This window comes from Nothobranchius furzeri, chromosome 2 (assembly GCF_043380555.1).
Source record: "Nothobranchius furzeri strain GRZ-AD chromosome 2, NfurGRZ-RIMD1, whole genome shotgun sequence".
NCBI classification, from domain to species: Eukaryota; Metazoa; Chordata; class Actinopteri; order Cyprinodontiformes; family Nothobranchiidae; genus Nothobranchius; species Nothobranchius furzeri.
Window position 1 is genome coordinate 5,853,925 of NC_091742.1, and position 142,896 is coordinate 5,996,820.

Genomic DNA, 142,896 nt, shown 5'->3' on the forward strand with positions numbered 1-142,896 from the left:
ATGGACCGAGAGCAGCAACGGGAGGGGAGGGAGGAGGGAGGAAAAACAGAGCACGGGGGGCAACAGGAGCCCAAGACATTAAAAGAAAATAAAGAAGTTGAAGCAAAACACTGAATTCAAAGGCAACGTTGTGTGAGGAGTTGAGCAAATGTCCAGATTGAGCAGGTGTAGATCCTAACAAGCAGGTTTCGCTCATCTTCAAGGTGCTTGCATTTGGATTGGTTCACAGATCACATGCTGTTACTGCTAGCTGGCACAAATATAAAAACAAAAACAAGATGGGTTGACTTCCTATCAGCTGGACAAAGAGGCGATTGAAAGACCAAATCTCTGAACACAAGTTTGCAACGTTGGATTTCCTCCTCCTTTAGTTTCTTTTTACTCACACAATAGCGATCCCGACAATCCTCAAGATTCAAAGACCTTGAAGTAATCAAAAATGGAACTTCTGGGGTGGTAATGAACTCAAACAACGATCACAGAGGAAAATCTTGTACACATATGCACATTTAATCCAGACCTAAATGAGAAAAGTACACATTAAGATGTCGTTGGTCTAGTTTGTGCTGCTATGTTTTAAGTTTCTGTTTCTGTTCAAATCCAGGAGCAACTTTCTTGTCCTTTGATCTTTCTGAGACAAAACTGTTTTATGTGAGTGAAGTAATTCAGTTCAGTCTTCGTGAAACATGCAGAATTTATGTTTGCACGAAACAAACAATGTGCAAAAAGAAAAATCTGTCAAATAGAGAGAAGATTGTTTGAATCCAGAGGGCGGAGAGCTTTGCCAGCTCCCTTCAAGCCAGAGTTTCCCAGCTTCCCAGCACTGACATTTGTCTGAACTGCCGGGCGTCCTTTCAGCCTTTGAGCCTATGCAGTTGGTCAGGTGTGGCGGCCATCTTGAATCCAGCCAGTTGTAGACGCACATCCAATAAAGACTTCCTGTGTGTGTCATTAAGACCTGTTCCATTGTCTATGAGATGCTAAATCTTGAGACCAAGAACACTCGCAGGCAAAAAATACTGTTTGCTCGCGTTTGACTCTTGAAAGACGGCAGAATGAATCAGAACAGCCGTCCTGAAGTGGACAGGTCAAGAAGGTCATGCTGAAAGACAAAGCTACAAGGAGAGAGTGTGAGTATGAAACTGACTGCGGAGAATAGTTTGGAAGCGTCTTTTTCTATCCGACTTCTTCTTCTTGTGACTGCCAACTTTGCATCTGTTTCTGAATACAGCAGTGACTATGGAAAATCCCCTGGCTGGAAGAATCTCCATCGCGCACACACGCGCGCGCACACACACACACACACAGAAACTTGGACATTTACATTTACAGCCTGTCTGTTTGAACCGTTTGCCCTCTTGGATAACTTTGACCTCTGCTGCGTGTCATTTACGTTTAGTCAGGCTTCTTCATCCATCAAATCTTCCCTTTCTTCTCTCCCCACTAAACTTCACGCCGTTTTGAAAAACTACATTGATCAACAATCACAGACCTTCTTTGTTGTTGTTGTGCAGAGCTGGGAACCCGCAGAAGAAAAGATTGTTTTAAAACAATTTTGTCAAAAGATGCTGTGTTTAAAGTCGCTTTGACCTCATTTCTTTCTTTTTCCTCTCCTTTTTAAAAATACCTTCTGTTGTGACCCAGTCATTTTTTCCATCCTGCTTCTAATTTTCCCCGTGGATACGTGTTTGGACAGAAAATTAAATATAACAGACCAGAAGGAGGAATGGATTCTGATGGATAAAGAAAACCGTCTCATCTGTCCAGTATGATCTCATCATGTGTGACACATGAAGTCATCGGGGACCAGTTACCGCTGATTGTCCAATCCCGCCGCGCATCAGAGTTTTAGACGCTGCTGATTATGATTCTCTGCTGTCAAAAATATTGAATGTCAAAGGGAAGGAGCTGATGTTTAAACGTGTGCCACCAGTCCTAAAGTGTCACAGCTGTTTCATGCAACATTTTTAACTGAATGAAAAATGACTAAATCCTCTGACTGTCAGTTAGAGACGTTTTAGCTAACCTGATGTGTGTTTCTGTGTAAAAGTCGTCGTCTTCCTCCGCTTATCCGGGTCCGGGTCGCGGGGGCAGCATCCCAACTAGGGAGCTCCAGACCGTCCTCTCCCCAGCCTTCTCCACCAGCTCCTCCGGCAGGACCCCAAGGCGTTCCCGGACCAGATTGGAGATGTAACCTCTCCAACGTGTCCTGGGTTGACCCGGGGGCCTCCTGCCGGCAGGACATGCCCGAAACACCTCCCCAGGGAGGCGTCCAGGAGGCATCCTGACCAGATGCCCAAACCACCTCAACTGACTCCTTTCGATCCGGAGGAGCAGCGGTTCTACTCCGAGTCCCTCCCGAATGTCCGAGCTCCTCACCCTATCTCTAAGGCTGAGCCCGGCCACCCTACGGAGGAAACTCATTTCAGCCGCTTGTATCGCGATCTTGTTCTGTCGGTCATTACCCAAAGCTCATGACCATAGGTGAGGATTGGGATGTAGATCGACCGGTAAATCGAGAGCCTGGCTTTCTGGCTCAGCTCCCTCTTCACCACGACAGATCGGTTCGGCGTCCGCATCACTGCAGACGCCGAACCAATCCGCCTGTCGATCTCCCGATCCCTCCTACCCTCACTCGTGAACAAAAAACTGAGATACTTAAACTCCTCCACTTGAGGTAGGACCTCTCCCCCAACCCGCAGTTGGCAAGCCACCCTTTTCCGGTCGAGAACCATGGTCTCAGATTTGGAGGTGCTGATTCTCATCCCAGCCGCTTCACACTCGGCCGCGAACCTACCCAGCAAGAGCTGAAGGTCTGTGTAAAAGTTATAAATAATAACAGCCTCTCTTTGGAGAAGTAGTTTATATCCTAAAGGACTGATAGGCTAACAGCTAGGTAGAGTGCAGCCAAGCACAAAGCAGATTGATGTTAGCTTAAATCGACTTCATTATCCTTTGTTCAGCTATAAATTCTGCTAAAATGAACATGAGTGTCACGGCTACCAGCTAATTCTTACCCTTGCGGTGCATCAAAGGGTCCGGTTCAACCGGAATGTATTTTAATTCCCTGCCAAATTCACTGTGTGATGCAAGCCTGAATGTGTTTGCATGAAGCACTGTTACATTTTCGAGAGTTGTTTGAAGAAAGCAAGGTTCCAGTTTGGACTTTGATGATCAGGAGGAAATAATCACACATTCAGACCTCTACCACCTTATTCTACATTTAAAATCTATTGATCACAAAGGTCTGATGTGATGTGTGGAGAAGTTTCAGCTGACAGAACAGTGTTGATCAAAGAGAGTAAACCAAGAGTTCCCGTTTTTGTTACTGGGGCTTCTATTAAAGCATGGTCGTGGGTGATTTCAGGTTGGTTTGAGATGTGATCCTCCTGGTAACTGACGGAGCGCTTCTCTGCATTTCTTCTGAAAACCCCTATTTTTAACTATGGATTTGATAAATTGGTCATTCAACGCGATCGATAAGATTTTTTCAACAATGAGAACGGAGCAGGGGGCTCCCACATGTCCACAGGGGACACACCCGGTGGGATATATGTTGGATTCCTGGAAGGAGTGGAAGATCATATGCCTCAGCCAGCTGTCCACTGAGGATATCGAAGACATGTGGATATTTGGTCTGATGATCACTGGATTTCTCCTGATTGGAGTGGGAGGATATCTGGTTTTCTGGAAATTTGGGAGGACGGGAGCGATCGGAGGGTGACCCGCACCCACGGAAAGCACCGTCCATGTGGAGACTTCTCAGACTGGGACGTTACTCGAGGTGAATCGTAAGCTGGACAATGTTCTAGCTGCGATACCGGTATTAGTGCGCAAAATGGATATCATCTCAGAGAGGGTCACCGGACAGTATGGACAGGTTTAAAAACCCAAAATTGGCTTCACCGAAGGACTGGAATGATCAGTTTAAAGACTGAAGGCAGAGAGGAAAATGATCTCAGCCTGACCCAAACAAAGTCTTGTTATCTGAATCTGACGCCCTGGTAGCCTTGAGCTGCAAGCAACAACTTGCAGGAGTCAATGCGCTCTGCGCTTCTCCCAAGATCTCCCTCCCACCTGTGACTGTACAGTGGCTGAGCACCATAGATGGCTGCTCTCGCTGGGAGAAACAGGATCCCAGCCCCAGCCCCCCACCCACCCCACCACACCCCCCACCACCACCACCACCACCTTCCTATTGGAGTCTCATGATGTGTTGTCTGAAGTCTGTTGCATATCTGTTGAGGTGTTTTTTTGCAGAGCAAAGCTGCCATCCTGCTGGAGGGTAACTCTGAAGTGCCTTTTTTTCCCCTCCACCTGAACCAATCCTCATGTAACCCTCTTATCTCTATTAAGGTAGCGCGACTCAGGGTTGCGAATGATCACAGTCACCAGTTCTTGTTGTGTGTCTTGCCCATGTATGTCTGATCTCCGAATTGTGTGTACTAAAACTCTAATTTCCCTCTGGGATTAATAAAGGATTGATTGATTGATTGATTGATTGATTGATTGATTGATTGATTGATTGATTGATTGATTGATTGATTGATTGATTGATTGATTGGTTGATTGATTGATTGATTGATTGATTGATTGATTGATTGATTGATTGATTGATTGATTGATTGATTGATTGATTGATTATTGATTGATTAATTGATTGATTGGTTGATTGATTGATTGATTGGTTGACTTGTGGGTTTGCTCATCATCTGCATAATAAATTGGACTGTTGTTAAAGCTGGTCAAATGGCAACTGTTCCACACATTTTCCATCCCTAACCCAACAAATCGGAATAAAATATGTCGATTTCAAAACGTTGCAACTTTATTCAGGCTGTAATGTGGAACAGTTGGGATTTCTGCTTCTTTGTAGGATTTGCAGGATTTCCTCATGCATGTGTGCATTTCCTCTGCATAAACCATAAACATTTATGTCGGATTTTATGCCAACAGTAAAGTGTAACTGGACAAGAGTGTGAATGATTGTTTGTCTCTCTGTGTTGTATCCCCTTGCCCAGCCTGTCCAAAGTGTCCCTGCAACCTCCCTGCAAGCCTAAGAGGAATAAAATGGTTATGGTGTGAAATGAATGAAAAGATCTCTGTCAAAATCTGACCCTGTGACCTTCTGGGGCAACACTGCTAAGCAGCTGCACCAAAGTGCACTTTACTGCATGCACAAAAAACTGGTGAAAGAAGCAAATCAGGAGCACAAAAAAGATTGAACATGAGTTATAAACTAAAACTCTGCTTTCTCACAGTGGATCTGGCCAACTGCTGCTAAGAGTATTTCCATTCTGCACGGGGCATTAAACCCTTGAAGCATCAGAGAAAAGAATAAAAGGAGAAAACGTTTCTCATGTCATGCTGATTTAATGACCAAATCAGTCATGAAGCACAGAAACGATGTGATGTAAATGTTGCTCCAACCTTTTGCTCGTTTAAAAATAAAGTTTGGATTCCCCAACCAACACATTTGATCTAACAGAACTTCCCGGTTGTCTAATATTCGTTTTTAGGCACGCTAACAAGTACATGTGCATCATGGGAACAGAGGATTTATGCAGTCCCGTTTTTGTTGGGTTGAAGCTCACTTCTTGTGCTCCTTGCATGTATTTTTGTCTTTTGGCTTCATCAGAAGATTCGTCTTTATTCTGCCTCCAGAGATAAAATCTGTGGGCAGCAGCTGCAAACACATTTACTTTTCTTGGTGCGTTCGAAAAGAGTGCCAGCATTTGGAACACTGCTAGCTGTTTACTCTGATGTGTAAGAGTTAGGGTTAAGGTTAGGCTAACCCTAACCCTTAGCAGGCATGCAATTAGAAGCCAGGTCCTGGGAAATAATTTTCCAAGGTGTAGTTTCATTTTTTTTTTTGTCAGGAAAATGCCCCTTTTGTGCATGGAGGGGTGGGACTTAAAACTTCTACTGCAGCCAACCACTTGGAGGTATTTTTGCTCACTTGTTTACATCACTTGCATCATGAAGTAGCTTTTTAAAGCCAAAGATAACCGGAAAATGTAAATAACTAAAATACGACCAAACAAAGGGAATGCCCCCTAGTGGCTGACTGCGTTATAAGCTTAAATGTCTGCTCCTGTTGGGATATTTAATGATTAATGAGGTCATACTAAAGTGTTTATTAGGGGATATTCACATGGCTCATACATTGTTTGCTAAAAAAATTATTTTATCATCTGTAATGTGCATTTATTAGTTATTTGATGTTTTTTTTTTTTTTTTAAACTGCCAAGTCCTGGTTCTCCAACATGCCTGACTGGCTGGATTATTTTTTCTGCATGTCCTCACGTTCTGCAGAAACCCACACCCATGCATGTTAGCGTGCTGGATCTGATCCATACAAACACAGTTAGCTCTGTTTTGGAGCTACTCAGTATCAGCTGCATTAAATTCAACTTTGATTACATAAAAGAGGGTTTTTCTCTGATCTACCGATCAGGCCACCGGGGAGGTTGATTTAAAAGAAAACGTCTAGCAATTTTTTTGAAGTTAAAAGAAACATTTGACTTTCATTTGCACAAACTCTGAAATTAAGCTTATCAGTGTCTGGTCTTGTTATGATCACATTTTGAAACACTCTCACATTTCATCCCCAGACACCTCACTTTTTGTTGACCTATATAAAACAAAATTTCCATCAATCCTCTTTTTTTCCGGTCTTGAGGGCAGCAGCCTAAGCAGAAAGGCCCGGACTTCCCTCTCCCCAGCCACGTGGGCCAGCTCCTCCGGGTAAACCCCAAGGCATTCCCAGGCCAGCTGAGAGACATAGTCCCTCCAGCGTGTCCTGGGTCTTCCTTTGGTTCTCCTCCCAGTTGGACATGCCCACAAAACCTCACCAGGGAGGCGTCCAGGTGGCATCCTAACCAGATGCCTGAGCCACCTCAACCAGCTTCTCTCAATGTGGAGGAGCAGCGGCACTACACGGAGCCCCTCCTGGATGATTGAGCTTCTCACCCTAGTGAGAGCCCAGACACCGTGCAGAGAAAAGTCATATCGGCCGCTTGTATTCGTGGTCTCATTCTTTCGGTCACTACCCAAAGCTCATGACACATATCTGAGGGTAGGAACGTAGATCAACCGGTCTTCAACACGACAAACTGGTACAACGCCAGCATCACTGCGGATGCAGCACCAATCCGCCTATCAATCTTGCGCTCCATCTTTGACCTTGTCCTTGACCTGGAGAAGGCATTCTACCCTTTTCTGACTCAAGATCAAACAAAATATGTACACCTTGACCCAAATTGTTCCGGATTTCATCTTTAAAACATTCTCAGAAAGTGTCCTTCTTGGCTGTAGAAACAGAACTTTTTTTAAGTAAAACTAGGAATCACCAGCAATCTTTGCCAGTAGCCAGAGATTATTTCATGTTAAAGCACTTGTTGTTAAAGAGACCACCTGCAAAGGTGGTTATTTCTATTTAAGTGGGCAGATTCTGGAGCAGTGCTGCCAGGATTGGGTCAGACCTGCTGTGTATAAGAAGGCCTGTTATTGTGTTATGGTGCTCCAGCTCCTTTCTCCTCTGACATCCTGAACAGGCAGCCAGGAAGGATCTGCTAAGTGCCGACTCTCAGCACAGCAGCAGGGAAGACAGCCAGATTTTGACAGAAGAACTTATTCACTCTCTATCCAAGAAGACTTTTCCTATAGGCATAAAGCTGAAAACGACTCAAAAGGCTACGAGGGAAGAAATTTTACTCATTTCCAAACAAGTGTTAAACAAGGTCTTTTGAGGGCTCTTTTAAAAAAGTCAAAATTCTGTCACGCGATCATAAAATGATGAAATTACTGTCTGTTCATCAACACAAGGGGCCTACGTCTACAGTTTGCATCCCTGAATGAACTGGAGTTGGCAGTGAAAAGAAAAATCTGTGATTTCCGTGTGGATTTGTCAAATCCGAATGGATCCAACATAAACCCAAATGACCCCGGGTTTAGGGTGATTTATCACACTCTGCTGCCTGAAGGATGTCCGTGAGCTTTTCAGGCTCGCTGGAGCAAAGAGTGACTCTTACATAAGTGAAAATGATTTACCAGACACAGTCACACCCTCTGGTTAAAACGACCTCTTCCTTTACAGCAGACTTTCTCGAGGAGAGGTTTTCTAAAGAGAGGGTTGATGAGATTTATTCTGCACACCTTTACCTTAGCCAAGCTCTTGGGAATGTGCTTCTGTCTGTGCAGTCTCTTCTGGAGCCACGGTGTATCAATCATTCTCAGACAAAGTACCGCTGCCCCAGAGCCTGGCACTCACGCCCAGGCTCAGACCCAAACGGGTGCCCCGGTTCTTAGCCCTGTCGCCCACTCTGCCAGGAACAGCAGATGATGAATTCTGGAAAGATTTTGCTCTCTTAAAGGGGAAAATGGCAGCTTGTGCTTTGGACAAACAGAGGTAAAGGTTTGCAGGACGGCAGGAAAGCTACTGCACATTGTTACCTTTGCAGAATCGTAGCACTTCATTCAATTGTGATTTAATTTAACAAAACTAGTGAATGCAGCAATAAAAACAGGATCTCTGTGTGTGAGCTGTATTGACGAGGTGCAAGTATCGTTGCATGCCTAAACATGCCCACAAAGAGTGGAACTTGAAATCCAAACGATGTGTTTTTGTAAGAAAGCGCCACAAATTCTGGGAGATTTCACAAGAATAAAAGACTTTGATATTTGCCCAGAAGCTTCCAGTACTCCTTTCCAGATGATAAGATTCTCAATCTTTTTTGAGATCCTTTTTGCCCTCTTTTTTTAAAGAATTGTAGAAGAGGGAGACACTTTGGCTCACAACCTACTGAGTAGATGTTGGCTGCAACATCTACAAGCTATGGTGTTATAAGCTGTTGGTCTTATGATTTCCAAGGTTTCCACCCTCTCACATAAAGAACTACTAAAGTTTTTGCAAAGCTCTTCTATAAATTCAACAATCTAACCATAGTTTCAAGCTATACAAAACTGACACATTTGCAGTTTCAATAAAAATTGTTTATGAAAATGTATTTTGGTTGCAGGTTTAGTTAATACAGCATGCATAAGTACCACCATTTACAGGTTAATTTTACATACTGGGAAAAAATGTCATTTTTAGTCCATATGGTAAAAACAAACGCACCTGTGTGAGGCAAAAGATTCATTTTGTGTTTCCACAGTAAATTTCCTTTAAATCTTATAAAAAGAAATCAACCAAATCTTGAATGAATCGCTGTCACTAATGTTTAGATGTGAAAAGTACCTGCTTGGAGCAAAAACAGCAAAAATCCCATCTAATATGTGAAAACACTGCCCTCTGCTGGCCAAATACCATCACAAATATTGCAATATTTAGCATCTTTCTCACACATTTGCAGTTTTATAATGAGGGCCATTTTTAATACTATTGCTATTAAAAATATAATTGCAGTTACTTTGATCAAGCTGTAGAAAGAACACCTTGAGGTCAGGAGGCGTAAAAGGGCCAATTTCTGTTTCTTGGCCCTTGTTTAAAAAGGACACAAATACAAACATAACTACTTTCAGCTTTACTAGCAAGGACCTAGAAAATGAATTCTGTTAAAGGTTTGTTGATGAGGATTATTGGATGCATGTAGAAGATGAATTGATTTCAATTTGTTTTTATTTTATTCAAACGTGCTTATGTACATTTTTTCTTCCTTTTTTTCCCATGAGCATTGCCGTGCTCTTCCTGGGTAGGTGATACACACTCTGTAGTGTGTAAGGAGTGTAGTAGGTTTTATTTTGAAATGAAAAGACAAAGACCCAGGTTAGAAATCTTGGTGTCATAATTGATTCAGACCTGAGCTTCACCGTTTACGTTGTTTATAACTAGATCAGCGTTTTATCACCTGCACCAAATAGCACGACTCAGGGTCTCATGTCCAGACAAGACCTAGAGAAACTCATTCATGCGTTCATCTCTAGCAGACTGGACTACTGCAATGGTCTTTTGTCTGGTCTTGAGAGCTTTACAAGCAAATCGACACGTTACTAGGTGGAAAAAGAGAAATCTTTATTAGATTACATCAAAAACATGGGACTGCGATGACAGCGATGCAGTTCTTCCATACATGCCTTTATTTGGACATGAGCAAAAGCCAGCTTTGATAAAGTGGCATTTTTGTGCGTTTTGAGCCATCCTGAACCAAGAAGTATTTGTACATAACTTCGACCTGTACATTTATGCCACTCAAAGAAAATACACGTGTTTTAAAGAGAATTTTGATCTGCTTTGATCAAATTTGAAGGTTTAGGCTTCAAATGTGTTTAAAACAAAATGATATTCACAACTACTCCTTGATTCAAGTCATTGTGAAAGGTGTTAGGGGGGTTTCTACTTTTTGGCAATCTGGAGACGATCGCTCACATTCTCCCAGTTGATTACATTCCAGATAGCTTTGACGTAGTCAGGGCGCACATTTTTGTACTGAAGATAATAGGCGTGCTCCCATACGTCAATGCCGAGGAGGGGGATGAGACCTAATAAATAAATACACATAAATAAATAAATGTGTGCAAAAATACTGTCCCAGATTTGCAATCAATACTTTTTCAAACCGACCTGTTGTCCCCTGCAGGGGATCTTGATTTGCACAAGCAGCAATGTGAAGTCTTCCACTCTCCTTGTCGTAACTCAGCCATCCCCAGCCCGAGCCCTGCACTGCCACCGTAGCAGCAGACATCTTTTCCTTCATCTTCTGGAAAGAGCCAAAGTCCCGTTTGATGGCCTCCATAAGCTCTCCTACAAAACATCAAAAAGACAAGTGTGGCTTCATACAAAATCAGCTAAACTTTTTTGACTGACATTTTCTTCCTATTTTATTTTTTTAAAGTTTGGTATATCGAATGCGTAGTGTTTTATCAGTCTAACCTTGTGGCTCGCCTCCACCATTAGGAGAAAGATTTGTCCAGAAGATGGTGTGGTTAATGTGGCCTCCCCCGTTAAACTTCAAAGCAGGCTGGAGGGCTACCTGTGCAGTGACATCTCCTAAAATAGGAAAAATAAAAATCACGCTTTTTGACAAATACTGAATAAAAACAAAACAGGAAATGGGTCAACTTTTGTATGTACCCTTTGCAAGAGCCTCTTGATACTTCTCCTCTGTAACATTGAGGTTATTGACATAGGTAGCATGATGTTTGCTGTGGTGCAGCTGCATTATCTCTGCACAGATGTGAGGCTCCAGGGCTCCATAATCATAGGTCAGGTCAGGAAGGGTGTGCTTCTGCCTTGATGCAGCTATCTGGTTAATGCTTTGGCTGAGGCTGGCTGCGCACCTGAAATTAACAAAGAGGAGAATTGTAATAAATCACGATCCAATTGTGCATCAATCACCGGATACAACTAAACAGCAATTCAAGATGGCTGCAAGCGACTGACTTTAGTGTTTATTCAGGATTTACACAGCCGAAACCATTAACTAAATGTACTTTTAACATAGGCTCGTGTGTAATTTTGTGCATTCGTTTTGACACTTTAAGTTTGCAACTGCATTCAACCCTAGGCATAAAATAATGACGGAAGTAATCTAAACTATTTGGTGCGCCATAAACTAATGTAAACAGCTTGCTAAACTAAGTTAGCATCCTGGCTAGCAAACTGTTAGCTCCTGATGTTTGAAGATCATACTCGATTACAGCACGCAACAGCTCACTCTGCCTGTTTTCAACAACTTTATATATGCCCTAATGTTACGCGAACATCCGTTTTACCTGCGTATTTGCCCAAGTCTGCTCAGCATGTTTCGAATGGACCTCAGCAGGTAACCAGAACCGTGTGCACGCGCTAGTAAATAACTGCCCTTGAAACTGAGCCATTTCAAGTTGACAGACTGCACCATCATTATTATACGATGGGGGTGTTTGGAAGCGTTTGCATGATTTCTGTAATGTTGCGGACGCTGAAAGTTGGACTTCGTCGAAACATTGGTTTGCCGTGTTTGTCAATAAACCTTTAACTTGTGGCATTTTTTATGAGTAACCATGTCATTTTGTTTTTGAAATGCGTTTCCCTATTACGCTGCACATGGTCTTCAGGGCCTTAGCTCGTTATTTTTCTTTTTATTATAAATTAGTAAACAAGTGTAAGACTTGGATTTGTGTCGTCAAAATGTTTAACGAAATTTTGAAACACGAGAGTAATCAAAATAAAGAAATGTTTAGAAGACCACGAGGCACGTGACCCTCTTTTTTAATCGTGACGTGAAGATTGTCTACTTTGTTAAGATGTCCCACTCTTTAGAAATGTTCTTTTTTTTTTAAAAAAAAGTCTTCATCCAATTTAATCAATGACTCAAAGCAAACATGTTTTGCCTGAACCAGTTATTTTAGAAATATGCGTTTCTGCTAGGTCACCTATATTTGAATAATTTTAACTTAATTAACAAATAACATTTTTTGTTTATTTATTTATTCTATTTAGACAGATGTTATCAATTATTTTGGTCGATTGACTCTAAAAAGTTGTACCACGCATAATCAAACATTAACTATAGTAAATTATATAAATAAAACGTTGAAAATATCCCTTGTGTCGTGGCCCTGCTCGAGTTTCAGAAATTATTTTACGAGTGAGGCGTCTTCTCTCTGTTTTTAGCTCTCTGGTATTACTCCGCAGCATTTTCGTCCGTAGCTATTCCACACTGCCGTCAGCTAAAGAAAGATGATTGCGACTAAGCCCAAACGATACCGTTACTTGTCATTTCTCTGAATATTTGACCGTTTATGTGATTGTTATCCTCACAAGGAATTTCTGAAGCCGACAGTTCTGAGAAACATCGAAGATTCAGGGCCAGGTGAGTGTTTTTGTGGCGTCAGGCCTGGTAACTGCAGCCAAGAGCCCGCTAGTTTCAGGAAAAGGAGCGCAAGGGAGGGAGTCGTTTCCTTCACCGCCATTTTGTTATAACAAGGAGCCGAAACAGAGCAAATAATTAAGTGCCACCCATTTGAATTTAAATTATATTTAAACGTTACTTTGTAACTATGAGTTCAATTTACCATTGCAAAGGAGTGCTAAATATTAGTGGTCAGTAGTTCACCTTGGTTAGCTTCTTCGCTCTGCTAGCTGCCACAATGTCCCGACATTTAGCTGTACAGCGCTTATCAACTGGTTATGTTAAATCTTATGTTATCGACCAATGAGTCAACTCTTTGCCATAAAATATGCGGTGTTCTTTCTTCAGAAACCAAAACGCACGTAATTTAGCTTGTGTGCTAGTCGTGACTAGACTGCGTGCGGAGAACTAACGCTTTAGCTGAAAAGATGATGCAGTTAATTCAACCTGCAATTTAAGCAGCAGTAACTGATGATTTCTTGTCATATTTTCTTCTAGAGTTCAAAATGACCAACGAGGAACCTCTACCCAAGAAGGTTAGCGTCTGATCCTGTTCATCTCCTATTTGAACTATGTTCATTTAGCCTTTGGTTGTCTCCAAATAGCAGCCGGCCTCATTGACCAGTTTTTCTGTTTTCACAGGTTCGCCTGAGTGAGTCGGACATGAAGACCCTGACTAGAGAAGAGCTGTGTACCAGGTGGGTGTTCACGCTGCGATTGCTGTAAAATCACGTGTTCATCTAAAAATGTTAAACCTTCTTTTCTCGTTTCAGGTGGAAACAGCATGAAACGTACGTGCAGGTCCTCGAGGCCAAATATGCAGAGCTGTGTTGTAAGTGCAGTTTCGTAAATGCAATCCAGCATCATGTTGAGTTTAGTTTATTTAGCCGTTTCAACAGTCAGCTATAAATGCTACAATGAGTGCATTGCCTAACCTTTGGCTGTCTGTGAAGAGGACTAATCTGTGATGTTTTTTCATCTCATCCCTTCAGCGAACGATGTTCCAGGACTGAAGGAGTCGGAGGAAAAGCTCAAGCAGCAGCAGCAAGAGTCTGCTCGCAGGGAGAACATCCTGGTCATGCGACTTGCCACAAAGGAGCAGGAAATGCAAGAGTGTACAGTACGTATCTGTTTGCCACTGAATTCACTGTTTTGCTTTGGTCGAATGTTGCTCCCCGTTGATCTGTAGGAAGCTCCTTGTTGGGTGATTGATTTATTTTCTCTCTGATGGATGTCGACTCTCCTTTTTGTAATACTGTATAAAAAGGCGATGTTGAATTTTACTTATCATTAGGTTAGGTCACAGAAGTCAAACGTTCACTAATGACAATAGATTAATACCAAATGTAATGTTTTATAGTGATGTTTTGAACAGATGCCTTATTTAAAATGGCAAACATCAAAATGAGTGCTAACATCTGTCAGTGTGGCAGCTGTAGTCGATGTTTTATGTATTTACACAAGATCAGAGCTTCTTAGCCATAAAACACTGCTTATAAGTGCAATATGATCTTTGATTGAGATTAAAATACTAATAGAAGTAAATGTTGCATGGTGTCATTTACACATACATGATATTTTTCTAAGTTTGTGACGTAAAAGGATCTTAAAACAAGCAGCAGCATTTGCAGAGCAGCAGCTGTTATAAACAAACGTGCTGTTTTCTGTCAACAGAACCGGTCGTAAACAGGGATACTGTTATGGCCATTCACATTCATTCACACTGGGCCAACAAGTAGTTAAGGTCAGCCGTTGGCTTTAGACTGATGGTACAGAGTGTTCAGTGGCTTTATGGGGGCTCATCTGCCTTAAAGAGCAGCAGAGCTCACCTCAGCACACCTTTTCTTTCATTTAAAAGCCAAAAATAAGGATTAGGTTCAGTCAGATGCTGCTACTTTTGTTGCTTAAGCCATATTAGTTGTGCCTTTTGGCATATCGTGTAGGGCTGGGCAATAAACCGAAAATGTATCGTTATCGAAATTTCTGACTTATCGTGATAAATGTTCCCATATCAATACATTTGATAATACAAAATTGAAAAGATGTGTGTGGGTTGGCAACGTTCATGTCCCTAGCTGTACCAGGGTTTTTCCTGCATTCAAATTTGCCTGGTGGCCTCCTCCAGCTAATTTGTGCCGCCCCAGCCTGATTTCACTCTGCCCCCAGCTATATGGATGTTATTTTAACTGCAGTTGCAGCATTGCACCACTACGGGGCGCTGTATCAGCAGCGGTGCACAAAAAAGCACTAAAACCGCAGCAGACAAAGATCAAAAATTGCTTTTCTCTCTAGTTACATATCTGTGGTCGGTGCTATTGACGTCCTGATTTTCCCCCAGGCTCTTCCATATCAGAGCAGGGCTGTACAGTGCGATGAAAAACACTGTCTGCGTGTCTGTCTATTTGTAAATGTAACACGGGTGCAACATCTTTGAATTACCATTTTCCCCTGAACTTTATTGAACAAAAGTAAGTTACTTGTAAGAAAAATGCTTTTTACTGGCGCACGACGTGGTCATCTGGATGCAGTGGAGGAAAGGAACCGGCAAAGACGCAAAGGCAGAACCGGTGCAAAGTTTGGGATCAAAAGTGCAGCTACACGCAGATTGCCTAAAGCTAATGGGTAGCAGTCTCACGATCAAACACAGAAAAATATATGATGATGGTATAACTAAGAAAGACTAAACTCTGCAAGCGGATGAAAAGCCCCCACCATCCCGTTTAGTCTGCATCCTGCAGCGCTACGGATCGAAACCGCTGCAGATACGAGTCACATTACTGCTGTCGCTGGAATTACGGCAAGCCGTTGTAGTATATAATTCACAAATGCATCTATCTTTGAACATAACATAAACTGGATTATTTCCAACCCGTACATAATAGACATGCCACCATTACATTGTTAGCAGCAGAAATTAAATGTAATTACCATTTCCAATACAAATGCATGTTAGTGAAATGCATTATATGTTACTGGATATGTTTATGTGTCATTTAGACTAAGATCAGTGTTATTAATACAAACCTGAAATGTAGGTCAAGCATTTACAAATATTTTAACTATAAATATCAGCTGGGAAAAAGGGAACTAAACACCAATCTGATATATTTTATTGAGCCTTTTATAATATTTTACCTTGAAAAAAGTGAGGCAGTGTGTGCTGGCGCATGGTCAGGATGGTACCACCTCTGCCTCAATTTGAGTCAGGAAAAACCCTGCGTACCACCTTGAGTCAAGGTTATACACGTGGCAGCCCCATCTAGTGGATAACTTTTGTTACCTATCGTTATCGAGGTGAAATCTTCAATACATCGTGATATTGATTTTAGGCCGTATCGCCCAGCCCTAATGTCATGTAAATGTGCTATGGTTGCTTTGGGGTAAAAGCTTTAAGCATTAGCAGGTAAGTTTTGTTTTAGAGTACTTTAAACACCCACAATTATTTTTTCGTTTATTTATTTATAGATCAGCGGATAACAGTTTGTTTTGTATCATTTTAAAGGCTGATTAAATATTATCAAGGCTCTTCTATAATAAACCCATAACCTCAGAATAAAGCAGTTTATTGTTGAAGCATCGTTTTAAAGATTTAAACAGATGTCTAATGTGTATTCCGTTCCATCCTGCAGACCCAGATCCAGTACCTGAAGCAAGTCCAGCAGCCGAGCGTGGCCCAACTGCGGTCGTCCATGGTGGATCCAGCCATCAACTTGTTTTTCCTCAAAATGAAGGCTGAACTGGAACAGACTAAAGACAAACTGGAGCAGGCCCAAAATGAACTGAGTGCCTGGAAATTTACACCTGATAGGTAAAGACAATCAAAAATAACTCCCCCCTCAGAAAAAGTCAAGACTTCCTCACGCCTCCCCCATCCTCACTCTCACTGCAGGCATGCAGGAACAATGGTGGGGGGGGGAGGCTGACAAAACGCTGTTCTCGTCACGAGACTCAGACTTTACAGACAGCCGGTCACTGCAAAAACAAAACAGCTTTTGTTCTTTTGTTACCGAGCCAGCTGCACACCACTTAACCTAAAAAACACAATAAAAAAGACCGTATGGTCAGGTGACACTCGTGTGTTTCAGCCTCATATCCTCACCGTCCAAGGGCCTGAAGGAGTCCGGACTGTTCTGAAGAGGTGGTCTCTCACTTCCTGCCACGGATATGCCCTCTCTGCCCCCCCGCTCAGCTCAAAGCAGACAGTTCATTTATAAAATAAGGGGATTATGGGGGAGGATGTGTCAGGCAGGGGGCATCCCTAGCCTAAAACAACAATTGAACATTTCAAAGACATGTAACAGTGGATCATTTCACACAAACACCTGCTAGTCTCCCTGAGAAGTGTAAAGACCCTTTGGCTACATTTCATTCACATGAGGAAAATTAAGACTAAAGCTAACTTGTGGGGAAGGAGACACTAAACATTTAAGACTGAGCGGAGCCAGATCTTCGGATCACAAAGGTGGTTGAGGCATGGGGTCCAGTCGGACCGACTCACGGTAGAGTCCATCTACGTGTTTTGTTTTGTGAACTGTTTCATTTCATTTGATAGAAACACTTACTGCAGTGTGTGGAGCCTGATTGACTTGTATTATTTACCCGCATGTTCTGTGTACACGGTTTGGATTGGGCTTTGCTAAACCCCCTCAAACACACTGCCGTACGTGTGTCGAGTCCTGTTATCAAACTGAGTGAAAATGTCCTGAAGAAGCTGTGTTTGAGACGACGAGGGTGTATTTTTTTGTATTTGTGTATTTTTGTGATTGACCAAATCATTTCTCCCACAGAAAGCGACTTCTCTGCTATACCCACTAGTTAATTATTTTAACAGTTTGGGGCTCACGTTTTTATTTTTTTATTTTACGTTGGCTTTAAAATAACTCCCAGCATATTTAATAGCAGGAGAATGCAGCAAATGCTCTTAAATCATAAACATTTCTAGTTTTAGCCTTTTTAAACATGCCTCACCATGCCTTGTACAGGATGCAGTTACTGCTGGGTTTAATGTCTTTAGTTCCCTCGGGGCCGATGATACTTAAATGAGTATATATACATTTATTCTTCAGATGTGGCCATCAGGAATTGTTTTGAAGTCATTTATGTAATTTCTTTGCCTTTTTGGCTTCTTTATGACTGATTCCAAAAGCATAGCTGCAGTCCTAACTGATGTCAAATCGCAGGTGTAGCAAAGTGCTTCCCAGCTTCTTTACCTGTTGTAAATGGAACAAACCGCATCTGGAGCTGTGTGATTGTGCTGTTGAAACATTTGTGTTTAATATGAGGACACCTTTTTCTGTTTGCTGCTCTGAAAGTTTGACTTTTAGTGTTTCACTGGGAAAAGATCGAGCTCTGTGATGCTTTTCTATTATTTACAGCTAGCTGTGTTTCGAGGAGGAATTTAAAAGGGTGCTAATCTTTCTTGTATTTTTATTATGTTCATTGTACTTCCATGTGTTTTATGGTAAGTTGGAGTGAAACGGTGCAGGTTTTAGTTTTATACAAATGTCTGTCAGCCATGATTTACTTTATACCAAAAGGACCACCTTGTTTTAGTTGGTAATTTCAGATTTATTTAAGTTCTTCAGGTCATTTAGACTAAACTCTTTTCTTGTGTTTGTATCTGTTAACTTTTTCAGCACTGCCGATGCTTTTTGTTAGCGCCAGGTTGAAGGGTTTATAACTGGGTCATTCTCATCCATGTGCTAGTTTCGTTTGCCTGCTGGTTCACTGTGTGATGTGAGACTTGTTTCCCTTACAGCCAAACGGGGAAGAAGCTGATGGCCAAATGTCGAATGCTGATTCAGGAAAACCAGGAACTGGGGCGGCAGCTTTCTCAGGGACGCATCGCTCAGCTGGAGGCTGAGCTGGCCCTGCAGAAGAAGTACAGCGAGGAGCTCAAGAGCAGTCAAGATGGTAAGTTTTACAAGATTTGCTTCTACATTTGTTCTGTTTTAGTTTGTTGCATTTCAAATGGATTTTAACCTTGTTTTATTCGTGGTTTCTTCACCCAGAGCTAAATGACTTTATTATCCAGTTAGACGAAGAGGTAGAGGGGATGCAGAGCACCATTCTTGTCCTGCAGCAGCAGTTGAAGGAGTCCCGTCAGCTTCTCTCTCAGTCTCAGGTTGCTTTGGCTGGAGCAGGACCCAGTAGGACTTCACCCACCGCCTCCAGCTCCTCTGTTGAACCCTCGACTCAGCCAGAGCAGACCAGCGTTCCCGCCGAGCCAATGGGCAAAGACTACGGAAGGGTCTCCAATGGTCCAAGCAACGGCAGCTCATCCCAGAGGAGCGAGACAATCACGCCCACCTTGTACCGCGAGGTCAGCAGCGCTGAGGAAGACTTTCCAATGTCCCCCGTCGTCTCCAGCCCGAGTGAAGCTGAGACCAAACTTTCCAACCATTCAGAGGAGGCACCGGTCAGTCAGACTGCTTTGCGACGAGCTGGAGGGCCTCGGGGTTTTGGGAGCCAGCTGAGTGTAGGGTATGAGAGCGTGGACTCTCCCACAGGCAGCGAGACATCATTGACTCAGCACTCGAATGACACAGACTCCACAGATCCCCACGAGGACAAGGCTGCCCTGGTTACCAAGGGCACGAGGACTGCAGGGTCACGTCATGCTCAGAATGGCCTGGACTCCAACACAAGCAACAGTGCAGCTTTGTAATGTACTTCACTATGTTCTGTTTTTTTTTTTGTTTTTTGTTTTTTATATATATAAAGTAAACAAGGCAGCAAAATGCATCTGTAACACAGCACCCTTGTCCCTTTGCCTATTGTGATGCCTTAGTCACATTTGTGTTGCTTAATGGGGATATAAACAGTAAAGGTTAATGTTAGATTTGGATTTTGTGGATTTAAAACTAGTATGTTTCACTCTGTTTATTTGAGCACATCTATACTTTGAGCTTTGACATGGATTCAGGCGTCTGGTGTTGTAACCCAAGTCATGTCGGTAAAATCATTAAATTACAATAGTTCACATGTTCAAAGAGGTCATATTTAGATGTTGACCTGTGCTCTTTTTTTAGTACAGTTTTTATTTTTCATTGGCAAAAAAAACTGAATATGTTCAAGTGTGAGTAGTTCACATACAATGTTCGTAATATTCTGACTTCAGCCCTTTTCGTGTACTGACCAAATACCAATAAAAAGTTTTAATACTAATATGAAACCCATTATTATTCACCATCAATGCTTTAATTTCAAAACTGTACAAGCCTCCCAAAGAAGTAACACGCAATTTTAAATTCCAGGCTATGACTGGATGTCTTCTGCAAATAAGCATGAGTGTGAAGGCCTGTTTAGTTGTATAAAAGTCTTAGTAATCGCATTAACAAGGTGCAATTTTCAATCTATACAAAAAGGTGTTAGAATACTATATTGTAATCGGGATTGCTTTACGAAACAGTATGTGTAAAAGCATTTAGTCAGCTTTGCCTGCAGTTATCCTCCCAAACGGATGGTGGCGCTGTTCCCGCCACGTACATTTATTCTCATGGCTTTTTTTTTTGCACTCATTGGTAAAGGATAACAAGTGTGTCAGAAAACAGAAAGAGCTGCACAGTGAAGCCTCACCAGCTTTGAAGATGAACATCGAACCTGTCGTCATCGTTTCTGCCGCAAGAACCCCGATTGGTAAAGCCAAATACCTTTCACAGGTTCTCACCTACACACTGCGATTTTCTTTTTCTTTTCTTTTAATGCTTTAAAGCCGTTATTAAATAATTACAACTGGAAATAATTCACCTCTTACGTTTATTATTTCGTTAGACACGTTCATAGTCACCTAGCTAATCGTTTTTTGTCTTTTAATTAGTCAAATTGGTTATCTCTTTCAGTTTAGCACGCAGGACTCTAGAGGAGCCGTGATTGGTTGGCTGAAATGTGTGACGTATTTCCTTGCTTTTGATTGGCTGGCAGTGATAGTGCCACGGAGCAGGAGCTTCCTGCTATTGGGTACTTAAATTATGACGCGTGTTACTTGTTTTCTGTCGATATGCAGTTTAACTTAATTTTGCACAGATTTATCATCCGTTTGTAATTAAAGTTGAAGATTAACAGTGTTATCCTTTTCAGTTTTTCAAAAACACTAAACGAATCAGTGTTTTTTGTTTTAATAGATTTTCAACCCCTAAACAAAAGGTTATTGCTACTTTGGTGTAATGAAAAAATCATCTTTAACATTTTCATACATCGTTTTAGTTAAATTTCCAGTAAATTGTGATGATTTGAGGCTACATTTGAGTCATGCTGCAGTGTCAGAAGCGGTTTGTATCTAATCTTTGTAGACCTGCCACCAGTATATAAACTCCAATTTTTGTACAGGGTGCTTGAATGGCGCTCTGTCCACAGTGCCTCTACGTGACCTTTGTTCAGTAGTGATCAAGGATGTTCTGAAGCGGGCAGGGGTGAAACCGGAAGAGGTCTCAGAGGTCATCATTGGAAATGTCCTAACAGCAGGTAAAAAAACAAAACTGAAATTGTCTGAAAAACAAACATCTGCTAGCATTCTATCATGATTTTTTTATCTCTTAGGTCAAGGGCAGAATCCTGCACGACAGGCCAGCGTTGAGGCTGGTATTCCGTATCCTGTCCCGGCTTGGAGTTGCCAGATGGTTTGTGGTTCTGGTCTGAAAGCTGTTAGTTTAGCAGCTCAGTCTATCCAGGCTGGAGAGGCTTCTGTGGTGGTGGCTGGGGGCATGGAGAGCATGAGCAGGGTTAGTAATAAGATCATTTAAGGATGGTAACTGGGTAGGATAAAAGTCTCACTGGGGTTGTCTGTCTACTCAGGCTCCTCACACTATGCACATGAGAGTGGGGGTGAAGATGGGTGACGTCTCACTGCAGGACTCCATGGTCGCTGATGGCCTGATTGACGCCTTCCATAACTACCACATGGGAATCACAGGTATGTAAACTCAAGTAATTCTGTGTCATGTTATATCAATATTTAATGTGATTATGAATCTGTCAGCGGAGAATGTGGCCAAGCAGTGGGGGATCACTCGAGAGGAGCAGGACCTGTTCGCTGTCAAATCTCAGAACAAAGCCGAGTCGGCGCAGAAAGCAGGGCACTTTGATCCGGAGATTGTCCCAATCGTTGTGCAATCCAGAAAAGGTGAAAACCTGTTAGTGATGACCTCCACATTTCTCTGCACTTATGCTAAACGTGTGAAATGCTCTCTCCTTCAGGTCCGGTCGAAGTAAAGTTAGATGAGTTTCCCCGACATGGAAGCAACATCGACAGCATGTCCAAACTCAAACCATGTTTCATCAAAGATGGCAGTGGCACCATCACCGCTGGCAACGCTTCAGGTTCCAAATGGGCTTTTGTGAGCTGTAGAGTGCATCGTTTTGATTGTTAGGAAAGGACACGTGAAGCAGTTTCACTATTTTACTTGCAGGTGTAAATGATGGAGCAGCAGCCACTGTCCTAATGAGCCAATCAGAGGCTGAGAGGCGGGGCGTGGAACCCATGGCTAAAATTGTATCGTGGGCTCAAGCAGGTCTTGACCCTTCCATCATGGGAACTGGGCCGATACCTGCCATCAGAAAAGCGGTGAGAAGTCAGCAGTAATTAATCATAGCAGGTGCAAAAATGAGTATTTTTGCTTTACTAATTTTGTGCTTTTCCAGGTTGAGAAAGCAGGCTGGAAGCTGGATCAGGTGGATCTATTTGAGATCAACGAGGCGTTTGCAGCGCAGTCCATCGCTGTGATCAAAGATCTGGGCTTGAATGAAGACAAGGTCTTTTTTTTATTTTTTTTTACACTGAAACTATCAAGACTCCAAACAAAAGTAGAACATTTGTTACCTTTAAGTCTCTGTAAATAATTATTTCTGTTTCTAGGTAAACGTAAATGGCGGAGCCATTTCTCTGGGTCATCCCATCGGCATGTCTGGCTGCAGAGTGCTGGTGACGCTGCTGCATGCACTTCAGAGGACTGGAGGAAGGAAAGGCGTAGCATCCCTCTGCGTTGGAGGAGGGATGGGTGTCGCTATGTGTGTAGAGAGGGTTTGAGATCAACACCTCACATGTTGCACTTTGTCTTTTAAAGGGATAATAATAGTTTACACTGAACAGAAGTGTCAAAGATGGGGTTCACCTAGCTTCTTCTAGTGGGTGTTGTGATGTTACTCTGCAACAACCTGCCATTCTCACTGTGATTTTAATTTCCTCAGGCTTTAGATGCAAGATCAAACTCAAATACTGGTCTTAATGTTGTGTGCTTGCAGCTTTTATACAAGCAATTGCTAAAAATTCAAGATGTAAACGTGCTTTACTGGCTACAGACTGTTCATGTTCTATTTGTTTCTAGTTAAGAATAGAAGTGCAATGATAAAGCACTACAGCTGGATGAGACAGGTCTGTAAGGGATTTGCTTCATGCTTTCAAAACATTTCAACGTTCCATCTTCTCTCCCAGGAGTTGTACAAATATGTGCTTTAACAATTCTGCTTTCTGACCTTCCTGTAAACTAACATCTGTAATCAACATTCTGTTAAGACATAATCAAAATAATTCACCAAATAAACATTCGTTTACAACCACTGAAGCTTTATTGTGTCCAAAAACAAAATCATTAACAGTTTTGAAGCGTGAACCTCAACAGGATGGGAGTGGGATCAGTGAGAAGCCTACACTAGCGCAACAGCCATAACGAGCCTGTAAATGCATAAATACACATTAGTGAACATAATGAGACCAGCTTTTCAACCCTCTAGAGCGCCAGATTCAACAGCATCTCTATACGAGTTCCCGCCCTCCTTGGGCTCTGGGAACAGTTTGATGAGGTCATCGATACGGAGGATGGTGATCGCCGCCTCGGTGGCAAACTTGAGGCTTTTTGTTTTAACCATGGTGGGTTCGTAGACACCAGCCTGACGATTGTCCCTGGGTTTGCCGTTCACCAAGTCCAAACCAATCCTACGAGACAAAAAGGTAATTGGATAAATAACACTTGGCATGTGACAAAAACAAGTCATTTTTAACTCACCATTTGAGATTCTTGCGTTCAGGGTTGACCTGAGCCTCGTTGTGGAAGGCTCGAAGTTTGGCCACCAAGTCTGTGGCGTCCTGCGCAGCGTTCACAGCCAGAGTTTTGGGGATGATGAGAAGAGACCGTGCAAACTCTGCAATGGCCAGCTGCTCTCTGGAGCCCTGAAAAAAAGCATTAAAACAACAACTTTAGCCTCAACTTTCAGAATAAAAGTTTTACAGGTGTAAGCCGGACTTGGCTAAGCATGAACTCACCATGCTGGTAGCATAGTTCTCCAGGTAAATGGACAACGCTGCCTCCACAGCACCTCCTCCAGGTACCACCGATTTAGACTCCAGCACCCTCTTGACCACACACAGAGCATCATGTAGCGAACGCTCCATCTCATCGCACATGAAGTCATTAGCTCCACGCAGAATGATGGAGGCTGATGTACGTGCTTTTGTACTGGTGGGAGGAAAAGTTTGAGAAAATGAGGGGGGGGGGGGGTAAATAATTAAAAAATACTGACTTTCTCCACTTCTAAAAATGTATATAAAAAGACAAGAGCTCCACAGAGTACTTGCACTTTCTAGCACTTATCTAGTTGTGATGTTTGGAATCAAATCAAGCAGTTGCTCTGTAGTAGCTCTTACTTCTTTATAATGATGAGCTCATCATCACAGATGCGCTCCTGCGCAACCTCCTCGGCCTGGCCGAGCATGGTGGCATCAAACGTCTCCTCTCCTTCCAGATTGGACAGCGAGGAGCAAAAGGTGGCTAAAAAAATAAAAATTAAAACTTTGAAGAACAAGACTACTGACAACTGATAACATTGAACAAACATTTAAAACTTCAACAGCATGTTTCTTACTCACCTCCTGTTGCCTTGGCGACCCGTTTCAGGTCCTTTTTGAGAACCCGTCTAACTGCCATAGCGCCAGTTTCCACAAAGTACTTCAGACACATGTCGTCGATGCCACCAGTGGTCAAGATAACATTTGCTCCTGCTGCTAAAATTTTCTGGATCCTCTCCTTGGTGATGTCAGATTCCCTAAACCAAACAAAGAAATTATATCAATAAACATCATTTCTCCCACACATATCGCTGAACAACCTATTGATCCAGCAGCGCAGCTCATTTTAATGAGACAAATCCACTAGGACGTGTAATAAAGAACGCCTACCTCTGTCTGATCTGGTCCAGCTTGTCCGGGTCGTTAATAACTACTTGGACGCCCATCTTCATTTTGGTTTTCTGCAGGCTAAAGTCCAGGCAAGCGATCTTAGCGTTTACAACCCGCTTCACCATTTCTGCAAATATCATTTACATCACATTATGTGAAAAAACCCCAAAAACCAAATAAATAACTTCATTTTTTTCTCTCTCTCTCACTCATATCACTGTCTGGACAAAAGAAGCGCCACAGTTAACAACTACTGTGACCATGTTCCTTTTAGGGCCAGTTTACTTTATCCCACGCGTATCACTGCATACATCATCAACCAAGACATAGCAGCAAATAAATGGGAATTTACTCAGCACCAAGTGATATTGCATCTTAATTAAAAACATTTTAGATCTGCTAAATCAAGACAACTTTACCTTGTGAGCCAACCGTGCAGTTCAGTGCGTAACCGTTGACCAAGAAACTTTCTTTCTGGCTTCGGCCGTGGGCTTTCAACACATTCACTGAGTTAATGGGATATCTGGCCACCCCTTTACTGTCAGTAAACTTGACCGCCACGGCAGCATCTACCACCATATTAGCAAAGAAGTCCGCATCACTGATGTCTCAAAGTTAAGGCAGATAAATGTAATAAAACTACTTTCTCAACTGGAAAACAAATACTGCAGACATTTATTCAAGATACACTCCGATGATTTTGGAAGACATGGAGGTCTTTGCGGCGTTGATTAAACACTCCCTGCCCAAGTCATCGGTCCCAATAGTCAGATTCTCGTTAATGTAGCGCACAGCTTCTCTGCAAGTACACAAAAAGGAAGTTTGCTCATTGGATTGTATGAATATTTAACCATTATATGAAAAAAAGAGCATTACATTTGATTGTTTTGTCTTACTTGCAAGCCAGACGGTATCCACTGATAACAGACGTGGGATGAATCCTCTGCTTCACCAGCTCATCTGCACTCTTGAGCAACTCTGCAGCAAGAATGACCTTTGACACGAAAACATAACAGTAATAAAGATTATTTTATAAACCCCAGTTCTAAAGATGTTTTGAGTGACAAAATTAGAAACGGGTCATCCTGAGATAAAGCCTTTTTGTTCTGCTTTAACTTGATTTTGAGGATGTTAAAAGAGTAAAAAGGAAGAGAGCTAAGCTTCACATATGGCTGACTTAAAACTATCACTTTTTTTTCTATTTCAGTCTCTGAGCTGATGAACAAGCTTCTAGCAGCTGCTACTCACCACAGACGTGGTGCCATCTCCAACCTCCTTGTCCTGCAGGTCGGCCAGTTCACAGAGGACCTTAGCAGCTGGGTGCTCCACCTCCAGCAGCTTCAGAATGGTTGCTCCATCGTTGGTGATGGTCACATCCTATTAAAACCACAATTAAAAGGCGTGTTAATAACCAAACCAAAACATTTACAGCTCATTTTAAATCTATTGCTTGTCAAAATGTCCTTAAAGTGACACAGACCCCAATGTCGTCCACCAGCATCTTGTCGAGACCAACTGGTCCGAGGGAGCTTTTGACGATGTTAGCGATGGCTGCTGCGGCCATAACTGTAAAAGCAAAATTATGTACACTTTACGGTAGCTCAAAGGTTTACTTAATTTGCTGAGCGTCATAAGATTTTGGAATATTCTGTCATTTTATTTAGTGGGGCGCACATCAGCTAGCCACACCTTCAGACCATGACAGTGTTGCTCTGTCCCATTAGCATAGCCCTCCATTCATTGTGTTTGAACGGAAGGTACTAATATGGGATTACACATTTCGCATCACATAGCCATTGTGTACAATATCATACGTTACACAAAACTGCAAAGAGAGAAAAAAGTCTCTGCAAAGTCCTAACGTTAACGAGAAATGTAGCTAGCGTTAGCACGAGCCACACGTGTTAAAGCTTACTTAGCTAATAACTTAGCCGCTTGTTGTTAAATCCACAAATAATAAAACTAACTCATTAAGTTTGACAACACCGCTAACCATTTTGAGTGCGGACAGATTCGCCAGTCGTTCTCTGCCCGAGCACGTTTAACGGACCGTCTAAAAGCGACATATTGGACCACCACACAACCAAGAAGAAAGGAAGCTCCGCGGTGCACTATGGGTAAAGAAAACTAAGGGGAAGGTTCGAGAAGAAAATGTATTATAAATCCTCATTTGTGTATTCATACCACATTTCTTCAAATAGTTGAACATAATAATTATTATTCAGCAAATTTTTACACTAAAAGGACGTCATTATATAACGAGAAGATTTCTGACTTTTATTATTACAAACTACATTTCCCAGCATACTTCAAATTACGTCACCACTTTCTTTTACGCTTGTTGTTTCTGAAATGAATGGCGTCTCTTTTGCGTCCTCTAGTGACCGCGTCGATTGCGCAGTTCCTGCTTTTGAAAACGCATTTTAAGAGATTTTATATTTTTCAGATGTATTGTCATATCAAAATCATTCGTCAATCATGTAAAAACTGATACAGCATAATTTTGATGAAAATAATAAAATATGCCACTATAGACTGTCAGTTTGGAACAACAGTATTCTGCCTATTTAACAAACTTGATTTTAAACTATTTTTATCCTGCAAACAAACTAGTCCACATACTTTTAAATTTGTTTCAGTCTATTACAGATTCTAATGTCTTGGATGATTTTTATTCTTGTCAAATCCATTGTCTATCTAGTTATCGTTTATTTAAATCAGCTTTTTGCTGCTACTTGTTTTTATCTAATTTACAGCATAAGACTGAAAGGAGGATGAGAATGTTTTTTATTAACACAAAACCACAAGAACAAGAGGAGATTTGTTCAGTTTTATTACCTCCAATACAACATTTTGTAGAGCATTGACAACTAGCCAATTACAAAAATACTGAACACTTAACTTAAACGTCAAAGCATTATAAAGCATATCTATGGCATACAAGAATAACTCTTCTAAAATGTACATCTTTACAAAATGTTTACAAATAAAATGTAAAACAAAAAAGTGCAAAAAAATAACAAATCCCCACCAAAATCAAAAAAGTACAAAAAAATACATACTTCATATTTTTGTTTTGTTTGATGCAAATTTCCTGAAATAATGTTGCAAAGTTTTTCTTGTATTTCTGTGAGTCATTGTTTAAGAATTAAGTATTGTGTGACAGAAAAGCTACAGTTTTCCTAAATATTATTCACAGTATTTGATTCAGATTTTGTGTGAGTGCTTAAAATTTAAACATTAAAATTTTCATAAATACGTCTACTTTTCCAACCAATTTGCGGCTCATAGTAATTATGGAAAGGTATTATTAAGACCCAAAAACGTGTTTAAGGATCAGGCGTGTGTGTGATAAAGACTGGGCATGCTCTGTGAGTGAGGATGTAATATCAGTAGTGTAACAGTGTCCTATTATGGAAAATACAGTACTGTTCTATAAACTGACTCCTTTTTGTGGTCCCCCTTCAAAATAAAAGTCAAAGCTAGCAACACTAAGAACAAATAATTTTCATGTTGAGATGCATATTTTGCCCACAAACTATTGCAGCCAATCTTACAGATGGTCGCAGGGTGGAAATAAATAAGATTTCTCATTATTTCTTATACAGAATCTAAAAAATCTGAATTTTCTCTTAATTTTTCTAAAGCAGTACACCCCGCTGACGGCGAAAAATAAGACAGGAGAAAGTGATAATTTAAAATCTTAGAATAGACATAAAAGTCAATGTTTATTTAAACACGTAACCTAATGATTATTACAGCCAAAATAGTTCCTTTATACCTGCATCTTTTTCATTAAAAGCTCCTAAAAGAGACGTACAAGCCCGGGCAGCAGAGATTTTCAGGTGTGAATCTGTAAAGCTGTTTGTTTACAATTGCTTGAACATGTTAGAGTAATTAAAAACACAAGCCATGACTATGGTCAGACCTTTTAAAAGAAGATTTTTGTGGGAAAGAATTAAACAATCACCTGTCGTGGATAAATAGCTATTTAAACAACCTCAGTTTGGAGAAATGGCGTTTGATTTTAACCAGATTAACATGCTAACATCATCTGCAATCCTAAAACAACTCTGACTAAAGCCTGATTCATGCTTCTCCGTCTGCGTCAGTGTGGAGACACGCAACGCCATTATCCGTCCTTGCGGGCCTGCTGGAGAGCTCCGCAGGGACGCACGGAGTCGAGCTCTCTTTTCTAAACATCCACCCGTCGAGACGGAGAATGCAAGCTTGTGATTGGTCAGGGCACCGCTGTCATCTACACCTCCGCCATTGCGCCCTCAAAAACATAAAGAGAGCCGAGGATAACTAGCGGCAGACATGGAGCAGCTTGAAGAACACCTCGCGAAAAAACTCTAAAAACACGAACGTTTAATTCCCCGTGACTGGAGGAGTGAAAAGATGCGCAGCAAGCATTTTATTTGTGGACGGAAATGACAGGAAACGTGGGTTTAGAGGTGGCGAGCGCATGAAGAGGTGGAGGAGGATGAGAGACAAATGTGTCCGTGTTAAAAAGTCTCTTATATACACAAAAAACACAATATAAACACATTATCTTGGACCGGATACATGACAGGATACCACAGAACAGCGCTACGCCCTCTGTTGTCCTGCCGGGGAATTGTTTTGCAACACTCCCCAGGAGACGGAGACGTATGAGAGCAAAACGCTTCCGTCAATCCGTGCGTGTCTGTCCCTTGCGGAGCTGACGGAGAAGCATGAACCAGGCTTAATACAGTTTTACAGTTATTGTTTGCACACTTTAAAGACTTGTCCATTAGAAGTGTCACTAACTGTCTTAAGTGCACCCTCAAACACGCATGCATATCCACGGTTATTTGTAGATGCAGCTGCAGCTAGCAGAGCACATCTTGCGCTACCGCTAGCTGCTGCTCAGTAGAAGGGTTCTTTTGGTTGCCATACAACATTTGTCTAAATGATGATGCAATGTCATAGTTAAATCAAATTGATTTTAACTAAATGTCTAAAATTGTCAGAGATTCAAGTTGTTTTAGGATGTTAGTAATCCTCGTTTGAACTTGGCCCAGCTCAGATTAGCCTCTAACTTTCAAACGTGTTTTGCAGTGGTCTCTGGAAGGACTGAATGCCTTGCAATTCATACTTGGGTGGGGGGGATAAAAGCTCAGATGCGGTTGTTTCAGGAATTAGCAGAATGTCGTATTAGAGTAGAGCTCAACACGGCAGGATCTGGAGTCTTTCCTGATATTTGGACATCTCGCTTGGATTGGATAACAGCAAGGCGACTCTACCACTGTCCCTGTTTGCTCTGCGACATAGATACTTTACCTCCACAAATAACACAAGCCTGGAGGAGCTTCTGCCATGTGGTTGAGTTGCTAATGCTAACGGTTAGCTTCTGCTAGCGAAGACATTTTCCACTGTTCTTTCCCGTCACGAGTGAAGATGGGTGAGTCCATGAATTATTAGTGACGTTGACGTAGCTCTGTAAGGATTTTCTAATCAAGTTTCACTGTCTATGTTCTATCAGAAGCTAATGCAGGAGACTATTTTCATGTTCAGCCTGCATGAAAACTCTGAGTGACCGATTATAATCGGAAATAACCATTAAAAGATGTTTTCTCAGTGTTCCACCCCTTTGACCATCAGAAATAAAGTCACATGTTCAAGAACAGTTCATTCAAAGAGGTACAAAAACAGCAGGTGAGATGCTAGATGTTCACGACCCGTCTACTGAAGCCAACTTTAATAATCTGAGCTTGACCGAAGAGGAACTATGTAGAGGTCCTGAAGCAGAAGGATCCTTGTAGATCAATCGATGACACGCGTTCTGAACAGCTGCATGTGTGCAATAGAATGAATTCAAATGAATAAAGTTTTTAAAAGGCTCAGACGATTTCCGAGTTAAAAAATCCATTCAAGTTTAAACTAGTTTCAGTCACACTAAAAAGCAACTCTCACCAAAACTCTGGAAGTGCTCATATTCAGGCTTTGATGCTCTTGACACACGCGAGTTCTATGACACTAATGGTATGGCTGCAGTAAAAAACTTAAAATAGACGTGTTATATTTGATCTTTATTAATTCTGCTGTAGCCGTGTGGAAGTGGAGCGTTGAAGGCGAAGCAGCTCGGTCCCTGTTGGTGCTATTTGGTGTTTATCAACTCGTATTTGGCTCTTGGCTCTCATGCGAAGCTACTGGAGCTCAGACACTGAAACTTCTCTCTCAGAGACTGAACGATGGTGGGTTGGCTCTGCTGCTGCTCACTCCAAAGGTACTTTTCTAGTTGCTCGTGGTCCAGAGGCCTAATGGGGTTGCAGGAGTGGGCCGGGGTGCACGGCAGGCTCCGAGACTGAACAAGAGCCCGATTCTGAGCGGGAGGGACCGCCGGGTTGCCGTTCCCCTGCTCCAACCTGTCCCGCACCGCTTCGTTCTCATCGTCGGAGCGGATCTCTACGTAGTCATCGTCGTCTTCCCCATTGTCCTTGAAGTTGGCCAGGTAGTTCTGGGTGGCGTTGAGGATGCTCAGAGCCGAAGCCCGGTTCAGAACCACGATCTGTTGGCCATCGTGTAAAGTTAGGTCGGACTCTCCCAGCGTGGATCGTTCTGGGAGGCTGCTCTGTCGACCAGAGCGACCCAAACTGGAGCTGCAAAGTCTGTCAGAGGTTCCTGGACTCTTGACCTCAGACTGGTGGTGGTTTTCCTGCTGGGGACTGCCGAGAGAACTGGCTGACTGGCACTGACTGGACGGGGAAGACTTTGAGGAAGGATCGTTAAAGGAAGGATGTCTCTTTATGGTGCTGTACACATGCTCTTCCTCCTCACTCGGAGCTGAGATGCAGGAGCTCCACCTCAGTGATGATGGACCACTGGGGGACTGAGGGGACTTGAGGGAAGGGATAGAGCAAGTGTGTGTAAGTCTGTGCTGTGAGGCGGCAGACGTTTGAGCCTGACCGGATGAGGACATGAAGCTCGCCAGCTCTCCGTTGCTGTAGGTGGAGTGAAGCCAGTCCTCCTCCAGGGAGGTTTCTGTCATCGACTGGGAGGATGGCAGCCCTCGATGGGCGTGGTGCTGGGTGGAAGACGTCTGACTGGCGGAACTGAGAGAATCCTTAAACACCACCTGATCGTACAGGTGGGAGTATTCCGCTATCCTTGCACCTGAAAAGACAGAAGAGGTTTAAATTGTTAGTTTCAAACTCTCAGATCTGAACATTTTGAATATTTTGAGGCTGATATGAATCTTTTCATGTTACCTATAGCTGCACCACCTTGCTTTTTCTCCTCCAAGATGGCGGCAAGGTCTAGCTGTTTCTTCTCCGCTCTACTCCGACTGCAGGAATCTCCAGGATCCATGCTCCTCATCCGCAGCAGCTGGTTAGCCTTCTTGATCTTCTGGCTATACTGCCGTGCCATCAAGAACACACGGCTCTTGGATTTGTCCATCAGGTCCAGGGAGAAGTCCACAGACTCCCCCAGCAGAAGGGAGGAGGATGCCAGGGGGGAGTCCAGACCTGCCAGCTCACCTGGAAACAAACTATGGAGATCTCTGACGACGCCGTCTCTCTGAGAGGCGTTCCTCTGAGGAAGCTCCACCAGGTCATCGTCCTCCAGTCGGAAGCTGCCGCTGCTGAGTCGGGCTAGTCTGTTGCGGATGCTCTTCACTGTGCCCGGTGAGGGCTCTGGGGTAACGGGTAGGGGGCGAGAGGCAGGAGAAGGGGTGTGGGTTTCTTCGTCAGTGGTGCTTTCAGCATGGAAATCTGGAAGGTTGATGACTGGGATAGTGAAGGACGGCGTGGAGGCAACAGGTGGGGATTTGGGATGTTGTGCTGGAGGGCTGGCAGTTTGAGGACTAACCACCGGAGGGCTCTTCCTAGGGCTGTTTTTGACAGAAGAGACCTTCTTAGGTGACTCGTTGGCACCGACAGGGAACGCAGCAGGAAGTCGATCGGCTTTCTTCTCATTGTTCTTGATGTAGTTTTCAAAGTCACTCCAAATCTCATCGGCGCTCTCAGACATCCTTCTGCCCTTCTGGCTAAAGGTTTCAGGACCGGAGGAAGAATGATCCATTTCAGAGGATTGTGGAGCAGGACAAAAGGCCTCTGGTCCTTCATCCTTTAGAAAATTGAGGCTCTCCTCTGAAACAAACCCTCTGAAACTTTCAGTCAGGTCTTGTTCTGAAGCCGGAACACTGTGTCTGTCATGTTTTTGTTCCTGGCCTTCGTGAATTCCCCTCAGCTTTGTGGATGGTGGCTCCCTGAAGCAGATCGTGTCATAAATATTCTCCTCTACTATTTTGAGCTCATCGTTCTCACATGGCTTCACCTCCTGCATGGAGGACCTGTTGCTCTCAGACGAACTGTCCGGTTGGATTAATGACTCTGCTGCACTCCCTCCCTTTGTTGCGCTCCCTTGGGAACCCTGAGTATTTGAAGACGTCTCCTGCTGCATCTGTTTTTTATCAGGGTCCCTTCGGATGAGACCCATGCTTCTCAGGTCCTCGAAGCTGATGTTATCATAAACATTCTCTGCGTCATCCATCGTCAGCTGCTCGGCTGAGGAGGAACCAGACATGTCATTGCTGGATGACCCGGTGTGAATCACTTCCAAGTTGCTGTGACCACCCCGGTCATCATCTTTGGGACTCCCTAGAGCCTCTGTGGCGTTCTCTCCTGCACTGCTCGCCCTCCGCAGGACTCTGCTGCCATCAGGTGGAGGGTCAACCTGCACCGTGGGCACCTGCTCCACATGCCAGCTGCAGGGTCGAGCCGTTCTGGGTGACGAGGTGGCCTCTGACCTCTCAGAGAAAATTTCTGGTGTGCTTGGTTCTGTGGGGACGAACATTTGGTAGATGTCCTCGTCCTCGTCGTCGGGCTGCATCGTCCTCTGGCGGGTGGGGAACATGGCTCTGCGAGCCCGGTGGTCTGCCCAAATGTTCTGCACTGATTGGTCTGTTTCTGTGACTACTACAGGGGGAACGGGGGAGTCTGGAGGTTCCTCCATTACATGTGGTGTCCTGAGGAGTGGTGGGTGGTGACTCCCGTCCCTCACTAGCGATTCTCGGGCTTTCTGAGATGCAAAACAGCAGAAACATGTCTGAGACCAACTCAAACAGAGAGAAACTACCCTCACGTCACAGCTACGAGCTGCTCACCTGCAGGTCCAAGGAGCTCATGTTGAAAGCTTTCCACTGCTCTATGCCGTCAACAGACGCTTGAGGATTCAACCTTTTTCTGCTGCTTTTTCCAGGAACTCGTAGCCTCTTCTTACATCCCTGAACATTTTTAAGATTACCAACGTATCCCCAAAGCAAATTCACAAATGTGTTTTTATTTCACCCCTAAACTCACCAGACCACTGTCATCCTCATCATCAGCATCCTGCTGGTGCGACTCCTCTCCTTCCTCCCTGTCGCTGTGGTCATAGTGATCTCCAGGATCCAGGGACTCCTGTGATTGGTTGATTAGGCTCCGGCTCCGGCCTACGGTGCCCAGAGCCAGCTGGGACACTGGAGACAGCAGGCTGACGCCGAGACTGGTACGCTGAAGGGGGAAAGAAAGAAAAAGTCTTAGGAAGGACAAAATTGTTGTTTTTTTGTGTTAAACATGTGGTTATGACTCACTTTTTCACCATCAGCATTGGCGACATTCTGCTTTGCATTCTTCAGTAATTTGGAAAGAGGATCTAGGAGCATTTAAATAAATGATAATATAAATATGTTGTATGCTATTTAAAGAATCAAGTCAATTCTGCTGTTTTCTACCTTTTCTGCGTCCTCTACGGGGGACCGGGCCCTCCTTGGTGTGAGGGGGGTCCTTCTGGTCGCTCTCGGCGCTGTAGTGAAAACCAGGATGATCTGACAAATTTCAGAAACGCACACACACTGTTAATATGGAGCAAATATGGTTAAATCTGGTGGGAAAGAACCCCAGTACAACATAAAATGATGCTCACGTTTTGCATCCATCTCCAGAATGGCTTGTTTGGCCTAAAGGTGGAGAAAAAGGAAGTGAATTCATGAGATTTTAGCCACAAGGTGGCATCACGTTACAGCCTAAAAAAAGTTTCACTGCACAAGTAGACAAAATGTACAAAAGTAAGTGATTTTTGCTGTTTTTTAAACTTTATTTTAAGGATTAAATATTTGATTTTCAAACATGTTTTAGATTTAATTGTCAGAAAAAGGCAAAAATCTGTTGAAATTTATGGGAGTTCTGAAAAAATGCACGTTTCCTTTTGTTGTTTCTTCTCTAATCAATACGACCACTCAGTTTATAACTCTTAAATGTGTTTTTATCAGTAAGCTAATGATAGAATGAAGCACAAATCAGGACAAACATGTATATTTTTATGTTATTACAGATGTACAACCGCTGCTCTTCGTACCTTGGCAGGAATTTTGGCAGGATGATTTTCTAGAATGAGTCTTTTAAGGTGCAGGATCCACATGCGCTTATCTTGCTGGGATTTGGCCTGCGGGTCAGAGCACAAAAACATCGCTAAGAGGATTATGTCACACATGCACGTTAAATGCACCAAGATGATTCCTTCAAAATATATCTTTTGTGCATTCTTCACATTAGATTGTGTGTTCTTTTTTCAGGACATGCCCAAAACACAGCGGTTAGGTAACAACAATGATTGCTTTTAGCCATTAAACACCAAACATGTCTGAGCGGCACTGAGATATCCTCCACAAAACAATGAGACACCTGCAAATAACCATCACACGCTGTGATTCTTGCACAACGCTGCTGCTGGTATCTGCAGAACATCTCCAAACATGTAATAATTGCATTTACAAAACTTAACAGTGTTGCTGTACCTGGACTGTGTGCTGCAGTTTGGGATTCTTGTAGTGAAACACGCTGAAACTCAGTGGCTCTTTTGGAATGATTTCCACCAGCATCAGGTTGCAGCACTGCAACAGGAAAATGCGTGAAAATGGCCATTTTCGTGCATTTGTGTGAAAACAGTGCGTCGTGTTGCGCGCCTGACCAGAATGTGAGCTTTGTATGTGTAGGTTTCTTCTCGTTTTTTGGTAATCAGCAGCAGCTTGTCAAACAGGAAGAGGGTTCTTTCGTTTTTGGCTCGCTGCAGACGAAACGTTCCCTCAAGAACCAGCTCTCCGTAGCCGATCAGATCGGGGCCCTTCCAGTTGGTCAGGAGGCTCTGAATTTCCTGCAGGAAGGACAATGTTACACACATACAGGAAGTCAGACCGTTTTCTGTTTATTTTGACTCAAAACATAGAAAGCAGTTATGCAACTGCGATGGAAAAAAGGGATTTCTTGACTTTTCATCAAAGAACAAAACTAAAACCACGAAAAGCAGAAGATGAGTGAAATCGTTTGTTTTCACAGGAGAAACAAAAGTCTAATTTTGGATTGAAAGTTATTTCTAGACAAAAACTTTTATCTTGTTTTCATCACACTCATGTTTTTACACACTCCTGCATTCATCTGACCATCATGTCTGCCTGCAGATAAAAGAAACAAGCTTCCCTTTTATGTCTCCTCCTTACGCAAGGCCATCATTAGTCTGGTGGGGAAAAAAATAAGCGCCTTGCATAAGATGTTGGGAAGATCACGGCCTTGGCTAGATTCACATAACTATTCGGTTCTGCAGAACAATTAAAGAGCTGGCTCCTGGAAAGGCATGGAACTGCTGCGTGTGTTTTAGATAACTTGGAAAGCGTGTCGGTGCAAGCGCTCGTGGTACCTGCAGCCTGACGGCATGCTCGTGTTTCCTCTTCATGTCGTTGATGTGCCAGGCCACCCTCTGCATGGTGTCGATGGCTTCCTGCACAACCTCGTAGATTTCTGTGTCCTTCTCCATGTGGTTGGCTATCTCCTACACCAAACAAGCAACGTGTTAGCATTTGAACAGGTTCTCACCCACATGCACATCTACAGGAACATGCACACTGTGCACCATCTGCCTGAACATTTGGCTCCTCCACCATAGCTGACTTTTAAGCCGAGTCAAATGCATGCATTTGCGACAGTATAGATAAAATCATTACTTGCACTGGCAGGTGTGTGCCTGCACTCCATCATACGTCACTGGGTGCATTTAAAGACGGCTGGCAGACAGACATACATGCAACAGGAGGTGGTACTTCAGGATCCGCTGCACTGGCTTGAGCAGGTAGGAGCCCAAAGGTAAGGAGTGTCTCAGGGATTCTTGGCGTTCGCGGAAGAACTTGGCCAACGCCTTGTTCGTCATGCACTCGGTGAGCACAGCCACTGACCTGTGGAGACAAAACACAGCAAACAAGATGTCAGAGATGTGCAGTTAATTGTAATCTGATAGCTAGCTGAAGAGGGAGAGCTTTAATGAGCACTCTGACTGACATTGCTTAAAGGGAAACATTTCAGACGACTGTAGAAATTACATGCACGACATTTATGCTGTCAAATTGCTCTGATCCTGGCACAGCTACAATGCATTTCACACGTATGTAAAATGTCATTGAAATGACTGATCGCATCAAAAAGGTTGTGGATTTTCATGCACATGCATTGCTCCTAATTCCCAAGCAACTGCGCACACAAGCACTGTTAAATGCATGAATATCCCATGATAACCTGCCCGTTTTCTGAGTGCTACACTATTATAACATGAGATTTATGTTCAAGACTTGACCAAAACTAGACATTTATTTTAGGAGAACAATCTTAGTTAACTCTAGCATGACATTATTGGGTGATGTGCATTCCATCCGTGCTGGACAGCTAATTTGACTGGTTTTTCTCATCAAACCAAATTTCAGCCTCAAATGTCAGTCGAGCTGCAGGAGGCAAGTTTTTAGTTTCTGTCGAGCCACATTTAGAAACTTTAGAGCTGCAGCACTTAACGACCTCGTAAGATTTGCTGCTCAGTGACACTCGTTTGCTGTGACCTACCGACGAATAAAGAGCTTTTTCAGTAGCTGTCCAGTCAGTGTGTGTGTGTGTTTGTGTGTGTGTGTGTGTGTGTGTGTGTGTGTGTGTGTGCGTGTGGTGGAAAAAGACAGAACAAGACAGTTGTGAACTTGTCTAATTCTTCCGTCTTGTGTGTGTTTGTGTGTGTGTGCACATATGCATGTCTGCGTGTCTAAATTCCAGCACGGCTCCACACAGGCCTCACATTGTTCTGCAGGAAACCTGACCTTAGAGCTCCGTATGACCACGATGCATCCACAGCCTTGGTAAGTGTGTGCATTCATGTGCAAGTGTGTCCTTCTGCGTGTCATGTGTGACCTTGACGTGGGTCGCCAGCTGTGTGGGTGAGGCAGCAAACAGCTGACAGCGGCTCGCATTCACCATCAGCGCTCAATTAGTCATCATTTACTGAGTTTTGGAAATTTTGCAGCCAGAGGAGAAAGTGTGCACAAATTTCCCCCTCGTTCTTCCAGCCCACGGCTTCGTGGCGCTCGCACAAAGCAGAATAAAACATTACCAGCGTCAGGTATGATAAGATGACAACTTTAATACCCATCTGTCAGCGTGTGAGCTGTCAGAATAAAGGAATGGGGATAAAAAAATGAGCAGGAAGGGAGGTGGAGAGAGCCCAAGGCACAACTGACATGAGACAGTTTGACTTCTGGTGAGGAGGCCTCAATAGAGCTGAGTCGGTTAGTTGGGGAGGAGTAAAAGGTAATTCACTGAATCAGACAGACAATGGAGCTATGTGAGATGCTGGGAAGACAAGCAAGTGGAGGTGACATCCTGATGGGATAACGACTGTGGCGGCCTTCTGAACGAACATAATCACACAGAGGCAAGCAGCTTTCTTACCGTGGGTAGTTGGTGCAGTACTGGGTGTAGATGTGGAACTCTTCACTCTGCAAAAACACATGAGATAAACATGAATCAAATAAACGAAGGGGCAGGTGAGGGCGTTTTGGGAGGGTATTTGTGTGTAAAGCAGGTGAATTAACAGGATTAGTACTTTCCTCAAAAATCTGATGTATATAATCCTTTAAAGGGGTTTTCTGCCATTCAATAGATATATTAATATTAAATGTTTTGCTCTTGGATGCAGACACAATCCTTCCCCAAAATGTGTGATTTAACTCAAAGTGTGTCCTTAAAGTAAAAATAGATATTTTTTAAACTTTAAGCTAGAGCTTTAACACTGATCTCAGTGATTGTTGGGGTATAAACTTGACCAGTGTCATATCTGACACCACTCTGCAGCCCTCTGCTAGTTAAAAACCATGCTTGATAATTTTGTGCAGTGGGTAGGTGCCCTATAGGGGTAGCTCTTCACCTGCTTTACGGCTGTTAGCTGTAATGCTAGTGGTTAGCATTTAAAAAAAGAAGAGGTTTACATTTTTTCTGTTTGCATCATGGCGGAGTCTGGAAGTAAAAGTAAGAGAGTGATATCTTTGGAGGCAAGGAAAAGAACTAAAACCAGAGTGAACATCCGCGTAACCTACACTAGTTTGAGGGAGCTGAAGGAGGCTACGAAATCACGGACTGATAGTGACCTTGCTTTGTTGCCACTGGACTTGTAAGTGTTAATATTTTTTTTGTCCAGCAGTTAGGATCTTTTTACTTTGTGGTTTATTTTAGAATTAGTTGGCTCATGTTGGTGTTAGCTTGTTGTTAGTGCTAGCTACAGCAGGGTTGTTTACAACCGTTGTAATTCCACTTTCAACCAGCAGGACAGAGGAACAGGAAAATGCTCCGTTACTTTAAATCCAAATTAAGGGATTCATATACAAAGTTAACCTTTAGTAGAGAATGTGCAACACTAAAAGTCACTTAAATCGGTCATTTTAGCAATGATCTTTTATTGATTGGGTCTTGTTTGTGGTTCTTGTTAATGTTATTTCCCTCTTTTTATTGCCCTGAGCGCTTGTTTTACTTAACTCTAAATCAAACTCACCTCCAACACATGCCTTGATGGGGTTTGGTTGTAAAAAGATCAAACAAGCATTTAACAAAAGCTCTGTAAAAGTAGGTTTGCATGTATTAAGTCTTAAACGAGAGGCTAACCCACACCAGTTGAGATCACGTCTGGATTATTCTGATGGATTCAGTTTTTGTTTGGTTTGCATTATTTACTTGGATGCTGATTTAAAAGTTAACTGCGTTATTCTCCCTTCAGTCACGCTTCAATTCAATTTAACACAGATTCCAGGATGAAATCCAAAACCAAGAATTTGCAAAAGATTTTTATTTAACAATGACTTAAAACTCTGGGATTGTTAAACTGAACATTTTTAATGTAAATGTTCACCGGTTTCATGGCCTGTGGCTCATATCAGCCGTAGTTTCATGTTTACAGGTTACGACTCAGATCACCACTGACAAGGCCTCAGCTCCCCTCCTCTCACTGCTCCAAACAAAAACTCATCCCTGTAGTTTATGATTAGCTGAGCTCAAGCCTTTAATTCTCCATTTATCTCAGCAGCTCTGAGTGGTGGGATTAAATATCCCCTCACTCCTCGTTTCCGCCCCTTTAACTGATGTGTTCCCGCCTTGCATACCTCTCTGAACATCAAAGACGCCCAAAAAGGGCAGCCTGACTTATCAAAGCTGGTCTGAACCCCTTTGGTCTCACCTTTCTGTTGCACGAGGTTTCTCCTCCTCTCTGCAACACATTCTTCATCATGGTCATTTAACTCAAACATTGCCTTGATTCTGGTGATGCTCCCTGTTTGAAGCTTCAAGTGTGCTGTTGCATAATGCAAGAGTCGACTTAAACCTGGTCTGTGTGTTTTTGGCTGTGTGAGTGTGTGTGAGTTTTAAAATAAAGGGGGTCCACAGGAAGCATCATAAATAAATAAAAAAAACAGACGATAGGAATCTGCTTTTGTGTTTGGACTCATGTGGACAGAGCAACGCGGACACCTTTAGCTACATCTGATCTGACAAAACTTCACAGGAGATTGTGTGAATATTTGAGTTGTAGCTCTAAACGGAGTGAAGTGAATACAAACAAACTTCAAAGCCAAAATATACGAACACACATGCACACAAATACACAGTCTGGTGAGCCTGAGGTGCTCTATGGGAACTTTCCTAAATTGAAGAGCAGAGTTCTCTTCCTCCTCCTCATTGTCTTCCTCCAAAGAGCGAGCCTAAACACAACCAGATGTGCCACCGTCGATTTTTGATGACACACACTCCTAATATCCACTCACACAACCACAAAGAGTTTTATGGAAAACTGGATTCTGCAGACTATGCATGACTTTAACATGCACACACACACTCTTTGAAGCGAAATAGAATACAGATCTAGAAATAGCTCACACTTTCCTTTTAGAAATATATACAAGCTATGTTAAATCCTATAATCACCACATGTGAGACTTCAGAACTCTGCAGCTGCTGAAAATCAAAAATATCCTCTTTTAAATACAAATTATACAGAAAGAGTTCTGGTCATAGAGAGCTGAAACCAATAATACGTACAGCAGGAACAAGGCAACCCACTTATCAGCTTAATAAAGTCATAACACAGCCAGTTCTGTTGGTGCAGTCATTCGTTTAAGACCAAAAGGACCAAAGTGAGTCAGCAAGTACAGGACAGTTAATCATGAGCAGTAGGAAAAAAACTTGTGTGATTGTCTTTTAATCAGCATGTAGCAACCCATAGAAGACTTTAACCCTCCCACTGTCTTTATGGGTGACCCAATGAGGAAAGTTGACCATTGAGAAGGATTGATGGTTTATCCCTTGAGGTCCACGTGGCAGGGGTGAGGTGGTGATCACTCCTCACCCCTGCATCTTAGAGAGAAATACTGAGTTGCATGTTTGATTTTGTTTGCTTCTAAAAGGCTTTTTCATGAATTTGATGTGACTAAAACCTCAGGTGATGAGGCTAATGGGCCCATACTATTATTCAAGGGTGCATAGTGGTTGTAAACCTTTAAACTAGAGCTTTAACATTGTTGCGTTAGAAGCTTGGCCAGTTTTGTGTTTGACACCACTCTGTAGCCCGCTGCTGACTAAAAATCGCACTTGATACTTTTGTTGAGTGGGTAGGTGTCTTATAAGGGGAAATCTTTACCTAATTTACATTCACTGTAATGCTAAAAGTTAGCATTTTCGGTTTTATAATCATAAATGAAAGGTACAAGAAGAAGTTAGCTTTTTTGTTGGCATTATGGCGGAGCCTGGAAGTAAAAGTAATACAGTAATGTCTTTGGAGGCAAAGCAAATAATTAAAACCAGAGTGACAGGTCTACATTAGTTTGAGGAAGCTAAAAAATTGTTGCCTGATAGTGACCTGGCTTTTGTTACTGGACTTCTAAGTAATACTACTTTTTGTCCAACGGTGTTTATTTTAGTTGGCTCATATTAGTGTTAGCTTGTTGTTAGCGCTAGCTACAGCAGGTTGCAGCAGAGTTGTTTACGACAGTTGTAACTTTCAACCAGTAGAGTGGAGGAGCAGGGAACTGCTCTGTGTTACTTTAGGATTTAATTATAAGAACAAACAAACCAATAAAAACACATAATGTAAATTTAAATGTGATTTCCTAAGTAATACACACACCCATGTGTCTACAGCAGGGGTGTCCAATCCTGGTCCTGGAGGGCCGGTATCCAGCAGGTTTTGTCGTTTTTCTGCTCCAACAGGCTCAATTCAGTGGTTGAAACACCTGTGCAGCAGCTCATCAGGCTCTGCAGAAGCCTATTAATTAGCTGCTGATTGAAATCAGGTGTGTTGAAACGGAGTTCAAACTAAAACATGCAGGATACCGGCCCTCCAGGACCAGGATTGGACACCCCTGGACAGACTTCCCACAATGGGGGTGGGGGATTTTATGACGGGGGGCTCTTTTGAGCTCAACACCAGCAGACTTTAAAGATGTTAATAGGGTAATGCTAAATTTATGCTTCACTGTTACTCTATTTAAATATGTTAATAACTTTCAAGCAGAGTCATCACTGGTGGCTTGTGCAGCCTTTTTTCGGCTTTGCAGATAAAAGCAGCAGGCTGTGTAAAAATAAAGGTGTGGAACACTGAAAACCCATTTTATGATTATTTCTGATTATATTTGGTGACTCAAAGTTTTTTATACAGGCTGAACATGAAAATAGTCTCCAACACATCTCCAGCATTAGCTTCTGATAGAAAATAGACGGTGAAACGCTAGGATTGAAAATCCTGACAGATTTACGTCACACTGTCACTTAACATTCATAGACTCAACCATCTTGACTCATGACGGGGAAGACTGCTGTTGATTTAGCATCCATGAAACAGCAGAGAATGTTTCAACTGGTATAAGCTAACCATTAGCATAAGCAACTCTACCACACAACAGAACTCCTCCAGGCTTGAGTTATTTGTGGAGATAAAACATCAACGTTGCAGAGCAAATGGAGTCAGTGGTAGATTAAATTCAATTCAAAAATACTTTATTAATCCCAGAGGGAAATTGATTGCTGTAGTAGCTCAAAATAATAATAATAATAATAATCAAGTCATCAAAAAGTTATTGTTTATTACAATGGCCGTTGGCAGGAAGGGTCTCCAGTAGCGGTCCGTGTTGCAGCAAAACTGAAGAAGCCTCTGACTGAAGACACTCTTCCGTTGTCGGACAGTCTTGTGAAGGGAATGCTCAGGGTTGTCCATCATTTTCTTGATTCTCTGGAGAATCCTTCTTTGCATTATCTCCTCCAGTGGTTCCACAGTCGTCCCCAGAACAGAACCAGCCTTTTTTATTAGGCTGTTGAGCCTTTTCAGGTCCCTGCTTCTGATGCTGCTACCCCAACAGACGATGGCTGAAGAGATTACACTCTCAACAACAGACTTGTAGAAGATCTGCAGCATCTTGCTACAGACATTGAAGGACCTAAGCGTCCTCAGGAAGTGCAGTCTGCTGTGCCCCTTCTTGTAAATGGCTTTGCTGTTCTTTCTCCAGTCCAGTCTGTTGTCCAGGTGAACTCCAAGGTATTTGTATTCCTCAACCACCTCCACTTCTTCTCCCATGATGGAAACAGTGTTGGACTCCACCCTGTTTCTTCTGAAGTCTAAAATCATCTCCTTTGTTTTGTTCACATTCAAGGTCATTCATGTTGCTGTTAGCCAATCAGAGGTGAGATATCAGGAAATATGACCTGCCTGACCCTCTTCTGGGCTGTTTTCCCCACTGAGACCGACAGGGTCAAAGGTCACGCCAAGATTCCTGATGGAAGGTTTGGTGTGAGAAGCAAGCTGACCAAGAGAGTCTCTGACTTTGGGAACCAGCTTGTCTGGGGTACCGATGAGGATCTCAGTCTTATCTTCATTCAGCTGTAGAAAGCTCCCAGCCATCCAGGTTTTGATAGTCTAAGCAGGTGTGTAACAGCTGCAGCTTAGACATCTCATGGGGCTTAAAGGAGATGTACAGTTGGATGTCATCTGCATAAAGATGGCAGGAGATTCTTTTGAAGGAGCTCAGGATGTGCTGAAGAGGAAGCAGATACATGAGGAAGAGCAGAGTCCCCAGCACAGAACCTTGTGGGACACCATGGGTAAGGGAGGTGGTGGAGGACCTAAACTAGGAGACGGCCACAGAAAAGGAGCGCCCAGAGAGATAAGAGGAGAAACAGTCCAGAGTAGATCCTGATAGGCCTACCCAGTCTGTTAGCCTATCCAGTAGCAGGTGATGGTCAACAGTGTCAAAGGCTGCAGTCAGGTCCAGCAGGACCAGAACAGAACAGTCCCCTGCATCACTGTGAGTCAGAAGGTCATTAGAGACCCTAAGAAGAGCTGTTCCAGTAGAAGGAGCTCTACGAAAACCTGACTGGAAGCTATCATAGATGTTATGTTCATCAAGAGCAGCTGTGAGTTGTTTAGCCACAACCTTTTCCAAGATCTTGGAGATGAACGGAAGTTTAGAGATGGGTCTGAAGCTGCTATGGAGAGAGGGGGCGAGACTCGGTTTTTTAAGAAGCGGGTGGATTACAGCGTTCTTAAAGTAAGCAGGGACCTGACCAGAAACCAGAGAAGCATTAATTATAGAGAGCACGCTGGGACCGATGGACTGAAAAGCACTTTTAAACAAAGATGAGGGTAAGATGTGGAGGGGGCATGCAGAGGTCTTCATAGAGTTAACTAGTTTGGTTAACTCAGGCAAAGAAACAGGAGCAAAGCTATCTAGGATGACGGGCCTGGTTGGAGTCGGGAGAGGCAGCGATAAGGCTGAAGGAGAGATGCTAGATCTAACCTTATTGACTTTGTCCACAAAGAAAGACAGAAAGTTCTCACAGTCTGCAACAGAGTGGATGGAGGCTGTAGGAGAGGCAGGAGAGACGATACTGCTGATGGTGTTAAACAGCACCTTGGGGTTCCCTTTGCTCTGGGACACCAGGTTGGAAAAATAGGAACCCCTAGCGTCTCTGACTGCATAGTTAAAGGATGTCAGAAGATCCTTTAGGTGCAGCAGATGGACGTGGAGATGGGTTTTCTTCCACAAACGCTCAATTTTTCTGCATTGGCGCATCAGGCTGCGAAGGCTGTCATTAAACCAGGGAGTAGGGTTCACTGCAGGAACTGATCTGGTTCTGACAGGACAGACGTTGTCCAGAATGGAGAGGCAGTGCTCGTTAAACTGAGAAGTTAAGGAATCTGGGTCGTTATCAGAAGAACAGGGTGGATCAAAAGCAGCAGAAAAATTGCTAGCTGTGCTCTCATTAAGAAAACGAGAACTAACCAGACTGCGAGCAGGAGGTGGGGACGCAGAAATTGACAAGTTAAAGAAAATGCAATGGTGATCTGAAATATAAATGTCCTCAGGACAAACACTAACAGCATTTAGACTCAGGGTAAAAACAAGGTTTAGAGTGTGCCCCCTGGTGTGTGTGGGGCCAGAAACATGCTGGGTAAAGCTGAAGGTGTCCATAAGGCTGGAGAAATTCATGGCAAAGAGATCGGAGGGCTCATCAACGTGGATGTTAAAGTCACCAACAATCACCAGTCTGGACAGCTTCACAGTGGAGGATAGAGTCACTAAACTCCTGAAGGAACAACAGCCAGGCCTCCACCATGACCAGAACCCCAGGGCTGGCTAAGAAAAGAGTTCAATCAGAGCAGAATAATCAGATGTTTGCTGCCAAACTTCAGTCAGAAACAGAAAATCCAGGTTTTTAGAGAGAATTAAATCATTGAGCAGGAAGGAATTATTGTTAACAGAGCGGGTGTTTAATAGAGCCATGCTGAGTGAGGTGGAGGAATCAGAAACTATAGAAACAGTTGGAGTTAGTGGTCCAGTGGTTTCTAAATTAGCAGGATTAGATCCACAGTGTTTGTAAAAACCACTTATGGAGGGAACAGGAGGAGAAACCACTGAGGAATGAGGATAAACCAACTTTAAAAAACTTGGACGGAGAAACCGCGCCGCAACGCGGCCTGGCGGGAATGCGGAAGTGGCGCTCAAGTCGCCAAACAAAGGACAAGAAGTTAGAAGATCACGCGATGTTTACTAGATAAACCACGCTTTAAGAGAAGTCTTATTCTCACTGGGATTCCTGCTCGTTTACCTCTTTTCCTTCGACGTTTTCCCGGGACCGGACAAACATCGCTGGAGGCGCCCTGGTTGGAATCGTCGTTTGGCTCCGGGCCAGTGCGCCACTCAGATAAACAAACAGGGAGGTACGTCCACGGTGCATCTTGGGCGATCGTGAACGAACGAAAGGATAAAAGAGTCTGGCGATCATAGGAGATGGTAGCAGGGACACTACTGAAGAGGATCGCAGACAGGAGCAAGGTGGAAAAGAGGAAGTTAGTGGAGAAAAGTTTGAAAAAGTGGCCGGTGACTACGGCTAAACAAATACGCTTTCCTGGATTTCTTCAAAAATGGGGATTGGTCATCGATAAACCATAATCAGTCAACTTCTAAATATGAATAAACATTAAATCTATGAAATTTATGCTGTTCAGGCTAAACCACTTTGTGAGTTGTCACTAAATTCAGTCCTCATGAGCCACTACCCTGTGCTAACACACCTGATTTAAACGGTTACATTACCTTCTCAGCGTACTCACAAGATTTGCAAGAGCCTGATTTGAAAAGATGAGTCAGTGGATGAAAACATCCAGAACATGCAGGATTGTGGTCCCGAAAGGCTGGATTTGGTGGCCACTGCTCCACTTGATGAAAATAAAAACACCAACGTCCTCACTGACAGTGGGATTGTGCAGAAGATGATGACCAGAAGTGGAATTCAAATGTGTTTCCAGATTTCAACACATCTTGTTTTCTCAAATACAGAACATGTTGACATGCCAGTTGAATGAGAAGGCAAAGATACTTTTCATTCATTTTTGAGTGAAGCACAAAAAAAAAAATGCCAAGAGGCCATTTTGCTGTTTATATGAAGAACTTTGAACCATCTCCAGAAAACCAGTTAACAAATTATGATGCAGACAAGATCGAGTAAACAACAAATCTGATTATCTGGAACCAAATTATCATCTTTATCCTGTGTTTGTTTATTCTGGATCCAAGATAATGATGTGGAAATAACGTGGGCCGCAGTCAAACTTTGCTTCAACAACAACTACTGTATTTTGGGAGCATGTGACACAAATTCTGACTTTTTTGTTGGGCGTGTTTGTGGCCAGACAGTTGCTGTGTGGGATTGGGGGTAATTGCAGTTTGGTAGGGAGGGAATGTAATGTGTTGAGGAGGAAGTGCAGGAATGCAGCTTATTATCATGGGACATGATCATGCAATCATTTTGTGGGATTCAGACAAATGAAGAGTGGGTGTAGAATAACAACTGAATCACACAGACACAAGAAGCAGTGAGTCAGTAGAGAGCAGAGAAGCGAGTTCAGGTTTGGGTGAAGTTCAAGTTTCTCTGGAAAGTTTAATTCCTCTTCACGAAAACATCCTCACCTTGAAAATATCGCTGCAACCTTTAATAATAACTCACTGCCCTCATTTAAGGCTATTTTTATGGTTGTGTGTGTGTGTGTGTGTGTGTGTGTGTGTGTGTGTGTGTGTGTGTGTGTGTGTGTGTGTGTGTGTGTGTGTGTGTGTGTGTGTGAGTGTGTGCACACTCTAAAATCCAAACCAGCTGTATAGACAGGATTTGACATGCAGAGGAAGAAAGTCAGCTGAGAAACAAACCACACAGATTTAAGACTCAGATCTTTGACATAATCTAATCCAGCAACACAACATTCAAATTTAAAAACCCGAGGTAGGAAGAAGCAAGCTGCAGAATTCCACGTATCTAAAGAAATTTGCTTGATTAAATGGAAGCAGAACTAAAACAGTTCCAAAAGCAGCAACTGCTTGAAATTCCAACATCAACTTAAAAATGTTAAAGCTTCTGCCAGTGGCTCATAAGGTAGCCAAGGGGACCACACACCTGTCTCTTACATCCTGACAGCCTCAAACCTTTGTATTGTAAAAAAAAATAATAATAATAAAATAAAAAGTTACTTCTACAGGTGTCTTGATGGTGTTTTATCTCAAATATATGATTTAAAAAGACATTTTGCTTCCAGTTTTGCAGAAAACATCTTATGATTCATAATATAACTGGTCTACTGAAGCTTTGAGTATTCTGTCTACTCTTGAATGGATCAGAAAAATAATATAAATATAATGTCTACATTTTGATGCTTATTTTGCTCTGAAAGGTTCTGGAAGCTTTTAGTCAGCTGAGCTTTCAAAATCTCCAAAATCAATCAAAACCGTCATGAGTGATTGTGCAAAATCTATGAAAACACAAATCAACGCAAATTCAATCACAAAGTTTGTACTGTATCTGAGCTCCAAAGGAGGTGGAGTTTCCTCACTTGCTTTCGCTAATGAAATTCCTGTCAGCTTATTCAAAATGTCACTATACTCATAAGCACATTATTCCTGATTTAACCTCATATTTTGATATGTAACTTGCATGACTTTAAAAATATAATCGGGATAAAATCTCAAACAGAATAGTTGTACAAATATTTTGCACCATTAAAGTAACACTAAACCGTTTTTTAAACTTTAAGATAGAGCTTTAACATTGATCTCAGGGATTGAGTTAGAAACTTGACCAGTTTTATATTTAACACCACTCTGTAGCCCTCTGCTGACCAAAAACTGCACTAGATAGTTTTGTTTAGTGGGTAGATGCCCTATGGAGGGTGCTCTTTACCTGCTTTAAGGCTGTTAGCTTTTATGCTAGCAGCTAGCTTTTTCAGTTTGCCGATCAGCAGTAAAACCACAAAAAGAGGAAAAAGAAGAAGTTTGCTTTTTCTATTGGTATCATGGTGCAACCTGGAAGTAAACGTAAGAGAGCGTTGTCTTTGGAGATGAAGAAAAGGGCTAAAACCGGAGTGAGCATCGGCGCAGCCTACATTAGCTTGAGGGAGCTAAAAAAAGGCTACTAATTCATGAACTACCAGACTTGTAAGTAATAATAGTTTTTGTTCAGCAGTGTGGATCTTTTTACTTCGTGGTTTATTTTAGTAATAGTTGCCTCATGTTAGTGTTAGCTTGCTGTTAGCACTAGCTACGGCAGGCTGTAGTAGCAGGGTGGTTTTTAATTCCACTTTCAACCAGTAGGGCGTCAGAAATCTCTCTTTGTTGCTTTAAGTAAAATGAATGGACGTAAAAAAGACCATCTACCTTGGAGACAAAGCACTCTGCAATGGCCACCGGGTCTGCATTGCACTTCTCAAGATCGTGAAGAAGATCCCTGAAACAGACATCCCAGAAATCAGTAAAAAAAAGTTCTAGAATTATAAAAAAAAAGAATAAATTATGTAGGATTTAAGACCTAATTTCCCTGCTTGCCAGGATAAACAAATATTAGAATTCCTTTGAATTTCAGGATGCTTTTGGGGAATGAATAATTGACCACGAAACAATAAGGAAACTTCCATGAATTGAAATATCCAGCCTCCATGGGTAGCTGTGTTTAGCTGTGTGGAAACGCTGTAAAAGTTACTGTTTCACGGTTAAACTGTGAGGTCATTCTGACCGCCTTGTGTTTCCTTTCACTGGTCAGTTTGTCAGCGTGCAGCTGCTGGGAAATGAATAGGTGGGAGAAAATGTTTGTGTCTCCAGATCACCATGAACACTGCTCAGCTAGCCACATCTTCTGGGTTTAGAAACCACAAGTGCAGAGGAGGTGCGGGAGGAGGAAAACACACCTGGATGCTGGAAGAAGGCCCTTCCCAGAAATAAAAAATTGGCTCAGACTCTGTTTGGTCTCAGTTGTTTAAAGTTACCTGTTAAAGTGGTAGATGTCGCTGATGTTGCCAAAAAGTGAACCTTTATCCTCGGAGCTCAGGGCCAGCCGAGACTGGTTACTGATGCACTCCATGTAGTCCTGTAGAGATAAAAATAAATTAGACCATCTTTACATCTATACCCCATTATTAAATTTGCTGATTTTGTTTCTGCAGCTTTCAGCTTTCCTTGACTCTGCTTAATGCCACTTTCAACAGAGAGTACTGAATCAGAAAAGACAAATCTCCACATAAACTGAAGCTTCTTTGTTGTTTTTCATTCAGAGTTAACTCAAACAAGTTGTGTGATGTTACGATATTCTTCCCAGTCCCGAACACAATCATCTTTCGATCATCTCCAGCCCCTAAAAACAGATAACTGGTGCTGCTGGATTTCACTTTCATCCAAAAACAAACTTTTGGTAACAAATTTGGAATCATACAGATTTAAGAGTGTGGGGAACACTACAACCCCCAAAAAGTCTGCCCTGCAAAAATTAAGTGGAAGGTGGACCAGAGAGAGACGGAAACAATGTTCCTGTTCAGGCTACATTTTCATCCCCATTGTTCTGCAGCAGAGAAGAATAAATGGATCAGTAACTCAACAGACATCCTTTTGAATCTGAAGATGTGGCATTTAGGCTGAAGAACCCAGATGATCTACTTCTCTATTCCACTGCATCAATATAAGCAACGCCCAACTACTCGCCACCCTGTAGCTGGTAAATCACTGGGCTGCAAATACTGTTTACAAATTGGAAATGACATTCTCGAAGGACTTTCCAAAATGTCTCAAAGTGTTTGCGAAGTTTCTCAATTATACCATCAAAAAAGCCATGCTGTTGCTGCAGGCATCTGGTGTCAATTTCAGTTGTGTCATAAAATCTGAGACAGTTTTGGGAGGGGGTAAACAAATTGCTGACAAAATGATAATGAATTGAGAACAAATGGAGACACTTTTTTTATTAGATTGCAACAAGAAAGTTTGCACAACAGCAGCAACCGTTTTGCAGTTACATTACCCCCCCCCACACACACACACACCACCACCACCACCACCAACAACCCGTGACCCGTTCATACACGTGACGCATTTAGTTGCCTTTTAAGTGAAGTTCCAAATGATGGTTTAAACATTTCTCGTGTGTCCAACTAGCTGCAGCCCAGTGAGAAACTGGCTTGAGATCTTAAAAAACAACGTCCTAGGCATCAGCAGAGCAGCAAAGACAAAATCCATCCATCCATCCTTTTTTTGCCGCTTATCCGGGGTCGGGTCGTGGGGGCAGTAGCCTAAGTAGAGAAGCCCAGACTTCCCTCTCCCCAGCTCCTCCGGAGAATCCTAAGGCGTTCCGTAAGACATAGTCTCTCCAGCGTGTCCTGGGTCTTCCTTTAGATTTCCTCCCGGTTCGACGTACCCGGAAAACCTCCCCAGGGAGGCGTCCAGGAGGCATCCTTACCAGATGCCCGAGCCACCTCAACCGGTGTTGGTACAAGATCTGCTCGGGTGCAAGATCGGCTCGGGGTCCGTCGACTGCCGATGACGTCAAAGTAGTTGATTGGCTGAACATGAATCTTACGGGATTACGTAATCATGTTACATTGTTATCACGTTACGTTGTTATCATGTTACGTTGCTCCAGGCAAATCTTTCTGTTGGAAAGATGGACAACTTTTACAAAGAAATCCATCATTACCTCTTTGAAAATACACTTTTAGCATAGAGCTGCATGTATATTAGGGCTGAACGATTAACTGCATGTGCAATTAAATTGCGATGTGACAAAAGGAGATTTTCTAATCGCAAAGGCTGCAATTTGGCAGCGAGTGGTTAGCGCAATGCTAATATACGTGGAAAAACCCATAGGAATGCTAATGCTAATATCACCGATTACATTCTTACAAATTATGAATTAGAAACGTGCCAAATGATTACATTTGGAGTCTAATAGAAAGTAAAACTACCATCAATCAAATAAGTACAGACAGGTATTTTAGTAAAGTCAGAAAACTTTTAACTCCAGAGTTTTGGCTAGCAGCTATGAGCGTACCTGAACTATGCATGGACAAGACGTCAAAAACTCTAAACACAAAATACTTCAATAAACGGGACACACTTCTTTCCTGCAAATACAATTTCACAGGTGTTGCTAATACAGGTGCTAATACACCTGCTAATACAGGTGTTGCTAATCCCTTCAAGGGATGTGCTCAAAGAGGAGTTCAACATTATGAATAAAATATAGTGTTTTATTTTACAAATACCATTATAAACACAAACTTACGTCTTAAGAAACATTATTTTAATAACGAAACAGCTAAATTCTTTCCAACAGTATAGATGTGTAGTGTATTTTGTCTGAGTGGCTTTGCCGTACTTTGACGTCATCGCAGTCGAAGGACCCCGAGCCGATCTTGTACCGACACTGGCTCCTCGATCTCAAAGACGAGATGTCTCTCTGATTTGAACTGTTGCCTGTACAGCTCTAAAAATTTGATGCCTCTTGAAGAGCATTAGTAAAATCTGCACAGCCACTACAGGTGTCCATACTGCGATACTGGTGCAACATATTCAGGCTGGGAGGGATCACGCACCGTCTGCCTCTTTTATAAAATGTCTCCTGCTTGTCTGTCTCAGTCAGAGCTCTGACGGTATCTGCTCCTGCAGGCAACCAAAAGCTGCCTACCCGAGTCCTGACCAAAAGGCTATTACAGTACACAAAGAGAACACACACACACACACACACACACACACACACACACACACACACACACACACACACACACACACACACACACTTCAAATGCATAGCCACATGTGGGATTATTGTTCAGGTGGACAAAGGGATTTGATGGCAGCTCAATAACCTGAATCTGGACAGTAATAAAAAGCACCAGGCTGAACTCACCGTGCACAAACACACCCAGAAATCATTTCATGCACCTGCAACGCTGTTTAAGGCTCAGTGAGAGGAAAAGGAGAGGGAGGTTCACTTTTTACTGTCTGACGTCTGTTTACTTCACATCCAGTCTGCTGACTTAGTTTCTGTTCCTATTATCACTTTATTATCTATTATAATCATTTGGAGCAGAACTCAGAAAGGCAACGATTCATATAAAGTTACCAAGTTTCATTTTTTGCTTCATGCTTGGATGATTTAGTAGATCTTTATATAATAAATGCATGGAGGTTATGTCATTCTGCAGGTTCTGAAGGACCACCATGAAGGAAACTAGTTTTGACTAATAGTAGGAAGTGCTAGTTGCTTTGGATCTGCTCTATCCACAGGTTGATTCTCCTAAGGGCTTTGCAGAAGCCACATAAGACCATACAGTCAGGAGAAATGCAGTTGTAAAACTCACCTTTGACCGTAAGCTGATGCGGCACATTCAAATTTGACTCGTTTGACTGAATTAGAAAGAGTAAATGTTCTAATAAATTGAGTTGATATTTCATTTTAAGAAACATTAAAAAAAACAGGCTACTGCTAACCAAAAGGGTTCATGACACTACCTAAATGACATCATCGCTTAGTTTGTGTATTCCCCATGAGTATGTTAACTATAGGAGGGAGGAATTACGTTGTAGAGAGAAAAACTGGGTAAAAACATCCTTTGTGTAGAACTTGATATCAACAAGCAGCAGGTTCATGCTTGTGTGGTTCCTTTGCTTTGGAGGAAAATCATTTCCTATACTGACTGCAGCTGCATGAGGACTGAGCTGCCAGTGAGTGCTTTGGGATGGAGGAATATGCTATTTCAACACATTCTCACACCCGAAGCGTCGAAAACTGACGCAGGGTGAACAAGCATTTGTTTCCAAAGCGTTGGGAGCCGATGCACTGTGCCAGAGCGTCGTTGTCCGACTGCCGTGGGAAAATGGAGATTTCACCAAATTCTGACCTTTATCCTCTTGCAATTTAACCTTCCCCCCACCCACACCCTAACCTCAACACTCATGCTCTTTCAAAACTTTACTCCTCATTATTCCTTATCTCAAACACAGTTATCAGGAAGTATAGAATGAGAAACAGGGTTATAGTTAGGATGGGGGTGAGGGGTAGGTTAAATAGCAAGAGGTTAGAGGTTAAATGTCGATGAAATGTGCGTTTTACCGCGGTCGTCGGAAAATGGCGCTCTAGCACCGCGCGTCGAAAACAAACGCTTGGTCACCCATCGTCAGTTTTGATGCTTCAGCTGTGAGAACGTATTGGCTATTTTCTGTCGTTGTGGCTAGATGGGTCTGAATAATTTGCTAAATTCAGTTGCTATGTTTGCTCCACCATGCTTGCTAGTCTGTTAGTGGTGCATTTAAACAACAAATATCAGTTCTTTGATGGCTACTCAGCTATGATGCGTTCAAAGACGTTGGATTATCTGATTGTTGCATTCCTAATTTCAGTTAAAGCAACTGACGGCAAATGCCAGAGTTGTTTTCTTGTCCACCTGGGTCGGAGTTTAAGAGACAAAATGTCACAATTCAGCGGTTTGAGTTACAGAAGGGAACAAAGCTAATCCTCGCTACAGGCCGGTTGGTTCAGCTGTGGGTCACATCAGGAGGTCATGTTTAGAATTTGTTGACCATCAGTCAGTAATATGTAAGGTGATGCTTTATTAGCCACGGGGTCAAAGATCTGACCTGACCTGACCTGATCACTCAGCACACTCAGCCTCGGTGAGCTCAACAAAAGGCTGTTCTCAGATCAGCCATTGGACACACCTGAGGTTCACTCCCAACCAGAGCATCAAACGCAACTTGTCTAAACCTGAAACCTTCATGTGTTAATCATTAACCTGAAGCAGTCTTTCCTCAAATTGAGGTAGGAAGCTAAAACTCCAGACAAGTGCACATCTTCTCTCCTTGATGATTTCCACAGGACATCTGGTGTTTACAGATCATCTCTAAAATTCCAGCTCAACTTCAGATGTCATGAGGTCTAGATTAGAGGTTTCTCTCTAATGTTGTTTGTGGATGATGGATTGGGCTCGTTACACACAGAGAGATGGTCAAACAGAGGAAATGAAACAGCAAATACACAGAAATGCTCGGTGAGTCTGAAAATAGCCCAGTGCAACAACAGCTCTGCTGATGGACGATATACAGGTGAGCCCAGGGGAGTCTGGGTAAATATTTGTGTTAGGGCTGTTGCACCTTTATTTTGTCTTGCAGGTAGCAGCTTGGTCAGGGACTCACACAGGACTGTTGTGATAATAAATTGGACTGATGCTGTGCAACTGCGAGGTTTAAACCTCTTCACAGATACAATCAGCGCAATCTATCCCATTTGTGTTCATGCTGTAATTAAATGAGCGAAGACAGACTAGACGCTTGTCCTTTCTGAAAGAGCTGCTTCTGCCATGGGAGTATTTGTCCAAAAAGCAGGGTGGTCCAATTCACTAATGGCTCCAAATGATGATGTCCGGTAGTTAATAAGAGCAGCTTCGAAGATCTGCTCAGCGTTTTTCTAGCCTACTTTGGATATTGAGCTTCGTTGTTGAATCTTTTCCCACAAAACTGACTGAATTGCACAAAACGTACAGGCAGAATGCACAATGTGTCCCGTGCATTTCAGTTAGAGGAAAAAAAGAAGAAGAGCTGAACAGAGAAACAAAAGCACTGGCGAAAGAAAGGAGAGCGAGCTTTGATGCAAACCACTACACCCAACCCCCAACAAAGACACTCAAAACGCTGACTAGAGGCAATGTGTGTTCTCACAGTTCAAAGCCAACTTCACAGAAAGAGCACATTTGCTCGAGCGTGCATGCAGCACATGTGCGTTTGTGAATTCGGGACAAAGGTGAAGGTGTCATGTAGCTCGGCCAAACCCCCGCCTGCAGGTGGACTAAAGGATTCCCAGCAGGCGGCCAGCAGCGAACGTCATGTATGAGAGCAAAACGTACGCGCCAAGAGGATATAAAGGTTTAATGTTCCTATCTGAAAAGAGTCAGGTCAGGACTGACATGTCTTAATGATGGTCCGGGGTCAGCAAAGAGGTGTTTCCCTGGATTTTCTTCTTTTTCCTTTACATTTTTACAAATTAGGACTATGAAAGGCAAAACCATATGCTCCAGTTTCACCTACAATGTCCTCTTGTGTGAAAGCAGCTGCGCCCATTAGTTGTGTCATGGTGTTATGAAGAATGATATGAGGTAGTTTGGTGTACAGTTGTAGGTTTTAGATATTTGACCTTTATTTAAAGGTGTGGAACACTCATTTAACACATGTGCAGTGGTCTCTCGTAGGAAGGAATGCCTTGTAAGTCGTACTCTGGGGAATAAAAGCCCAGAAGCGCCTGTATCAGCACAGATAATTCAGCTGGAGGAGAAAGTAGCTTCAGATAAAAGGATTTGGAGGTTTATTTCCTGATAATTGGACATCTTGCCTCTGATTGGCTAGCAGCAGCGTGACTCTACAACTGACTTGCAACACTGATGTTTTATCTCTGCAATTAACACAAGCCTGGAGGAGTTTTTCTGTGTGGTGAACTTGCTAATGCTAACGGTTAGCTTCTACTGGCCGAGACGTTCTCTGCTGTTTCCTGGACGCTAAACCAACAACAACGTTCCCCATCATGAGTCAAGATGGGTGAATCCATGAATGTTAAGTAACAGTGTGACGTAGATCCGTCAGGATTTTCTAATCCTAGAGTTTCACCGTCTATTTTCTATTAGAAGCTAATGAAGGAGATAGGTGTAGGAGACTATTTTCATGTTCTGCCTGCATGAAAAAGTCACATTGACCAATTATAATCAGAAATAATCCCCAAAAAAGAGCTTTTCAGAGTTAGTTCATTTTCATGTTATTGTGGATTTTTGGTAAATACCTCTACGATGCTGTGTAGATCTTGGACATATGTTCTCTCTGTGTCTAGTATCTCCTGCACCACGCGGTCCACATACGTCCTGGGTCCCTGACTCGTCCTCTCTTCTCCATCTAGACTCTGCTCAGTTTCTGAATGTTCTTTTCCAGTCTTTCTTTCATCTTCCTCTTCACACCCCAGCTGCCTTGCTGGAACCAGCTCCAGCCGAATGGCCCCAGAGTCACGATCCAAGGTGACGGGGGCCGAGACGAGGGTGGACCTGCTGCCTAGGGAGCAGTGGCTGTCCCGGGATGAGGCGGAGGAGGATGTGGAGCTGTAGCTGATGGGCCGATCCACACTGTCAGGAGAGGAGTCCATGCTGATGGCGGAGCAGTGGCGCGACGAGGCGTGGCGGAAGGCCGGGTTACGGAGGCAGCGGCCTGGGATGTCAACGGAGCTCAGGACCGATCCGGAGTCCGGGACTTCGGGAAGAGGAGGCAGCACATCAGGCAGGTAGCTGCAATCGTCTACAAACAATAAAAGGAAAGACTCATTGTACCTGTTGTTTTTCAAATACGAAACATTCAAATGACATTTTTTTTACAAGTTAGATGCAAATATTTAAGGATCTAGTAAAACATCTGTACAGACATAAACTTATTTTCTTATTTTAATCAAACCTCCCAATAATGCAGAGTGTTCTACAGACTCCAGCAAAAGAAACGTTTTAATGATTTTTCAGGAAATTCAGCCTGTCTTTGAATGCGTTGTCAATATTTCACTGGTTCAAGCTCAACCATGTTTTTAATTATTAAAATTTTTAATTCATATAACAGGCAACCCGCATCAGGCCAGCTCCACGTGTCATTGGACTTTATTGTTGTTTTCTGTTTGGTGAACAAAGTTTATCTGTTAAATTATTATTTTGGAACAAAATACTGCATGAACTACATTTTCTTGTGCTCACCACAACAGAGCTGCACTAAAGTCTGCTGAGCAGAGCAACATGCTTAAAAAGGTTAATTTCTTGATATTTCCCATGATGCATTGCTGACGCATGACCCTGGAGAGCCTCATCCCTATTCAATCCTTGTGCTTTAAGGTGTTTCTCAGATTAGCTTTAGGAAGCTGATCAAATTCAAATTAAATGTATTTATCATGAGAACAACTCGCTGGAGGTAACTGTTAACTCAAAACCACTTTGATAATCCCACATTCCTCATCTGTTTTGCCTCCTAATTCCTGAAATTCTCATGAACCACAGTTTGAGTGACCACACATACGAGGCCTACTCACAGATGTATCCTCAGTTCAACTCAGTGTTTTTTCTTACTCGTAAAAAGCAGATAGCAGATTGTTATGGAAGCCTATTGCCACCACTCTGATAAAAAATATCTCATAATTATGACTTAGCTACCTCATAATAATGAGTTACTATATCATTAATGTGAGGTAGTATCTTATTATCATAAGAATAATAATTATGTTGTAATTTTTCATCAGAGTGGCAGGAATGAGCTTCCATAGATTGTAACGTAAGAAAGACACATAGATATAATTTTTCTGATGATCAGTGTGTTTTCACATTTTTTGACTCTTTATGCTGAATTCTGAATCAAAGCCCAATTCTTTCGTGATAAAAGGTCTGTTTGTGTACACCTACTGGAGTCCGTCTGGCCTGCAGCCCGTCTCTAACTGCCTCACAACCTCGCCTGTGTGTGGAAGTCCGTTAAAATATGATTACCACCCTCCGAGGGCCCAACGGTCTCTCGAGCAGAAGTTAAAACCAAACAGAAGCTTTTTCACTTAACATTTCCCAAGGGCCATTTCATAGAAAAGGCTTTGATTGGCAGAAAAAAAGCAAATGTTGATGAGAAAGAGAGGAAAGCTCACGGAGAACCTTGTTTCAACAACAGCGGGAGTTTAACACCATGTTGTGTTTCATCAAACATGGATGTAAAACAGCAGCCGCCATGTTGGGGCAAGGGGCATGTCCAGGGAGTGGCCTGGGGTAGCACATGCCACCCCTAGAATCTGATTGGCCACCCCAGGTGCCACCCTCACTAAGTTCCAGTTTAAATTGACTTTACATCGTCGACAAAAGGCTTGAGTTGTAAACTCCAAAATAGTGCGTGGTTGCATGCACCTTTCACCTTGTTTTCTGGCCCAGGCATGTAGTATTAATATTATTTAATATTTTTTCATATTCACATACATAGTATTTAGAGTCCCACTCAACTCCAGTTGGTGGCAGTAATGAACAAGAAGTGACTTGCTAACTACCACAAAAGTAGAAGATGAAGAGGAAAAAAAGTGGTGACTGTGCAATGTGAAACTCAAAAATTCACTAGAAAGTAAATAAATAAATAAACGATTTGTGTAAATAAATAAATAAGCATAACCATTGGTGCCACCCATGAATAAACAAGTACCCCACATGGGCCACCCCATTTTAAAAGTCCTGGACACGGCTCTGGACAACAATCCAGAACTTGTGGAACAGCCAGAAATCTCACTGCCAGCTGCTCATCCTCAACCTTTCTCACTTCAAAGCACCAAAGATCACAGGTTCAGGTTCAAAAACATGACATTTAGACGAGCTCAAAGATCCTCTCCTTTATCACTTTGGACACTTTTGTTCCGTTAGTGCTCCTGTAAATTATTCCTGCAACAGTTAAAAATCAAATTATTAATTTTCCAATCTAAATATTGACCTAATTTCTATCTGAAAATCCTGAAAAGGAGATAGAAGATATTTTATGATGAGAAACAGCAGCAAATTCCTACATTTCATGACCAATAACAGGTATAGATTTACTTAAAATCTTGAGAAACTTTAAAAAAACTACAGTCTGTTTCCATTTTGATTTGCTCCTTCAGAAATCCACATCTCAGAAACAACAACTGGAGTTTTCAAAACGCTGCATCACAGTTTTTTCTTGCTCAAAGTTTGCGTTAATGATGCCAAGAAAAGCAGAAAGGAGCTCAAACCTTCAGAAAAAGTTTTAAATCAGATTTTTCCTTCAAACAACGTTTGGAAACGATTCACTGGTTGCTTGCATCCGTCCGAACGTCCAGTCCTGACCCACTTTTCAACAATTAAAAGATCAAAAAGAAGAATCTGAGTAAAAGCAAAACAGATCCACTGACCGACTTCTACACAACACACAAAGGGCTGGATTACGTTACAAACCAGGTAACGGCTGCTTTCTTTGCCAATAAGAGCCTGTGCCTGTTTTACACAAAATGAATTATGTTCATCAATCTAGAGATAAAACTGACATCAATTACTCAATGGTCTCGTCAGCAGACTGTGCAGCCAGATGTGGGCGACCAGATTACAGTGTAACATAGAAGGAAAGCAAACACAAACCCTGCGCGTCACTGAAAGGCTTCCCCATCTCGTGTTTGACCTACCCCTTCTTCCCATCTCCCAGCTCCATGTTTGGGGCGCACCTTCTCCGTTTCCTGGGTGAACGTCTCTTTTCCCTTCCTGGCATACATCAATTACTCCCCTTTCTGTCTCTTTCTCTCTACACACACACACACTGAAACCAATAGTAGCGATGACCAAGTTTCAGTTACCTGCTGTCCAGATTATGTTCAACCCGATCCATGTAAATGATCTCTAATTATGGTCCTAAGCATGCAAGCTTTCTCCTCTGTGCGTGTGTTTGTGCCTCGTTTGTGTCTGCACGTGCACGTGAGAGATTAGATGAGTGTGTAAGGGCTGCGTTTCCTGCCAGAGTGTGAATGTAAGCTAGTGTCTGAGTGACCTGGCTTCAATCTCCGGCTTTCATCGAACTTCGCCAGATAAAGAGCAGAAAGGTTTCATTAGTTCAGCTGAAGGAAAACACCGACTGCTAGAAGGAGCGAGACTGAAGGCTGAACAGACAAATGCTGAAAGCAGATCTGGGAAAGGGATTGGGAAATAAAAATAGAAAAAGGTCCATATGCATCATCCAGTCAAATGAAAACGCCTGGCAACATCACAGCCCAACGAGATTCCTCTAACCAAGTCTTCAAACTTCACTGTTCTCTACAAAACCCCAAAACTGACACTGTAAATGGAAAGTTGCACATTTCTTCAATCCTGAAATTCTACAGTCATAAATTTGCTCAAACAGAGGAGCTTTGATTCTCCTCCACTGATGCAAGTCCACCGGATAAGCCTCACTACAGCCCAGCCAGGGTTAATGACTCATGTCAAATCAACTTCGCTCGTCCTCTTTAGAGTCACCTGGAGTGTTCTTTGTTGTGGAGAGGTCAGCAAACAGAGCAGAGGATTTCTCCTGAGCATCACAAATATCTCACTCCAGCCTTCATCACAACATGACGGTCCACGCAGATGTCACAGAGCGACTGCGCTTATATGAAGGCCAGTGGTTTCCCCTGATCTCTGGGTTTGAGCCGAAGACACGAATGTGACAATGTGGTGGTTGCAGCAACAAATCCAACACATAACTTCCAGGGAGTATTACCGAGTAATAAAAGACAGTCCAGGGAACGCCAGAGGAAGAAATTCACCCACCAAAGTCAGCCACTTCAGGATAAAGCTGCCTGGTTTAAGACTACAGCTGAAGGCGACGCATGAAGGAGGAAGAACATGAACGCCTCAGAGACTAAACAGAGTACTCAGATATACAGAAGCAGAAATGCTGGTTCTAATTTCAACTACACCATTCATTTGCATTCAGAGTTTCCCAGAAAAACCTTGCAGACAACGTTTTATTCAAAACTCACCTTTAGCATCCTTTTTTTGCTTCCATGTGGCTCTCTACTGCCTCTATAAACACACCAAACAAAAATAAAGCTTGTCCATACATTTTCTGTCAGTGTCTGGTTCTAAAAATTATGCCCCTGAAACATGCTGTTTCAAAAAGTCCCTGTTTGTGACATCACAACTGGGAAGATTAGCAAAGCAGCACGTCTCATTTGCATGAGAGAGGTGCCGCTAGCTGCAGCTCTACTCTGAGCCCCTCCTTGTTATTGGAGCATCTCAGCTTATAGCAGCCTGAGCAGAGATAAGTGGGCGTGGCCAGCTCCAGCTTGTTCAATTTAAGTGACAAAGTGCTTAAACGGCTCATTCTGGAAGGCACTGAAAATGTCCAGTTGAAATTGATTTAAGTTAGAGATTTTGTGCAAAAGAAGTCATAAACATGTTTTGAATTGACCATAAAGCTATTATCATTTAAGAAACAAAGTTAGAATAAGTAACGCTGACTTGAACGTTCAAACACAAATCCTTTAAGATCTGTTCAGGCCCGTAATTGTAAAATTTTCATCATCCTTTGAGCAGGATTTATTAAAATGACATTTAAAACTGTATTGGTTGGTTTTATTGAGTCAGTACAAACATTGCAAGCTCTCAGAAACTAATTTGTCAATTTGGCAAACATTCAAACTCCAATTCCCAGCTTAGATCAGAATGAGGACCTTATTTTTCATCTAGCTGACAAAATAAAAAATATCATGCAGCCTGGATTGTTTTAATCAAACGTTTAATCATTTGAAAATGCTGAATAGTCCTAGGAGGCAAAGATCAGGACAGAAAATGGAGAAGTGTCATTTTTACTGACTTTTATATGAAATTATTTCTTCAACAAAATTCTTCAGAAAGCAAACCAGCCCAAAAAACCTCAAAGAGGCTCTACACGACACTCAGCTAGCTCCTGAATTATTCAGATTCAGCAGCTGTTTTATGAGCGAAGACAAAGGAAATTCAACTTATAATCTGCATCTTTACCAGAGTTTGAAGGGACAATAAAAGCTTTGCCTCGTCATTTCCTTTCTTTTATTTTTATTTATTCTTTCTCACACTCATGTCTTTATTGCCACAAGATCCATGCAACCCTCTTGTTTTATTGGCTTCATTTCTCGCTTCCTACCATTCTTCTCTTTCCTGCTCTGGTTTTACCCTGAACCTTTAGCCTGGACAAGGCTCATACACACGTTTTAATACCGTGCTCACTCCTAAACTCAATAGTTTTTAGATGTAAAGTTAAAATGTCACCCAGTTGCTGTTTTATGTCTTTGCTTAGGTTTAACCATCAAAAGTCTGAATTTTTAATGCAGAAATTGAAATTAAACACGTTTTTATTGTTTTACTTATTTGAAACAGTATTGTCAGACTAACGTGTAAAAAAGGAGGAACTGAAAAATGAAAGAAATCTAGAGAAAAGTTTGCTTGTTATAATCTGTTTCCAACTGCTGTCACTGAAATACTCGTTTGAAATCAAACAAATCAAAAACCAATCAGGCACATTTTACACCACACCGGTACCAGGTTGGACTCTCTTTAGTCTGTAAAACCGCCTTAAATCTCCGGTCAACAAAAACTTGGAAACATTCCCTAGAGATTTCAGTCCATTGTCATACCGTTAACATGATGGGAATCTCCCTCATCCCAAAGGTTCTGGACGAGATTATGATCCGTTACTATGGAAGTCGTTGGGAGTCCAGTGAACCCACTGCAGCTTTCGGAAGATGTGTCCACTGTGGTCATTAAGGGATGGACTTGGTCAGCAAAAAGACTCAGGTAGGCTCAGGTGGTGCTCATATTTATCTCTGACGCCATCGAGACATTTTCACCCACACAACTGTCGCTTGCTAGCCTAGAATCTAGACCATCAGTTGCTGAAGCAAAATTATTTTGCTCTGCATGTTGGCCTAGCCACGCTCCACTGGAATCTCCACAGTTCTGGACAGCCTGGTTCTGGTCCAATCACAACGCTCTATCGGTTTGGTGGGTGGGATGTTGCATCTTCTTGGACAGTATATGGCAGACTGCTCTGTTGACTGACATCTTTAGCGGTCAAATCACATTGCTCTATGGGTTTGGGGGTCCAGTCACAACGCTCTATCTGTTTGGTGGTCAATCACATCGCTCTATTGGTTTGGTGGTCCAATCACATTGCTCTATCATTTTGGTGGTCCAATCACATTGCTCTAACGGTTTGGTGGTCCAATCACAGCGCTCTATCGGTTTGGTGGTCCAATCACAGCGCTCTATCGTTTTGGTGGTCCAATCACATTGCTCTGTCGGTTTGGTGGTCCAATCACATTGCTCTATCGTTTTGGTCGGTGGGATGTCGCATCTTCTTGGACAGTATATGGCAGACTGCCCTGTTGACTGACATCCTTAGCGGTCCAGTCACAGCGCTCTATCGGTTTGGTGGGTGGAATTATACTGCCACTGAGTGAAACAAAGATGGGAACGGCTCATTTGGCATCAACTTGGTCTATTTAGATGTGTGCTTTAATTCAACTCAATTCAATTCAATTTTATTTATATAGCGCCAAATCACGACAAGAGTCGCCTCAAGGCACTTCACATTATAAACATTCCAATTCAGGTCAGTTCATTAAGCCAATCAGAAATAATGTTTCCTGTATAAGGAACCCAGCAAATTGCATCAAGTCACTGACTAGTGTCAGTGACTTTACAGCAATCCTCATACTAAGCAAGCATAAAGCGACAGTGGAGAGGAAAACTCCCTTTTAACAGAAAGAAACCTCCAGAGAATCCTGGCTCAGTATAAGCAGCCATCCTCCACGACTCACTGGGGATGGAGAAGACAAAGCACACACACACACACACACACACACACACACACACACACACACACACACACACACACACACACACACACACACACACACACACACACACACACACACACACACACACACACACACTCACGCACGCACGCACGCACGCACGCACACAGGTCCTTCAGTTATTTGCATGTGTGTGTTCTTGTTTATACTGGAGCAGGACTGCAGCTGAATGCCCATCCCACTTGCTGCTGCCAACCACAAAGCTGAGATATGCAGCTGAAGCCAGGGGTGTTTTTGAGGTAAACATTTCCAAGATAGATGTGAGAGCATTGTATAATTCCCCGTGCTTTTGTCTTCACCTTGGCAGAGTCTTGACGATGAGGGACTACCAGAGAGAGAGGAATGAGGAGTAAATGTCCAAGAGAAATGAAAGTAGGAAGAAAAGATGAGAAGCAAAGATGAAAAGGTCAAACACTACCCACTCCCTTGTTTTGTGTCTCTTTCATTTCCCGCTCGCAGTGTCTCAATCTGAATTCTCTCTTTCGTGATGTTTCAACTCTTCTATGTGCCGTCAACACGATTTTCTTCTCATCCTTTCAATTTTGAATTCAGTCTCAGTCCCTGATAGAGACATAGGCCTGATTTCAAGTGACGCTAAAGACCTTCAAGTGTCGCTCTGGATTTCACACTGTGGTCAACAGAAGCAGGAAAAAAAGAAGAGAGGTGGGGGCAGAAGTCGGAGACACATGGTGAAGGATAGGATTGGAGACACAGGGCGGGGTTTCCTCCGAACTCACCACCAGACCAACAATGGAGCTGCACGGGCCGGTGGAACATGGTAAATGCAGAGAAAAACTCAAGTCTGAGTTCATGCAACAAACGTCAGCTCTTTCATGGCCTCATTAAACAAAAGTAAACACACTTATAGTGGCTGGTGGGCTAATTAGCAACTTTTCTTTCACACAGTAAATTAAAAACTTGTTGTATCGTGCAGTTAACACCTCTTGTCTGTGTTTATGAGGGTTCGAGTTGACGTTTTTTTTTCTTGCCGCTGACACTTGTGGCCATTAGGAATGTGCAGTGTCGTTATAGTTGACAGCACCAGTGTGTAGCTGTGGGAAAAGCATCCACCCGCAGGCCGTCCCTATTTTCAGACACACAGGACACCCAAAGCAACCCTGATTGCACACACCCTTGGCCGCATGCTAGCCTCATTCCCCAGCTCTTAAAAAAACAAAACACAGCTCAACTTGAGGCAAAAGATCAGCGGACACTCGGGTCAAACTACAAATTTGCTTTTAACGATTGCTTCCAAAGAGCACCCCCCCATCCGCCACCCATCCAGCTGCTGTGGGGATGCAGTTATGGGTGGCTGATGCCCTCCCCTCCATCCCAGCAGACCAGCAGGGTGGGAGGGGGAGAACGGAGGAGTCCATTGTCTTCAGCACCTCTAAACCAAAGAGTTTGCACTAAAACATAATTATTCCCCCTCCTCTCTTTTTCACTCTATCCCCATTTGCAGCTGCTGCTCTCTGAGGCTCTAATTTGGGTCACAGGCTTCAGAATGTCATCAAAACACTCATTCAAAGACACCGCCATGATACTCAAATACAAAGTTTTAATAAGTAATAGGAACAATTCACTTGTTTTTTGTGTGTAAAAACTATCAATAATCATCATCTGATCTTGTTTTCTGTTTTTATTTTTCTGAATAAATGATTTTACATAATAAAACATGGAATTCTGTAAAGTAAATATGTCAGCATGGTTTAAAATGCTTTTTACTGTGCTCAAATTATAGAAAGCCTCAGTTTATACAAAAGTTGGCAACACTTTAAAATAAGGACCCCTTATTAAAGTTACTTAGTGCTTTGTTAAGCATTAATAAACAAAGTATGCCTTTATTGACATTATCATTATTGTTAACTATTGGGGTTTCTGCTTAGTAATTCATTACTTAATATGGTTAAGCAGCTGTTAATACTTTTAAAAACTGTTTATTACTGCTTAATAATGCACTAAGTGATGCTAATAAAGGAACTCTTATTGTAAAGTGTTACCCAAAAGTTTTTTAACAAGTCTTAGCACAAATTATTGTTAAAGGTGCAGTATGTAAGAACATAGTGAGAATTTTACAGTAGAAAAATCCCAAAAGAGTCTAATGTTTCAGTCATTTAGGAAGAAAGGTTATACCGAAACATGTTTCATATCCAGCAGGCTGCGGGGATGGTCAGTTTTTCTCCTTTCAAAACAAAAGAAGGAGGGACGTAACTTCTGTTTACCATCAGTGAGTGTGGGGTTGCCGTGTCTCCTGCGAGCTAATGCTGCAGCAAAAAGGTCCAGAATAAGTGGTTGCAGTAACCATATTTTACCACATGATGTCATTTTTACTTCATTTCTACATAATGCACCTTTAACTTTTGAAGATTAGAGCTTTTTAAAGACAACATTTATCCACTTTGTTCTTGGCTAGTTTTGACTAGCCGTTAGCTCATCAATCATGAGGATATGAAAGCAAATTCTCCAAACTGACAACTTACAAGATAATTATAGAGATTGAGTTATTAGTCAAAATAGTGATTATTTTAAACTTTTATACACAAATGTATCTCAAAATGGTAAAATAAAGTTCATCTGCAGAATCTGTTTGTTCTTGGTTGTTACCACAGCTGCTAATAAAAGGGAGTTTATCTGCACAAGTGGTGTAAAACAACAACTGCATCAGCAGGAATTTAACTACGAGTGCGCGAACACGCAGTGCTTCACACCAGGGGCGAGGAAACACGCAGGATGCTCCCCATACAATCAGACAGTGACACTTCACACGCTGCTGTCAGCTGAGCAAAGATAACACACACGCACGCACGCACGCACGCACGCACACACACACACACGCACGCACGCACGCACGCACACACACACACACACACAAAGATGCAACAATGTCAACAAACAAACCATCACACACAAAATCTGGCATTTAGAGATCTGCTGATGAGAAAGATTCACCCTCTGTAAACGAACACGTTTGCTCTGCAAACATGAACCTTTAAGTGTAAAATGATTTCCACGATTACGGTTCTAACTTCTCCTGGACAGATCTGCAGCACAATCCAGTTTCACCACAAAGACCACAGTTAACTTTGAAGGAACCATGTGCCTTTAATTTGGATGAACTCTAAGAAATGAAACGTCTCCTCCTTACCAGTGGGCATTGTGGCTTGGCCCCTTTTAAAACTGACGTGTCAAAACTGAAAGACTTTTTTAAAGTGATGATGAGTAAGTTCAAGCTGGACGTCCAGAGAGGGATGCATATCCAGAGGTTTCTCCCAAAATTCCACACAGGCAGGAAGAACAGATATTCCTCAGATTTCCCCAAATCCCAAAGTCATTGTGGATCTCCTTTTATTCAGGAGCTAAAGAGGAGTCCAGATCCAGGAACAGGAGCACTGAGGCTGAGTTTTCTCCTCAGGCTCTTTTCTTTCACTCTCTTCAGTTTGCCGAAAATCTCTGTTTCTCTTTCAGAATGCAGCTCTGCCTCCCTCTCTCCTGCATCCACTATGTGTGTGTGTGTCTGGAAGTGTTCAAGTGTTTGCATGTGTGTGTGTGCGTGTGTGTGTGTCAAAGTGAATGGCCTCTGCTCTCTCATGCTCCCTCCCTGCTGGGTATTCCCCTCCCCCTGACTCCTCCTCCCTCTCTCTTGTTGCAAATTACAAGGAGCTGGGAGTTTTGTCTGTATGTTTTTGTCTTTTCTTTCATATATTTGTTTATTTTCTTACTTTTTTTTAGAGTTTCTGCCCCCCCAAAAAATCAACTTTTGACACATTCTTTTGTGCTTAGCAGGTGACACATTTTACTCTTGCACGCTCAGCAGGCGGCTGAACTGCTGCTGTCCGAGCACAACTCCACAGATCACACACACAGGCACACACTTAGGAAGAGAAAGAGGGGGTTATGTGGATGATCAATGGGCGGTGAGTCGGGTCAGACAAAAGCTCCTCGTCCAAAGAGAGAAACCGCGCTGCTTACTGTGTCGTAGATAAGAAGAGGGCTGGACAGAATCAGAAGACATAAAAAAGAACAGCAACATAAAAATTGTTCCAATTTTGACATTTTTTTTTTTAGGAATTTTTATTTTAAAGACACTTTCTTTACAGATGCACCGATCATGGATTTGAGGAGCCAATACCAATTTCCAGCTCTTAAGCCTGGTTTATACTTCTCCATCTGTGGAAGTGCGGAGACCCACAGCACCATTTTCTGTCTAAACAAGGTCTCCCCGACAGTGGAGTAAGTAGAGACCAGTTTTTAACTAAGCGTCAGACGTCAGAGACTGGTCGGCCCGACAAAAGCAGCTCTCGCTGAATTATTTGTAAAAAAATAAAGGTTTCATTCCTCGAGACCAAGCAGCTCCAGCTCAATTAAAAACTCGCTCTCTGTCATCGATTGCTCCTTGAGGGGATTGTCGATGTTTACAAGCCTTTTAAAAACTTTATTAAAGTGCAAATGTGTGCTTTTATCTTTAATCTCTGAAAATATCCATCGAAATATTGATGAAAATGAATAAAATGACGTTCAGTCATTGGAAAATATTGGCAGCTTTGTAACATATAATCATAAAAAAAATCGGGTTTTAAGTCCATAGGGCGCAGGTCCAAGTCTCTGGGGGACCCTAAAAAGAGATGCAAAATATTTTGTCCGTGTGGTATTACTGTAGTCATCGGCAGGTGCAGGACCCCAAGCAGATCCGAAAAACTACAACGTCAGAAAACTAGCATCACATTCTCTCGATGGAATTAGCTGACGGAACATCAAAGTCTGAGGATTCACACCGAGGTTGCATGCTTTATGCTTCACAGGTAACACTTACCATATATTTCTATTAAACTAGCGATAGACACATTGATACAGTGTAAAATTATCCTGAAATATACTATATGTACTTCCCCCGGTGCCAGGAAACTACACACTGCCACTTTAACAAAAAAATGAACAATGCCAAATCCTGATTTGAACTTAAAAATAAAAAAATTTCTATTAAAATTCACACTTCCTTCAAAATATCTGCAAGTAAATAAACAATTGTTGACCAGAGATGCACTACAATGGTAGGCTTTGCAACACTGATGCACCAAAGGAGATGTATAAAAGGAAAACCTCTCCATCAATACGTGTGTGAGTGCAAACCTGGTGATGGAAAAGTATAAACCAGGCTTCATTCCTCTCTGACCTGCTGCAGAGGATGTTTGCTGAGTCCGACTCATCTAAAGAACAGGAATTTCCAAAATATACATTTATTTTCTTCCAAATTCTTGTTAACTTTGCTGTTATGATTCTGGAAGTAAAAACTTTTCTGATCTGTTATTGCAAACGGGAATTAGACCTATGCAGTCTGTGAGCTTAAAGATATCGTCCATTTTCTTCCTGCTGCATGGACACGCTGCATTCACAGTCCGTCCCCACAGAGTCCGATTTTTGGGTTTCAGGCTGAGTGATCATCAGTTAAGCCAATCAAGTTCAATACTGTCTGACTGATTACCGACTGTTTCATTAATGTGAAAATGTTCCCGTATTTACAGCACAGAAAATTCAATGTTTGGGCTATTTGGAAGCTGAACTGGTTCAAAAGACGTAACAAGGAAGCAAGCATAGCTCTTAACTCACATTAAAATGGCCTGTATTTATATAGTGCCCTCTAGTGTTCTTCAACCCCCCAAAGCGCTTTCAAACTAACCAGGTATTCACCCATGCACACACTCATTCACACAGACGGTGATGAGCTACAATGCAGCCACAGCTGCCCTGGGGCTAGGCTGCTGCACACAGGTGCCGCCACCAGGTGGACACACCAGCAGAACTCTCTGCAGGGAGCCAGCAGACTAAAACAGAAGTCCATCTGAAATGTTTTCATTATGGTTGTTATTTAACATTCCATTTTTTCTCATCATGACCTCAATTTTAAGAAAATGCAATCTAAACATAATTTAAGTGTTGCTTTGTGTTGACTCATACACATTTTGAAATTCACTTTGAGGTAAATTTGAAAATAATTACTATCTTACCAATCTAGATATCTTCCAGAACAGCCTCTGTTTGGGGAAATAGAATCGATACACCCTGCTAATTCAATCAAATTCAATACCTAGTCCAAACCAGCACAAGCCACTTTGTGTTGGTGTTGCATTAAAACAGCGTCTGTCTTCAAAAATTCACAGCGGTTTAGATTATTTTCTAATATGCTGCACAAACATCTTTTTCTATTTTTTTTACACAAACACATTTCAAAACAGCTTCCATGAAATTCACACACACACACACACACGTTTTCAGACAACAACTACGCAAGTGTTTCTACTAAAGCTGAAACGTCAAATAAAAACATAATCTGTCTCAATTATACATTTTCCAATTAGCACAATGTTTCCCAGTCACTTGTTTGGGTTCATTTTGACTTTGAACCAGTAAAGACAAACAACCCAGATGGCTGGAATAAAGCCGTTTTACTGCCTTTACAAGCACAAGGGCACCAAACTAAAAACACTTGGAATCAGATTACACACACCTCCGACTGCAGCTGCTAATAAACACGTGTTAAAGCATTTGCTTCAAGTTTAATCTTCGAGTTATTTGGGATTTAGGCTTTCACAAAACATGGCAAATGGTAACCGGCCTGTATTTGCATAGCACCTTCTAAAGCTTGGTTTATGCTTGACGCATTTACTTTCCGCGCGGTGATGCGGCTCGCGGATGGAACGCGCTTCACAACTCGCAGCTTTATGGTTCGTGCAGCTTGTCTCTGCGGTGAGCCAATATTCTCCCAAACTGTAGGGGGCAGCATGGAGCTCTACTGCATGCATCCAACACTACACCATAGTAGAAGTAGAAATGACTGTTTACAACATGGCATTTCAGCATTGTTAACAGCGTTCTCGTCTTTTCCGACAGTACGAGCTATTTATCTCCAAGAATTATTAACAACATGTTGATCACGGTGATCTCTGAGAGCTGAATCATACAAATGTCTGTATTTACGAACCTCTGCCATACTAGTTCTTGCCGGTCTGCCATGTTTTTCCGCGTCCGTCCGTCCGCGTGGTTAGAAATTTTCCGAGGTGCGCGTTGCGGAAATTCTGGGCCGTGCGGAGGCGCGGTGGAGGGGTGTGGTTGTTAAAATGACGCAAAATGACGCAACTTTTCCGCGCGGAGCCGTGCGGACCTCGCGGACGCATCAAGCATAAACCAACCTTTACGTTTCTACAACCCCCCAAAGCCCTTCACAACACAATCAGTCATTCACTCATTCACACACACATTCACACGCAGATGGGGATGAGCTACGATGTAGCCAGAGCTGTCCTGGAGCGACTTGACAGTGGCGAGGTTTGCCGAACACTGATGCCACCGGTCCCTCTGACCGCCACCAGCAGGCAAGGTGGGTTAAGTGTCTTGCCCAAGGACACAGCAGCAGCATTCTCTGGTCGGAGCTGGGATCGAACCTGCAACCTTCCGATACTGGACAACCTGCTGTTCCCCCTGAGCTACTGCTGCTCCTTGCATGTTGCCATGCAGCTGCTGCCAAAGATTAGCTTCGTAAATTAGCAACAACTCCCTTTATGATTGGATTATTATCCAGAGGTAGTAACAGTTTTTAAGGTTTTAATTAACAATAATAATTGATCTCATAGCTAAAATGTTCTAATGATGAATAAAAGGACTAAAGGAAGGAGTTTAACAGGAACAAATCTATTTTATTCCCAGCACATCATACACTAACTGACTGTGTTTGATGTCACACAACACAAATAAATCAGGACAGTCATGGCATCCCATCAGAAAAACCCACACCAGACAATACACTCTCAGTTTATTGCACCAAAACAAATGTGTTGCTTATTTATTTAATGACAAGGACTGGGCCCAGCACCATGGGGGTCCTACAACGACCCCTTTTCTTCTTGCCTGTACCTCAATAGAGATCCCCTGGACGACCGTCAAAAATACGTACAAACACAACTGACCCCCGAGCACCGTGACCCCTCTCTTTAATGGTTTGAGGGTTCATTGACCCTCGAAGGCCTTAAACCTTCCCTCTGAGTCTAAACCGTTCACCTGCTGCCCCTCCCCCCTCTGCCGCTCTCATCAGTCCCTCTGTAATGAGCATATCCAGCTCAGCAAACACTCAGAGAGCTTCCAAACGCCTCAGTTCAGCCAAGCACAACCTCTTGATAACATAAACATACGGCAGCAACCTCCCTTATCTGATGCCCTCCATGTGCCCCCATACCCTCAACTCCAAATCTTTCATCAGAAAAAAACCAAATACCTGTGTTGTCCAACTTCTCGTAGGTTTCTCAGATTCCTCATCAGCTAATGTATTGGTCACATAACAGATTATGTCATTTTTCAAACCTGACATTAACTTAAACATCAGCAGAGGGTTATTTTAGTGAGTACTTTGAAGTTTTGGAAATTTTATCTGAATATATTTTGCCAATAAAATACCAATAAGGGATTTTTCTTGACCATATCTCATCAAAATGAAGCACTCATCTAGCACAAAGTCCAGACCATCATTTGCAGAAGCAACCCTAACCCTGATCCTATATTTTCATATATGTAGGATGGCTTGCCACTCTAGTACTCAGCAAGAAGCGGGAGGAAACAGGGAGCCTTACATTTCCGGAGCGGACAATTTTGATGAATGCAAACATCCAATGTAGAAGTAATAGGAAAGACTTCATGTTTGTTTAAAGGACTCAAAAGGCTCCTTGGTGATAGAGAGCGATAGATCTGCCATAGTTCTGAGCTTTTAGTATTGTGGTTGCAGCATATCTGGGGCTAAGAAGTCAGTTTTGTGTGCTGGCACAGCTTGGTTGTTGAGAATTTGAAGCAGGTCTATCCATACTGGCCTCATTGAGCACCATTACACTAGTGGTGTTGTTGCTAGTGGGATGTAGTCGTCTCAGACTTCTACAGTTGTGGGTGTCTCTCATGGCATCATTAATGCTGTGGTTCCCAAACTGAGGTTCGTGACTCCCCCAAGGAGGTCCCCACAAGATTGTCTGTGCTGAGGTTATGAGGTTAGCAAGATTTATTTGTAAAAATGACATTCATAAAATCCCAATAACACACCCTAATAAAAACTGCTAAAGTTAGAACTCTGTATGTCTGTATAAAGTTTGTAAATGAATGATTTTTTTGTGTATGTACGTGTGTAGGAGTTGGGTTTGGGGGTCCTGGCTTGTCTTGGACACAAGCAAGGGGTGTCCTCAAGGAAAACTTTTGAGAACCAATGGTTTAGAGCATGGTGATGGTACAAAAGATCATTCTGGGAACATAAAAAACAGCAAGAAAACCTGTTTGAGGAGTATCAAGAGTGTAGCAGCATTTAGACTGCCTTCACTAAAGATGATTTTTTCAGATGGGGAATGCGCCAAGGTTTTGTCCAGTTGAAGGGTTCCCTCAGCCAGTGTTCATTGGGCCCTGTCCATGAATCACGCCATTGCAAGATTTCTCTTTTTCATTGCATTAGTCATGGAAAATTAAACACTTTCTCTGGTCGGAGCTGGAATCGAACCTGCAACCGATTACTGGACAACCCTCCTTAGCTACTGCTGTGGTTGACTTGTGGATTATTCATACAAATGAGTGAAGATGATATCATCAGACGTGCAAAATAACAGGTATTTCTAAAATTTAAAGAGTTGCTGGTGAAGTAATGGAAATAAACAGAAAATATATAGTTTCCATTCATCACTTCCATGGCTGTGTACTACAACATGGTATCCATCCCTGCTTATTCCAATCTCGCTGCTGTTGGGACCTTTTGGCACTGACTGCAGTTTGCTGACATCATGGCACATTCCTTAACGGTCCAATCTTGTATGGAGACACAACCGAGCCCTGTCACTATACGTCCTTCCAGAAAAGTCCCGGTTCTCATCCAAAGAACACGCTGCTACTGTTGCTAAGCATGTTGGGAAACTGTCACATTGGCCCAATATGGTTTGAGGGTCAATTTTGAATAAACTGAAATACTAACTGAGGTGCTATGATTGAGTTGCAACAAAATTAAACTGCACTACTGCTAGAATTGGTTGTCATTCATGTCAGATGCCCGCAATGACCTTATACACTCAACCTATCTCCTCCCCTTGGACCCCTCGCTCTTGCCATCTTTCTTCAAGCATTCACCTCTCAACATTACTTCTCCCTCTTCAAATCTAAAAAGCTAAAGCAAGACCGACTCTTTTCCAGAGGCACACAGTCTCCAACACCTTTTTATGCATCTTTATGATAAACAGCTAATGTGATGACTGGCAAAGTGCGTCACTTTGACAACAGAGAGGCATTCATCTCTACAGCCGGTAGTGATGGAGCTAGAAAAAAAAGATTGTCAATGAACAGCTTCATTCCTAATAATGCAAGCACTAAGGGGCTAAAACACATACCATAGAAGTGCACGCTAAAAAAATACAACCCCCTGCTATTATTTTAGATTTTTGGGAGAAAAATCTGTCCATCCATGTAAGTATGTCAAGAAAAGAAAAGAGGAATTCAAGAGAGGTGGAAAAGTGATTTAATGGTTGTGTCCAATCTCCAGTTCAAACAGTCTGACAGCTTCTTCATTTTCTCAGCTGTCCACAGTTTTAAGTGTTTCTGAGGCAACAAGAAAAAGCCGACCGAGATTATTAAGAGAAATGCATCAGAGTGTGAGGGAGACTGTGACTAATGACATGAGTTTGTGGGTGGAGGGGTCATTCATGTACGGGTTCCCCCTCCCTCTGAGACGCTGTCGTCCTTTGTCATTGCTGAGATGGATCATCTGCAGAAACACACACTACTTCTTTATCGGCTCCTTTTAAGTGTCACTTACACTCGAAGCTTTTCGTCCATCTGCCTGAAGTCTGCAATAACAGTTTAGATCTTTGTTCTCCTTCAATGCAGTGGTACGTTTGAACAATGGTCTGCATTCTCACACAACATCCCACCACTCGGTGTCCAGCAAAGCAAACAACAACACAGACCATGTCTTCTGAAACAACACAGGTGTTTTTCACATCTGATGCTACCAATGTAAGACCATTTGGCACCTAAATATAAACAAATGCTATTTTTGGGGCACTTGCTAAAGATGGTGATGCTCCAAATGGCTGGGGTATACACCAGTGCACCATTTCTCAGGCCTAAAAGTTGCCCACATCACAGCTAAGCTTCAGATGGCAAATTTTGGAGTCTTGTATCCTGATCATTTGGACATCTCGCCCTGGACTGGATAACAGCATTACAACTCTACCACTGACTTACAACGTGGATGTTTTATCTCCTCAAATAACACAACCCCGGAGGACATTCTGCCATTTGGTGAAGTTGCTAAAGCTAACAATGGTTAGCCGAGACGTCTGCTGCTGATTCCCGGACGCTAAACCAACAACAGCCTTCCTCGTTGTGAGTCAATATCGATGAGTGCATGAATGCTAATTCACCAAACATTTTAAACATGCTAACATAAAAGTCAACAGTCAATAAAAATATTTTTCCACCACAGGTTTCAAAGAGGAGAAATCTGCCATGTTTTATGGGGACAGATAAAATACATTTATGACAATGACGTCATAGCCTCACATCTAATCTAACCTACGACCCCATGAGTCAGACATAACTCACACCCTCATCTTTTTCCTTTGTTTACAAATTCTGTGCCGGCTTCGAGCATTCTATCCTGTATTTGATGAGTTCTTCATGACAGCAGAGCACAACTAAGGATCGTTTTGGTGTGGAGGAAGATCTTTCTAGAAACAGTATCGTGTTTATGGGGACAAGTTAAAGAGCAGCAATGAAGAATCTTTCCAAAAAATTGGGAAAATGACTTCCATGTGACCTTGGCAAGGTGCTCTGGCTTTACTGTCAACTCTTTTCACTTCAAGCATGTAACAAATGTGACGTTTAGTTTTAAACTTTTTGTTGATAGTTGATCACAGCTTAGGCTCCTATTCGAACGTATTTCATTTGGACTCTTCTGGGGTTTTGAGATCCTGTCTATCCAGACATTAAGCTAACCAATTGGGATTTAAAATATGACGATTCTTCTCATTCTGAATATTTTCATAAACAAATGTAAATGACATTTGCCTAAATTTTTCTAGAGCTGATTTAAATCCTGCTGCGCCATCAGTTACTGTTGGAAAATAAACATATTAGGGACAAAAATAGTTAATGTGGTTTTAATTATAAGTCCAATTCATTACTAATGTCTTTTCTAAAGCTTTAAACAGAAGAAAAACATGTTGATTGTTTTGTATAAAAAACTAAGAGGGCCGTCCAGGTTTACCCAGCATGACTCTATGAATATTGAACTTGTTGAATAATAAAAAAAAATCATTATTTGAAACACTCATTATGTTCAAATTAATTATTTTTCTTCCACAGAACAAGTCAGTTATAAAATCTCTATTAGCTGTATTGAAACTTTTTTTCTCCCAAGTTTAAAGAACAAGTCACCCCCTACCAGAATATTACTCCACTCCCACTTCCTGTTTGAAAAATGCAAAAAATGCTGTTGCCTAGCAAACCGAGAGGGTGGAGCCGCTAACAAACACACACAGGCTCACAATGACATTGTGACATCATATGGTACCAGCTAACATTCTAAGGCACCTCTTAGCCAATAGCGATGGCAGATTTAAATTCAACTGCAGTGCAGAGTTTTTACCTGACAACGGCACAACACAGACAGTTTTAGGCAGAAAATTTACGTTTTAACTAAAATGCACGAAAGTGCAAAACTATTGGCTACACGTGTCTGTAGCACAATTAGACACGCATTTATATAGTTTATCAGAAGAAAAAAAGATTTGGGGGTGACTTGCTCTTTAAAGATTCCTTGACAGTTTTCCATTTGGTCCCATCAGTAGAGCCAAACAGGGATTCACATCTCTCACAGTCCAAAATAAATCTGACCGAGACACAAGTTACAGCTTACGTAAGAGTAAGAATCTCTCAGAATGATGAGTGGGACAAGTGTGTATCCAGTAAAACAAGGAGCATCTTCCTGATTCCAGCAGACTAAACAACAGCAGCAGTTTCTGCTGCAGTTACGCCAACACAACACGGTCAGTAGCGACAGCTGCAGCAAATGATAGAGAAGGACGGCTTCGTAGATATAAGAGAACCCAGGAAAAGTATTTGTGATGGAAGAAAATGTTCGTGTGTGGCAAGTTAGTGTCATCATAAACAGAAACAATAATGGAAGAAGAGAAGAAAACAGACCTTCCTGTTTGACACTTCCTATAGATTTAAATCATTTTGCCGGGGGCTGAACCCCCGGTGAACTTGTGGATCCAGCACTCACAGGTTTTGTGTGTTAAATGTGTGTGGTGGAAATAGAAAGGAAACTGTGTTTGAGCTCAGATTAAGATGCAGGACGTTTGGGTCACACATACACAGAAACGAATGAATTATTCATCATTCAACAATAATTTGATTAAGTTAATAATAATACATGCTGCTGCCGGCTTCAGACATAAATAAAATGTTCTTTTTTTATTTAGTTTTTTAAAATTTTGAACAAAAATTGAAGTCCCTTAGTCCTAAAAAATGACGACATGCTTTAAAGGGTTGGAATAATGCATTATGAAATTTGTGTGTGATTAATAACTGTCAGAATTTGGGTTGGTAGGGTGAAAACAATCTGAAAGTCCCCTCTAGGGATGGCTTTGTGCTGATTGTTTATCTGAAAGATTCTGCCATTTCAATGGTGATTCTATTACACTTTACAAGAGGGGTCCCTTTATTAATGTTACTTAGTGCATTATTAAGCATTAATAAACAAAGGGTCCCTTATTAACATTACTTAGTGCATGATTTAGCATTAATAAACAAAAGGGTCCCTTTACTAACGTTATTTAGTGCATTATTAAGCATTAATAAACAAAGGGTCCATTTATTAACATTACTCAGTGCATGATTTAGCAATAATAAACAAAAGGGTCCCTTTACTAATGTTATTTAGTGCATAATTAAGCCTTAATAAACAATGATCCTCATCATTTAGCATTAATTAACATGTGGTCCCTTTTTTACTTTACTTAGTGCATTACGAAACATTAAAAAACAAAGGATCCCTTTATTAATGTTAATTAGTGCATCATTTAGCATTAATGAACAAAAGGTCCCTTTATTAACGTTACTACCTTAAGGTTAAGGCAAAGGGCTGGGGTGTGTGTCTGTTTAGCAATGCATTACATAATGTGGTCAAGCAGTTGTTAATACTGTATTTAATAGTTCATTAATGCCTAATAATGCACTAAGTAACAATAACAAAATGACCCTCATTGTGAAGTGTACAAATATAAAAGAAAAACAAAGAACCTGCTTGTCCCGGGGGGGGGGGGGGGGGGGGGGGGCTGTTGTCACACACACACACACTTACACCTAAGAACAATGTAGACAGACCATTCAACCTAACAGTCATGTTTTTGGACTGCGGGAGGAAGCCGGAGTACCCAGATAGAACCCACGCACACAGGGAGAACATGCAAACGCCATGCAGAAAGATCCCAGGCTGGGAAGTGAACCCAGGACCTTCTTGCTGCGAGGCAACAGCTCTAACCACTGCGCCACCGCGCAGCCCCCAAACACCAACTAGTTCAACAAATTTAAACCAACAAGCAATAACATCTAAAACAAGCAGTGAGTCTCACCCACATTGTTTCTAAATCAGAGTCCCTCGGTAGCTGAGTGTTCCAGTTAGGACCCTTTAAATGAGGACAAACCACTCAGGAGAACACACTCATGTACGAGCACCAACACACACCAAACACTGCAGGCGGTACCGTGGTCTGATTGCATTTGAAATAACTCTGAGTGTGTTTCAGGTGTGACTCATAATTTCTCTCTGTTTCACCAGGTTAGAGTTGGACCTGAGAAGAGAAAAAAAATGAGCATCCTCACAGAAAGACAGCAGTATCATTATGTCATCCACTCTTCACACAAAGTACAGTGGTCAGCGTCTTCCCAGCTTAAACAGAAACTACAGCAGGTGGTTAAACTGTCCCAGGTAAGGTGCCATTAGAGGAACGGTAAACTGAAACTTTAGTTTAATTGATGGTCAGATTGTGTTTGGATGGAGCAAACTCAGCAGTTGTGATCAAATAAAGACCCAGGCCACGGTAGTTCTGATGTTCTGATACTTCATAGATAACCTGTTACTCACCTCAAAGAGACCATCCCCTAAAAATCAGCCTTTCCTCAGCTGCTCATGTCCCAGGATGCTTTCACAGGTTAGATCCATTTGAAAAAACACTCCAAAAGTTAGTCCTCAAATTCAGGGTTCACACCTTTACCATAAGAGGTCAGTTCAGAGTGGGAGAAAAGCAGTGAGAGAAAGCAACGAGGAGAACAGATGGAAGAGCAACGCAATGGAACTGACTGCCCACTGGGAGGGGAGGAGGGGGGAGTGACAGGGAGAGAAGAGCTCACACATCCAAGCAGCCAACTTCCTGACCACTTACTGCTGCAAGACCGGCCTCTCTCCCCCTCTCCATCTCTCTCTCTCTCTCCTCACCCACTTCACAGAGTGGAAATGTTGCTGGAAAGCTGCCAGCACTGCAGGCAACAGGAGTGACACTGGAAAGAGCCTGAAACCGTGACAACATGCCCGAAGCCTGAGCAGGAGAGGAGCAGCGTTGATTAACAGTTTACAGTGATCAACGGGGAAGCGGGCGAGGAAGGAACTGGCAGCTCATGCAAAGGAGGACAAGAAAAAGAGGGCGACACAAGGACGAGCTGTCTCGTCTCGCCACAAAAAAGCTACAACAAGTGGGTCAGAGCCCTTTTTCTGGGACGTTCTTATCAGGATAAAAAGCAACAAAATGTCAAGTTTTCATCCTGCTGTGTACCAGTGTGTGATCACACAGTCAGCATGGATGCATAACTCATTCAGTCATTGTCCTGCATCCTCAGAGAGCAGGACGGAGGAAAGTCCCTTCTCCTGGAGCCAATGGCTGTTCCTGCCTCCTAGTAGCGTAGCTTCCTGAGATTGATAAAGCAGCTCCTGGCCCACTTCCACCTTTTCCTTGTTCTGAGGAGGACAAAACGGCAACAACTTTGACAAGAAACTAGCTGTAACTTTAGTCTGCTGACCTACATTTTTATTTTGAAAGCACACAAAAGTGTCCTATAACTTGACTGACCCCATGTGCACAAAATCCGTTTTTTATGTTTACCAAGAAATACTAGAACTGAAATGATTATTCAGAAAATACATTTAAATTGAATTATAGATTCTGAACCAACTGAATTTTTTTAGTATTTCATTCATTTTCAGCCGAATTTATTTAGACAAACAACAATTACCTGTTTTTGTCATTTTCCAGAACAGTCCAATGTTGACGGATTCAGCTGAAATACAAAACAGGAAGGACCCTCCCTTCCATTTCCCACCAGTCATGAGTGGCTTGTTTACAAACGAGAGCCCAACAGGATGTGACATCAACTCGCAGGTGAATCATGCTCATATCATGACAAAGTCGCCAAACGCTCCTTGCCCTCATCAGAGATAACGAGCTTTAGCTATTAAGTGATTCCAGTGACACACAAAAAGAGTCAATTTGTATGCTCAGTGATGGTTTCCAAGTCATGAACATCGTGCACACATACTAGTGATGTAAGAAATTAGAGTGTTTTCACTCTGCCTAGATTTCCCTTCACCCACACTGACAGATGAGAAGAATAAATGAATACATTTCCCAAATGGATGCTTTAACTGGGGGTGTTACTTTACTAATGACTCATAATGTAAGACTTCATGTATAACTAGGAGACCTGTGGGTGTAATAATAATAAAAAATAATCAGTAGATGTCATGTTCTGTGTCCCCTTGATTACACGCTGCTCGCCTCTCAGCCCATCCCTGACCATCCACCTCCTGCGGCTCCCCACCAAGACCCACCTGGATCTGTACTACCTCAAAACTCAGCTCCCTCAACCTCCAACCCTGGATTCCTACTCCCTGTAAGTCCCTCCAACCCAGACCGGACCACCGTCCCCCACTCAAGCCATTATGCCTCAAGACCATAAGTCCTCCAAACTCACAACCCTCTGTTGTTATTTTGAGCTGGACCTTAAACTGCCTTTGTCTGCAGATTCCCGCACCAGATCCCTGTCGGAAGAACTCAGCGATTTTGCTTCTCCTTTAGTTTTTCCCTTAATAAATTATTGTTTAAACACTTTCGCCTTTGTCTGAGAACTGATTCTGTATGTCGTGGGTTAGTCACTTACCTCAAAAACATGACAGAATCATCCAGCCAATCTTCTAACCTCAGTACCGAATCAGTTCTTCCCGTCGTCGCCGCAACCTTGTCTCAGCACAGTTCCACACTCCAAGCCCTCTCGGATCAACTTACTAATACTAACCAAACCTTGTTTCAGCTGGGCATTTTGGTAAAACAACTCAATGACAGAATAACCTCACCGGAACCCATTGCTCCTCCAACCCCGAGTCCAACCGGACCTGTTTCTCCTGCACCATCCGGTCAGCCCAACTTCCGGGTCGCCACGTCACCTCCTCCTGAGATGTTCGACGGCAGCCGAAATGTTTGTAGGAGTTTTCTCCTCCAGTGCCATATGGCTTTTCAACATTCTCCTGAATCCTTTGCAACCAACGCAGCCAAGATCTCCTATGTTGTTGGACTACTGCGCGGCAAGGCACTCAGGTGGGCGGAGGCAAAGAGCCGTACCTCTAGCTTTCTCACAAGCTCATTAAGTGATTTCCTGTCTGAGTTGACATTTGATAGTTCCAAGTCCGCTTCAGAGCTCGCAAGACAAATTTGGAGTTTACGCCAAGGTAAACAGTCGGTGGCCGATTTCGCCATAGAGTTCCGGACTTTAGCAACTGCTTCAGCTCTTGATAATGCCTCCCTTAAGGGAGCCTTCTCACAGGCCCTCAACGCACAACTCCAGGATCAGCTGGCTTTTTGTCAGGAACCCCCGGATCTAGAGGGTCTGATAACATTATGTAACCGGATCGAGAGGAGACTCCTGGCTCAACACAAAGGTAATAACTCGTTTGCTCCTTTTCATAATGACCACCAGTCCAGCTTATCTCAGTCAGCCCCAGCTTCACCCCCAAGCAAACCCCTGCAAATCGGCCGGACAAAGTTAAGTCAAGAGCAGAGAAATAAAAGAATGAGATCTGGTCTTTGTTATATTGTGGCTTATCTGGCCATTTTGTTTCTGAATGTCCCAGACAGTTAAACCCCAAGGCCCATCAGTAGCTCCAAGAGAACTGGTGGGCGGTTCCTCAGCTAACATGACTTCTCGGTGTGCCCTAGATTGTAACATGTCTTATAACCAGAACACCATATCCACCCAGGCTTTGATTGACTCAGGTTGTGAACAGAACCTATTAGACCAACAGCAAGTGGAGCAACTAAAGATCACCACCATTCCCCTGATGAACCCCTGTAGGGTTTCATCCTTGGACGGCAGTTACTTAACCCCCATCACCCACAAGACTGCTCCCGTTCAACTCCTGATTTCAGGTAACCATCATGAAGAGTTTGTGTTCCCATCTCCTCAGTCTCCGGTCATCCTGGGACATCCTTGGCTTGAGAACCACAACCCCCACATAAACTGGGTGTCCAACAAGGTCGAGATGTGGAGCAAAAAATGTCACACCACCTGTCTAGGCTTAGCCCATCTCACTTCCGAGTTTCGACCCCCGGAGATATCACCTCCCGACCTCACTGGAAATCCCATCGCATACCACGACCTTCAGCAGGTATTTTCCAAGGATAAGGCATCCTCCTTACCTCCACACAGACCATATGATTGTGCTATTGACCTGCTTCCTACAGCACCTCTTCCCTCTAGTCGTCTTTACAGCATCTCCAAGCCCAAACGGGAATGCATGGAGACTTACATCTCGGAGTCCCTGGCTTCTGGTACAATCCGACCCTCTACATCTCCCCTTGGGGCGGGTTTTTTCTTAGTGTCCAAGAAGGACGGTTCCCTCCGGCCATGCATTGACTACCGAGGGCTAAACCAGATAACAGTAAGGAATAAGTATCCGTTGCCCTTACTATCATCAACATTCAAACCCATACAGGACGCAACCATTTTCACAAAACTGGATCTTCGGAACGCTTATCACCTGGTATGGATAAGGAAGGAAGACGAATGGAAGACGGCTTTCAAGACCCCGTTGGACATTTCCAGTATTTGGTAATGCCGTTTGGTCTCACAAATGCCCCAGCGGTTTTCCAGTCTCTGGTAAACTCGATTTTGAGTGATTATCTGAATAAGTTTGTCACCATTTATCTGGATGATATTTTGATTTTTTTGAGGACCCCCGAGGAACATTCCGGACACGTCCGTGCCATCCTCCAAACACCTGCTGGAGAAACGTCTCTACGTCAAGGCAGAAAAGTGCGAGTTCCATGTTCCGACCGTCAAGTTTTTGGGGTCTGTTATCAAGAGTGGGAAACTGGGACCCGATCCTGAAAAGGTACAAGCAGTCCAGGACTGGCCCACATCCACAACACGCAAGCAGTTGCAAAGGTTTCTTGGATTTGCAAATTTTTACAGAAGCTTTATCAAAGGGTACAGTCAAATAGCCACTCCCCTAACTCAGTTGACCTCTGTCAAGGTAACCTTTTCCTGGAACCCTGAAGCCACCAGGGCTTTTTCCGCGTTAAAAGAGAGATTTGTTCAAGCTCCTGTTCTCACCCGTCCTGACCCATCTCAACAATTTACTCTCAATGTTAATGCCTCCGATACAGGAGTAGGTGCTGTTTTGTCTCAAATCGCTCCCACAGACCACCGTCTCCCTGTGTCTTCTCTCGACACCTCTCCCCAGCCGAGAAAAACTACGACGTTGGGGATCTGGAACTTCTGGCAATAAAACTCGCCTTGGAGGAGTGGAGACACTGGTTGGAGGGAGCTGAGCACCCCATCGTGATATGGACAGATCACAAAAACCTTGCCTACCTAAAGGAAGCCAAGTGACTAAATCTGCGACAGTCCAGGTGGTCTCTGTTTTTCTCCCGGTTTCATTTCATTATCTCTTACAGACCTGGCCCCAAGAATACCAAACCCGATGCCCTGTCCCGACAGTTCTCTGTAAAGCCAGATCTGGAACCAGCTACAATCATTCTTCCAGACTGTGTCCTTGGAGCCATCACCTGGGAGATTCAGGGCCAAGTACTCAAGGCCCTGAAGACTGCTCCCAGCAAGGTACCTCACAAGACTCTGTTCGTTCCCCCCTCTGTCAGGAACAAGGTCATCCACTGGGCCCATACTGCGAGGTTTTCAGTCCACCCTGGAGTCAGCCATACTGTAGCACTCATGCGACTGTTGTTTTGGTGGCCCACCATGTTCAAAGAGGTGAAGGAATACATAGCCGCTTGCCAGATATGTGCCAGAAATAAATGTAGTAATCAACCTCGCTGTGGCTTATTAAATCCGTTACCTGTCCCGTCCAGACCGTGGTCCCATATAGCAATGGATTTTGTTTTACCAGCCCCCCCCCCCCCCCCCCCCCGTGGGTTTTCTGTAATCAAGACTGTAGTGGACAGGTTCTCCAAGGCCTGTCACCTCATACCATTAAAGGTCCTCCCCACTGCGACCGAGTCAGCAACCTTGCTGATGACGCATCAGCAACATGACACCACCTCCCTCTACTCCCCCACTTGTCCAGATCTGGGCTAACATCAGATTTTAACCATAGGCCCTACTGGTGGTATATGGAGCTAAGAGAGAAAAATAAACTTTTAATAAGTTTTATATACGTAATTTTAAGTTTGTGTCATTGCTAAATTAAGTGACAACCTTACGAATTTTTTCAACACAGTGTTTAAATGCTTCATGAAATAATATTTTTTTGGCTTCTCTTATTTTCATTAGGTATTAAACTAACCTTCTACCCCTAAATAGAGCATGAAATTAGTGCTGTTGCTACTAAATAAATATTTTTTGGTAAAGTAATCACCTTACATTGCATGTGGAGGCGACGCTCTGGCACAGCACGTTGCTTTCCGAAACAAACTCTTGGTCACCCTTCGTCAGTTTTAGCCGCTTCAGGTGTGAGAATGTGTTGCACAGGCAGCTTATCACAGAGCAACACAGAGACACACAGGACAAACAACCACACACTTGACACATTCACACTTAAGGACAGTTCAGAGGTCACCTAACCTAACATTCACATTTTGGAAGGAAACCCAGTACCCAGAGAGAACCCATGTGTGCAAAAGGAGAACATGCAAACTCCGTGCAGAATGACCCAAAGCTGGGAATTGGTCCTGGGACCCTCTTGCTGCAAGGTAACCATTGCACTATTGTGCAGCCCCAATGTAAAAATGAATACAAACACTAAAGTGTTGAAGAAAGGCTCTTTTGCATTAAAACAAAGTCTCAAAGGAGTTCTAGTTACTGTGTGTTGGCCGCTCTAAAGGAAACAGATACTTAAACGATTTTGGTGAAACCACTACTAAAATCCATGATCCCACCATAAATCTCAATGGGATATGTCTTAGTAGGAGCATGTGTTTAAAATTAAAATCCAAAAGTAGACCTTACAGTTCTGACTCTTTGTCTCAAATGGAAGCCAAAACACATTAATGCTCAGATTAGGGATATAGCGGGGGAGAGAAAACGCTGAATTGTGTGCAGGCGCCACTCTGTGCATGGTGGTTTCTTGTGCATGTGCGCTTATCTGGGTTTGACAAGGATAAAGAGCCAGGAGTGCCTGTTGGCAGGTTCCCTTTGACCTGTGCAGGCTTTATTTCCCCCCCATATTCATATCAGACTAATACCCTGGCTTTCCCATGCCAGTGAAAACCCCGGAAGCCGAGCTCTCTCCGGCCCTCTCCTCTCTCAGGGAACCTAAGATGTCAGCACACACAAAAGGAGCCATGAATGTCGTCCAACTCAAGCAGGGGCCATTATTTACAGTACCAAAAGAAAATTGCTCTTCTCCCAAATAACAATCCTCATCCAAGACGGTTTCTCTTCTTCTTCTGTTTCCCATTTTGCCCTTTTTCATTCCCTTCCTTTCATTATTTTCACTTCACTTTTCTTCCATCATGTCTCTCCCTTTCAGCTCCATCCCCATCTCCATAATAAAGTAAATTATAGGTTTTTGTAACGAGTTGTGTAAACCCTAAACCGAACCTTGGCCAATGTCGACTGAGCCATTCAAAACAGGCACAGAGATCCTGGCTGATCAGAAAATTATTTCTGAGCTTAGTTTGAAGCAAAAGCTTTTCATGACAGCTTGATGTATTTGTTTTTAAGGCCTTTAGATCAATAAGGAATGAAAGAGTGGCTTTAACACTAAAAATAAAGCAGATTAGTGTAATTATAAACTTTAAAAGCAGTCTTCCCTTTCAGAAAGTTTCCATGTTTTTATAAGAAAAGTGATTGAATTAGATTTATCTCATTGTCTCTGAAGAAAAGCAAACATTTTTCTTGGAGCTTTTCACCACTTTGCTTGCCGCAAAGGGAGTTTGCACCTAAAATAAAATCAATACCATAAACCGAACTAGCAGGACTACATGTCTAAATGGAAAATGTACAGGAAAAATTCATGATATGATTTTTTTTCCCATCTGGCTGTGAAGCAAACATAATTAATGTCTGAATGCTGGTGACAAGCCTTAGATTTACTCTCAGGTGGAGCATCAAAGCGTCTGCTTTTAATGTCACGCCTGATACTTAAAACTTTATTGTTATTGTTTTTTGAATGCTTTGTAATATCGACCGGACACGGAGACAGAGGTCTGCTTCTAGACCTGCAGAAAAGGGACACACAACAATGCAACAGGAGCACACTATCACTTCGTCAACTTGAAGAAATATAAAATCAACATTGTTTTACTGAACAGTCACACAATAATAAATCACAGTGCATTTAGTGCCAACCACAGCCTTAAGACATGTGTTGAATGTGCCCAAGTCTGTACTTATGAGAGAACCATGTGAGCACCTGTGTGTGTACACACGCTTGTTTATGTAAGGTTTCTCTATAGGAGCGTCCAGTAGAGAGTGTGAGGGGCCACAGATCTGCCCCCTAAAGATGCGTAGGAGACGGGGGGAGCTCCAAGTCCCAGAGATCCAGGAGCTGCCCCAGAACACAGGGACCCCAGGGAGACTGCAACCAGAAAGCCCCTGCCCCCCTGGAGAGGCGCAGAGGATTGCCTCGGGGGGCCACAACCAGCAGCCGGCAGAGTCCTGGGAGATCTCAGCGGCAAGCCCACAGGCCCGCCCACAGCCTCCCACCCAGAGGAGACTGGGATGTGAGGCTTCTGTTGGTCCTTATGGCCATACGGGCCACTCCTCATGAGTCTACAGGCGTCTCCCCATTTGAAATGATGACGGGTAGACAAATGACCCTGCCGCTTCACCTGCTGTATCAGTCAGTTCAACCCATTGCAGCTACGGCTTACACTGACGAGCAGTATTTGCAGGACCTGAAGAACCATCTGCCTGCAGCGTTTTCTTTTGCACAGACAAATCTGGAGAAATCAGCTGAGGGCAGGAAGGCTTATTATGATCAGAAGGCCTCACATTCTGAACTCAATGTGGGAGATGAGGCCTGGCTCTACATCTTTAATCCTAATTCCGGTCACACAAAAGCAACCTCTGGTAAACTGGCTAAGAAACTTTTGCCGAAGTGGTCAGGTCCATACCGGCTAAAGCCGGGCGTACACTGTGCGACTTTTTCACTCATAGCACTCAGCTTCAGCTCAAACTGTACGACTTCCTCGCAGAGCAGATCTCACGAGCCAGGCGCTCACACTGTACGACCCAGTTCTCGGATGCTACCTGACTGCTCACACTGTACGTCTGGTAGCAACACGTCGGCCCTAAAAATATGCTAAAAATAGCAGTTTTTACTCAACACGTTATTTGCCTGTTGTCCTTCGGGAGTGCTGCAGGAGGACGCACAGGGATTTATGGGGGTTGGATGAGGAAAACGAAATAAGAAAGTAAATCTGTGTTTTGTGATCAGTTTAATTTGAGATGAACACGACAAACATGTTTTCTTGACAATCTTTGTGAGTAAAAAAAAGTGTAGAAATTAAAACGAACAACGTGTATTATTAGGGAAATAGAGAGGAGCGGTGTTGATGCAGGATTGCGCATGCGCCGTGAGCGGTTCTGATACATTTTGGGTCGCAGCTGCTTGCAGCGCCGCTTCAACAGTGCGATACCCTCACGAGGGACGAGCAAAATATTAAACACGCCAGAAGTCCATGCGACCTCACGACTGCTGATCGGCAGCTGGTCACGTGGTGTTAATCGCCTCTCGTAACCCCCTGTACACTAGACGACCGCTCGGCGCAAAACTCGCCCCGATGTCGTGGATTCTTGCACGAGTGGAAAATCGGCTCAAAAAAGTGAAAAAGTTGCACAGTGTACGCCCGGCTTAACTGAAGAACTCTCTCCGATTGTGTATCAGATCAAGATTACCAAAGGAATCAAAGATCCCATCCATATGTGGGTCCACAGAAACCAGATAAAATTACGCAAGGGTTCCGTTAATTTGGATGACGCTACAACCCATAAATCTGATGACCAAAACCGAATCAACTCAAAAGGGGGGTGAATTTTCCATCCGCTCTCGCTCGGTTCTCTGTTTCAGGTCTCACAAGTTCTGTTGTGTGTATGGGTGTGCGTGTGCGTGGATAAATTTCACGTCTAAAGGTAACATACAGACTTGGATGACTGTTGTGGTTCTGCTGTGTTCATAGCAGTTAACAGTGAGTGACTCCACTGACTGTTATGTTTAATCCAAAATTAATTTTCTTTTATTTTTCAATTGCTAGTGATTTTGATAAATTTTGCAATTTTTAAACACTAAAGGACTAATTTGAGTCCATTTTACGCTTTATTTTATCTACTAATCTCTAATTCCTACTGTGGTATATTCACATATAGGTTTGATTACTAACAACACTGATTTACATTTAAGTGTTTCTTCTTCTTTATAGTACTATTGATTCTTTAACAGATACGTTCACAGATATATTTCTGCATTATTTCATTACAGCTGATTTCTTTACGTCATTTCTGTTATAATCTATTTTATTTTGATTGTTACCAGTTATGGGCTACAGTTTATTTTGCTCTTCTGTTTTGATGACATTTTTGCTCCAAGCGTTGATTCTCCCTTACATATATTATAGGGTTATACTCATTTTGTTCTTTTTGCAACACTTTTCCAGTACACGTAGTTTACTGCATCCATTTCTCTCACCTGAACTCTGTTCACATAATTTGTTTCACATAGCACATATAGGCACATATAGTGCAAGGTTTCTTTTTGTTTGTTATTTTGCATCAGACGCAATCTATGTGCATTTGTATTGAAGTCCCTGTGTCTGCTCTTCTCCTTCCCTGGGTTCGCCTGTGGTCCTCGCTTCCTGGGTGGACCTTTCTACACCATCGCCTGATTCGGCTGCCTGCTGCCTGAGGGTTCGGTTCATGTGGGTCTGGATTAGTGGTGTGCATCTCTACCTGCCTCACGATTCGATCCGACTCCAATTATCCACGTAAAGATTCGATTTGAGTCTGAAATGCATCACGATTCTTCACACAAAAATTTTCATTACTTAATAAAAGCAGTAGAATAGTTTTCAATTTCTTTTTGATTTCGAAATCCCTGAAAAACAGAACATTCATCTATTCACTAGCAATGATTCTTAAAGTGTGATGCCTATAATTACTTAAATAATATAAGAAATAATGTTTTCGGTAGAGCTCCAGAGCCGCGGTTGCCGACCCCCGACATAAACATAGGGAGAAAATCTCATTATGTCACGTTGCTGCATCGATGCGGAATCATGCACGGCTGAATCGCGATGCATCTTAGAATCGACCATTTTTCCCACCTCTAGTCTGGATGTCCTGTGGTTCCTGCCGTGCTTACAAGAGCTCTGCGGTTCGCCTGGGGCCTAGACCAGTCCCTGATCGTCTGTTTCCTTTCCTGAGGATCCTGATAAGTGGATTACTTGGAGCTACATTGAGTATTCTCTGGTGTGGGGGTTTGCTTTCCTCACTCCAGGGGCCTTTGCCTGGAAACTAACCTGTGCTTTGTCGACTGAGTCCCTAGGGCCTCTGACTTGTTCCAATGACCCGTGGTTTCTGCCAGGACCCCGTGCCCTTGGAAAGGGAGGTTCTGTAATGTCCAGCAATGGTCAGTTTAGGTACAGTCTGACCTTTAAACATCTATTTAACATCTGGCCAGAAAGAAGACAAAACACTGCATGTGTTCCCTTTTAAATGAGCCTGCCTTCATACCAGCTGGAACTCACAGACTCTGCTAGTCTGAAAGATAAACAATAACTTTCTTTCCTAAGGTCTCATCTGGCTGCCTCCACAGAAGGAAGAACTCCAGCTTGAATCAGTTGCTAAAATCAAGAATGATTTACTAAATCAATATGAACTACTTCTATGACTTTTAATCCAGATAATCATTAAATAAACATTTGTTTATTACTACTTATAACAATTATAGTATAATGAAATGCTTTATTAATCTGTGCACACTGAATGGATGTTATGTTATGTGTGTCTACCAGAACCTGCCATGTGTTCACCGTGTTTTGACGACGAGGTCCTCACATCTGCACTCACACAATAACAAGTACAGCTAAGTTAAACCCTGACAAACATAGTATTAAACCAGTCAGAACATCCTGTATCAAGAAGGCATTTTTCTGAGTTGTCTTGGTAGCATATCTCAACTTTGTCAACCTCTGATTGGCTGTGCAAGTCATAACATCAAAACCTTAAAACTAGATCATCCTGAGTGATTCGTCAGTTCTAGAGAATCGCTTCAGACCGGCCATCTGTAGCAAAACCTCTTTAAACATCAAAGATTTTGACACATCGTCAAAACCTTTTTGCACCTGCAAAGCTGATGAGCAAACAGCTCTTGCAGAAACAAAGCTGATGTTGTTAGACTCCTTAAGAGTCCGCCAGACGCACGGTTCCATCCAGCTGTTGTGACCCGAGACATCTCTGGACTGAAGAGTCGGTACCACGGTATTCTACAACCCTCCGGTGTCAGAGGTCTGCCGACCCCTACGACTTTCAGATCCACCAAGAGGGTCTCTCCAAAACGGGTGAAGTAGACATGACAGAAAGCGTCCATGTGCTTCTGATGATAACAACTTTATAGCTTAGAGCAAACCAAATTCTTTTCACCAGAACTCAACTTACTTTGATAAGGAAGCTCTGACTGAAATCGCATTCACACATAGGTTCCTTCATCACGTTTAGTTACATCCACTCACAGTAAATGCTTAGTTAATTAGTCATGTTTTAATTGTTTGTAAAATAAATTATTACTTTTATAAACCTGACTCTTTTTTGAAATAACACGAAATGTGGTTGCTTACTGAAAAAGTAAAGAACCTAGATCTTCTGAAATAAATCCTATAATCTTCTGAATGACTACAATAAAGAGCTAGCAGGTTAATAATGTTATCTATATAGAATATTACCTCTTCCTGGTCAAAACAAATAAAAATCATCAATTTGCCCACACTACACAGCTGAAACAGACAAAAGCAGGTAGTCTGTACTGTACATGCTGACTGAGGTGTTGCTAATCCGTTCGTACTGAGTTAAACTAGTCAACACATGACGAAATACTCTGAGGCCTGAGCCGAAGAACCTTCACTCTAACTTTATCTTTAATTATCTCCAGCCCTCTTGCTGTTGTTATCTGCCTTTGTCAGGGTGCGCTGGTGAGTGGAGCGGAGGTGAGGATCCAAATGCAGGGGAGAAAGCAGGCAGGCAGACAAACTGGACAACTGAAAGGGTTTTAATGATTCACGCACGCAGGACATGGAAACAATGAAGCAACAAGAGACAAAGGACTGGAGGGGTTTAAATACAGGAGGGCTGGGAGCTTGGGTGATTGGGAAACAAGAGGCAGGTGGGAGCAATCAACAGGGACACAGGCTGAACCACATGGAGAGACAGGACAGGGTGTGACAGTACCCCCCCCTCAAAGGGCGGCTTCCAGAAGCCCACAGGAACACAGAACAGGGCCGGAGGAGGGGGACCCGGATGGAGGGCCGAGAGGGACAGAGGGCCCGATGATCAGGAGGCAGGGACCAGCCTGCACCCAGGGCAGAGGAGGCAATAACGACGACGGGCTCTTGGGGGCCTGCGCCTGGGGCAGAGGAGGAGGTGACAACGGGCTCTTGGGGGCCTGCGCCTGGGGCAGAGGAGGAGGCGACGACGGGCTCTTGGGGGCCTGCGCCTGGGGCAGAGGAGGAGGCGACGACGGGCTCTTGGGGGCCTGCGCCTGGGGCAGCGGAGGAGGCGACGACGGGCTCCTGGGGGCCGGCGTCTATGGCAGAGGAGCTCTGTAGACTGGGGCGGGGACAGAGTCTCTGCAGGCTGGGCCGGGGACAAAGCCCCTTGGACGGGCTGGACCGGAGACTCGTAGAAGAGCTGGACCGGATATGGTATGACCTCCAGAACCACCGTTGGCACTGGAGACGGTGGAGACGTCGGACTAGAGGGAGCGCCGACCTCTGGACAGGAGAGAGCGCCGACCTCTGGACAGGAGAGAGCGCCGACCTCTGGACAGGAGAGAGCGCCGACCTCTGGACAGGAGAGAGCGCCGACCTCTGGACAGGAGAGAGCGTCGACCTCTGGACAGGAGAGAGCGTCGACCTCTGGACAGGAGAGAGCGTCGACCTCTGGACAGGAGAGAGCATCGACCTCTGGACAGGAGAGAGCGTCGACCTCTGGACAGGAGAGAGCGTCGACCTCTGGACTGGAAAGAGCATCCTCAGACGAGGCAACTTCAGACGAGCCGACTGCAGAGGCGACGTCGTCGGACGAGCCGACTTCAGAGGCGGCGACTTCAGAGGCGACGTCGTCAGACGAGCCGACTTCAGAGGCGGCGACTTCAGAGGCGACGTCGTCAGACGAGCCGACTTCAGAGGCGGCGACTTCAGAAGCGACGTCGTCAGACGAGCCGACTTCAGAGGCGGCGACTTCAGAGGCGACGTCGTCAGACGAGCCGACTTCAGAGGCGGCGACTTCAGAGGCGACGTCGTCAGACGAGCCGACATCAGAGGCGGCGACTTCAGAGGCGACGTCGTCAGACGAGCCGACTTCAGAGGCGACGTCGTCAGAGCCGACTTCAGACGAGCCGACTTCAGAGGCGGCGACTTCAGAGGCGACGTCGTCAGACGAGACGACTTCAGACGAGCCGACTTGGGAGGCGTCGTCGTCAGACGAGCAGACTTGGGAGGCGACGTCGTCGGACGAGCAGACTTGGGAGGCGACGTCGTCGGACGAGCAGACTTGGGAGGCGACGTCGTCGGACGAGCAGACTTGGGAGGCGACGTCGTCGGACGAGCAGACTTGGGAGGCGACGTCGTCGGACGAGCAGACTTGGGAGGCGACGTCGTCGGACGAGCAGACTTGGGAGGCGACGTCGTCGGACGAGCAGACTTGGGAGGCGACGTCGTCGGACGAGCAGACTTGGGAGGCGACGTCGTCGGACAAGCAGACTTGGGAGGCGACGTCGTCGGACGAGCAGACTTGGGAGGCGACGTCGTCGGACAAGCAGACTTCAGAGGCGACGTCGTCAGACGAGCCGACTTCAGAGGCGGCGACTTCAGAGGCGACGTCGTCAGACGAGACGACTTCAGACGAGCCGACTTGGGAGGCGACGTCGTCGGACGAGCCGACTTGGGAGGCGACGTCGTCGGACGAGCAGACTTGGGAGGCGACGTCGTCGGACGAGCAGACTTGGGAGGCGACGTCGTCGGACGAGCAGACTTGGGAGGCGACGTCGTCGGACGAGCAGACTTGGGAGGCGACGTCGTCAGACGAGCAGACTTGGGAGGCGACGTCGTCGGACGAGCAGACTTGGGAGGCGGCGACGTCATCGGACGAGCCAACTTCAGAGGAGACGTCATCAGGGGGGTCGACTTCTGGACAGGAATGGGCGTCGACTTCTGGACAGGAACGGGCGTCGACTTCTGGACAGGAACGGGCGTCGACTTCTGGACAGGAACGGGCGTCGACTTCTGGACAGACACGGGCGTCGACTTCTGGACAGACACGGGCGTCGACTTCTGGACAGACACGGGCGTCGACTTCTGGACAGACACGGGCGTCGACTTCAGGACAGACACGGGCGTCGACTTCAGGACAGACACGGGCGTCGATTTCAGGACAGGAACGGGCGTCGATTTCAGGACAGGAACGGGCGTCGATTTCAGGACAGGAACGGGTGTCGACTTCAGGACAGGAACGGGCTTCGACTTCCATCGACTTCAGGTCCGGGGGCGTCGGCTTCGGGTCCGGAGGCGTCGACTTTTGGTCCGGAACCAGAACCATCTGCTTCGGGGTCAGAACCGTCTGCTTCTGGGCCGGAACCGGAACCGTCTGCTTCGACGCCCGAACCTTCTGCTTCTGGGCCGGAACCGGAACCGTCTGCTTCGGGGCCCGAACCTTCTGCTTCTGGGCTGGAGGCAGAGCTGCTGCAGGAGGAGCTGCCTGGCCAGGCTGGACCAGATGCGGTGTGACCTCCGGGACCTCCACTGGACCTGGATGCGGAGCGTCCACCGGGACCACTGCTGGAGGTGGCTGCGACAGAGCAGGTGGTGCTGAGAACGGTGAAAGCAGGGAGGACAGACCGTCCAGCTGACGCTCCTTAAGGCTGAGGGTCCAATGGAGCTGGGCCAGCTTAGCCCGGAGATCGGCGAGCTCCGCTGGGTGAACACCGGGCTCGCTCGTCTGGTCCTGAGATGAGGAGGATAGAGCGTCCAGGCGGGATTCCTGGAAGCTGATGAGCTGGCGGAACCGGCCAAGCTCCGCCTGGAGACTGACGAGCTCAGTCAGCTGGGCTGCGGCCAACGCTCCTCCCTCAGCAGATGACGGAGGCGCCGATTGGGTCGGAGCCGGAACTGCTGGTCTGGCCGGGGGCTTGTCCAAACTGCTGCGCAGAGCAGGGGCAGCGGCGGGCACACAGCTCCATCCTGGTACACAGGACTGCGGGGCAGCCCGGCGTCTCTCCCCACGCCGTGGACCAACGCCGGGGGAGCACACAGCCAGACGGGTGCCCACGTAACTGGAGTTATCCGAACGCGTCTCTCGATCCGGTCTCTCATCAGGCACTGGGAGGGTGGAGAGGAAGGCCGAGGGTGCACGCTGGCGCCGTCGTCCACGGCGAGGCGGAGCTGGAGCTGGAGCTGGAGAAGCCGGGTGGTGGCTTGGAGCGAGCCACTGGAGCAGGTACTCCCTCGGGAGAATCTCCCCGCTGGGTCCTTCAACTGGTTGCTTCATTCTGTCAGGGTGCGCTGGTGAGTGGAGCGGAGGTGAGGATCCAAATGCAGGGGAGAAAGCAGGCAGGCAGACAAACTGGACAACTGAAAGGGTTTTAATGATTCACGCACGCAGGACATGGAAACAATGAAGCAACAAGAGACAAAGGACTGGAGGGGTTTAAATACAGGAGGGCTGGGAGCTTGGGTGATTGGGAAACAAGAGGCAGGTGGGAGCAATCAACAGGGACACAGGCTGAACCACATGGAGAGACAGGACAGGGTGTGACAGCCTTCAGGTTGACTGCAACGTTCACCACCTGCAATGTGTTTCAGTGAAGTGTGCTGCTAATATACGCCATTGGTGACTTTAGTGACAACAATCAGCCACATACACACACACACACGCACACACACACACACACACACGCACACACACACACACACACACACACACACACACACACACACACACACACACACACACACACACACACACACACATCCCCATGGAGCTGTAACAGAATTAAAGATCTAGGACATCAACGGTAGATGGAGAAACTACATGAGACTGAAGGTATCGGAGAACATTTGCCAAGTCATTTAAACAACAATGGTTCAACTCAACCTTTATTCACTTGTTCATCATCGGTATTAAAATATGCCTGATGGAGTATCATTAACATTAGAGCAACGCCCACAGACCCCCTTTATTATCGATAGGGTTGGTGTGATTTGGACCAGAAGAATGGAGTTATTTCATAATAAGGTGGGTGAAATTTATTCTCAGTCACTTCAGCTGTGCTATTAATGTAGGAGGGATGTGGCAACCTATTCATTTCAAAATGAAACATTTGTGTTCCAAAGAGTTATTTCCTTTTTATAAGGCTTTCTGATATTTATGTATGTTAAAGATTGACATTTCCTTTTGTGCCCGTGAAACACCTATAGAAGCACAAATCCAACCTAATAAAAGTGGTTTCATTCTCTTGAACCACATTCCCCACCTCTTTTGCAGTTATATCCTAAATGGTTTCATCACAAAGCATGACATCAGCAAAGTGGCTAGATTTGACAAACTCAGAACGGTCTGGGAACTTGAGAGGGAAGGATTTGAAGAGGCAGCTGCTAAACTTGATTACTTTAGTCAGAGTGACCAACAGGGTGATGACATTTAGAAAAGTTTCATTTTCATATGCTTTAGTAGGAATTCTCCTCTCAGTGTGTCCTGATCAAAACAAGTGTCAGTTACAGTTTTATTGCTTTACTTATAGAAATCTGTGTACTCACTGTATATTTTATTTGTATCTTGTGATACAATGTTTTTATTTTCTGGACTTAAAATTTTATGTTTTTTACTTGATCAGTGTAGCGCCTTGGTGGCATCTTTTTGTCTGTAAGGCGCAATTTACAAATAAAGTTGAGTTGAGTACTATGACAACACTCCATCTACAATATGTTGCATTGACATGTTTTCTACTGTCGTGAGCCGGGGTGAGTACTCTCTCTCTCTAAACAATCTCTGACTGTCTTCACAGGAGAGGGAGTGGCAGCTGCACGTCATCGGTTCATCAGCGGGTCAGGGGAAGGGGCAGCTGCGACGCATCAGCTGATTCGGCGGGACTGCTTCAAAAGGAGATGGTGAACACAGCTCGAAGCCGGATGATTACTACGACTTGGTAGTACCAGCCTTCGTTTCTCACTCTCATGGTTTTCTCGTGTCTAAGTTTCAGTGTGTTTTTACTCTTGTGTGTTTTTGAACTCACCAACCTCAGGCTCTTCACTCACCTGGAACTACTCACCTGACCTCCATAGGACTTCTGGACTCCGTTTTCCTGCCACGTTCACCAGTCTCCTCCCGGACCGTCCCGCTCTCACTCTCCGAACCTGCGCTCCCTCTCCAGCTCAGGAGATCATTCCACCAGGATCATCCCCGGCTCACTTCCTCCCTCCTAAAACCTCTGTCTAAGTCATCTCCTGTAAGTTCCCTCTCAATATTCCTCCCCGAACTGTTAGCTCTTGGACTCACCTCTGGTTTGCTCTCCCTCAGACCCGGTTCCCGTTTCCACCGTCCAGATCTGCTGACGTTTTACCTGCCTTGTGTGTGTAGTGGTGATTCTGCATGTCTTGGGTTATACTTATTCCCAGAACCATGACAGAATCATCCAGCCAGACTGCTAACCCCGCAGATCCCACTCTCGCCGATCTCACCCACAGACTCTCTCAGCAGGAACATGCTCTTCTCTTAATCATGGAACAACTCAATGCAGCAAACCTTCGTTTTCAGCAACTTGAGACCCTGGTTTGGCAGTTACATGATGGTTTATCTCAGCGTCAACAACCGCCCCCCGCAGCGGTACCTTTGTCCTCACTCCCAGCTGCAGCTGTTTCGCCCGGACCAGAAGCTGCTAGTCCTGCGGACGTTTTCCACTTCCATCCTGCAGTCTCTCCACCAACAATCACTTTTAGTGGGGATTTTGATGACTACCACAGTTTCCTGCTTCAATGCCGACTGGCTTTCGAGAGATCGCCTGGAGCCTTCACCTCCAACCAGGTAAAGATTTCTTTTGTAATTGGTGTCCTGAGATGAAAGGCACTAAAATGGGCGGAAGCTAAGAGTCACCGCGACACATTTTTAACTGGCTCATATGACGATTTTCTGTCGGATTTTAAACTGGCTTTTGGTTCTGTTGAGTCATTGGCTGACATCAGGAAGAAACTCTGGACTCTGTCTCAGGGGAAGAGATCAGTAGCGGACATGGCGTTGGATTTTCGCTTTCTTGCAGCAAGGACTACTTGGAAGGAGGATGCCTTGATAGCTGCATTCACTGAGGCTCTAAACGACCGGGTACGGGACCAACTGGCGTTCTGTCCCGAGCCCCAATCTCTGGAGGAACTAATTTGTTTGGCAACCACTATTGACAAGAGGCACCAGGAGTTGAGACGCACCTGCACGAGGGCCAGCCCACCATCACTTCTTGAACCATCACCAGCTGCACACAGTCGCGCCTCCGCAAATCACCCCCCCACAGAGGAACCTATGCAGATGGGGAGAACACGTCTCTCTCAGGAGGAAAGACAAACACTGCCAAAGATCAGTTTTGTGTTTGTACTGTGGGGAACCAGGACACTTCGTTAGAAACTGCCCCCAACTGTTAAAAGGCAGTGCCCATCAGCAAAACTGGGGCTACTGGTGGGCAGCAATGCTAACCCTGCTAGCTCCCGGTGTTTTCTCCCTTGCACGTTATTTTTAACTCTGAGCAGATTCGACTTGAGGCTCTCGTGGACTCGGGCTGTGAGCAGTCCTTGTTGGATCCTAGACTGGTGGATAGGTGGAAGATACCCACCACTCGGCTACCCTTGCCGCTCTCTGTGTCCTCACTCGATGGATGGAGCCTCTCCACCATCAGTGATCGCACCATTCCCCTCCGCATTAAAGTTTCAGGTAATCACACTGAATCCCTGGAGTTTTACGTTTTCCCCTCTCCCCAGTCCTCAGTAGTTCTCGGACACTCCTGGCTGGTTCTCCACGACCCACAGATTGATTGGCAACTTAACAAGATTGATGGTTGGAGCCTAGAATGTTCCGAACACTGCCTCAGCTAGGCCTCGCCTGCACCCTCCGGTCCCTCGACTTCTCAGGCGGAGAAGATCGACCTCTCAGCTGTCCCCTCGGTCTACCATGACCTAAGACAGGTTTTCAGTAAAGACCGAGCCTCGTCCTTGCCTCCACACTGTCCTTTTGATTGTTGTATCAATTTGTTACCAGGAGCTCCCCTCCCGTCCAGTCAGTTGTACCATCTCTCCAAGCCGGAACAGGACAGTATGGAGAAATACATCCAGGAGTCCCTGGCCGCTGGTACCATTCGCCCGTCCTCTTCACACCTGGGAGCTGCTTTTTTTCGTCCCGAAGAAGGAGGGGAAGCTCCAACCCTGCATTGACTACAGGGGACTAAACCAGATCACGGCAAAAAATATATATATATACATATCCCTTGCCACTACTCACCTCCATCTTTGAGCCCATCCAGGATGCCACAGTTTTTAGCCAATTGGATTTACGTAATGCTTATCATCTCGTACAAATCAGACAAGGGGACGAATGGAAAACCACTTATAAGACCCCCTTGGGGCACTTTGAGTACTTAGTGATGGCTTTTGGTTTAACGAACGCCCCTGCGGTTTTTCTGTCCCTTGTAAATTCGGTTTTGGGAGGCTACCTTAACAAGTTCGTGACTGTATACCTTGATGACATTTAAATTTTTTCTAAGACTCTGAGCCAACACACCCACCATGTTTGCACTGGTGGAAAACAGACTCTACGTTAAGGCAGAGAAGTGTGTCTTTCACGTCCGTACTGTCAAGTTCCTGGGCTTCATTATTGAGAGCGGGCAGTTGAAGGCTGATCCAGAGAAGGTTCAGGCCGTCACCGAATGGCCTACCCCAACCACCCGGAAAAAACTACAGAGGTTCTTGGGATTTGTCAATTTTTACCGCAGGTTTATCAGGAACTATAGTCAAACCGCTGCTCCACTAACCAACCTCACCTCCATTAGCAAACCCTTCATCTGGTCTCCCCAAGCAGACACAGCTTTCCAGGAGCTAAAGAGAAGGTTCACCAATGCTCCAGTAATCCATCGACCAGACCCTCAACTTCAGTTCACTCTCGAGGTGGATGCCTCGGACACAGGAGTCGGGGCTGTGCGCTCCCAGGTTTCCACCACAGAACATCGACTCCACCCATGTGCCTTTTTCTCCCGCCGCTTGATGCCGGCTGAGAGCCGGTATGACGTCGGGGACAGGGAGCTGCTGGCAGGGAAGCTCGCCATCGAGGAGTGGCGGCACTGGTTGGAGGGAGCCGAGAGACCTTTCATTATCTGGACGGACCATAAGAATCTGGTTTACCTGAAGGAGGCAAAGAGGCTCAACCCCTGTCAGTACAGGTGGTCCTTGATTTTCTCCCGGTTTAACTTCCAGATCTCATACTGCCCGGGTTCAAAGAACACTAAGCCCGACTCCCTGTACAAACAGTGTGCCTCTGACCAAGAAGCAGAACCCTCCACCATCATTCACCCTTTGTGCATCGTGGGTGGAGTCACCTGGGACATCAGAGACCAGGTGTTGGAGGCACACAAAGATGACCCCGGTCCCAGACATGGCACTCCTGGCAGGCTGTATGTGCCACAGGCCCTCAGGGGTAAGGTGGTCCACTGGGCCCATACAGGCAAGTTTTTCCTTCACCCGGGGGTGGGGCGCACTATTTCTCTGATTAAACGCAGTTTTTGGTGGCCCTCTATGTTTCGAAACGTCTAGGACTACATTTCAGGTTGCCACGTATGTGTCCAGCAAAAAGGAGACCATCCTCCTCCTGCAGGGTTGTTGTGCCCGTTACCCACTCCATCTCGCCCTGGATTTTGTATGCGGTTTACCCAACTCACATGGTTTCTCCACAATACTGTTCATTGTCAGCCGTTTTTCCAAAGCCTGTCACCTGATCCCTCTGAAATCTTTCCCCTCCTCTGCCATCACTGCCCAGTTACTCATCAAATATGTTTTCCGTTTACATGGCATCCCTGAGGAGATCCTGTTGGACTGCGGACCCCAGTTCGTCTCAAAGGTGTGGAAGGAGTTCGCAGAAGCGCCAAAGTCGCTCTCACTTCAGGTTACCATGCGCAGTCCAATGGCCATGCGAACGGATGAACCAGGAGCTGGGTGCCATGCTGCGATGCATCTGCTCTGCACATCCCTCCTCCTGGAGCTCCCACCTAGCCTGAGTGGAATACGCTCACAATAGCCACATCTCCACAGCAACAGGTCAGTCTCCCTTTGAGTCATCTATCGGTTACCAGCCTCCCCTTTTTCCTCTACAGACCTCGGTCACGACCAGGGCAGCTCTGAGTTGCACAAGCAGCTGGCAGATCACCGCCAGCAACTGGCGCCAGCCTACACTCCTGGGCAGAATGTTTGGTTGTCATCGAAGGATGTTCCCCTCAAAGCCTACTCCCGGAAGCTTACACCGAAGTTCCTGGGTCTGTTTAAGATCCTGGCGGTTCCCACTCCCTCCACGGTTCGGCTGGACCTCCCTCGTTCCCTCAGGATTCCCCCCGTCTTTCACGTGTCCCTCATCAAGCCCTTGGTCACCAGTCCCCTCTGTCCTACTCCTGCTCCTCCTCCTCTGGCTCGCTTTAACAAGAGCAGGTTGGTCTACCAGGTCCGCTGGTACTGGGCTCCCGTTCCCGTGGCCGGGGAATGCAGTACCTGGTCGACTGGGAGGGCTACGGCCCCGAAGAGAGGTCCTGGGTCCCTCGATCCTTCATAGAGGATCCGTCCCTGATCGTAGACTTTGAGGCGGCTTCGACTAGGACGCCGGGGGGGGCGTCTGTTGGGGGGGGGGGGGGGGGTACTGTCGTGAGCCGGGGTGAGTACTCTCTCTCTCTAAACGATCTCTGAGTGTCTTCACAGGAGAGGGAGTGGCAGCTGCACGTCATCGGTTCATCAGCGGGTCAGGGGAAGGGGCAGCTGCGACGCATCAGCTGATTCGGCGGGACTGCTTCAAAAGGAGATGGTGAACACAGCTCGAAGCCGGATTATTACTATGACTTGGTAGTACCAGCCTTCGTTTCTCGCTCTCGTGGTTTTCTCGTGTCTAAGTTTCAGTGTGTTTTTACTCTCGTGTGTTTTTGAACTCACCAACCTCAGGCTCTTCACTCACCTGGAACTACTCACCTGACCTCCATAGGACTTCTGGACTCCATTTTCCTGCCACGTTCACCAGTCTCCTCTCGGACCGTCCCGCTCTCACCATCCTCCTCCCGACAGCCCCGCTCTCACCCTCCGAACCTGCGCTCCCTCTCCAGCTCAGGAGATCATTCCACCAGGATCATCCCCGGCTCACTTCCTCCCTCCTAAAACCTCTGTCCAAGTCATCTCCTGTAAGTCCCCTCTCAATATTCCTCCCCGAACTGTTAGCTCTTGGACGCACCTCTGGTTTGCTCTCCCTCAGACCCGGTTCCCATTTCCACTGTCCAGATCCGCTGACGTTTTCAGCGTGCCCTCAGTTTCATCCTTTTAAAATAAATTCTGTTTTACTTACCTGCCTTGTGTGTGTAGTGGTGATCCTGCATGTCTTGGGTTAGACTAATTCCCAGAACCATGACATCTAAAATTTTACTTTGGAGAAATTCATGGTTTTGAGATGGATCAGTCTGTGGCACTGCTCACGTGTTATGAGAGCCTATGATGCTCTGACAGTGGCCTTCAGCTCTTCCGAATTGTCGAGTCTGGAGCATCTTCCTCTTCACAATACCCCACAGATTTTCTATGGGGTTATGGTCAGACGAGTTTGCTGGCCAATCCAGAACAGGGATATCATGGTCCTTAAACCAGATACTGGTAGCTTTGGCACTGTGTGGAAAATGGAATCTGCATCTCCGTAAAGTTTGTCAGCAGCAGGAAGCTTGAAGTGATCTAAAACTTCCTGGTAGACGGCTGCGTTGACCTTGGACCTCAGAAAACACAACGGACCAACACCAGCAGATGACACAGCATCCCAAACCATCACTGACTGTGGAAACTTTACACTGGAGCTCAAGTAATGTGGATTCTGTGCCTTTCCTCTCTTCCTCCAGACTCTGGGACCTTAATTTCCAAAGGAACTGCAAAATTTACTTTCATCAGAGAACATAATTTTGATAGTCTTTAGCCCAGGCGAGACACTTCTTATGCTCTCTTGTTTAAGAGTGGCTGACGGCTGAAACCGATGTCCTGCATACGTCGGTGCATGGTGGTTCTTGAAGCACTGACTATAGCTACAGTCCACTCTTTGTGAATCTTCCCCACATTTTTGAACGGGTTTCGTTTCACAATCCTCTCCAGAGTGCTGTTATCCCTGTTGCTTGTACTCTTTTTTCTTTACCACATCTTGACCTTCACTTCATCTCTCTATAAGTGTGTTTGGCAGTGAGCAAAAGCTAATGATAGCAACGGTAGCGTAAAGCTGTTAGTTGAGTAACAGTAGGACGCTGGTCTATATGTGGCCTGGATACAAGAAAACCAAGGACAGATCCGGACGGAGGAGGAGACTGCTACGTTTATAGAATCAGTCCCCATGTTCACTTATCACCAGGGTGTGATTTACACAGGCCTCTAATTCAGATCCACAGCTCAATGTGAACATGTACATGATTATCGATGATGGGTGGGGATGATAATCCTATGATCCTTCTAGAACAAATTTACTGAAAAGCTTCTCAGTTTGAAGTCAACAAAATTCTGGAGTCATGGAGACGATATGCAGCGGTCTGAAAGTTTAGCCAAAACCACCTGTAGAGAACACACACACACAGGCGCACCCACATGCCCATAAAGTCCACTCGTGCAGATGTAAGAGGCTATTTATACACCACTTCCTTTTATTTACAAAGCTCATTGTTCAGACCACATCTGCTGAGGGCCAAGGGTACAATGGCTGGTTCACATATGTAGCTGACCACACACACACACACACATGCACGCACGCGCGTGTTTTGAAGCAGCTAGACATAAGGCACCATTCAATGATATCCTCAGCTTTTGTTCTGAGCCCATTTAAAGAAATCCACAAATTGATGCCACCTGTTACACAGACATTGTTGCACTCTCATCCATGCACACACACACACATACACACTCACACATGCACATATACACACACACACACACACACACACACACAGAAAATCAAGATTAATTCAAGTCATGTATTCAAACATGCAGTAACTCCCAGATGACCTCACACAAATCCAGCATGTGAGTTTTATAGACACAGTTGAGCATTTAGATAAGTGTTTGAGCGGACAGCTCGTTATTGTCTCGGACTGTTTAGAGCCAACTTTAATACATTATGAATTCATTCAGAGGCTTTAAAAATTGAACGGACACCTCATAACCCTCATGGCCTAGCTGCCGAAAACTCACACATGCACACAATCACACATCAACAGAAAGTTTCTAGATCTGCAAGATTTGATCGAAAGCCCAGACTCTTGACCAAAGGCTATGCAAAGTTTTTCTTTTCTGAGTTATTCTTTTGTTAAAGCTCAACCAGACAAGTTGATAAAGCACTGATGCACTACCATTTAGCCACATGTGGCTAAATGTGGTCAGAAATCTGGATTTTGTTAGAGCAGAAGTTTTTGGTTATTGTAATCTGAAAGCTATCCAGGTGAATTTTGGCAAATTTCCAGTAAGACAACAGTGTTACACTAAACTGGCAAATAGCTAACAGGAACAATAGAAGTGCTGGTGAGCATCTGACTCTCCAGACAGTTCTGTCAGACCTTGTTGATGCCTTCAGCAAATTTAGAAAAACATTCAGAACTAGCTCTGATCTGGACACCTCAGTTTTTAAATTAGCAAATGTTATTCCAGAGAGCAACATTAAGCGTTTCTAATCAACACAAAACTGAAACATTTGTGTGTGTGCAAATAGGCAGTAAACTCTGATTCCTGTCATTTCAAAATCTCTGCAGACCATTCCAGTGAGTTATTTCCTTTGGGGACGGGAGCAGCCCTAAATGGCCCCTACAGGGTAAACAGCTCACATCATTATGTCTCCAACTCAGCAGGCCGCAGGAGTAAAGTGGTGGGGCTGAGTTGGGTGGGGGGTGGGTGGGGGTGGGGGGGTAAAGGAAACCAGTAAGGGTCGGTTTTAAAACCACTGACCAACCATCCCACCACAGACATCTGTAAATGAAATCCAGGTACATGAAATGTTTCTGTGAAGGACTTCACACCTTCTTCTGTTTAATTCAGTTAAAGACAACATGTATGCAAAACTCACCCTTTGCATTCTTTTGTGCTCCCACGTGGGTCTCTTCTGCCTCTGTAAATACTCAAAATGTGACAAAAACTTTCAATAGGCTTTCTGTGATTGGTTTTAGGAAGTATGTGTCTAAAACAAGCTGTTTTAAAAAGACCCCATTTGTGATGTCACAAACTGGGAAATTAGCATAGACTCCTCTCTCACGTGCAAGAAAGAGCTACTGCTCTACTCCGAGCCCCTCCCAGATATCAGAGCCTCCCAGCTTTCATCAGCCTATCAGAGGAGGGATGGGTGTGGCCAGCTCCAGCTTGTTTTCTTAAAGTGACAGAGCCCTAAAGCATCTCATTCTGGAAGGTATTGAAACTATCAACAATAAAACTCCAGAAATCACTTTTTGTTAGAGGGATTTTATGCAAAGAACTTCATAAAAATGCTTGTTTCAACCATGGAATTATTAAACTGAGCACATAACTCCTGTTGTTAAATCTCTACACTAGTAAACTACAGAATCATCTTCTGTAATTTCAGCAGGCTTCACACATAAGAAATTGAGACACTACACGACTACTTTTCTAAATATGAAAGCGTACCAGTGGGACCTTCTCAAGATAAATGCTTGCATTACTCTGTGGCATCAGATTCGCGTCATTAAGGCTCACCATCCAGCATGTTTTAAATGCTTTTCTGTGCTAACCCGATTTGAATCAGTTCCATGAAAAAAAAGTCTTCTGCAGAACTTGAGCACATGCAGTTCAAAATTAATCAGGTGTGTTGCAGAAGGAAAATTACAAAAAAAAAAAAAAAATGCAGGACAGGGACAAAAATGTGTTCTGCAATAAAGTTTGAATTTAAAAGAAAATGTTGCAATGTGATTTAAGATAAATGTGCATGATGATAAGACAAATAATTCAACATAACTGGTATAAATGGAACTGTCTGATAATAATTGGTATCTCAGAAACACCAGTTTTAAAGTCCGACAGGTCTGTTAGGAGTATAAACACTTCTAGGTGATCTCATGGGGGTGCTGCATTTTTTGGCGAGCGCAGCAGGAAAACAGGCTGCTCCTGATTTTATTCTCCCGCTACATGTTTTTCTCCCCGCCGGCACAGGAAATAGTCGCTTGTCAACACCGAAAATAAATGTTGTTTGGTTGCTGTTCCTCACTGGGGAATTATTTTCGGTTCATTTGGAGAAAACATTAAATTTTGTGGACTCCAGCCTGTAGATGACCTGTGATCTCTGATTTATTCATTTATTTATTTTTGATCCAAACCCAAAAATATGTCAGAAACACAACTTTAGGTGAGTGAGATGAATCTCTATTAAAGCCAAAGAATGTAGACTGGAAAGTAAAGGAGAAATGCCCATGTTAGAGTTGAGTAATCGTTTTATATCACGTTCACACCTCAAACAGCTGTTTTAAAGAAAGTTGGGATAATTCAGCTAATTTAGAAACCAAACATCCTGCAGCCCCCCACTAATCCTCAGCTTATGTGGGCTCCCTCGCCGCTACATCCAAGCATTCAGACAGAGCCGGACCCCTGTCCCTCTCCAGACAGGGGGTTTCCCTGCCAAATGCTGCCCCACAATAAAACAAAGCCATCACACTATAAGCCTGCAGGGGGAGGTGGGTGAGCATGCAGACGCTGGGTGGGGTGGAGGGAGGGAGGGTGAAAAGTGAGAGGAACAGCTGCTGACTAGAAGAAATGGATGAAGGGGGAGTTTTAAAAAGTCTAGAAGAAAGGGATGGAAGGCGATCTCTCTTTTCTCTGTTTGCGAAATAAATAACTGTTATGCATCGGCACGGTTAGGCTCGGATGTTTTCTGAATAGTTCTGCATGTGGTGGTAGAAGAAGTCAGATAAAAACATAATCTCCTATTTTACTTTCAAATTACTTACCAAAAACCTGCACAAGGATCTAAACAAGGATCCAGTTTGCAGCTTGATGATGCTAAAATCATATTTTTCTGTTTGTCAAACTTGGTTTTCTTTGGAATTTTTTGCGAGTCTGCTGTTGGTTCGCCCCTTGACTTTAGAGCCATTTTTTATGTCTAAATACAAAATTACAATCAGGTTATTGCTGCACGGCAGGATTTATGAAAGAATCCACAAAAATAAAACCAGTGCTGCAGAAATATGGGACACGGTGATCTAAATAGTTCTAAAAGAGGAGTACAACTTGCTTATCATATAGATTAAAGCTGTTGAACACTCATTTGCAGTGGTTTCTGGCAGGAAGGACTGCTTTGCAAGTCGTACTCTGGGGTTAAAAAGCCCAGAAGCGCCTGGGTCAGCACGCACAAGTCTGCTGCAGCAGACAGCAGCATTTGGAGTATTATTTCCTGATATTTGGACATCTCGCTTCGGATTGGATAACAGCAACCCGACTCCACCACTGACTCTGTTTGCTCCAAGACGTGGATGTTTTATCTCCACAAATAACACAAGCCTGCAGGAGCTGCCATGTGGTTGAGTTGCTAATGCTAAAGGACCGATTTGGTGTGCCACCGCAAGATTTTCTTTGGCCCCATCTGGCCACCCTTATCAAAGTTTTCAGGGGGGGGGGGGGGCTGTGCAGGAGATAGGTGTAGGAGATTATTTTCATCTTCAGCCTGCATGAAAATCTCAGAGATTATAATGAGAAATAATCATAAAAAAATGTTTTCAGTATTTTTACACCTTTAACTTACGACTTTCCTTTTTTGAAGCGGAGCTGCCCTTAACCTACTTAACCTTCCTCCTCTCGACCTTTGCCTCTTTCACTCCATAGCACTTTTCACATGTACACTAAAATGAATGGATGCCAGGAATAGTGTGGGGTATTTGGAGACGTTGCAGACATAACAGAACCAGAGGGCAAGGAGACCAGCCGCAAAGAGGGGCCCGTGGGGAGCACACTGGTGAGGAGGGGAGTGAGGCCAACAATGGCTTACATTCACTGTCTGCTTCAGCCTTCGTGCTTCTGGTAGTTGTTGTTTAGAACAAGCCGAGAGAACATGACATGTGGAAAAGTTAAACAATGTTCTGGTGACATGGATAGTTTTTCTTCTGTCATCAGATTTTAATCTTTTCACTTGATTACATTTAAAAATGGAGGGAAAACTTGGACTGACCTGCCCTTTGTGCAGAGAAATTGAGAACAATTTATAAATAATCAATGGAAAATGGATAATTTAGACATAAATAAGCCCCTGTTATGACAAAAATATACAAGGAGACTAGGAGGCTAGTTCTTTCATCTAATAATGGATTTGAGCAAACACAAAAGTTCCCTTGAAAGGTTGTGGTTGTTTATTTTCATTGCAGAACCTTTTTGGGGTACATGGTGGAGCATCATGAGCCAGTGTTGCTGAAACTGCTGGCTTCATGTATCAGGCTATGGCCCCCATCATGCAAAATTGCCATGAAGTCATGCAACTGCAACATGGACACAGTTTTTTGTTTTACTTTAGAAGTTCGTGTGTGGCTGGGGTGGGTGGGGTGGGGGGTGGGGGGGGACAACCGGCATGAGGACCGGGTGGGGGGTGTCTTTACAGTAAGTATTCAAAATTATGTATAAAACTACAGCCTAGAGGCTCTTTTATGCAATGTCAGGAATGCAGAACTGTGAAGTACCCAGGTGGCAGTAAAACAAAAAACATGCCCCCCAAAATTACGCCCATGAGCTGCAACCAGACATGGTGAAAAAAAGCATTTCAGGAACATGAAAGCCATGCAGGGAAAAGTCTATGTAAATGTTACAAAGATCAGAGTCATGTTATAAAAATAAACAGTTCAACCCTAAATAACAGGTTACATAGGATGTAAATAAAAGAATAAACCAGTTACTATTAGCAACAACGGTTACGAGCTTTGGGTAGTGACCGAAACAACAAGATTGCAGATACAAGCGGCCGAAACTAGTTTTCTCTGTAGAGTGGCAGGGCTCTCCCTTAGTGATAGGGTTAGAAGCTCGGCCATCTGAGAGGGGCTTAGAGTAGATCTGCTGCTCCTCCACGTCCAGAGGAGCCAGTTAAGGTGGCTCGGGCATCTGGTCAGGATGCTTCCTGGACGCCTCCCTGGTGAGGTTTTCCGGGCACGTCCAACCGGGAGGAGATCCAAATGAAGACCCAGGACACGCTGGAGGGACTATGTCTCTCACCTGGCCAGGGAACGCCTTGGGATTCCCCCAGAGGAGCTGGCCCAAGTGGCTGGGGAGAGAGAAGTGTGATCCTCTCTACTTAGGTTGCTGCCCTCGCGACCCAATTCCAGGTAAGCGGATAAAAATGAACAGGTGTGTGGGACTATTAGAAACAGATTATAAACAGCAATTTTAAGAGTTTCCAGATTGTCTCGTAAGGGTGAAAAGGGTTTGATATTTCCTTGCACGAGTCAACGAGAATTTCAAAGAAGTAAACGAGGAGCTCATAAGGGTGAATCTTCATTCTCCATGCAGCTCAATCCTAAAAGATTGCTCAAAGGTTGAAGCAACTATTTCATTGTGTTTATCTGCAACTTTTATGAGTTGACACCGAGTAGTGGGTAGTCTGCATCCTATCCAAGGAAAAAACCATAAATGCACATGAAGTAAAGGAAACCATATTAAAGGTGTTACCAAGGTTACTCTTTTTACCCCACACCGAATGTTGGACAGAGGGCCAGACTTTCCCGCTCCCTGGCACAAACCATGTAATTAGGAGCGAGTTTTTACTGCTGATCTCTAAAGTGAAGCAGACATGAGCTCTTAAATCACAGCCTATAGGTATGTCTGCTGGAATGTGTCTGCCTGCTGAGCAAATATAGACGACTAGCTGTGTTATCAGAGGCAGAAAAACTGTTAAAGCATACAGAAAGGAAAGACCCGTGCATACTATACTTAACATTTGAGGAAGATGCATTAAGTTGTGTTTGGATTTGCCTTTTTTTTTTTTTTTTTTTTGGTTGTTTTTATTTTTACGGTTAACATCTACTTTGGCATTAATGATAAAATCTATCAGATCTATAAATCAGACACATATTTACTACAGACAAACAAATGTAATGGCACTAAAAAAAACGTAATAATTTAAATGTTCAAGCAAAAGTTTATACTTTTTGCAACAACAAACTTTTTTTTACTTTTAAGGAAAAACAAAAACTTTGTCAGGTTTACAGTGATCCCTCGCTACTTCGTGGTTCGTTTATCGCAGATTCACGACTTCGCGGATTTTTCTTTGGAGCCTTATTCAAGGGAAATTCGCCGATTCACGGTATTTTTCACCGATTCGCTGTATTTTTCTGTCATGTTTTGGGGTAAGTGTCTAACCCAAGACATACAGAATCAGACTCGAGTCGAGGTAAAAGATAAACAATAATTTTATTTCTTTAATGATGAGGAGAACTGAGGGCGCACTGGTGATCCAGCGGAGGGTAAACCAGGAAGCGGCAACTGAGAAGAACCAGAGGTGAGTAACGGGAGTTGTAGTTCAGAGAGAGAATTGTAGGCAGAACTTACAATGCGGAAGTTCAGGGTGAATGTGGAGGGGAGTTGAGCCGGGGTGATATCCAGAGGCGAATTGTAGATTTCCAGGTGGCAGGGTAGACGTATGAGGAGGACGAGGACGAGGTGACGGAGAGGGAGCGTGAGCACAGTGGAGAGCGGGACGGCAGAGCGGAGTTGGTATCCAGGCAGCAAACCGGTGAGTATCCAGAAGTCTTCAAGACGGGAGCGAATCCGGAGGAGAAGCGAGTCTGAAGGTAGGTATCAAAACACAACGAGTTCAGATTAAAACGAATTCCAAAAGTTACTAGACAAGACGAGGTTTCAAAGTTACTATGAGCTAGGAGCTAGAGACTACCGTCCTCCTTTTAAAGCCGTCTCGCTGATCAGGCTGATGTAAATTAGTAAATATGGTGTCCCTACTTCACGGATTTTCACCTATCGCGGCCAGGTCTGTAACGCATCTACCGCGATAAACGAGGGATCACTGTATTCCAATGTGCTCCTTTTTGCACGCTCTTGCAAATGCTCCGGGTCAGCTCAAGGTTTTCTTTCTGGGTCACAAGTCTATTACCTAAATCACATCCTCACAGACAGAGCAGCTTCCGTTTTCACTTCCACAAAACTTTTCTTTTCCTAATCTCAAGTCTACAGGAAAAACATTTTCTTGCAGGTGTCCGGAGTAACTACACATCTTGCCAGTGTCAGAGTGCCCATCCAAAACACATTAGACAGAATCAGCTGCCTGGTGTTGAGCTATCAAGTCACGCCTCAAGAAAAATCCTGTTTGGTTTTGAAAAGGCTGTTTGTCAGCAGCCATGGTAACACAAGAGTCCTAAAATATCCCGGCTCAGCACAAAGCAGGTCCCAGCATGTCTGACTTCTCCTTCTGTCTGGGCCAAGGAGATGCTGGATGTGAAGACAGACACACAATCCACCAAACACACACACACACAGGAAGCAACAGTCTAAACTCATCCATCATGGCAACAGGAGGACACTTTAAAGACACACAAGCATGCACGGCAATAATCTTAAACTGATCATAATGAAAGCAAAGAAATATTTCATTTTCAAATTATTAGGAAGTGATTGAGATGCTTTTAAGGCGCTGAGGGAGCTGATCTTTTCTAGCTAAGCCAACCTGCACATGGTGCAGCTCCCACCTAGCTTTGCATGCAAATGGGCATGCTTTGCATGGCAATCCAGGTGGGCAGGATGGTTTGCATTTCCACTCACGCCAGGTACAGACTTAAAATGCAGGTGCCGCTCAACATTTAAAACCTCTCAGTCAGAAGTGTTTAGGGTATGCTTAAGCTTCACACCTCCAGGAGGCAAAGCGTTTACCTGATTCTCGGCACAACAGGGCAGTTCTGTTGAATCCCGTGCTTCGTGTTTTTGTCGCTGAGAAGGCTAAATTTAAAGCTGCTTGTTAGCACAGCTTACTTCCTTTTCCTGTATGAGAAGAGAGAAAGGTCACCCAGCTGCACGGCTGAAGCTCCTGTTGTCCAACTGAGACAAATGTAGGTGATGATGGAAGATGGAAGCTTCCCATGGGCTGTCTTTGTGTCTTGATTGTATTTATATCTCTGCATTTCCACAGTTTTTGCTGTTTCTATACAAACAGTCATCACTCCTTTGAGCTGGCACTCCCCAGTCAAAAGTAAACAACAAAAGTCCGGAGCAGTGTTTTTGAGACTGTTTTTCCATCAACTTCCCCCTCTTCCGTGTGTTTCTACCTTTCTCCTCCCATTGTCTTTCACTTGCTTTGTCTTGTGGACTTCTTCACGCCTCAGCTCCTGCATGAGACAGCCCTCCCTGCCATCTCCACTCCCAGCCTGCCAGCAGCAGGTGAAAGATCATGACCCTCAAACACAAAGCCTCAAACCTCTTTTAGCAGGAATTAGGAAACATATCTACCGCCAGCTAGCAAAAACATGAATGCTATAGAATACAAAGTTAGCCTTGGAGGGAAAGTTCAGCTCTTCCGGAGTGGGTTTCTGTGGAAACATTATGATAGCTCATTGAGCAACCTCAGCTTGGAGAAATAAAGGTGAATTCTGACCAGATTGATGCGCTAATGGTTAGTCACACATTTATTACTCTGAAGGACTCATCAAAGGAAGTAACACACCATGTTTGACTCATTATTCACTTCACACATACATTTCACTGTAATATCGAGTTGGTGGTCATTTTAAAAAGTAGCTTGAGATATTTGTAGATCCGTAATTCACCATTAGCGTTGTTAGTGCAACATTAGCATCTAGCTTTCATTATTCGATTTTAGAGTAAAACAAAAAGATGCTGTGGCTTCTTGAAGACACATTCCTGAACCTTGCGGATGTATGCTCTCTGTCGCCCCCTCAAGGCTTGCTGCGTAAGGTCACAGTTGTAAAATAAAATCTCTCTGTTGGGCATAAGAGGCATGTTTACTGGTTGTTTTCCAACTCCAAGATAAACAAACACATTAAGCGGCATTTCAGCACTGAATAAAGTTTTGTAAGGGCTGTATAACATTTTTATGCCCAACCAAACACAATAACCTTGGTGAAATCCTTGATTACTTACCTATCCATCAGTAGTACGGTGAGGGCGGAGTCTGTATGGTGTTTGCTTTTTCTGTTTCTAGATTTTTCTGATAAGGGGTTTCTAGCTGAGAATCAGCTCCTCTAAATCTGAGACGATGGTCGTGATTCAGAAAAGGGTAGAATGCCTTCTCCGGGTCAGGGATGAGGTCTTGCCCCAAGTGGAGGAGTTTAAGTATCTCTGGGTCTTGTTCACGAGTGAGGGAAAGCTGGAGCGTGAGATCGATAGGTGGATTGGTGCTGCATCTGCAGTGATGCTGGCGTTGTACCGGTCTGTCGTGGTGAAGAGAGAGCTGAGTCAGAAGGCAAAGCTCTCGATTTACCGGTCGATCCACGTTCCTACCCTCACCTATGGTCATGAGCTTTGGGTAGTGACCGAAAGAACGAGATTGCGGATACCAGCGGCCAAAATGAGTTTTTCTCCGAAGAGTGGCTGGGCTCTCCCTTAGAGATAGGGTGAAAAGCTTGATCATTCGGGAGGGGCTCGGAGTAGACCCACTGCTCCTCCACATCGAGAGGAGCCAGTTGAGGTGGCTCGGGCATCTGGTCAGGATGCCTCCCGGACGTCTCCCTGGTGAGGTTTTCCAGGCACGTCCAACCGGGAGTAGACCTAAAGGTAGACCCAGGACACGGTGGAGGGACTATGTCTCTCACCTGGCCAGGGAACACCTTGGGATTCCCCCGGAGGAGCTGGACCAAGTGGCTGGGGAGAGGGAAGTCTGGGCCTCTCGCCTTAGGCTACTGCCCCTGCAACCCGACTCTGGATAAGTGGATGAAAATGGATGGATGGATGAGTTTCTAGCTTTCTTTGATGGATCTGCCTTTGCTCAAGTTTCTAAACTACGGGTTTACCACAGACATATATACGTAGACACCCCGTGGGCTGGCGCTGCCGTAGTGGCCAGCCACCATTTTAGGCGGGTTTCCATTAACCCACCAATGCATTCATTTCTACTAAGAAAGATGCTACCTAACTATAAACACATTTTATCAAGCTTTTTCACAAAATCAGACACAAGTTGCTCACGCCGCATTGGCTTTGGACTTTTCTTCAGTCACTGCTTTGGAGAGTGAGACCCATCCAATATGGCGGCAACACTGTTACACTGTTCAGCTCCCGATGGGGCATTTATGCATTTATATCTATGGGGTCCAAGTTTATGTGATACTGCTGTAAAAAAAAAGTATTATGCGGTAAACAGACGTGGACCCCATAACACTATCAAAGCTCCAAAAATGAAATTAATAGATGCCAAAACATTTGAAAAAACATTATTTAAAATGTAAAAGTTGCGGAAAGTTGCTTTCAATTTAACCTTCCTTCCAAAATGATTAAGACATTAGACTGTTCTTGGATTATTTCACTATAGACATCTTACTTTATTCTTACACCTTTACTTTATTCATTGCGCATTTATTAAAATTGTTCACATAAACTGATGTATTTGTTTATTTATGGAGATTTTTGTAGGCTGTGATCCACTTTAAGAATGTTTTACCACTGTGAATAGACTGAAGTTTCACTTTATGTTAGAAAGAATGATTAATTTTACCTCAATATGTCACCGGATTGAAGTTTTAGTTTAAATTTGACATGAAAAAGAAATTAATTGAATCAATAAATATTCTTCTCCCTATGTCTCTATAAACTTTTACCACAAATTATTTTTTATCAGCTTCACAGCTGTAGTTTTAGTATAAATGTGTCCAAATGTACAGTAACAACTCCTCCAAAAATACTCCCCATATGTGCCAAGCCTCCCATGAAAGCACAGTTGGGGTTCTTCCTCTTGCAGTGTGTTTGAACTCTGCATGCTATCTGGAAATCCTTCAGGCTGAACAGAGATAAAAGTGTTGGTCAAGTCATGAGGGCATCTATGCAATCATTACACACTGAGATGCGCATTGAAATGCAACCGCACATTTGCACAAACACAACCCGGACCTAAACATAAATATCGCAGCTTGCAAAGTGATTTTTAGATAATCTTCAGGGGACCAGAAACGTGATACAGCGTGGAACCAAATGCTTCCTGTGGAGCCTTCTGCCTGAAAGTTGTCCAGTAAAAATATCCAGCAAGGCACAGGAGAAGGTTGACAGGTGCAGCTCACCATGAGATGGTCCAGCAAAATAACAAAGATGAACAGATCTACTGAATGACAACCATGGCACGCTTTAGTGTTTCTAATCATGTTATTTGTTTATTTATAGAATATTTAAAGATCAACTTTTAACAAAAAATCAAGTTCAATGTTCATTTTCCTGTTGTTGTTTTTTTTTAGCTAATACATTTGGAATATTTTCTGAGCACCTATTAAAAAGCATGAATGCATTCAGGAGGTGTTGTTATACTTCAATTTGAAATATTAAGGAGCAACAGGCAGTTTAATCTGTTGTAATGTCATCAGAAGCTACGACGGTAAATCATCAAGTTCAAACTACTGACAGGACATGAGAAGAGAGACAGTCTCCGTTGGGTTCATAGTGCATGGTGCAACAGGGGAGGGTGGGGGTGACACAAAGGTGACAAGGTCAACAAATGTCACATTATGCTCTCACAAGGTTTAGAATAGAAAAGCACCTGTGTGAGGATAGCTGCACGTGCATCATCACGATAAAAGGAATTTTGTTAAGGAATTAATGCTATCTTTTGTGTTTTTACTCATTATGTAAATATTTTAGACAATAAAGATGTGGGGCACTCATTTAATCACTACATTTGCAGTAGTAGGAATCAGAGGTGTGACCAAGTCACTGCTTTGCAAGTAACAAGTAAGTCACAAGTCTTTCCAGTCAAGTCTTGAGTCAAGTCCAAGTCAAAGATAATCAAGACCAAGTCTTTAACTTTGAATTTTCAAGTCATAATCAAGTCATTTGTCCAACTTCAATTTACTGACAATGATAATAAATACATTCCAGAAATAATGATTCTTAAAGCTTTATTTATTTGCTCAAACAAACAGAAAGTGCAACTGAAACTGATTATAAACAAAGTTTAGCATTACATTTAGCAGTACAAGATCAAACCCAGAACGAAGAACGATTTATGATGTGTGTCCATGTCGTGCCACTTTTGTGCTAAAATAACAAATGTGCTCAAGTCATCATCAAGTCAACAGATGCAAGTCGATTCAAGTCGCAAGTCAGTGGCGTTGAAGTCCAAGACAAGTCGTAAGTCTTTATAGATTTCATCAAGTCAAGTCAGAAGTCATTAAAATAATGACTCGAGTCTGACTCGAGTCTAAGTGATGTGACTCGAGTCCACACCTCTGGTAGGAATGAGTGCCTTGTAAATAAAATTTAAAAAAGCAGAAGTTCCTGGATCAACATGGATGAGTCTGTGGGAGCAGAGCTTGGCAACAGGTGGCAGAATTTGGAGTCTTATTTCCTGTTTTTTGGACAACTTGCCTCGGATTGGCTAACAACGCAACTCTACCACTGACTCCATTTGCTCTGCTACATGGATGTTTTATCTCTACAAATAACACGAGCCTGGAGGAGCTTCTGCTGTGTGGATGAGTTGCTAATGCTAATGGTTAGCTTCTGCTAGCTGGCACATTTTCTGCTCTTTCCTGGATGCTAAACCAACAACAGCCTTCCCCATCACGAGTCAAGATTGGTGAATCCATGAATGTTCATGACAGTGTCACGTAGATCTGTCAGGATTTACAAATCCTATAAGGACAAACAAAGACAAAACTAATAAGGTTTTTTATTAATTTTTGTACGAAACAAAAAAATATATATTAAAAAGACAGTTCTGTTCCACATGCAGAAGTAACTTCTAATTTCTTGGCATCTGGGATAAAATGTTCACTTTGACAGATTTGTGATTTAGTCGAGCACAGATGCACAAATTCACACAAACTCTGAGGTGATGCTCTGCATTAATCATCACTTTTTCCTTCATCCATCTGCTGCTGTTTCATAATCAACCTGAATTCTGCCCAAGTTTCATAAATATACAACTAAACTGCAACATGATGGGATAGAGACAAGATGTTGGGTCACTAGTGAGCTGATATTCTGGTTTGTTACATTTTATCATTTATCCCAATCTGTGGTCAAAATTACAGCAGAACTGTTTGTGTGTTCATCTAAAAGCACCAAAGTTACACCATAAGATCATTGTCCCTTCTGTCCCATCATAAATCCCTCTTTTATCTTCTATCAGTACTCATCTGTCAGCATTCCCGCTGTTTTCCTGGGCTCTACCTGCCCAGCACACCTGTTTTGGGATCAGATAACACAAGACCCGTGTTCCTAGGTTGCCCCTAAGCAATTCATTACACATTCCACTGGTGATGGCTCCTGCTCATATTTATGAGTTAGCTCACTGAGATTACTGAGGATGTCTCATGGTCATCTTGCTGCAGATGCCATGAAGAGCTTGTTTTAAATGTTTGTTTATAAACTTGACTGTTGTGACCCAGTTTGGCTTTGAATGTGATGCATATTTTTGTCTTCAAGCAATTGGACTCAATATGCTGATTTAACTCCATCATTATTGTTTGAATGTCGTATGGGGTTGACTAAATCATTACAAATATTCACAGCTGATGTCCACCAAAAAATTATTTCTGTGAATTCCGGTATTAAATGTAAAGGAGACTCAAATTCTTGAGCAAAAGGATTATTATGATCTGATTTTTAGAGATAGTTTTCAGTTTATGCATCCCACAGTGAACTATATTCTCTGGTATCAGACAATCATTCTCTCACGTCTTCCTTTACCGAATACCACCCTTTGTCAGGTGAGCTACACCTTTGTTGCAGATGAGCCTGAATGACAATCTCTCAAAGGATCACATCGAAGTCTCAATAAAAGATGGTCTTTCCCGTAGCACGATGACTTCACTGCCAACCGAAACCACTTAAACCCTGAAAGTGAGAGGGACTTTCCCTCAGGTGGCCCACTGAATAGGCAAACAACGGCTAAACGCTTCTGTCCGCTCAACATGTCAGTTTCTAATTTGCAGAGGAAAAAATACAGATGGATAATGACTGTTTTACTCTGGACAAGTTGAAACAAGTCCTTTTTCGGTTAGGTTCATATTGCAAAAACATATAATAAACTAAAGAAGGCTAAGTTGGGTGACAGTCAGCTGATTTAGTCTGAAACATTTCAATCTATTTTCATTTATTAATGTCTGCCTAATTTATTAAACGTAAACACACTCTGTTTGTTGTTTCTGTGATTATATGTTGGCTTTAAGCAATCACCAGTCCAAAACTAGAGAGATTTACGGGTTTAGAAATTGTATCATGTGTCACTCAATAACACAAGGAAATGACATTCTGTTGTAAACAAACATTTATCGCAAATGACTTGAGCTGTGGGACACACAAAATGACTTCCTATCCCCCAGATAAAGATTTCCAGCATTTGACAAAGTCAAACACAGTGAACACAAGGGAGATGTTCCACCTTAGTCATCAATATGTTTGTTCATTAATCCTAATTTATTACTTTGTAACTTAAGTTAAATTCACAATACAGGAATAACAAAAAAATCACTCCTCTTTTGTGCATCCTGTTCTATAGCAATAAAGGCATTGAGCCGAACTCAAGTTTTCAATGTGGAGCACTGAAAAAAACCAATAATGTCAACAAAGACAGTAGCTGCAATTATGCAAAAACTAGTCAAGCACGATGCAACAAGAACCTGTAGTCAAAAGGCACAAAGCAGCATATTGTTGAGCAAAAACTGCCAAAAATCTAAAAAAAAAAAAAATCTGCTATCCCGGACAAGCCCCCACATTTTTCATGTGCATGCATCCATAAATAACAGCTCAAAGAATGCACAACATATTTAGTCCAGCCAAACTGGAAATACTAAAATAATTTCATTTAAATGAAACCTCACAAATCTAACAATAAATATGAAGGGTGAAAGCCTAAACCAGGGCTATTCAGATCCGGGCCTCGAGGGCCGGTACCCAGCACGTTGTAGTGGTTTCTCTAATCCAACACACTAGATTCAGTGGTTGAATTACCTGTGCAGCAGCCACACCAGGCTCTGCAGAAGCCTGTTAATCACCCGTTGATTGAAATCAGGTGTGTTGAAGCAGAGTTAAAACCAAAACGTGCTGGATACCGGTCCTCGAGGCCCAGAATTGAATAGCCCTGCTGTAAACCAACCATGTCATTGACCGCTGGATTTGGGCTTCTTTCCTAAAACTGAAGATACTAACCCTGTCAAACAAACTCTATAAAAAGAACTATCAGTACAGAGATTTTACTGGAGACAAACTTGACACAAAATACATGATCAGATTGCTAGAAATTTTTTAAATACTGATCTTACATTTCAGTGACTATGGGCTTGTAAGCCTGTGTGTGAATCAGCTGACTTGTATGTGGTGAGATGGTTGAGAAAAAACATATGCAGCAGCCTGTGGATGAGATGTGGTGCACACTGCAGTTGATCTGACTCCTGTCGCCTGAGATAAATGATGTCTGGTGTTTAGAGCCTCAAAGGGGGCAAAAAGACAGATGAGATGACAAAAATAGGACAAGTGATTTAGCGCTTCCTGTAACTGAAGAGAAGATGAGGGCAGCCACAACAAAAAATGTTATGGATTTAAGTTTGTTTGTGCTCTGTAAGTGTTTGATGATATGAGTGTAGGTTTCTTTTATTAACCGTTGCCTAAAGGAATAAAGCAGATGATTTTATTGTGGTGTGTGTCTCTGTGTGTGTGTGTGTGTGTGTGTGTGTGTGTGTGTGTGTGTGTGTGTGTGTGTGTGTGTGTGTGTGTGTGTGTGTGTGTGTGTGTGTGTGTGTGTGTGTGTATTTCGGATTCTATTGGCCTGATTAAAACTCTCATTCACTCAGTTGCAGGATCAGGGAAATCCTTTCTCCATTATCTGCTGTAAAACACACAGGAGCTGTCATTTCTGACAAACACAAGAGAGTCACATAAGAAAAGCTTTAATTTGGTGGGATTAATGGACATTAGCACTTTAACTTGTGGAGAAAGCAGGAAACACCACAGGAAATGCCTAAGAGGGTGTGTAATGCCATCTCTGATCGCTGCCCGTTTGTGTTCACATGATGGATGTTGTTGTGGTGGGAAAATAGAGGAGAACGCTTTTGGCAGAAGGATGTTAAATAAACTGTGAAACGTTTCTATGGGGGAAAAGGAATTATTTTATTGTTGTGGGACAATCTTATGTTTAAGAATTCTGAACTGAGTAGTCACATAAATCACTTGGGGTACCAACTAAAAACACTTGAGAGTACATTTGGTAGAATCCTATATGAATAAAACTAAGAAATGTTTAAATAATCTGCATGTTTGACATTACAGCTACTGACATTTGTGAATAAAATATATATTTTTTAATCAACAGACGCAGAAACTCCTGGTTTGTTATCTCTGCCCTCAAACTCCTACCGAAATCTCTGGGAATACTTTCTCTTTTTATTTCTACACTGTTTTTATTAGATTATTCACTTCACTCTATCTTGCACACTCATTTAAAAATGATTACAGGATGAACTGTAGAAGTCTAAAACTTTAAATATCTATCAAGAGACCGATCAGATACCATGCAAAACAAGCCGTATCAGTCTTTTAAGTTTGGCTTTCCTTCCTTGTGAGGCCATAGATTCAATTCCTTTTGAAAATCAGGAACAAAGCTGGTTGTGAAACTCATAATGGAAGGATATCTGGGTTTTCCATTACGTATTAAAGTTTTTGCATAGTCTAATTAAACCACTGTAATCCGTAAGTGTCTGAACTTAAGATGACAGTTCATGAGAGAACATTACACGTGATATAATTTTCCTTAATTCTATATTTTCTCTTTTTTGTATTGTTTTTGACTCATTTTGTACCACTCTCGAGTTGTCCAAAGTGGACATTGTCATTTGAACACCACAAACTGTTGTGGTAGAAAGTTAAAGACCAACAAATTCACAAATATGACCTTCCTGGAACTCTATATATTATGTTAAATTTAAGGGACTTGACAAAATAATAACATCTCCCAGAACCCAACAAAAAAACTGTTTTTTTGTGTAGGGCTTAGATTATACAAGATTGGCATGTGCAACATAAGGATCCATTTTTACCTTCTTCCCAAAGATTCAAAACTGAAATTAAAGCTAACAAAAACTTGTATCTTAGCTAACAAGGAGTTCATTTAGTTATTTAAGCTCAAATGAAAAGTGAACACACTCACACCATTCAGCCAGAATGTGTAACCAAATGGAGAAAAATAATGAAAGACACAAGGGTAAAACTCACAAATGTTAGGATCCCGGACAAGACCCCAAATATGTTATCATCTACAAATCTGAACTAACCTTGCCGAACCAAGAGTTATCTAAATAAAACTGAATCTTAATTAACTCAGACACCCAACCAACCATTAATAAGAAAATGGTTAACACAGATGCTATAGGACAGCGTCAGTAAGCACCCACATTACAATTCTTTTAGAAAAGATTTTATCTTAACACTGCCAGAATACATTTCTGCCATCCTCTCACGCCTTTTACATGTTCACTTAAATAACTTGGAAGTCTTTCTGCGCTCCAGGTTATTTCCAGTTGCCATCACCCTCATGACCTGCGAGTCAGTTTCCCAGAAACCTGATCCTCAGCTTCCTGCAGACATTGCTGTTCCATCCATCGTTCATAATTGCTTTTCACATGCACATGAATCAAAGGAAAACTCACTTCTAAACTCTCTTAACCTCAACACATGCACACTGTTAGGTCATTGAAGCTGCAGGGAGAAGAGCCATAGATGGAGGGAGAGCTGTTGGAAGAGTGTTTTCTTCATCAGCCTTAACCTTGAGATGGTGATCAGAGGAAGTCTGGGTCAAAAATCTCAAGAGCTCCAAGCTAAAGCCTGACAGAGAGATGTTTTTATATATATTTTTTTGTCTCAACTAGGATGCAAACCTTTAAGTGAAAAAGCCTTCTTTGACACAAAATTGACACCAAACTGGATTAAAGACCAATAAAAACAGACTTTCTCTTTTAGTGTTTACTCAGAGCTGCAAAGATCCGCCACAAAAGAACAAAAGAGCAGTCTGCACAACTCGTTTTTTGAAGGAAGGCCATCCATCCATTTTCATCCTCTTATGCGGGGTCAGGTCATGGGGCAGCAGCCTAAGTCGAGAAGTCCAGACTTCCCTCTCCCCAGCCACTTGGGCCAGCTCCTCCAGGTCTCCTCCCGGTTGGACGTGCCCGGAAAACCTCACCAGGGAGGCATCCAGTATGCATCCTAACTAAGTACCTGAGCCACCTCAACCGGCTCCTCCCGTTGAAAAGCAGCGGATCTACTTTGAGAACCATCCGGATGACAGAGCTTCTCATCATATCTCTAAGGGAGAGCCCAGACCACCCTCTGGAGAGAGTGAATTTAGTTTGCTTGTATCCGCAGTCTCCACAGGTGAGGGTTGGAACATAGATCGCCTTCCAGCTCAGCTCCTTCTTCACCATGATGGACCGGTACAATGCCTGCATCACTACCTACCGATCTTATCCATCTTTCCCTCACTCGTGAACAAGACCCAGAGAAACTTAAACTCCCCCACTTGGAGCAGGACCTTGTCCCTGACCTGGAGAATGCTTTCTACACTGAAGGCAACCAAACTATTGAAAATGCTAATAAATAAGAAAAATATTGAGATTGTCACTCTGTCACAGTTGGATGCAATGAAGTTCTGTAAAATTAACAAATAAAAAATGCTAAAAACCAGGAAGCAGAAATCTTGTTTCCTTTACACCAAATCTTTGTTACGCAATAGCAATCATGTTAGACAACTTAGAAGCTAATTAATGTTTTTATTAATCTTCTCATCACCTGTTTTTATGTAAAACCTTTTGATATTTTAAAGCATTAACTCATATTTATTCCTTTGACAGATCAGAAAGCGTCCAACATCAACTTGTCTCTAAAACCTGCTTTAGGGACTGTAAACAAGAGCCACAGCTGTGATAATTAACTCTGTTCTTTTTCTGCATGGTCATAAAACCTGTAGCTGTTTACAAGAACCTCCAGATTTAAGTTCTTACTGAAAACTGTAAAAACAGCCAGGATGCATACTCCGCTCCATCTCCCTCCACACTTTATATATAGCTTACAGATGGAACTAGGTTGTCGCTTTGCTAAAGTTAGCCACGCAATTAGTTCACATGCTAATTGGCTGTGAGAGCAGCAGATTTCCCCCGTGTCTAAAACCCATTCCCCAGCCTGAATTGAGAAACGAGGTCCAGGAGATGGTTGGATTTATAGAAAATGCAATGAAGAAAAACATGATCCTTAATCTGAACTGAAGGTTAAACCATCAAAATGAAAAACTGGCTGGAAACTCACGTTCCACTCTTTGAGGTAAGAATAAACTAAATCAACGCTTGCCCAAATCGAACCTCTTTCCTTCACATTGTGGTTCCTAACAAAGAGATTCAGTAGACACCAGCATGAAAACAGAACTAAGTCATATTTATTGATATCTTGATTTTTATTGATTCATTTAGATCAAAGACAGAATTTGTCAGCATTGTCATCACTTCTCTGGAAACAAAGAGAGACCAATGTTATCATGGTAAGTGGCTGTTTACCATACCATACTACTTTATTTGTAGAGCGCTTTCAACACGGCATTACAACCGACCAAAGCGCTGCGCATGAAAACAAATAATAAAAACACAAGCTAAAATAGTCGTGTATATCATATGAAGTAAAAAAGATGAGAGTTAAAAGAACAACAGACTAAAACCAACAGAACAAGTAAAACCAGAATATAAAAACACTCACTTCAAATTGTTTAGGTGAAAGGAAAACAAAACAATCAAAGTTCTGGTAAAGGAGCAGATCAGGTGCAGCAGAGCTCCAACGCGGGAGCGCTCTGGGCTGTTGAGCAGATCGATGCCAGATGTTACGGTATCATCAAAACGGGCCTGAATGCCTCACCACAGACACCAAACACGTTAGACATCCATAAAGGGAAAGGGTCAGCCTGATGATAAAGATTGTCACTCCTCGCTCTGATGTCCTCTCACTCGGCCCACCGATCAGCTCTCATATTGAGCAAGTTTAACTAACTGTAATCATAGCCAAGAATCCAGCCATTAAACTCCAATAAACAAACTTTTATCTTTCTTTTAACCAGCAGCCAAAAATGCACAAAGTAAACCAACCATATTCCACAGTCTGGGTTTGTTTCTGAAGGTAAATATTTAAAGGTTTCTGACTCAGATGACATTATTTCTTAAGAATCTGGTTTCCGAGCAAAACACAAAAGAGATTTTTCTCTCACAGCAGTGAACAAATTCCCTGGCCTTAAATCAAAGCAGGGGAGGTCTGATTGAAACATTAGCCATGCATGCACTTGTACTCCCCTGGAGGGACGAGATCAGGAATCCCACCCGTTTATGAGAAGAAGGCATCGTCTTGAGGAAACGGATTCAGATGTAAGGCAGGAAGATGTATACATGACAGAACAGATATGGTCATCTCAAACAGATCACGTCTGTATTTTAACGGATTTAACTGAAACCCTGTAGAAACTGTAGATATGAGTCTGAAAAACGTGTGATTTGGAGAGAAATTGAACTGCAGTTGACCTGTCAGCCAAAGAAGAGATCGTATGTAAGACACATGTTTATCAGCAGTTACATGGAAAGTATTGTTCGATTTTTTTAGTTGGAACAGAGTCTGAATGGATCCTTTAAAACCAATGGGAGTCTCTCCAGCAGCAGGTTTAAATGTTAGTATAAAAAAGGTGATTTATTTAAACTGGTCGTTTATTTTCTGACTGACAAATACCATTTGCACACAGGGTGAAATGCTTGCATGTGTGAACATGAACCCGCAGTAATCCTGGATGATTCAAACGAAACTTGAAAATCAGGAAAAACCAGAAAAACAAGACAGATGCTTAATGGTCCAGTAAAAACAACGGTAACAGCCCAAATATTTCCAAGTTCCCATCATCTAGCTGATGATTTTAGCTAAATTTGAAAGTAACTGGAGGAAGTCCTTGTTTATGTCATTCATGTTGTGCAGTGCAGCAGTACCACAGCATGAAACTACCACCGCCATGCTTTGCGGATCATAAAAGGGTATTAGAACTGAAAAACTCTAACTTGTTTGGGGCTCACTCCATGTAATATAAAACGGACAATGATGTACATAGTTTTTGCTTTGAAACATTTGTCAATTAGCATGTTTTTTTACCTACTGATGACATCACACAGTTCCACTTCTAATGGCTTCTGCCACATTCTTCATATATGTAGACGCCCTGTGGACGTAGACGCCCCGTGGACATGCACGCCCTGTGGACTGGCGATGCTGGTTGGAGCTGCCGTAGTAGCCGGCCGCCATCTTAGGTGGGTCTCCATTTTCCCCCAGTGGATTTATTTCTACTGAGGAAAGTGTTTACCCAACTAAAAAACACATTTTACTCTTTTTGTTTTACTAAATCAGACACATGACATGATAGTTAAAATATAGATACAATTAAACAAAGTAAATTAAAATATAAAATCCTAACAAGTATGCTAGAAAAGTCAATAGTAATCCCACATGATCTGCTCTTAGGTAGCACAACAAATGGGCATAGCTGCGCACTCAGCATGGACTCCAGTTGGGTTTGGAGAATGAGGAACCCATCCAATATGGCGGCAACATTGTTACGGTCTCCAGCACCCAATGAGGCGCCTATGTAGTCATGTCTATGGCTTCAGCTTCCTCTGATACTGTATACACACCCGATACTCATCCCATGCCCTCATCCTCATGAAACGTACTCCCTCCACATGCCGATCCCTGTTACTCTACCCTTCACTTCATAAAGAACGTCATATCTCAAGTATCAACCACAACCCCCCCTCACGAAATGGACATGCATTAATCTTGAGCTCATGTATGCTCAGAAGGGTCCAGAAATAGTCATGTGGGGAAGGACAAGTCCCTGGTCTCCCAAGAGTCCACAGTCTCCTGCTTTTATCAGTAAATCTGAGCTTTTTATGGTAACATTTTGAGTTTAAACCACTCAGAGTTTGGGAGGCTGTTATTTCTAATAATCTCAGGGGATTTATTTTACCTACATGACGTATGGGACGAATTAGATGATCAGTGGGAAGAAACTGGAAAAGAATTCATGTATCCAATAGTTTTCTTTCCCCCACATTCAGACCAAATTAACCTCTTGATTATATGTTTAATCTAAGCTCATCGTGTGTTATCTTAATACAGTTTTTCTCAATTGTTTACACACATTTTCTGGTACTTGAGACAAAATGACCAGAACATGTAACCAATTTACCAACCCTCTTAACCAATTCTGCTAAACTACAAGCACAATTCCTGCTTTGCACTCAAATTGCAAATCTAAAACACACTTTTTTCAAACATTACACGCACTTCTCTGCTGTTGGCACAATTTTCATGCAGAAAATATCTTGGTTTCACAAGGAACACACAGCTATTCAAAGATGCACACTGACTCATCACAAGGGCAAACACCCGTCACACAGTTTTACAATCAGCAATCAGAGCTTTAGCATAAAAGGGCAACAGGTGAGCTCTTCTGTTTTGGAGCAATGGATGCCAACATTGGAAACAGAGGCAGAGCCAGAGGAGTGAGAGTAAGAGGACGAGGACAGGGAGGATGAGGATGAGGAATAGGAAGACCAAGGACTGTAATCTCTGATGAGATCCGAGCCACTTTGGTTGATCATGTGGTCAACCATGGTCTTACAATGAGGGAGGAAGGCTGGGCAAAGAGTACAGCCAAATTTGAGCAGGTACACTGCAGCATCCATCATCTGGACTTTCCGAAATGGGAAATGGTAAGAAATCTTCTCTCACTAGAAAATGGTAGCACTGCATACCAATGCAATCAGTATTCAATGAGTTTAGTAGTGATGTTGCCTGCAGGACTGTTTAGTTGGACAGTAAAAATACTGTAAAGTATGTTTCCAGTATTTAGGAAATGTATACCTACTTTGTATTCACATTGTTTTACTATTTGTTTGGCAGAACTGAAAGATTACCAAAACGAGGAGGTCGGGAACATCTTCTGTCTCCTGAACAGGAAACTGAAATCATGAACATGGTCCTAGAAAACAATGCCGTAACATTACGGCAAATACAAGAAAAATAATAGAAAACAATGACATGTTTCAAAATATTGATAGGGTCAGGGTCAGCATATCAACTTTGTGTTGGTTGGGAATGGGATATACATTGTGTACAATGTTTTGCGGGAAAAATAATTTTACCATGTATTTTTGTGTTCGGAGTGTAAAAACAGTGTTCTGAAATATTTTACAATAAATGTATGTATATACTGTCTGTAGTAACTGTAACCAAAACGGCTTAAGTCATTATGATGAATGGAGAAGAAGTGTTTTCCATTCATCATAATGTTTTACACTGAGCACATAAGTGTTCTGCTGGTTCTTAAAAATGTCTATTCACATGATGGTTTGTGTGATAACAAAATCCCACTGTGAGGAGAAAACATCGTTTTGAATGTGAAGTTTCATTTTGCAGGTCAATTGAGGGGGGTTTGCCCATTGTGTGTGTGTGTGTGTGTGTGTTTTTTTATGGATTTGTGTGTAGAGTTGTGAGAATATGAGGCATGCTTTCAGAAAATGTGTGTAAACTGAGAAAAACTGTAAACTGGAAAACTGGGTCCAGTCAGCTTGAACCTCATACCACCCCCAGACCATGACCTGATACATATATTTGCTTTTAAAATAAAGCTCCGTTGTGCCGTTAAAGAGATCAGGCAGTTGTTGCAAGTGTTTCTCTTGAACCCCTGTGAGGGAATCTATTTTCCGAGGCCACAACAATGCTCCCTTTCTCCTCCACGCCTCATGCTTGATTGGTCGTACTGAATGAGACCCTGAGTGAAATAATCCATACACTCCTGTCCTGAACCCCCCCCCCCCCACACACACACACACACAACATCCACAGCAAGCTCACACCAATCCACATGCTCACACTTAACTTGTCACATGCAGAAGCTCATGAAACTCTCATGCTTGGACATCACAAAATAAAAGTGTTGCATTCACATGCACGCAGGCGTGCAAATAAAGGAGCTGAAAAAGCAGCAGGTAATGTATTTTTATGGAAATACCAGCAGATAAAAGTCTGCAACACCAGCATGGAAGCAAATGTGAAAAGATAGAGGTTTTGGTGCTCTCTTGTGGAGACCAGCGAGAAATGCATGACTCTGTTTGACCTTTTCAGAAAATTACTGAACAGCTCCATTATGGCCTTTGTAAGCAAGTTCCATCATAAATAAACTGCAAACTGTTGACTGCATTTTAGCATTTTACTTACTAATTTAATGTTTGGTAGATTAGTTGAAAGAAAAAAGTGTTTAAAAACAAAACAAAACACACATTATTGACTCACAGTTTTTCTCTATTGCTTACACACATTTTCTGAGAGCATGCCTCATATTCTCAGAACTCTACACACAAATCCAAAAAAAACCACAATGGCTAAAACCCCTCAATTAACTTGCAAAATGAAACTTCACATTCAAAACGATGTTATTTCTCCTCAAAATGTGATTGTTTTCAAATGACACACACAAACATATGAATAGACATTTATAAGAACCAGCCGAACACTTATGTGCTCAATGTTAAACACAATGATGAATGGAAAACACTTCTTCTCCATTCATCATAATGACTTTAGCCTTTGTGGTTCAGTGTTACACATACTACAGACAGTACATACATGTGTTGTACGTACTCAGTGATCCGGTCCAGTTTCTTTCACCTGAGACGCCTTGCAAATATCAAGCCTATTCTGTCGAGAGCCCACCTGGAGCAGGTACTGCATGCCTTTGTAATTTCTAGGCTTGATTACTGCAACTCTCTATATGCAGGGTTGTGTCAGTCAACACTGCGTCGCCTACAGGTTGTGCAGAACAGCGCAGCTAGGTTCCTGACTGGGACCAGAAAACGGGACCCCATCAGTCCGGTTCTGGCTTTCCTGCACTGGCTTCCGGTTTGCTATCGTGCACAATTCAAAATCCTCGTCTTTGTTTACAATTTCTTCCAGGGTGGTGCTCCCCCCTATCTGGCCACGCTCCTGAACAGACATTCGCCATCACGTGCTCTGCGCTCCTCTGACCAAGGCCTGCTCGCTGTCCCTCGTTCTAGGTGTCGTACTCGCGGGGACCGGGCTTTCTCAGTCCTAGCACCGTCACTCTGGAACCAGTTGCCACCCTCAGTTAGGCTGTCCCCATCTCTGCCAGTCTTCAAGAGTCGCCTAAAAACACACCTTCTCCGCTTGGCGTTTCCTGAACATGTTTGATTCGGCCCTCTTTTACGTTGAATTTCTTTCACAGTTTTCATTGATTCACTCTATCCCTTGTTTTACCCATCTGTCCTGTACTAGAATGTTTCACCTTTTTTTGTAATTTGAATTGCTTTTATTTTTGAATTGCTTTTATTTTTTATTTATTCACTATATTTGTACTTCTACTGTACCATGTTCAGCGCCTTGGGCTTCCTGACAGGGTTGCGGAAGGCGCTTTATAAATAAAGCTTTGATTGATTGATTGATTGATTGATTGTAAAATATTTCAGAATATTGTGTTTACACTCTGAACACACAAATACATGGAGTGGTCACTATTGTGAAGCACATCATTATGATTACAATATTGAAATATGTATAATTTCCTGTACACAGTGTTGAGTGTATGCATCAATTGTGGGACTCACTTGCACAGTTATGTCGCAATTATTTGACTCTTTCCGAGTTTTGTTCAAATGGCAGCCTGTAGACCTGCTTCATCCTGAGATTATATCTGCGCAAGACACGGTCCACTGTTGATAAACTGACCCTATCAATATTTTGAAACATGTCATTGTTTTCTATTATTTTTCTTGTATTTGCTGTAATGTTACGGCATTGTTTTCTAGGACCATGTTCATGATTTCTGTTTCCTGTTCAGGAGACAGAAGACGTTCCCGACCTCCTCGTGTTGGTAATCTTTCAGTTCTGCTAAACAAATAGTAAAACAATGTGAATGCAAAGTAGGTATACATTTCCTAAATACTGGAAACATACTTTACAGTATTTTTACTGTCCAACAAAACAGTCCACAGGCAATACTACTACTATACTCATTGAATACTGATTGTATTGGTATGCAGTACTGCCATTTTCTAGTGAGAGAAGATTTCTTACCTATTCAATTTGGAAAGTCTGGATGATGGATGCTGCCGTGTACCTGCTCAAATTTGGCTGTACTCTTTGCCCAGCCTTCCTCCCTCATTGTAAGACCATGGTTGACCACATGATCAACCAAAGTGGCTCGGATATCATCAGAAATTACGGTCCTTGGTCTTCTTTGTCCCCGTCCTCCCTGTCCTCGTCCTCTTACTCTCACTCCTCTGGCTCTGCCTGTTTCCAATGTTGGCATCCATTGCTCCAAAACAGAAGAGCTCACCTGTTGCCCTTTTATGCTAAAGCTCTGATTGCTGATTGTAAAACTGTGTGACGGGTGTTTGCCCTTGTGATGAGTCAGTGTGCATCTTTGAATAGCTGTGTGTTCCTTGTGAAACCAAGATATTTTCTGCATGAAAATTGTGCCAACAGCAGAGAATTGTGTGTAATGTTTAGAAAAAAGTGTGTTTTAGATTTGCAATTTGAGTGCAAAGCAGGAATTGTGCTTGTAGTTTAGCAGAACTGGTTAAGAGGGTTGGTGAATTGGTTACATGTTGTGGTCATTTTGTCTCTAGTACCAGAAAATGTGTGTAAACAATTGAGAAAAACTGTAAAATAAGTAAAAACCTTTTCATTGATTTTTCTTTTCTTTCTTGGTGTAAAAATCATAGTTTATGATGTAAACAAATAAATAATATTGGATATGTTGCCCCAAAAATACATTAAGAATTACACGTGTACGTTTTCACTTATTTAAAATATTTGTCAAATATAAATGAAAGCATTTATCAAACTAAGCATATCTGGTTCATTTAGATTTCATATACAAAAAACATTTACAATGTGTTTTTATTGTAATATAATTATGAATAAAATCAATCAGTTGATTGAATGGTCATTAAACGCATTAAACGGCTACGGGGCAGGATTATGTCGCTCTGATTGTGTGTGATGTTGGTGTGAGGTGGGCCAACCCACTGCTGTGTTAAAGGGGCTGACCTCAGACCAGTTCTAGATTATTTACAGCCTGAGTGTTGTCACATCCTGGATGATCCTCATAAACAACCACAGAAACAAGTAAGAAACACTCGACTTTACTTTGGTTTGTGTAGAAATTAATTAGCTAATTTGTAAAAAAAAAACTGTGAGAATGTCTTGAATTATTGCAAAATGGTATAAATCAGCTTTTTGTCCATGTCTTTATATTTGCAGATATAATTTAATGTTTATGTCATTCCTGAAATGACCAATGGGATGCTGCAAACTTTCTATTTTTTTATTTTATTTTTTTGCTCAATCTAACCGACTTTGTGTCATTTGATGATTTTAATGCTTTCGCTTAATTTTCTTTGCATCTAATTTAGTTTCACTTAGTAGCAAATTAACTGCAAACATGAGGCTGAGCACAATGACTGTCTTTTTTATAGCCATTGCAGAATAATAAAATGTCACATTGTTAATTTTGGTTCCTTTTAACACTAAACTGTGTGGAAAAAGTCTTCATAATTTTGTTCTTTTAGAAACTCTTCACTAATTTTATGAGTTTTCCTTCAAAATCTTAAAACAGCTTCTGTTTCAAACTGATTAAATGGAATTTAAAATAATTTGATATAATTCTGTTGTGCATTTATTTATTTTTTTGTTTATTTTGCATCCCCAGAATTAGAGGAGTTTCCCCTCAATTCTGGCCTCTTTAGAGCAGCTTGTCTGGCCCTGATAAGGTGTTCAGGGATGGCGAGGTCATCATGTAGACGTCTTATCTTTATGGACACTTAAAGGGTAAAGTGCCTCAGCAGGCTCTTTAACACACTTTAGGACATGTGGGCTTTATTTATCACATCAGCTGTTTCCTGTAATCTACAGCGTTGGTCTTTACAAAAGTCATGAGAAATAAAACTACAACACATATATAGTATCTGAAACTCACATATTTGTGAATAAGGAATGAATTTAGCAAAGAGCCTCCATAATTATATTAGAAGCCTCTTCTCATTAATTCATATTGTGTTTCTGTGTAAAAATTTTCAAAGATTTTGTCATTTTTAGCTTCCTGTTTGGTGACATTGTTTATAATATACAAGACTGATAAGCTAAAGGCTAGTCTGAGAGCAGCCAAACCGGCAAAAATTGTTGCCATCCGAAAAGTAACACAGAGTCCACGTTTTCTCCTCCTCCCTACTGGTTGAAAGTGGAATTATAACTATGGTAAACAACCCTGAAGCAGCCTGCTGTAGCTAGTGCTAACCAGCTAACATTAACATGAGCCAACTAATACTAAAATAAACCACAAAGTGAAAAGATCCACACTGTTGAAGAGAAATATTATTATTACAAGTCCAGTAGCAACAAAGTCAGGCCATTATCAATCCATTCACTCAGGTTTTAGCTCTTTACTTCGCCTGCAAAGACATCACTGGTGCTGGTGTCAAATAAGACACGGTGGGGGTGGGGGGTGTTGCCGCCCGCGGACTCGTCTCTTGACTGAATGTGAGATCTAATATGGACTGGGACTGTTAAATTACAAGCAGGGCCAGACCGCTGCGACCGGGAGCCCTGGCCTTCCAGATCAACTCATTCTCCACGGGCGGAGATCAGCCGGACATTAGCTACACGCTAGCGTGGTAAAACAACTCCTACGTCATCGCTCTACCGCATTTTTCTTGCTAAAAATGCCTGGAAAAACTCTGTTAGCTTTGTAGCTAATGTTCTGCAGATCACCAACTGTGGAGTAGTGTCGGCCCAAGCTGGGCAAGCAGCCCACTTGGCTAAGCGGCCCACCGGGACAGTGCCAGAATGCCAGATAGGCCAGTCCACCCCTGCTCAACAATCACTGAGATCGATGTTAAAGCTAGCTTAAAGTTTTAAACTACTTGGTGTTACTTTAAAACAGCTCTAATTTCTTTACTCTTACCGTGGTTCATGGAAATGTTAGTTCACAAATATTATATGCCAATTTATACATTTCAACAGTTTTTGTTTTTGGAGGGGGCTGAACTTAACCCTAGGAAGTACCAGAAGTGCTACATGCTGCTGATGATGTCACAATTGTAAATTTCCCAAAAAATTCCAAGTAGCTTTTGCATAAAAGAATTTCTGAAGGTTGGAGCTTTTAATATGGCAGCCATACTCTTTGGTCTTAGCTGCACTTAAGTTAGCCGTTAGCTCATCAATCCAGCAGCGTTTAAAAGCTACTTTGTCAAACTAAGTTTGTTCAAAAAGCTAACTAAATGTAAAAAATGAATAATTGTGAACTTCTACAAGCAGTTCAAAAATCTCAAACTGGAGGAGAAGTTGGTGTGTTTGTGTGTGTGTGTGTAAAGGCCACACATTTGGGACTTGGTATGCTTAATCTGTGGACTCAGTCAAAGAAGTGATGTGGTGGAAGTTAGGGAGGAACCATATCTGATGAAGGGTTAGCTGCTTGGGTTAGAGTGCAAACTGGATTACGGGACTTGACATGTCAGAGAGAAGACACCTAGACACAAATATACAAATCACATGTACCGTCCACACACAGGTGCACAAGTGGAGCTTAGTCGGAAGAACTGTTTTCACCCCCTGTGGGGAGCTTAAACTCCAAAATACCCCAGAGAAGCAAAAAGATTTGAAGCTGTTTGTGTTATTGGCTGCGGCTAAATGATTCCTGTTACTTCCAGGAGTCCGAGAGGTCCTACATGAGGAAGATGGAGACGAAAGAGAAAGCAGAAGCAGAATCTGAGGCCCCCGTCCCAGACAACGACAACTGCACCAGCATGGAGGACTTGGACAAACTGGAGTGTGAGCTGAATGCTAAACGTTTGGAGTTTGAAGCGGACGCAGACGTGTCGGAGCTTGAGGCGACGGCAGACCAACTGGAGCAGGTGATGGAAAACATGGAGACGCTGCTGCTGGACGTGGAGCAGCTCAGGGACAGCTGCAGCGATCAGGCCAGTGAGCTGCTGCAGGTGGCGGCGAACCTCAGGCAGCAGCAGGAGGATCTAAGGAAGAACTACACTAAGCTGTCACAAGAGCTGCAGGAGATAATGGATTCTGTGGAGGACCTGTTTGACACCAAGAGTGCCTTTGAGGCCAAAGAGAAGGAGGCAGAGAAACTGAACCGACTTCTCTGAGAGAGACAGACTTTGCGTTTGATTATAGAGTTAAAACCCACCATGAGGTGGTTCTTTTGACTTTAGGTGTTAGGGATACTTTTAAAGGGATTCGTTCAGATGTTAAGGTTTAAAGTGAGGCTTTAGTGACATTTTTGAATGATATTTATTGCTTATTTTTTCTTAGTGAATAAAAATAGTCCTAAAAATAATATAAATTGTTGTTTTCTCAAGTCTTGAGCCCACGCTGAGCTGTGCCAGTACTTTTCCTTCAACAAAGCATTCTGTACAAGTTTTCTCAGTTTGAAAGACTCCCATGGTTTGCCAACATTCTGGCACGTGAGCATAGCTTTTTATTTCCCCCCTGACTCTGGTCTATATTTCTTATTCTCCTCACATCCAAGCACGCTTCCCTGTGGTTTCTCACTAGAATTAAAACCAACCATAGCCTAAAAACAATGTTTTTCTCCTACCGGCTCCCCTGCTGTGACCTACTGGTCTATGTTTAGTGGTTATGGGATGTGTGAAATGGACAATCAGTGGCAAGTAGCTGGTAAAAAAAAAGAAAGTATAAAATCTATGGAAGTTCTGAAGCTTGCTTTCACCTTAGATTATTGTGCAATGACAAGTGTTTTTATGTAAGAGTGCAAATATTAAATTTTGTGTGTTAAAATACTTAATCTAGTTGTCTTTGTTCAAATGATGTAATTAACTTCTACACTACTGTGGAAGGCATATTTTAAACAAAAAAAAAACGTTTTCAAAAATCCATTTTCAATGACATATTATTAAAAACAGACGTGTAAGCCTTCCTAAAAAAAGAAAACCTGCATCTCTTTGTGTGGCTGAAATGTGACACCTCATGAGCCGAGGACTTGGCGAGCAGACCGAGTGAGAAGATAGAAAGCTGCGTGTCAGTGTCTCTGTTCACCTTGTAGGTGCAGGTTCCTCTGCGCTGCTGACCTACCAGCTTCGAGAAGGTAAGACTGAAAAAGGAGATGAAATTACATTTTATATTTTGCACACTTTCATCCCTCTTTTGTATATTTACAGTTGTTAAAAATGTTACAAATTCATGTGTGAAACGACTGAAATCGTAAAGATTTTTGCATTGAAAGTTGAGTTCAGGAGCAGCTTTTGGTCAACATGAGCATCCTGTACGTCCTTGGCATCCTGCAGCTGGCTGTTCCTGCATTTACAGTGAGTCACAGTTTTAGCATCGTTTGTGTTACGCTAGCTGGTGTCAAATGTGTTACAACAGGTGTACTGAAGGAGATTTTCAAAGTAAATATTGTTTGACCAAAGTTTCTTGGGAAATGTGTTTCTTTTAAAATTGAGAATCAAGCCAAGAATGTCATCTAGAAATAAATAATAAAATAATCTTTGTATTATTTTGTATTCAAAAGCTAATTTTGTTTGGTTGTGAATGTTTACTTTAACTTTTCATAAAAACTGCTGTTGGTGTCTGTCACTATACAATATAAATATATTTTGCATAAACTGATACTGATAAATATGGATTTAATGTGTGGAAAATCACAAGTTCACATACATTTAATCAGACACCTGAAACACATGTGAAATTTCATGGTTTTCTATGTGGGAACCAAGATTTTTCTTTTACATTTTAGCATGTTGTCATGTAACATTTCTGTGATGAAGTGTAAAAATAATCATGTTAAATTCAACTGTTCAAAAAATTTACTATGACTATTACTTTTGATTTTTAGATGATAATTATGGCGATTTTTGGTCAAATTTGAAGCACATCAATTGCTTTCTCACAACAGCCTGCAGTAAAAACACAAGACTGGGGAAAGAATACGATGCACAGTTAACTCAGACACACACACACACACACACACACACACACACACACACACACACACACACACGTAATTATATTTAGCCCAATGTAATGGTTTTTGCATGGAAAGAAAGATGGAAAGAGACACTATTCAAATGTCTTATGTAGATGAATGAATGAATGAATGAATGAATGAAACATCTGCTTTTTTACCTTCTCCATTTAAACCTTTAAATCCTAACAAATAAAATAAAAAAGTTCCATCCTTGACAAACTGAAGCTTACAGCAGAAACCATCTCAACTGTAAAAATCATAAACCATCGTGTAATTACTCCTCCTTGAACCATCACCTTATCGTGGTGGAGGAGTTTCCCCTAATGATCCTAGGAGCTATGTTGTCTGGGCACTTTGTGCCCCTGGTAGGGTCTCCCATGACAAATTGGTCTTAGGTGAAGGGTGAGACAAAGAACGGTTCAGCGGATCTTTCATGGATGTACAATCAAAGAGTCGGTGTACCCGGCCCGGAGGGTTACCGGGGTCCCACCCTGGAGCCAGGCCTGGGGTTGGGGCCCATGAGCGAGCGCCTGGGGGCCGGGCTTTCGCCCATGGGGTTTACCCCGGGGGACGAGAGGGTAGCTTCCCTGCGCCTTCGGGTTGGGAAACGGGTCCTGACTGTTTTTGTGCTTATGGGCCAAACATCAGTTCAGAGTACCCACCCTATTTGGAGTAACTGGGACAAGTGCTAAATAGTGCTCCATCAGGGGACTCCATTGTCCTGCTGGGGGGCAATGACAGCATGACCTGGAGGGGTGTGATTGGGAGGAACGGCCCGCCTGATCTGAACTCGAGTGGTGTTTCGTTATTGGACTTCTGTGCAAGCCGCAGTTTGGCCATAACGAACACCATGTTCAAACATGAGGATGCCCATCGGTACACTTGGTAACAGGGCAGCCTAGGTCGCAGGTCGATGATAGACTTTGTAGTCGTATCATCTGACCTGCGGCCGTATGTTTTGGACACCCGAGTGAAGAGAGGAGCGGAGCTGTCAACTGATCACCACCTGGTGGTGAGTTGGATCAGATGGCAGGGGAAGATGCCATGTAGACCTGGCAGACCCAAACGCATAGTGAGGGTCTGCTGGGAACGCCTGGCAGAAGAGCCTGTCAAGACTGTCTTCAACTTCCATTTCCGGCAGAGCTTTGACCGCGTCCCGAGAGCAGTGGGGGACATTGACTCCGAGTCGGCTTTGTTCCACTCTGCGATTGTTGAGGCAGATGTTGCTAGCTGTGGTCGCAAGGTGGCCAGTGCCAGTTGTGGTGGCAACCCCCGTACTCGCTGGTGGACACCAGAGGTTCGGGGAGCCGTCAGGCTGAAGAAGGAGGCCTACAGGGCGTGGCTGGTTTGGGGGTCTCCAGAGGCAGCAGACAGGTATCGGATAGCCAAGCGGGGTGCAGCAGTTGCAGTTGCCGAGGCAAAATCTCGGGCATGGGAAGAGTTTGGTGAGGCCATGGAGAAAGACTATCGATTGGCTCCAAAGAGGTTCTGGCAAACTGTCCGGCGTCTCAGGAGAGGAAGGCAGCAACTCGCTCACACTGTTTACAGTGGGGATGGGGAGCTGCTGACGTCAACTGGGGCTATAGTCGGACGGTGGAAGGAATACTTTGAGGAGCTCCTCAATCCCACCTATGCGCATTCCGAGGAGGAACCAGAGCCGGGAGACCTGGGGATGGACTGTCCAATCTCGGGGGCAGAAGTTGCTGAGGTAGTCATACAACTACACAGCGGTGGAGCCCCGAGGGCAGATGAGATTCGTCCTGGGTATCTCAAGGCTATGGATGTTGTAGGGCTGTTGTGGTTGACACGTCTCTGCAACATTGCGTGGCCATCGAGGGCAGTTCCTGTGGAGTGGCAGACCGGGGTGATGGTCCCCATCTTTAAGAAGGGTGACCTGAGGGTGTGTTCCAACTACAGGGGGATCAGACTCCTCAGCCTCCCTGGAAAGGTCTACTCCAAGGTACTGGAGAGGAGGGTCCGATCGATAGTTGAATCTCAGATTGAGGAGGAGCAATGCGGTTTTCGTCCTGGCCGTGGAACTGTGGACCAGCTCTATGCCCTTGCAAGGGTGATGGAGGGGTCATGGGAGTTTGCCCAACCAATCCACATGTGTTTTGTGGATTTGGAGAAGGCTTATGACCGTGTCCTCAGGGGCACCCTGTGGAGGACGCTCCAGGAGTATGGGGTGAGTGGCTTTCTGTTAAGGGCCATTCAGTCCCTTTACCAGAGGAGCGTGAGATTGGTCCGCATAGCCGGTAGTAAGTCGGACCTGTTCCCGGTGAGGGTTGGACTCTGCCAGGGCTGCAGTTTGTCACCGGTTCTGTTCATTACCTTTATGGACAGAATTTCTAGGCGCAGCCATGGTGTGGAGTGTGTCAAGTTTGGTGGCAGGAGATTCTTGTCTCTGCTTTTTTGCGGATGATGTGGTCCTCCTAGCTTCATCCAGCTCTGACCTTCAGCTCTTGCTGGGTAGGTTCGCAGCTGAGTGTGAAGCGGCTGGGATGAGGATCAGCACCTCCAAATCTGAGACCATGGTTCTCGACCGGAAAAGGGTGGCTTGCCAACTCCGGGTCGGGAGAGAGGTCCTACCTCAAGTGGAGGAGTTTAAGTATCTCGGGGTCTTGTTCACCAGTGAGGGTAGGAGGGATCAGGAGATCGACAGGCGGATTGATTCGGCATCTGCAGTGATGCGGACGCTGAGCCGATCTGTTGTGGTGAAGAGGGAGCTGAGCCAGAAAGCCAGGCTCTTGATTTACCGGTCAGTCTACGTCCCAAACCTCACCTATGGTCATGAGCTTTGGGTAATGAGTGAAAGAACGAGATCGCGGTTAAACGCGGCCGAAATGAGTTTCCTCTGTAGGGTGGCCGGGCTCAGCCTTAGAGATAGGGTGAGGAGCTCGGACATTCGGGAGGGACTCGGAGTAGAACCACTGCTCCTACGGATTGAAAGGAGTCAGTTGAGGTGGTTTGGGCATCTGGTCAGGATGCCTCCTGGACACCTCCCTGGGGAGGTGTTTCGGGCATGTCCTGCCGGCAGGAGGCCCCCGGGTCGACCCAGGACATGTTGGAGAGGTTACATCTCCAATCTGGTCCAGGAACGCCTTGGGGTCCTGCCGGAGGAGCTGGTGGAGACCCGGACACGGGTCGCGGAGGAAGACGATGACAATGACGTAGCAGAACTAAACAATACATTGAGCATTGATCAGCTGCAGTATTTATATCCTCCACCAGAGGGCAAAAGACGTGTATGAGATCTGAGTCACCAGATTCTTGTGAAAAGGACTAAGTCTAGTATACAGGTAGAGTTAAATGTAATTTAAACAAATAAGACGAAGTTCACGCTGAACTTTTTCTAATTTTTCAGGTCTTTTAAAAGTGTGGTTTACTCGTTCATGCAATACATTTGCAGTGTAAATCAATGCCTTATGAGTCATTTAAAAAAAGCTGCAATGCTCCTGTTCCGGGAATGCAGAGGTGGTTAAAAACAGCACATTTGCTCATTATTATTAATGATATGCACACACCTTGCTTCTGATTGGCTAACAGAATGTTTTCAGGCATTTTGCAAAGTCACTATCACCAAGACACTCTCTCTATCCCTCTCCTCACTGCAAAAAGCCTTTAAGCCAAGATGGGCCAACCCATGACTGCAAATTTACAGTGTGACATCACAGTGTTAGGATTTTCAAATCCTAGAGTTTCACAGTCTAATTTAAATCAGAAGCTAATGCAGAAGATAGGTGTAGGAGACTTTTTCATGTTCAGCCTGCATGAAAAACTCAGAGTGACCGATTATAATAAAAAATAATCATTAAAAAAAATTTTCAGTGTTCCACACCTTTAAAAAACCTTTTATTCCCCCAAAGTTCACTTTAAATAACGTCCACATTTCTTTAAGTTTGAACAAAAAATATGTGTAGTGTGTTCTTATTCTTTTACTTGCAGTGATGCTGCAGCATATTGTAAACACGTTATGCAAGTCATAGGTTGGTTTGCGGCTACAAGTTGTAGCTTCTATTTTAGCGTCTCATTGTGCTCCCCATGTGTGTTAGTGGCTTGAGGTGCTGGGATTTGGTGCGTGACAGTACTCGGGGTTCCTGAGCGAGTGGGAGTTTCTGTTTTTATTGCATTTTTAGATGTTTTTTAACATCTTTTTTTTTTTTTTTTTTTTTTACATTTTATTCATCCAGCTGACACAGCCGGTCGATGACTACTGGGGAGAGTTTGGGGCTTTTGGGCCCTGCAGCCAAACCTGCGGCACCGGAGTGGCAATGAGAACCAGGAATTGCATCACTTCAAGGTCAAACAGAGCAACATCAAGGAGAAATCATCATTTTATTTTCAGAATCCAAAATTACTTTTGTACAACTCACATTGTTCATTTAGTAACTAAAGATGTTTTCAATTCTGCAGGACAGATGGGGGACACAACTGTGTGGGATCCTCCAAGTCCTTCCGTACTTGTAATACACATGTAATTAAACATAATTCTTCTTTTAAAAACCACACAGATTTAACATGCCGTAACTTTACTTCTCCATATCATTGGTTGTAAAAGGCGTGCCCAGTTGGATCAAGAGATTTTCGGGAGGATCAGTGTTCTGAGTTTGACAGAGTGGATTTTCAGGGGAAGCGTCACACATGGGTGCCTTACTATGGAGGTGAAGAATCTCTGTTTTAGCTTAAACACAAAGAGCAAGAATTAAGTTGTTTGCTTTTCTTGCCCCATTCAGGATCTATTAAGACTTATCTTTTTATTATTAAATGATAGGAGCAGAATTAATCGTGCTTCCACCGTTTCTAACCTTGCAATACCCGTGTTTTGTTTAAAATGTGACAAAATACACAGCGTAACAGAAATGATACGCAGAAAACATCTGACCCACGTTGTTGATTCCTTCAATATTTTAGCATCCAATCCGTGCGAGTTGAACTGCGTACCACGAGGACAAAATTTCTTCTACCGACACCGCCCAGCGGTGGTAGATGGGACTCCGTGTTACGTGGGGCGCACCGACATCTGTGTGGAAGGCATCTGCAGGGTGAGACTTGAAAATAATGTGGATTTTAACCTTTGATTCAGATCAATTTTAAATTCTGAATCCTATGTCTGTGTCTGGGATGAAGATTAAACACTTTACCACAAATCCCTTGTCAGTTTTTGAGTTTTAATTAAGCAAATTTACTGTAATTTATTCTATATCAGCTGCTGGTCCATGGAGAGTTTATGGGATTAGACAACGACACAAGTTCTGTTCACTCGGCTACTCCGGTTGCTGTTGCGCCTGATCCAAGAGAGACGTTCGCATACACCTACAGGGCGGGGGTTTACGCCGAGTGTTCTGCCACCTGTGATGGAGGCATGCAGTATCGAAGTGTGGAGTGTCTGGTTCAGGACCCGTCCAACCCCAGGGTGGTGGACGAGTCTTACTGCATCGCCCAGCGTCTGCAGAGACCACTGAGTCAGCAGGCCTGCAACATGCAGCCGTGCTCTGCAGAGTACAGCGTCTCCAGCTTCAGCGTGGTTCGTAGCTTGAACAGAGCAACGTTTGCATGATTTTCTTGCTTTCTTTTGCTTGAAAAATGTGTGACGTTGGCATCTAGCTTAGCTCAAATGAAAAACTGTATGTTACCATGTCGGATTATCAGTGTTCGGTGACCTGTGGAGAAGGGCAGCAGACGAGGGAGGTGGTCTGTGTGGGACCAAGAGGGGAACATCTCCCTGACCGTAACTGCAGAGGACTGGCACGACCTGCTTCTGTCCAGGCCTGCCGCCGACCTGCCTGTCACACACACGTAACCTGGCATGTAACAGAGTACGGACTCGTAAGTGAGAAGAAAATACCTTTTGCACTCTGCTTTTCATTGCAGTGCTTGCACATCATTATCCTTTCTTGTCTCCACAGTGCACTAGAAGTTGTGGTGGTGGGGTTAGAGAGAGGAAAGTTGGTTGCTTCGATACAGACTTGAACCCTTACCCCGAGGATCAGTGTGGAGTAGCAAGCAGACCTTCATCTGTGGAAACGTGCAATTCTCAGTCCTGTCATAGATCGCAAAGTGAGTCAATTACCTGTCGGTGAGTCACTTTTGCTTTGATTTTTCA

The 142,896-nt window shown here is 43.4% G+C and overlaps 7 protein-coding genes and 1 non-coding gene across 10 annotated transcripts in view; 4 read left to right on the top strand and 4 right to left on the bottom strand.

The window, feature by feature from the left end:
• Positions 1-9,994: 9,994 nt before the first annotated feature.
• Positions 9,995-11,873, bottom strand: sod2 (superoxide dismutase 2, mitochondrial). The gene is made up of 5 exons (XM_015947377.3): positions 11,716-11,873; positions 11,075-11,280; positions 10,874-10,990; positions 10,565-10,744; positions 9,995-10,482 (listed from the first exon to the last, which is right to left on the bottom strand). The coding sequence occupies exons 1-5, from the start codon at positions 11,844-11,846 to the stop codon at positions 10,337-10,339; spliced, it is 780 nt and encodes a 259-aa protein (XP_015802863.3). The 5' UTR covers positions 11,847-11,873; the 3' UTR covers positions 9,995-10,336.
• A 737-nt stretch (positions 11,874-12,610) lies between these two features.
• Positions 12,611-20,003, top strand: wtap (WT1 associated protein). Its single transcript, XM_015947375.3, has 8 exons — positions 12,611-12,797; positions 13,335-13,372; positions 13,479-13,534; positions 13,610-13,668; positions 13,829-13,956; positions 16,466-16,644; positions 18,595-18,749; positions 18,848-20,003. The coding sequence occupies exons 2-8, from the start codon at positions 13,343-13,345 to the stop codon at positions 19,501-19,503; spliced, it is 1,263 nt and encodes a 420-aa protein (XP_015802861.3). The 5' UTR covers positions 12,611-12,797; positions 13,335-13,342; the 3' UTR covers positions 19,504-20,003.
• A 315-nt stretch (positions 20,004-20,318) lies between these two features.
• On the top strand, positions 20,319-23,387 carry acat2 (acetyl-CoA acetyltransferase 2). Its single transcript, XM_015947376.3, has 9 exons — positions 20,319-20,474; positions 21,165-21,299; positions 21,375-21,556; positions 21,630-21,747; positions 21,814-21,957; positions 22,032-22,154; positions 22,244-22,398; positions 22,476-22,586; positions 22,690-23,387. Exons 1-9 carry the CDS (start codon positions 20,426-20,428, stop codon positions 22,858-22,860), a joined length of 1,188 nt encoding a protein of 395 aa, XP_015802862.3. The 5' UTR covers positions 20,319-20,425; the 3' UTR covers positions 22,861-23,387.
• Positions 23,377-27,155, bottom strand: tcp1 (t-complex 1). Its single transcript, XM_015947374.3, has 12 exons — positions 26,999-27,155; positions 26,486-26,571; positions 26,254-26,382; positions 25,902-25,999; positions 25,694-25,804; positions 25,425-25,606; positions 25,006-25,132; positions 24,697-24,872; positions 24,475-24,598; positions 24,094-24,286; positions 23,837-24,000; positions 23,377-23,766 (listed from the first exon to the last, which is right to left on the bottom strand). The coding sequence occupies exons 1-12, from the start codon at positions 27,069-27,071 to the stop codon at positions 23,553-23,555; spliced, it is 1,677 nt and encodes a 558-aa protein (XP_015802860.3). The 5' UTR covers positions 27,072-27,155; the 3' UTR covers positions 23,377-23,552.
• LOC129165742 (small nucleolar RNA SNORA29) lies at positions 26,643-26,778 on the bottom strand. Its single transcript, XR_008565017.1, has one exon. It is a non-coding gene; the product is annotated as a small nucleolar RNA SNORA29 (small nucleolar RNA).
• Positions 27,156-30,956: 3,801 nt separating the features above from the next.
• LOC107377633 (pleckstrin homology domain-containing family G member 1) lies at positions 30,957-79,864 on the bottom strand. 2 transcript variants are annotated; one of them, XM_015947379.3, is made up of 17 exons: positions 79,723-79,864; positions 56,973-57,475; positions 50,152-50,252; positions 49,547-49,616; positions 38,766-38,812; positions 37,087-37,237; positions 36,706-36,837; positions 35,983-36,165; positions 35,810-35,905; positions 35,371-35,457; positions 34,939-34,972; positions 34,748-34,840; positions 34,607-34,668; positions 34,335-34,526; positions 34,139-34,258; positions 32,241-34,053; positions 30,957-32,145 (listed from the first exon to the last, which is right to left on the bottom strand). In XM_015947379.3, the coding sequence occupies exons 2-17, from the start codon at positions 57,324-57,326 to the stop codon at positions 31,169-31,171; spliced, it is 4,512 nt and encodes a 1,503-aa protein (XP_015802865.3). In that variant the 5' UTR covers positions 57,327-57,475; positions 79,723-79,864; the 3' UTR covers positions 30,957-31,168. The 2 variants fall into 2 exon arrangements, with proteins under 2 accessions (XP_015802865.3, XP_015802864.3); XM_015947378.3 differs by lacking the exon at positions 79,723-79,864 and adding an exon at positions 67,714-67,851.
• Positions 79,865-130,889: 51,025 nt separating this feature from the next.
• LOC129165443 (uncharacterized) lies at positions 130,890-135,611 on the top strand. Its single transcript, XM_070541788.1, has 3 exons — positions 130,890-131,091; positions 131,808-131,920; positions 134,500-135,611. The coding sequence occupies exons 1-3, from the start codon at positions 130,890-130,892 to the stop codon at positions 134,950-134,952; spliced, it is 768 nt and encodes a 255-aa protein (XP_070397889.1). The 3' UTR covers positions 134,953-135,611.
• Positions 135,612-135,805: 194 nt separating this feature from the next.
• The window catches only part of paplnb (papilin b, proteoglycan-like sulfated glycoprotein), a 16,185-nt gene continuing 9,094 nt past the window's right edge, over positions 135,806-142,896 (top strand). For both annotated transcript variants that reach the window (XM_070543421.1, XM_070543426.1), the window contains exons 1-9: positions 135,806-135,911; positions 136,050-136,131; positions 140,984-141,093; positions 141,207-141,267; positions 141,352-141,454; positions 141,705-141,835; positions 142,000-142,317; positions 142,443-142,619; positions 142,700-142,850. In XM_070543421.1, coding sequence (XP_070399522.1) covers positions 136,078-136,131; positions 140,984-141,093; positions 141,207-141,267; positions 141,352-141,454; positions 141,705-141,835; positions 142,000-142,317; positions 142,443-142,619; positions 142,700-142,850 — 1,105 coding nt within the window. In that variant the 5' untranslated portion in view covers positions 135,806-135,911; positions 136,050-136,077. The remainder of the gene's footprint in view (positions 135,912-136,049; positions 136,132-140,983; positions 141,094-141,206; positions 141,268-141,351; positions 141,455-141,704; positions 141,836-141,999; positions 142,318-142,442; positions 142,620-142,699; positions 142,851-142,896) is intronic.

Coding starts and splice junctions, on each gene's coding strand:
- acat2 (XM_015947376.3), top strand. CDS start 20,426: ATGAACATCGAACCTGTCGTCATCGTTTCTGCCGCAAGAACCCCGATT. Junction 21,958..22,031: donor CGTTGTGCAATCCAGAAAAG/GTGAAAACCTGT, acceptor TCTCTCCTTCAG/GTCCGGTCGAAGTAAAGTTA. Junction 22,155..22,243: donor CACCGCTGGCAACGCTTCAG/GTTCCAAATGGG, acceptor TTTTACTTGCAG/GTGTAAATGATGGAGCAGCA.
- LOC129165443 (XM_070541788.1), top strand. CDS start 130,890: ATGGATGCTGCCGTGTACCTGCTCAAATTTGGCTGTACTCTTTGCCCA. Junction 131,092..131,807: donor TGGCTCTGCCTGTTTCCAAT/GTTGGCATCCAT, acceptor TGTTGGTGTGAG/GTGGGCCAACCCACTGCTGT. Junction 131,921..134,499: donor ATAAACAACCACAGAAACAA/GTAAGAAACACT, acceptor TGTTACTTCCAG/GAGTCCGAGAGGTCCTACAT.
- wtap (XM_015947375.3), top strand. CDS start 13,343: ATGACCAACGAGGAACCTCTACCCAAGAAG. Junction 13,373..13,478: donor AGGAACCTCTACCCAAGAAG/GTTAGCGTCTGA, acceptor CTGTTTTCACAG/GTTCGCCTGAGTGAGTCGGA. Junction 18,750..18,847: donor GCTCAAGAGCAGTCAAGATG/GTAAGTTTTACA, acceptor TTCTTCACCCAG/AGCTAAATGACTTTATTATC.
- sod2 (XM_015947377.3), bottom strand. CDS start 11,846: ATGATGGTGCAGTCTGTCAACTTGAAATGGCTCAGTTTCAAGGGCAGT. Junction 10,991..11,074: donor TCAAGAGGCTCTTGCAAAGG/GTACATACAAAA, acceptor TTCCTATTTTAG/GAGATGTCACTGCACAGGTA. Junction 10,745..10,873: donor TGGTGGAGGCGAGCCACAAG/GTTAGACTGATA, acceptor GATGTTTTGTAG/GAGAGCTTATGGAGGCCATC.
- tcp1 (XM_015947374.3), bottom strand. CDS start 27,071: ATGTCGCTTTTAGACGGTCCGTTAAACGTGCTCGGGCAGAGAACGACT. Junction 25,607..25,693: donor TCTTCCAAAATCATCGGAGT/GTATCTTGAATA, acceptor TTGAGACATCAG/TGATGCGGACTTCTTTGCTA. Junction 24,599..24,696: donor GGTCGCCAAGGCAACAGGAG/GTGAGTAAGAAA, acceptor TTATTTTTTTAG/CCACCTTTTGCTCCTCGCTG.
- LOC107377633 (XM_015947378.3), bottom strand. Junction 50,253..56,972: donor ATCTACACAGCATCGTAGAG/GTATTTACCAAA, acceptor TTATCTCTACAG/GACTACATGGAGTGCATCAG. Junction 34,973..35,370: donor CTGCCAAAATTCCTGCCAAG/GTACGAAGAGCA, acceptor CTCCACCTTTAG/GCCAAACAAGCCATTCTGGA.